Source organism: Hippopotamus amphibius, chromosome X (genome assembly GCF_030028045.1).
Source record: "Hippopotamus amphibius kiboko isolate mHipAmp2 chromosome X, mHipAmp2.hap2, whole genome shotgun sequence".
In the NCBI taxonomy this organism is placed as follows: domain Eukaryota; kingdom Metazoa; phylum Chordata; class Mammalia; order Artiodactyla; family Hippopotamidae; genus Hippopotamus; species Hippopotamus amphibius.
The window spans coordinates 94581650-94725828 of record NC_080203.1 but is presented as its reverse complement, the minus strand read 5'-3'; the positions used below and the strand labels follow the sequence as shown (position 1 = coordinate 94725828).

Sequence of the window (144179 nt, the reverse complement as noted above, 5' to 3'; positions counted from 1 at the left end):
TTCAGTGATCTTTTGGTTATTTAGTAGCGTATTGTTTAGCCTCCATGTGTTTGTGTTTTTTACAGTTTTTTTCCTGTAATTGATTTCTAATCTCATAGCGTTGTGGTCAGAAAAGATGCTTGATACGATTTCAATTTTCTTGAATTTACCAAAGCTTGATTTATGACCCAAAATGTGATCTATCCTGGAGAATGTTCCATGTGCACTTGAGAAGAATGTGTAATCTTCTGTATTTGGATGCAATGTCCTATAGATATCTATTAAATCAAGCTGATTTATTGTGTCATTTAAAGCTTGTGTTTCCTTATTAATTTTCTGCCTGGATGATCTGTCCATTGGTGTAAGTGGGGTGTTAAAGTCCCCCACTATTATTGTGTTACTGTCAGTTTCCTCTTTCATAGTTGTTAGCATGTGCCTTACGTATTGCGGTGCTCCTATATTGGGTGCGTAGATATTTATAATTATCTCTTGTTCTTGGATTGATCCCTCGATCTTTATGTAATGTCCTCTCGTCTTTTGTAACATTTTTTATTTTAAAGTCTATTTTATCTGATATAAGTATCACTACTCCAGCTTTCTTTTGATTTCCATTTGCATGGAATATCTTTTTCCATCCCCTCACTTTCAGTCTGTATTTGTCCCTAGGTCTGAAGTGAGACTCTTGTAGACAGCATATATATGGGTCTTGTTTTTGTATCCATTCAGCCAGTCTGTGTCTTTTGGTTGGTGCATTTAGTCCATTTACATTCAAGGTAAATATTGATATGTATGTTCCTATTACCATTTTCTTAATTGTTTTGTTTATGTTTTTGTAGGTCCTTTTCTTCTCTTATGTTTCCCACTTAGAGAAGTTCCTTTAGCATTTGTTGTAGGGCTGGTTTTGTGGTGCTGAATTCTCTTAGCTGTAGCTGGTCTGTAAAGCTTTTAATTTCTCCATTAAATCTGAATGAGATCCTTGCTGGGTAGAGTATTCTTGGTTGTAGGTTCTTCCCTTTCATCACTTTAAATATATCCTGCCACTCCCATCTGGCTTGCAGAGTTTCTGCTGAGAAATCAGCTGTTAACCTGATGGGAGTTCCCTTGTATGTTATTTGTCGTTTTTCCCTTGTTGCTTTTAGTAACTTTTCTCTGTCTTTAATTTTTGTCAACTTGACTACTATATGTCTTGGTGTGTTTCTCCTTGGGTTTATCCTGCCTGGGACTCTCTGCACTTCCTGGGCTTGGGTAGCTATTTCCTTTCCCATGTTAAGGAAGTTTTCAACTATAATCTCTTCCAGTATTTTCTTGGGTCCTTTCTCTCTCTCTTCTCCTTCTGGGACCCCTATAATGCGAATGTTGGTGCATTTATCATTGTCCCAGAGGTCTCTTAGGCTGTCTTCAGTTCTTTTCATTCTTTTTTCTTTATTCTTTTCTGCATCAGTGATTATCACCATTCTGTCTTCCAGCTCACTTATTCGCCTTTCTGCCTCAGTTAATCTGTTTCTAGTGTATTCTTCATTTCAGTTATTGTGTTGCATATCTCTGTTTACTTGTTCTTTAATTCTTCCAAATCTTTGGTAAACTTTTCTTGCAACTTTTCAATTTTTGCATCCAGTCTTTTTTCAAAGTCCTGGATCATCTTCACCATCATTATTCTGAATTCTTGTTCTGGAAGGGTGCCTATCTCCACTTCATTTAGTTGTTTTTCTGGTGTTTTAGCTTGTCCCTTCATCTGGTACAAAGTCTTCTGCCTTTTCATTTTCTCTGTCTTTCTGTGGCTGTGGTTTTCAGTTCCACGAGATGAAATACTGCTGATACTGCTTGATTCTGCTGTCTGCCCTCTTGTGGAGGAAGCTATCTAGAAGGCTCCTGGGTGTTTCCTGATGGGAGGGCCTGGTGGTGGGTTGGGCTGGGTGGGCGGAGCTCAGTAAAACTTTAATCCAATTTGGTAGGCAGAGCTCAGTGACATTTTAATCTGCTTGTCTGCCAGTGGGTGGGGCTGTGTTTCCACCTTGTTGGATGTTTGGCCTGAGGCTACCCAGCACTGGAGCTTACAGGCTCTTTGGTGGGGCTAATGGCAGATTCTGGGAGGGCTCACACCAATGAGCATTTCCCAGAACCGCTGCCGCCAGTGCCCCTGTCTCCTTGGTGAGCCACAGCTGCCCCCCACCTCTGCAGGCAACCCTCCAACACCAGCAGGTAGGTCTGGTTCAGTCTCCTATGGGGTCACTGCTCCTTCCCCCTGGGTCCTGGTGAGCACACTTTTTTGTGTGCCCTCCAAGAGTGGAGTCTCCGTTTCCCCCAGTCCTGTGGAGGTCCTGCAATCAAATCCCACTGGCTTTCAAAGTATGATTCTCTGGGGATTCCTCCTCCTGTTGCTGGACCCCCAGGTTAGGAAGCCTAACATGGGACTCAGAACCCTCACTTTAGTAGATGGACTTCTGTGGTATAACTGTTCTCCAGCTTGTGAGTCACCCACCCAGCTTTATGGGATTTGCTTTTAACATGATTGCGCCCCTCCTACCGTCTCATTGTGGCTTCTCCTTTGTCTCTGGATGTGTGGGTGTTTTGTTTTTTTTTTTTTTTTTGGTGAGTTCCAGTGTCTTTCTGTCGATGATTGTTCAGCAGTTAGTTGTAATTCCGGTGCTCTTGCAAGAGGGAGTGAACGCACATCCTCCTACTCCACCATCTTGATTCCTCCTCTCACCAAGTCTCTTCTTTCCACGCTTTGTAAGAGACCAGAAAAGTGGATGAAATTCTACATGCTATTGTTCAGAGAACAGCAGGAAAACTAGACAACGTCACTAAGGCCATAGAACTCCTCTCAGGAGAGGTTCATGAAATCAGACAAGCAGTGGTTGAGCATATAACCACTCTAGATATAATATTGGCCTCTCAAGGTGGAAGAGTGTTGTACCTATATTCCAATAGGTTCTCTGGGATCTTTAACATTACTAAAAATACCAGAGGAACAAACAAGCAAATCTATATATTTGCTATTTTTACTAGTGCACCGATATCTGCTTCTGCATACTCTTCAGATTAGGAATGGGATCTGCTCTTTTCCTTTCACTTGGGTAACATTGGCTCTTGACTTAGGAATGTACTACACATTCTTAATATAATCATACCCCTAGTATTTGTGTTATAGTATTCAAATGTGGGATTTCCAGAGTCCTAAATGCTACTGTGCAGCCACTGTCCTTTCTGATGATGCAACACTAAGGTGCTTTTGAAGGAATGTGAAGAATGGACATTGGTCCAGCTACAGATTATGTTCTGCAAATCGTCTTTAGATCAGTGTAACCCGGACAATGGTGAAGATGTGAATTTCACAGAATAATGTTCTATGGTTGACCTCACCTGCCCTTGGCTAAAAGGGGGAGTAAAAGAGTAAAAACTTCTCTGGGACAGAGTGAAAATCAGCTGAGTGAGAAAGAAAAAGGCAGCCCTGCTGTTAATTAGGCTGCGTGACAGGTACAGATAAAGACAATTGCAAGTTAACAGGAAATACTATTTCTCCTAAAGCCATACAGCAGCTGTAAAAATGTCATAAAGACATTTTTTTTCACTTACTACTACTTTCTTATCAATAATGACCCCCAGATCCACTTTGCTATTGCCATCTATTGCCGGAGATTTCCAACTGCTTAGTTGCCCTTGCTATTACATACATAGTCCTACATCCACGTCCCCATCCTTCACATACTCTAGGCATCACTACTGCCTTGAATGCCACCTGTGCCTGCTGCTTCTCCAACCTCATTCGAAATCCACTGAGCCCCGCCCCACTGCAAGCCACGCTCCCCACAGGCTCCATACACAGCCCTCACAATCCCCACTGGTCCGTTTCTTTTCCTCCTATCCCTACTCGCATGTTAGAGTTCTCCGCAGTCCCATGTAATTCTGTAAAGCATGGCCCTTCCATCTCTCCACTGGTCAATCTGGTTCCACTCCAGCTCACTCCATCCCTGGAGGGGCGATAAGGGTGGTGCTCAGGTGTACTGGGGATGGGAGTCTCAGGGGCGAGTTCATTCTCGGGACTAGAAAGGCTAAACTTGGCCCCCTGCTCGGGTCGAACTAACCGGGATGGGGTATATTCGCTCTTCACTCATGAAAAACTTAAGCGTGAGTTACCTCTGAGCATTTTACAGTGGGTGGGCCTTGTGGGGCATTCTATGTGGTGGGCAGGGCAGGAGGGACGTTCTACGTGGAGGCCGGGGCGTTTGTAGAGGTTCCCCACACGCCCTACCTACCACGGCTTCTGGTCCATTATAGGTGAAAATTGCGGGACCGGATCACAGGCTTAACGTGGGCTTTTTTGTGGGCGTGTCTTTCGAGGCGAGGGTGGCTTGCAGTTGCGGGCTTGCTGGCGGCAGCGTTAGTCTTTAGAAGTTCAAGCTTTGGACAGGCCCACGTTTGTTGTCCGTGTAAACTTGAGCACTTCTCTGTGCTTCAACTTCTTTATTTACGACATAGTGATGAAGATAGTAGCAGAGTGTTTCGAGCTAGGCTGTGAGCATACTAAAGGGGTGTGATGGGTCTTCTAGGGTAAGAACAGGGCATCCTGATTAGGGAGAGAGAGACATGTGCTAACAGAAATAACAACCGTTAGCATTCTGCCCTTATGGGCTGGCACTGTGGCACTGCTTTACTTTCTTCAGCTCATTTTCTCATCCTAACAAGGTACCAGGTGAGTACTGTCGTCATCTCCATTTTATCATTCCAGGCTGGGTGGTGCATGAAACACTTCCAGGTGCTGGGCCTTTCTGATGACCTCTGCCCTCTCCTGTGTCCAGAGCCTCTTGCTTGTGAGTTTTCTGCCTTCCAACTACCCCTGGGATGGTGGGGATGTTCCTCCAGCAATGGACCCATCTCGATGCTGTGACAGTTCTGGCTGCGGCTGTGTAGCGGGTGGCCTGGCTGTGGGGACTGCACGAGAAGATCCACATGAATTACAAGGTCAGCCAGACCTGGTAGTACTACCATGATACCTGAGGCCAGAGTAGATAGGTCCCTTTCAGGCTGAACTCAGACCCACCACAGAGCAGCTGTGGACTCCCAACATTTACATAGGTAATTTCATTTTCTGACCTCTCCTTGGCCCAGAAAATGGGGGCATTGAGCACTCCCCCTAACATTATATCAGTTATTCCACTTTCTTATTTCCCATGCCTAAACCTTCATAGCGATAGTAATAGTGATCCCTCCTCATTCAGTTATCTGGAATACACAGAGAAGCCCCAGACTCCCTCCAAATTTATATACTTCATTTTTTTGACTTATTCTTTTAGCTAAACCCTCCAAAACACTATATAATGTGTTCTAGGCCTCTAGACCAGTCATTTGACCCCAGGTTTCTATTGCCACTACCAGACCACCTGAGGCACCCCAGATTCACACTGAGGCCTCATAATCCAGAACTGGGAGCCCTTAATATTTATACCAATTCTCATCTTAATGTGCCCCTCAGGGATTCTGCTGGGCCGAGGGGCTGGGTCTTCACTGGTCTCCTCAGCTGGGCCTGTGCCCACTCCTTCGGCTGCTTTCCAGAAACCTGTTGTGCTCTCATGACATCTCCTCTCTGTCCCCTTTGGTCACATGGTAAGTTTATACATCAAAATGAACATTTGTTTACAGTTGTTATTTTTGTCTCTTAGAAAAAACCTGACTTAAATGTGGTCAGTCCACCACATTTAATTGGAAGATTGTTATTGTGTTCTCATACTTTAAAAATCTCCTCTGGACTTGTTAGTTATGTTCCCTTTCTCACTCCTGATTCTGTTTGTTTTAATTTTATCTTAAAGTTGAATGGTTCTTTTCTATTTTAGTGGTGTTTTGGTTTCATGTGTCAAGTATAATATATACTTTTAGAAAATATCTTTTACTTTCATTCACCTTTTTCCTATTATTAGAAATCATTTTGTTGTTCTGTTTATAGCTTCTTGAGGAGGACGCTTAGCTAATAAATTTTTAGTGTTCCCAATACATTCAAGATTATAAATTTTCCTCTATATGTTCCTTTAAGCTGCAGCCCATAAGTTTTTTCTATAAACTTTTAAATCAAAATATAACTTATGCAGAAAAGCATACACATCTTAAGGGTACAGCTCAATGAATTTTAGAAAGTGAGCACAGCCTCATAATCACCCCTGAGATCAATGACCCAGGATGCCTTTTTCGGCTCCCCGTGGTGTGTACCTGTAGTGCTTTGGAAATGTGAAGAGGCATTTTCAGTTGTCACAAGACTAGGCAGGACCGAAGTCATTTGTCAGGTGGAGGTGGGGAGATGAAACATCCTGCAGGGTGTGGGATACATCTGCCCAACACAGAACTATCCCACCTAAAACGCCGACAGCTCTCCCGCTGACAAACATGGGGGCACACTCATCCTTGCTCCCTGTTCTGCCTTGGCCCCAGTCTGACCTGTTAGCTTACTCACACCCTCCATTCCAGTCGCCTCTCATTCCTAGGTGTTTGCAGTCACCTGCCACGTTTATCCCGCACCTGTGCCCTCTTTCTCCTGATGTGTCCACCTGGAAATGCTTTTTCCAGATCAGCCTGAGGGACACAATACACCTTTCAAAACTTACAGCCCTTCCACAGCTTTGCAGCATTTAGGTGTCCACACTACCTGGTTATAAGCCCTTTGAGGAAGGAGATGTGTAGTCTGCATTTCTGTGTCCCCGAACACCCCAGAAAACCCCAGCTACATAAAAGGAGTTCAGAAAAGGTTATAATAATACTCAAGGTACGGTATTCATTGTATGATTTTTTTTAATTGGGAAGCTTTTATTTAATACAGTGGGGAACGTGCCTTGAGCATCTGTTGTACTGTTGTTCCTGCAAAATTATATATATCTCACAAGTCACAAGTGCATAGCGTGATGAATTTCACAAAGTAAAAACATCCATGTAACTACCATTCATTTCAAGGAACAGAACATGATCCATGCCAAAGCCCTCCCGACAAAGACCGCCAGGGACACACCTGTGGTTGAATAAGTTGGATTTTTTAACTCATTACAGTGAAGGGGAATGTACATGATGTAGTGTGTCAGTATCGGGGGAGGTGTTAGAAAAGACTTAGGAATTGGGTCTCTGTTAGGTGATTTGGGGGAGTATTAAAGAAGCAGGACTGTGCTCTGGAATGGATGCTGTCAGGAAGCAGGGGTATCTGAAATCTTACCTATATGCTGGGTGGAAGAAAAGAGACTAAAACTGTAATTCGCAAAGAAGCAGCAGTCACTCATGTTAGCTAGGAAAGGGGAGTGTTTGTTGGTTTTGTGGTTTGGACACATGTTCCTGTTTTCATTTGTAGTCAAACATGATTAAGGATTTTGTCTTGATCCATGAAAGTCACAGAGTGACTTTGGTGTTTTTCTTCTGTGAAAATCATTCCCGTTCAACAGGGGAATACCGAGGCCCAGCTGTGAGTGTCTGGCCAGCTCCCATGTGTCAGGAGTTGCCTCTTTCTCACCAACTCCTCTTCGTAACTACCCTGCCTCACAAAAGCTAATCACCATCCTGATTTCTCTCAACCTAGATTAGTTTTGTCTTTGTTTGAACTTGGTCTAAATAGGATCACATGGTATGTGCTCTTTTGGATCTACCCTCCAGCCATCATTATCTTTATGAGATTCACCCACATTGTTGGAGCTACTTGTATTTCACTCTTTTTCATTACTTTCTAGTATTCCATTCTGTAGTGTACCATAGATCTTTTATCCATTCTGTAGCTGATCAACGTTTTTTTAAAAAGAAACAAACAGTTTTTGGTTGTTATCAGTAAAGCTCCTCTAGGACATGCTATTTAGTGCACATAAGTACACATTTCTATTTGGCATATACATATACCAAGCTCTTGAAGCAACTGTTTTCCAAAGTGGCTATACCATTTTACATCCCCTGCTCTGCCCCCAGCAGAGCAGGAGAGTTCTGGCTATTCCACACCCTCACCAACACTTGGCAGTGAACTCTCCCTTTCTGTGACTCCATCTTTTAGACTTTTTCACCATGTGCCTTGAGTCTATTTCTTTTCATTGTTTTCCATTCTTTTAGCTCTCTGTGATTCAGTCATGATATTTTCTGTTGTCTTTTCTTCCAGCTAACTAATCTATGCTTCATCTGTTTCCAGTTTGCTGCTAAAACCCTCTAATGATTTCTTATTTTCACTTACTGTAATTTTTCGCTACAGACTTTCTGTATGCTTTTTTTTTTCATAGAGTCCCATTGTTTGGCAACATTCTTCATTTTATCATATCTTAACCTGAATATATTAACTTCTTGGTATTTTTTTTTTTTTGCCAGAGCCTGTGCAGTTTTCAATATGCTATGCTATCTCCAAATGAAAGAAGTTAACAATACCACCATAAAGGGTACTATGTTAAAATACCAATTAAATGTTTATAGAGGATAAATAGAACAAGCTATATCAGGGAAAAGACATTTTCCAAGATATTAGTTACAAGAGCTTAAAAAAACTTCTAGAACTACATTCCCTTATTCCTAAATCATTAATCATATTACTCCATTACTTACATTTATATTATTGGAAATTTAATGTTTTTTATTGAAGTATAGTTGATTTACAATGTTGCACTGGTTTTAAATGTACAGCAAAGTGACCCAGTTTTATATATATATACTTTTTCAGATTCTTTTCCCTTATAGATTATTACAAAATATTGAGTATAGTTCTCTGTGCTTTACTGTAGGTCCTTATTGGTTATCTATTTTATACAGAGAAGTGTGTATATGTTAATCCCAAACTCCTAATTTATCCCTCCCCCCTTTCCCCTTTGGTAACCATAAGTTTGTTTCCTATCTCTGTGGATCTATTTCTGTTTTGTATATAAGTTCATTTCTATCTTTTTTTTTTAAGATTCCACATATAAGCAATGTCATATGATATTTGTCTTCCTCTGTCTGGCTTACTTCACTTAGTATGATAATCTTAAGGTCCATCCGTGTTGCTGCAAATGGCATTATTTCATTCTTTCTTATGGCTAATATTCCATTGTATATATATATATATATATATATATACCACATCTTCTTTATCCATTCCTCTGTTGATGGACATTTAGGTTGCTTCCATGTCTTGACTATTGTAAATACTGCTGCAGTGAACATTGGGGTGCATGTATCTTTTTGAATTATAATTTTCTCCAGATATATGCCCAGGAGTGGGTTTGCTGGATCAAATGGTAGCTCTATTTTTAGTTTTTTAAGGAACCTCCATACTGTTCTCCTTAGTGGCTGTAGCAAGTTACATTCCCACCAACAGTGTAGGAGGGTCCCTTTTTCTCCACACTCTCTCCAGCATTTATTATTTGTAGACTTTTTGATGATGGCCATTCTGACCTCATTGTAGTTTTAATTTGCATTTCTCTAATAATTAGTGATGTTGAGCATATCTTCATTTGCCTGTTGGTCATCTGTATATCTTCTTTGGAAAAATGTCTATTTAGAGTTTCTGCCCATTTTTTGATTGGGTCATTTTTTGATAATGAGCTGTATGAGTTGTTTGTGTATTTTGGAAAGTAAGCCCTTGTCAGTCGCATCATTTGCAAATATTTTCTCCTATAGGTTGTTTTTTTGTTTTGTTTATGGTTTCCTTTGCTGTGCAAAAGCTTTTAAGTTTAACTAGGTCCTATTTGTTTATTTTTGTTTTTATTTCCATTACTCTAGGAGATGGATCCAAAAAGATATTGCTGCAATCTGTGTCAGAGAGTGTTCTGCCTCTGTTTCCTTCTAGGAGTTTTTTTGGTTTTGGCTGGGGGGGTTGTTTTTTGTTTGTTTGTTTTTTGTTTTTGTTTTTGGCTGCGTTGGGTCTTGGTTGCTGTGCACGGACCTTCTTCAGTTGTGATGAGTGGGGGCCACTCTTCATTGTGGTGTGCAGGCTTCTTGGTGTGGTGGCTTCTCTTGTTGTGGAGCATGGGCTCTAGGCACAAGGGCTTTGGTAGTTGCAGCACATGGGCTCCATAGTTGTGGCACATGGGCCCCAGAGCACTCAGGCTTCAGTAGTTGCAGCACATGGGCTCAGTTGTGGCTCACAGGCTCTAGAGCACAGGCTCAGCAGCTGTGGCACATGGGCTTAGTTGCACCATGGCATGTGGGATCCTCCCAGACCAGGGGTCAAACCCATGTCCTCTGCATTGGCAGGTGAATTCTTAACCACTGCACCACCAGAGAAGTCCTTTCTAGGAGTTTTATCGTATCTGGTCTTATATTTGGGTCTTTAATCCATTTAGAGGTGTTGGGTTTTTTGTTTTTTTGTTTTTTTTTTTTTTTGGTTATGGTGTTAGAGAATGTTCCAATTTCATTCTTTTACATGTAGCTGTCCAGTTTTCCCAGCACCACTTATTGAAGAGATTGTCTTTTCTCCACTGTATATTCTTGCCTCCTTTGTTGTAGATTAATTGACCATAGATGCATGGGTTTATTTCTGGGCTTTCTATCCTGTTCCATTGATCTATATGTCTGGTTTTGTGCCAGGACCATACTGTTTTGATTAGTGTAGCTTTGTAGTATATTCTGAAGCCAGGGAGCCTGATTCCTCCAGCTCTGTTTTTCTTTCTCAAGATTGTTTTGGCTATTCAGTGTATTTTGTGTTTCCACACAAATTAAATTTTTTTTTTGTTCCAGTTCTGTGAAAAATGTCATTGGTAATTCAATAGGGATTGCATTTAATCTGTAGATTGCATTGTGTAGTATAGTCATTTTAATAATATTCATTCTTCCAATCCAAGAATACAATATATCTTTCCATCTGTTTGTGTCATCTTCAGTTTCTTTCATCAGCATCTTATAGTTTTTAGAGTACAGGTCTTTGCCTCCTTAGGTAGGTTTATTCCTAGATATTTTATTCTTTTTGATGTGATGTAAATGGGATTGTTTCCTTAATTTCTCTTTCAGACCTTTCACTGGTAGTGTATAGAAATGCAACAGATTTCTGTGTATTAATTTTGTATCCTGTAACTTTACTGAATTCACTGATAAGCTCTAGTAGTTTTCTGGTAGCATCTTTAGGATTCTCTATGTATAGTATCATGTCATCTGCAAACAGTGACAGTTTTACTTCTTTTCCAATTTGGATTCCTTTTATTTCTCTTTCTTCTCTAATTTCTGTGGCTAGGACTTCAAATACCATGTTGAATAAAAGCGGTGAGAGTGGGCATCCTTGCCTTGTTCCTGATCTTTGAGGAAATGCTTTCAGCTTTTCACCATTGAGTATGATGTTAGCTGTAGGTTTGTCATATATGGCCTTTATTATGTTGAGGTAGTCTCCCTCTATGCCCACTTTCTGGAGAGTTTTTATCATAAATGGATGTTGAGTTTTATGAAAAGCTTTTTCTGCATCTATTGAGATGATCATGTGGTTTTTATTCTTCAATTTGTTAATGTGGTGTATCACACTGATTGATTTGTAGATATTGAAAACTGCTTGCATCCCTGGGATAAATCCCACTTGATCATGGTGTACAGTCCTTTTAATGTAGTGCTGGATTTGTTTTGCTAGTATTTTGTTCAGGATTTTTGTGTCTGTGTTCATCAATGATATTGGCCTCTAATTTTCTGTTTTTGTGGTATCTTTGTCTGGTTTTGGTATCAGGGTGATGGTGGCCTCATAGAATGAGTTTGGAAGTGTTCCTCTGCAATTTTTTGAAATATTTTCGGAAGGTTACGTGTTTTCTCTTCTTCAAATGTTTGGTAGAATTCTCCTGTGAAGCCATCTGGTCCTGGACTTTTGTTTGTTGGGAGTTTTTAAATCACAGATTCAATTTCAGTGCTTATAATTGGTGTATTCATATTTTCTATTTCTTCCTGGTTCAGTGTTGGGAGATTGTAAAATTCCTTTCTAAGAATTTGTTTATTTCATCTAGGTTGTCCATTTTATTGGCATATAGTTGCTTGTAGTAGTCTGTTCTGGTCCTTTGTATTTCTGTGGTGTCAGTTGAATTTCTTGGTATTTTAAAGTCAGTGTCTAGTAAGTCCAAAATCATGGTCCACTGAGAAGTCAGTATCTATTGTTCTCTTTCTCTTGGCCAAGCTTCTTGATATGCATTGTAATTTTTCAGTGAATGCTGGAAATTATATCTGAGAAATTTTAGAGGCTTTGGAAATTGATATCTTCCTCCATAAAGGATTCACTCTGTCCTCTGGCAGGCAACCAAAATAGGGGCAGATGATCTTAACCAGTCAGGAGCTGAGCTGTTCAAGGCTGGGTTGCAATGTTTGTGAGACTCAGTCAGCCTCTGGATTGGCTCTAGTCCCAGTATGAAGTCCTCCAGGGATCCCAACTGTAAATATGGGGTGTTTAATCTGGTAGATGTGTTTTCCTTGGTGCATTCCTCTTTAGGTGACCATATTTAGCTGAGTGCCCCAATGTCACAGTGAAGATATACAATGTATAGCCAATACTCAAAAGCAGCAGGGTGGGATTTTCTGGTCAATGGAATATTCTAGTTAATAGAATTGTTGAGTATTGTTATGGCATAGAGAGTCATAAAATGTACCTCATGCTGGAACTGTCTGGCATATGGAGTCATGCCTTGGAATTAAGGAATTATAGATTACTGTAGAGATCAAGTTCCTAGTTTTTCAAAACAAAGTGCACTTTAGAATCTGTCACCATCTGATGGTCTTCATTTTGAACAGTGCTTATTGTGATCATGTAGATTTGCAGAAATGTTAGTTGACAGCCTTGCATTACAAGAACTTTTACTGTAACAATTTTCTCTATGTTCCCCTTTTCCATCTACAGACACAAACGTGCTGAAATGTATGTCAAAAGGAAACAGAACTCATAGACAGCTAGTTCATTTCCTGGAACATAATGGGTGCTCAGCAGACATTGGCTCCCTCCCTTTCTGACTATTATTGCAAGTGAGTGTTAATCCAGACCAATGTCACGAGGGTCAATGAAGCACTATGCATGCAGTGCTCTGAGGGACTTTGAGGGAGGTGAGGATGAATAGGACTGTCTTTTGGTGACTAGGCTCAGTTTGGGTTGCATTGTGTGTGGCAGACCGTGTGGAGCCATTAAAGGTTTCTGAGCAGCTGAGGGATGGGACCAAAACTTTGCCTTAGAAACCCAGAATTGTTTGTGGGAGGTGGGAGGGCCAGGAGTCTGGAGCAGCATTATGTGGAGGGTAGTCAGGCTGATGGAGACAGAAGCCATGGGTGTGAGGGTGGAGTGGAGGGCAGGGGCACAGGCAGAGCGAATGGGCTGGGTCACTGATTGACTGGTGGGGTGGGAAGAGGGGAGGAGTGGTTGGAGGCTGAGCATGGGGGCCTAAGAAAATGATGGCATCCAAGATAATGAGCTCAAGCTTCAGTTATGCTGCATTTCACGTTCCCTTGAGTCCTTCGAGCTGGAGAGGTTGGATTCAAAGTCATCTTTGAATGATTTGAACACAGACAACAGAGGCAGACCCAACACCAAGGTGCCCGGAGAAAAGAGCAGCAGTCTTGTCAATTCTCTGCTTTGTGAGCTGAAGGGTTTTAGTAGGGTTCTTGGCAGGCCTGGGGGTGGCCACTCTTTGAGTTCTGTTTGCTTATGAGATGTGCTTTCCTATAAGATAGGCCAGGAATGGGGGCAATTTCAAAGTTGGAGTCTCCCATCCTTTCTTCTAAGAATTGTTTTCAACATCATGGTTGTGGCATAGAGAACCCCAAGGAGGGAAGGTACATTTCAGGAGATAGTCAGGACCACTTGTTCAACTGCCCCTCCAGACCAGGGAATTCTCCTTCTTAAGTTTAGTAAACCTGAAGGCTCTGGGGTATGATTTATTAAAGGAGGCAAATTCCTTCACAGGCTACAAAAAGAAATCAGTTTCTCTTTACAAATGGATATTTCAAATTTTATTCTGTTTTCTCTAGAGGGAAATGTTTACTTGGGTCCAATGTATGGAAAAGTTATTTATTTTACTGAAAAATTTTATACCCCAAATAATTTTTCTAGTCAACATAGGCTTAACAGAGACCAAAAAGTAAGGGCATGCCTTCGATACCAGATACACAGAAAGAGATGGCCTTGGTTTGTGAGAGGAAACTTGGTGTAGTCAAAAATTATTTCTTGAGTACTTGTTTTATGCCAGAGACTATTCTAGGTGCTGGGGATACAGCCATAAACAAAGCAGACAAAAATCCCTGCTCTCACAGCATTGATTTTCTACTGAGGGCAGGAGGGAATGGAAAGAGACATACAATAAACAACATACACAAATATGTAGTATATTAGAAGGTGGTTATCACTATGGAGAAATCTATAGCAGGGTCAGGGGAGAGAGCAGGTGTGTGAGAAGGTGTCATTTTAGATGGTGGGGGTCTCATTAGAAAGAGACATTTGAGCAAACACTTGAAGGAGATGGGGGAATGAACCATGCAGATACCAGGAGGAAAATCATTTCAAGCAGGGGGAATGGCAAGTGCAAAGGCACCGAGGCGAGAATTTATCTGATGATTCCAGGGCAGCGTGGCTGGAGCAGAGGGAACAGGTGGTAAAGAAGTAGAGAGATGAAGTTGGGCTTTCTAGAAACCTATAAACATGGGCACTATTTTATTCACACACATGCATACATATACCTATACACACACACAAATACACACACATACACAGGGACCCTTGAAGAGGTGAAAGGCACCATAATTGCTTGCTTACTGCTTTAGGCTGGTTCACCAGAAGCAGGGCCTGAGATGGAAATTCTCGTTCAGGTGATTAAATGAGGGAGAGCTCTTAGGGAAATGTGTAGATGGGTGAGGGAAGCAGAATAGGGCCAGGGAAGAAGCCTAGCAGGTTTGTGGTTTCAGTAGAGGTGTGACCTCAGCCTGATCCCACAGGGAGCTTTGGAGCATGGAGGATGCTGTAGAATTGATTTGATTTAAGGCCTTGGGTACCCACTATTAGTTACTGCCTGTGGTTTCCCCCACCCCTGGGGATGGGGGTGTATGAGGGGAGGGCATCTGAGGCCAGGTGACTCCTGTTGACCAAGGCAATTCTCTGGAGGAAGGACAGCATGAACCCTTAGCAGCTAACACTAGCCATGGGGGAGGGGCAGTGCACAGGCCCATAAAGGAGCCCAACAATGGCTACCCCAATCATACAAAGAAATATGAAAAAGGGCAAGATTTTTTAACTACACATTAGAACTGTTCAAAGTACACAACTAGTAACCCTCAGGTGTTGGATCTTGTTCTCACACTACGTCCCGATCAGTGAGCTCCATGCTCCCTGTCACTGGGTCGGAGTCTTACATTGCCTGCTCTCCCTGACATGCCCCTGGCATCCTGACATGGGCCAAGGCCATTGCAACAGCATCCCTGCCCAGTTCTGCTCTTATTCACCCGGGTCATTCTGGTGCTCAGCTGGAAAAATGGAAATTCCTGTAGGAGGCTGTTCTACCAAATAAGAGTCACTGAAGCTTCCACTTAAAAGAGGCCACCATTCTCAGTGCTGGTGTGGTTAACATGGCCAGAGGGGCCCAGAAGAGCCTCTGCCCACAGTTAAGTCCTTTCTGCACTCTGGGCAGAGTCACTGCAGTAGAGGTTATTGGTCCAGTGGGGGTAGGATTGTGCTTGAAGTCAAGGAGGTAGGTCACCTGGGGGCAGATCCTGCTATATGCTCTTTCCCAGACCTCTGGCCCTCCCTGATTTCACCTGCCAACCTCACAGGGGAGCCAGGAGGATTAAATGACAGGAAGTATGTAACTTCCATGGCTCTGTGTCGGCACCTAGTGATTGAGTAATAGACATTGGCTGCTCTTGTTCCAAGTTGTTTAAGAATAACAGGCAACCCATTGACCAGTGCTCTGAGAAAGATGGATCCATCATGGTTTCAATCCTTAGGTCTCACAGGGGAGACGCAGTAAAAAATACCAATGATTTCAAGCAGAGTATGACCAGTGCATGACAGATGGAGATGAGCCTAGTGTCATGGAGCTCAGGCCATCTTATTTAATTTTTTTAAATTTTATTGAAGTGTAATTGATTTACAATGTTGTATTTCTGCTGTACAGCAAAGTGACTGTTATACATATATATATTCTTTTTCATATTCTTTTCCATTATGGTTTATCACAGGATATTGAATATAGTTCCTTGCGCTGTACAGTAGGACCTTGTTGTTTATTCATCCTACATATACTAGTTTGCATCTGCTAATCCCAAATTCCCAATCCTTTGCCCCGTCCTTGGCGACCACAAGTCTGTTCTCTATGTCTGTGAGTCTGTTTCTGATTCGTAGATATGTTCATTTGTGTCATATTTTAGATTCCACATATAAGTGATATCACATAGTATTTGTCTTTTCCTGACTTACTTCACTTAGTATGATAATCTTTAGTTGCGTCCATGTTGCTGCAAATGGCATGATTTTGTTCTTTTTTATGGCTAATATTCCATTGTATGTATATATACCACATCTTCTTTTTTGTGTGTGTATGTGTGCCATGTAGTAACATTTTATTTTATTTTTTATTTCTAATTAATTTTTATTGGAGTATAGTTGCTTTACAGTGTTGTGTTAGTTTCTACTATACAGCAAAATGAATCAGCTATACGTATACATATATCCCCCCGTTTTTGGATTTCCTTCCCATTTAGGTCACCACAGAGCACTGAATAGAGTTCCCTGTGCTATACAGTAGGTTCTAATTAGTTACCTATTTTATACATAGTATCAATAGTGTATATATGTCAATCCCAATCTCCTAATTCGTCCCACCACCACCCCTTCCCCCTTTGGTATCCATACGTTTGTCCTCTATATCTCCATATCTTCTTTATTCACTCATCTGTTGATGGGCATTTAGGTTGCTTCCATGTCTTGGCTGTTGTCAATAGTGCTACTATGAACATAGAGTTCTTTTCAAGATGGTTTTCTCCAGGTATATACCCAGGAGTGGGATTGTTGTATCATATGGTAGCTCTATTTTTAGTTTATTAAGGAACCTCCATACTATTCTCCATAGTGGCCGCACCAATTTACATTCCCACCAACAGTGTAGGAGGGTTCCCTTTTCTCCACACCCCCTCTAGCGTTTATTGTTTGTAGGCTTTTTTCTTAAGCTCTTTATTGGAATATAATTGCTTTACACTGTTGTGCCAGTTTTTGCTGTAGAACAAAGTGAATCAGCTGTATTTACACATATATCTCCATATCCCCTCCTTCCTGCGACTCCTTCCCACCATCCCTATCCCACCCCTCTAAGTCATCACCCATCACTGAGTGATTTCCCTGTGTATGCAGCAGCTTCCCACTAGCTATCTGTTTTACATTTGGTAGTGTATGTATTTCAATGCTACTCTCTCACTTTGTCCCGAATTCCCCTTTGCCACAACCCCCCCACCCTGTGTCCTCAAGTCCGTTCTCTACATCTGCATCTTTATTCTTGCCCTGTCACTGGGTTCATCAGTACCATTTTTTTAGATTCCATATATGTGAGTTAGCATACGGTATTTGTTTTTCTGCCTTACTTCACTCTCTATGACAGTCTGTAGGTCCATCCACCTCACTACAAATAACTCAATTTCATTCCTTCTTATAGCTGAGTAATATTCCATTGTATATATGTGCCACATCTTCTTTATCCATTCTTCTGTTGATGGGTATTTAGGTTGCTTCCATGTCCTGGCTATTGTAAATAGTGCTGCAATGAACATTGTGGTACATGTTTCTTTTTGGATTATGGTTTTCTCAGGGTATATGCCCAGGAGTGGGATTGCTGGGTCATGTGGTAGTTCTAGTTTTAGTTTTTTTGTTTGTTTGTTTGTTTTTTTATTATTTTTTGGGGGGTACACCAAGTTCAATCATCTGTTTTTATACACATATCCCCGTATTCCCTCCCTCCCTTGACTCCCCCCCCACCCTCCCTCGAGTCCCCCCCACCCTCCCCGTCCCAGTCCTCTAAGGCATCTTCCATCCTCGAGTTGAACTCCCTTTGTTATACAACAACTTCCCACTGGCTATCTACTTTACAGTTGGTAGCATGTATATGTCTGTGCTACTCTCTCGCTTCGTCTCAGCTTCCCCTTCACCCCCCGCCCCCTCCCAAACCTCGAGTTCTCCAGTCCATTCTCTGCACCTGCGTCCTCGTTCTTGTCACTGAGTTCATCAGTATAGTTTTAGTTTTTTAAGGAACCTCCATACTGTTTTCCATAGTAGCTGTACCAATTGACATTCCCACCAACAGTGCAGGAGGGTTCCCTTTTCTCCACACCCTCTCCAGCATTTATTGTTTCTAGATTTTTTGATGATGGCCATTGTTTGTAGACTTTTAAATGATGGTTGGGCCATGTTATTTTGAGCTCATTCTTAAAGAATAGGAAGGATTCAGTAGACTAACTTCGGACACTAGGAAATTCCAGGAAGGAGGCTTGACGTGGACAAGGGTGAGGAGTAGTGAAAGTGTGGACTTTGCTTGTACATGGGAGGCCCATCTAAGATGATCCATGAGACTGAAGACAGGAAACCCTGGGCGAGGCCCCTCACAAGGATGGGACTCTTACTTGGAATATACCGGAGAGTCATTGAAGAGAGAATGTACATGTAGCTGTCCTAACTTGTTAGGAATCGCAGAAATCATAAGATAAGGTATGGCAAACGGCCACAGAAATAAGGCGGAGTGACTGAAAATCTTTGATATCAAGGTGGGGAATTTCCTTCTTCCACACATTCAGAAACGCAAATCCTTTGGCCACCTGGGGTGTGCCAGGATTATGCTAAGTGCTGGGAGACAGCCTAGTATAATATAAAATGGAATCTATTCTGGAGGAGCTTAAAAACCTAATGTGGAAGACACCCTTGTCAGCAGGTGAGTTTAGTTCAACAAGGCACCAAGAAGATAAAAGTCTGCTCTGGTCAAGAGGGCCATGTGGCCTGAGGCTGCTAGCCTGGGAACAGGAGAGGGGTTAGGGTGGAGGTGGAACTCCTGCAGTGAAGAGACCCCAGAATGCTTTGGTCCAAACAAGATAGAGGTCCCTTTTCCCTCTCATAAGTCTAGTGGTGGGCCCTCTGTGGGTGGAGGGTACCAGGGCAGCACTGTCACCCCCTCAGGCACTGCCCTCATCTGTGGCATGGTGAGACTGGGCCATGACCCATCTGGGTCCCGGGGGAAGGGCAGAGGTCCCATTGGCAGGGCAGCGGCTGGTACTGGGCTCCTGGTACATGAGGGGACTGTGTCACACGAGGCACTCTTGCAGTGCAGCCTCTCAGTTCCCCAGGGGCAGTGGGTGACCCCCCCTCATACCCAGCACAGGATCCAGTGCTCGGCTGACTGAAAAAAGACTCCAAGAACCGATGCACAGAGACTTCTCAAACGTACTGTGCACACCTGGGCACCGCTCAGGGTGGAGTTCTGAGGAAGTAGGGGGCTTGGTACAGCTGAGGAGGGGTTGCAGGAAGGGCCCAGGCAGTGGGAAACAGGCAGAATCTGGAGAAGTGAATTCTACTGCAGAGGGACAGGAATGGCGGTGGGGCACATAGGGAGGGTTGATGTGGGGCTGGCTGGGGGACATTCTCCAACAGGGTTTGGGCAGAGGAGGTTTCCTGGACCATGGTGGGAGAGCAGCAGAGCTGGCCGACCCCTCAGAGAATGGGCTTTAAGAGGCCCTCCAAGTTCAAGGAGTGAAAGAGAGTGTTGCTTCTCCACTCTCAGCAGCAGAGAGGTTTGACAGTGACATGCAGGCCGGGGGTGAGCCTGCTGCTGGGGACTGACCAAATTCTCCCAGGGGAGCCCTGAGCATGTCCCAACACCTCAGGCAGCCTGGAGGCCAGGGCGTTGTAGACACTGGACTCCGCCTCCCCATGGAATGGAGACCAAGTGTGATGGACGAGGTCTGGGGTCAGGGCTCTGGCCTTTTTGTTTGGACAGGTTGGAGGGAGGAGGTGAGAAGAGGAAGTATCCTGAGTCATTGTCATGTTCTGGTTGAGCGTGGCTAGGGACTTGTGCTCCATCTCACACAAAGAAAAGGGAGATGTCTCAATGCTTCATGCCTTTGGGAAGCAGGGAAGTGCTTTCTGGTACCCTGGATGAATTTTGGTGCAGTGGCCCTCCAAGCAGGCCAGGGTAGTGGGTGAAGGTGACCCAGTTGATCCACTCTCAACTGCAACAGCCTCATCTTTAGAATGATGACAAGCTGCTTGTCCTATAGACACAGGACTACACAGAGAGTGAAGTAAGATAGGGAACCTCAAAGTGTGGGAACAAGGGGCCAGTATTGTGCCCAGGTAAGGATAGCCTTTGATAAAGTGAGCCTAATCAGATTGGAAAGATTCCATAAGTAGTATTGGTCTAAAATACTGTTTGAATTCCTAATGATCCCATACCCTCAAAGAACCAGTTAATTTTTTTTAACTTTGTATTTAGAAATAATTTCAAACTGAGAGATAATTTATATGACTAATACAGAATTCCTATATGGCCTTCAACCAGATTCAATAATTGTTAGTATTTTGCCACATTTGCTTTATGATTCCCTCTCTCCCTCCCTCCTCTCTCTATATATACATTTATATGCATATAGATATTATTTCTTTCTTCTGAACCACTTTAGAGTAGGTTGCAGACATGATGCCTCCTTGCCCCTAAATACTTCAGTGTGCATTTCCTAAGGACAAGTACATCTTCCTACATAACCACTGTCTTAGCTCAGGCTACCGTAACAGAATACCAGAGACTGAGTGACTTAAGTAACAGAAATGTATTCTCTCACAGTTCTGGAGACTAGAAAGAAGTCTAAGATCAAGGTTCTGGCTGATTCCATTTCTGACAAGGGCTCTCTTCCTGGCTGTTTTCTCACTGTGTCCTCGCATGGCCTTTCCTGGCTGGATGCATATAGATAGTGAGAGCACAGGAGTGCTCTCTGATATACGTCTCTTCTTATTAATCCTGTCAGATCAAGGCCCCACCCTTATGACCTCATTTAACCTTAATTACTTCCTCAGAGGCCCCATCTCCAAATACAGCCACACTGAGGGCTTAGAGCTTCAACATTTGACTTTATTGAGGGACATGAACATTCAGTCCATAACAACCACCAATACAGCGCAGCAGTTATTTAAAATCAGGAAATTTAACATCAGTATCATAGATTCATCTCATGTGCTTTCACCAATTCTGGTCTGGATCCAATCTAGGATCATATGTTGGATTAATAGTCATGTCTCTTTTCAACGCCTTTAATCTGGAACAGTTCTTCAAATCTTTCCTTGATGTTATGGGCAGAATTGCATCCCTTCAAAATTCATATCTTGAAGTCCTAACCCCTAGTACCCCAGAAGTGACCTTATTTGGAGATGGTATCTTTAAAGAGGTAATTAAGATTAAATGAGGACATATGGACGGGCTCTAATTCAATACAACTTGTATCCTTATGAGAAGACGAAATTTGGACACAGACATGCACACACAGAGGGAAGACCACGTAAAGACACAAGGAGAAGGTGGCCATCTACAAGCCAGAGAGAGGAGCTTCAGAATGAAACCAACCCTGTCCACATCTTGATCTCAGACTTCTGGACCTCTGGAACTATGAGGAAATAAATTTCTGTTGTTTAAGCCACTCAGTCTGCGGTACTTTGTTATGGTAGCTCAAGCAGACTAATACACTTGATTTTCATGACCTTGATGCTTTTGAAGGTTACAGGCCTTTTTAGAAGGTCCCTCAATTTAGGTCTGTCTGTTGTTTTCTCATGATTGGATTCAGATTATGCACCTCCGGCAAGAATGCCACAGAAGTGATGCTTGTGTCCTTCTATGTACTTCGTATCAGGAGGCATCACGCCCTCTCTGATTTTTGTTTCTCCCCAAGGTGTAAAACAGACTCATTTGAGAGTATAAATCCTACATAACTCACCACATAGCAGTGTGACTAGGAAAGGAATGAGAAGATTCCACCTGTGTCTTCCACATTGCGCAGTGGTGGTCACTCCAGAGTAGACAGGAATGTATGGCTATGGGCTGTGACTTCTGAGGGTTGGGCTGTGGCTGTCACCCCAGCTGGTGGAAGCTGGACCCTGCACAGGTGCCTGAGGCTGGAAAATCACAGTTGTCTGATCTCCACGGGTGAGAACGGCCTCCCTGTGCACTTGATTATTTCAGGTTGGTGTGTCCCACTCAGACCTTTTGCTTCCAAGATTCTGAAAGCTGGGAGGTGTCTCCAGCGACTAAAACATTTGACCTGTAAAATGGAGATATTTACCTCACAGGGCATTGGGGGGGATTAAACAAGCTTATTGATGGAAAGCGCCTAGCAGCACAGTGTTTGGAACATAGTAAAGGCTATATGAGTGTTAGCTATTGTTAGTATTATTTATTATTTTTGGAACCACATGCATAACCTCATCTCCCCCAATCAGAATGCCCCATTCTCTCCCTAGAAAGTCTCCCATCCCCTGAGGATATTCACAGCCTCATTCTGGACTCCCTGCTTATGACCATGTTATAGGAAAAATAGTCCTTGGCATTTATAATTCTCACAACCTCCTACATCGTGGGTATGATTGCTCTTCTCACAAATCGGGAAATTGAGTCACAGAGAGGCCTAGGGATAAGGTGTCCAAGTTTCCACACATTACAAGCACCTGAGGTGGGATTCGTGTGGGTGACTCTAGCCCTAAAGCCAGACCTAACAGGCCACTGTGTAGCACCCTCTTTCCCAATGACCCAACCCCCACCCATCCAACTTTCAGCTCCAGTGTTCTAGATGGAGGGCGATGACAGATCCCTGAATACCCTACCCCAGCTCCACCCCAAGCACACAAGGTCCCCCAGGACAAAATTTGGGAGTGGGTCAGTCAGTATGGTGTGAGGTGCAGCTTCTGCCCCTGCCAGCCTTGGGAATGGGCTTGCCACTGAGACCCTCCCGGCCTAGGCCTGGTGAATGATGGAGAAGCAGGAGAGCTAGCCAACCAGGTCACTAGGGGAGGGGTGGGTGGGCCTGAGCAGGCCAGCCTGACCAGTGAAGAGATGGGAGGGTGGTGCTGTATGGAATTAGATGAGATCACAGAGGACTGCAGGGCATGGCAGCAAGGACAAGAGTTAAGGATGCTGATGGGGAACTGCGAGGGCTGAGTGCAAGGCCTACTGGGAACATGCCTTGCAAGGAGGCAGGCTGTAGTAGCCTGTGGGATAGGGGTGTGGAGACTGGACACAGAGGTGGAGTCAAGGGCAAGAGGAAAATATTTAGTTGATTCAGGGTGAGGCAGTGGTACCCGGCCCTAAACATGTCATTGTGTCTGTGTCCTTTGGACCAGAGTTTCCAACCCCAGCATTATTGACATCTGGGGCTGGATCATTCTTTGTTGTGGGGGCTGACCTGTGCAGTATAGGATGTTAGCCATCATATCTCTGTCTGTCTATCTATCTCTGTATCTATATATAATCTCCATATCCCCTACTGGATGCAGTAGCATCCCTCCAAGTTGTGACAACCAAAATGTCTCCAGGCATTGCCAAATGGCCTCTGGTGGACAAAATTGTCCCCAGCTGAGAACTACTGATCTAAAGAAACTGTATGTTTCATGTGATCTAGTGTGGGAGTCAGCAAGCTTTTTCTGTGAAGGGCTTGCTAGTAAATATTTTAGGCTTTATGGGCCACATATGGTCTCTGTCACAACGACTCAACTCTGCTCTGGTAGTGGGAAAGCAGCCGTAGACAATTTGTAAACAAATGGGCCTGGCTGTGTTCTAATAAAACTTTATTTATAGGCACTAAAATTTGAATTTCACATAATTTTCACACGTCAGAAAATCTTCTTTTGATATCTTTTCCAATCACTTAAAAATGGGAAAGCATTCTTAGCTCACAGGCCATACAAAAACAGGTGATGGGCTGGATTTGGTTCAAAGACCATACATAGTCTGTCGACCCTGGTCTAGCAAAATGGGGTTTCTGTTTTTCACCTTCGCTACCCAGGTTCCATTCTCCACATGGGAACATGCAGGAGCTTTTGTAGGATGTCCTGTCAAAGCAGCTTCTAAAATCTCCCTTTGCGTGCTCTCTCTCTTTTCAGGTCCCAGTCAATAACACAGGGTGAAGCAGAGATTGAGTACAGAATGATATCCTGAATTTCCTGATTTCTTAGAGAAATTTCAGGTTACAAAGAGCTTCCACACAAATACATGATTTTCAATGAATTTCTTTAACTTTCTAAAAAATATTATTTTAAATCTACAGAAAAATTGCAAGAATATTACAGAAAAATCCAATATAACCTTTATCCACATTCACCAATTTTTGATTTTTTACCCCATTTGCTTTACTTTTGTCTCTTAGTTGCCAGATTGATTTTTTTGAACTATTTGAGAGTAAATTGCAGACATTGTGACCCTTTACCCTTAGAAACTTCAATGTGAATCTCTAGGATGAGAACATCCACTTGCATGACCAGAGTGCAGTTTTGAAAAATCAAAGAAAAAAATTTTTAAGCTTTGTTGAAGTTATAATTTACATACTATACAATTCGCCTGTTGTAAGTCTACAGTTCAATGATGATTGGTAAATTTGTGCAACTATCACCACGAACCAGTTTAGAACATTTCCATCACACCAAGGAGTTCCCTTGCGCCAGTTATAGTCTTCATGATGTCCCTAGACCCAGGCCCCCACTGATCTATTTGCTTTCTGTCTCTATAGATGTACCTTTTCCAGGAATTTTGTGTAAATGGAATCATATGAGATATATATGCATACAATTAACCCTTGAACAACACACAGTTGAACTGAACAGGTCCACTTACATATGGACTTTTTTCAATAGTAAACACTACAGCACTACACGATCCCATGGTTGGTTGAATCCGTATATGCAGCACCAAGGAGGATGAGGAACCGTGGACATGGAGAACTAACTATAAGTTATACTCAGATTTTCAACCATATGAAAGGTGGGTGCCCCTAACCTCCCACGTTGTTCAAGGGTCAACTGTATGTATACTTTTTTGACGCTGACTTCTTTCACGTAGCAAAATATGTTTGAGGTTCATTCATGTTGTTGCATAAGTAGTTCTTTCCTTTTTATTGCTGAGTAATATTTCATTGTATGAATATACCATATTACTCATTCACCAGTTTATGGACATTTGGAATGTTTCCAATTTTGGCTATTATGAATAGTGCTGTTATGAACTTTCACATACAGGTCTTTGTGTGGTCATGTGTTTTTATTTCTCTCGGGCAGGTATCTAGGTGTAGAGCTGCTTGGTAGTATAGTAAGTGTATGTTTAATTTCTTGAGAAACTGGCAAATTGCTTTCCAAAGTGGTTGCACCATTTTACGTTCCCACCATCAGTTATGAGAGTTCTGGTTGCTCTGTAGCCTTCACATTTGCTGTGGTCACTCGTTTTAATTGTAACGTATAAAGTGGTATCTCAGTTGTGATTTTAATTTGCATTTCCCTAATGACTAATGATCATCCTTTCATGTGCTTGTTAGTAATTCATATGTCTTCTTTGGTGAAATGTCTATTCAGATCACTTGCCCATTTTTCAAATTGGGTTGTTTGTCATTGTCTTATTGCACTGTAAGGTTCTTTGCATGTTCAGGATATGATTCCTTTCTGCAGTATATGATTTACAAATATTTCCTTACATTCTGTGGCTTGCCCTTTCATTTTCTTAATGATGTCTTTTGAAGAAACAACCTTTTAATTTCAGGGGAGTCCAGCTCATCATTTTGTATGGTTTGCACTCTTGGTATCATATCTAAGAAATCTTTATGTAAGCCAAGATCACAAAGATTTTCTCCTATATTTTCTTTTGCAAGTTTTTTTTCATGTTAGCCCTTACATTTAGGTCTGCCTGTAATCATTTTGAGTTACGTATAGTGTGACATAAGAGTCTTAAGTTCATTTTGTTTTGTTGCATGTGGATGTCCAGTTGTTCCAGGACCATTTGTTAAAAAGACTATCCTTTCACCATTGAATTGCCTCGGCATCTTTGTCAAAAATCAGATGACCAAAAATGTGAGGGTTTATTTTTGGATTCTATTCTGTTCCACTAAGCTATATATCCACCCTTATGCTAAAAGCATAAGTCTTGGTTCTTGTAGCTTTGTATTAAGTTTTGGGATCAAGTAATGTAAGTCCTCCAACTCTGTTCTTTTTAAAAACTATTTTGGCTGTTCTATGCTCTTTGCATTTCCATATACATTTCAGTTTGTCAATTTATAAAAAAAATGAGGGCATTTTTATAGGGATTGCGTTGAATCTATAGATCAGTTTAGGGAGATCTGACATCTTAAAAATATTGTCTTCCAATCCATAAGCATAGTATTTCTAATTTTTGTAAAGATCTTCTTTAATTTCTATCAGTAATGTGTTGTACTTTTCAGTGTACAGGTTTTGCATTTCTTTTGTCAAATTTATTGCTAAATATTTTTTTCTTTTTCATGCTATTATGAAGGAATTACTTTTAAAATGTCCTTCTTAGATTGTTGCTAATATATAGAATGCAGTTGATTTTGTATATTGATCTGGCATCCTGTGACCCTGCTAGACTCACTTATTAGTTCTAGTAGATATTTTTATTGTAGGTTACTCAGGATTTTCTACATACAAGATCACGTTGTCTGTGAGTAAAAATAATTTTACTTCTTCCTTTCCAATAGGTATGCCTTTAATATCTTTTCCTTGCCTTGTTGCACTGGATGGAATCTCCAATGCAATATTGAATGGAAGTAAGGAGACCAGATATTCTTGACTTTTTCCTAATCTTAGGCTGAAAACATTCGTCTTTCACCAGTATGATATCAGCTGTATGTTTTTTGAAGTCACCATTTATAAGATTGAGAAAACTTCCCTCTACTCCTAGTTTAAGGTTTTTATCATGAAAGTGTGTTGAAATTTGGTAAATGCTTTGTCTGTGGGGATGATGGTTATGTGGTTTTGTCTTTTATTCTATTAATATGATGCTTCTCATTAATTGATTTATTGGATGTTTATGGTGAGTTCAAGAGATTTCAGGACTGATCAAGGAAAAAGATGTAGCCACAAAGTGGCAGTAGCACACAACCAGCTTTAAAATAGTGCTTTGAAAGGATACAGCCAAGAGGATGTCCTCACAGCTGGCGACCTTTCAGGAACCACACCACTCAGAGGGGGAGAAAGACAAGGGAACTCCCAGATGAGGGGTATCTAAGAGGGGACCCGTGTCAAGATGGAGAGTCTCTGTGTCAGAGCTCTAAAGGGCAGCAGTGGTTTGGGGTCTTTTATAGACCTAGGATTTATCTTATCTATGGCTAGCAAATGTTGTCTGCAGTTTTGTGGGGGTATACAAAGCAGGCAGACTCTAAATGGCTAAAAGTCTGCTTATTGGAGCTATATTTAAAATAAATGCATGGGGACTTCCCTGGTGGCACAGTGGTTAAGACTGCATGCTCCCAATGCAGGGGGCCCGGGTCTGATCCCTGGTCAGGGAACCAGATCCCACATGTATGCCACAACGAAGAGTTCACATGTCACAACTAAGGAGCCTGAGTGCTGTAACTAAGACCCAGTGCAACCAAATAAATAAACAAATAAATAAAACAAATGCATGTATAAAATTTTGAGTTTGGCACCAGCAAATTTTTTTAATTAATGAATGTATTTATTGGCTGCTTTGGGTCTTCGTTGCTGCACACTGGCTTTCTCTAGCTGTGTGGGGGCTACTCTTCATTGCAGTGCACGGGCTTCTCATTGCAGTGGCTTCTCTTGTTGTGGAGCACGGGCTCTAGGCGCATGGGCTTCAGGAGTTGTGGCACGTGGGTTCAGTAGTTGCAGCACATGGGCTTAGTTACTCCACAGCATGTGGGATCTTCCTGGACCAGGGATCAAACCCGTGTGCCCTGCATTGGCGGGCAGATTCTTAACCACTGTGCCACCAGGGAAGTCCCTGGCACCAGCAACTTTTGAGCTAATGGTACGGGCCTGCTGTGAAAAAGTAAACAGTATAGTGCCTATATACAGGAGCCATCTTTGGCTCATTTGTGTAACAATCCATCCCCCAGCCCCATGTTGTTTTATAACCTAAGTTGTATGTTATTTCACAAGAGTTTGGGGCCAGCATAAAACATCCTTAAGATCCAGAATTCTATAAAGGCACAAACTAAGATTTCAAAGCCCCTTCACAGACAGTCTGCCAATTTAGTAGGGAAACCTAGGAGACTCAAGCAGAAAAGGGGAAGATTCTGATTTGTTCGATCTGTTTAGTCAGTAGAGTGATATTATGGCCTCTATGGTGTATATCCCTGACTTTCAGTAAAACTTGGTGTTACCTACCCACATGCAGAAAGATGTATTGGCGAGTATGCAGGACTCCACCCCCACCCCCAACCAAGCAACCAATAAGTAATTTAGGGCTATGTGGTTATCTAACATCATGGCTCCTAAACTATAGTAAGATTCAGCCAAGAGTTCCAGTCCTTGGACTGTTGTTTTAATTTGTGTGGACATAGCTCTTTGTGTTCTTTTCTTTGCTGTGTGATGTCCCAAATATATACTGTTTCTACTGCCCCCAAAATTAGTGATCCTGGAGTGGTTAGTACAAGAGGGACTCTGTGGAAAGCTCATTTGCAGTGATGGAGAATGGTGGCTAGCACGATTTGTGGGGGCAAGTCCTTGGGGTGTTATGCTGCTGAGTAAAAATCTACTGGAATTTTTAGCCAAACCCAAGTACATGAAATATTATCCCATGTTGGATGAGGGGAAGCTTATGATAGGGGAAAACCAGCTACCCCTTACAGGCTTGCCAGTCTCCCTCTGCTGCCTATATCCTCTGTGTTCTTCTGAAGCTGAGTTTATGTGGCTTAGTGAAATTCCAGGGGGTGTTAACAAGAGGATATAATGTTTCAAACAGGCTTGTATGTTGTCCACCTTGCATTTAGCACCTGGGTCAACTCCACTGGTTGTGAACTCAGTCCACAGTTGGCCACATATTTTCACAAGATTAGCCTCTCAATGTTGTTGTTGGAGATCGGTGGTTACCGGGATAGGCTTATCTTGGTAAGTGAGGTTGATGGTGGAGCTTGGCCAGGTAGAGGTGTTAGGCTATGTGTACTAAAATCGGGTTGGCAGAAGCAAGCCCAGCATGTGGTTAAACTTGCCATCTTGTATATGGCTGCGGGTAAGGCCATATGCAGGCTTGGTTTGGTGGGCAGTTACATGTTCCTCCTTTTTCTGATGGGTGGACATTGGCTCTTGAGTTTCCTGCTCATTGCCAAAACTAGCATCGGTGTGGTTCCATGGGTATGGGATAAGCGTTGCAGGTGCTCTCAGCCGTTTAAAAAAAATGCTGTTAATTTAGCCACACACCAAATTAGATCTTGAACTATGGGGCATTCAGATATGGGATCCTCACGGGGAACCAAATTATATCCAAAATAGACATTCATTGTATTATAATTTGGCATCTCTCTTCCTCTTTAACACAACTTTGCTGTGTTTCAGTGGGAAACCACCTGTTCCATCATTTCTGTTATAGGGGAAACTTTTCTAGGGCAGCCTCAGAGGTGGCCCCTTGGGAGAAGGTGATGTGACTCCCCCAAACAATTTCCTCCCAGGGTAGCTTTGCCTCCGATCTTCTGATTATTTCTATCTCCTCTAATGTGGGGTCCTGTACTTTTTTTAAGGACCCTCCAGAAGATGAACATTGGGTGGCGGTTTCCTTCAAATATTTCCAAAGCCTTATTAATGGTGGTCTTGGTAGGCCCAGCAAATGTTACAAAACTATAAGCAAGTAATTGCCCATTTGGGTGGAGAGACTCCCATGAAGAGAGGGGTTAGATTTCGCCATGGGGTTGTATATGGGTTTTGTGAGAATTATCTTTGCTGTAACAGCCAGGAGCTCTGCTTGTTCACTGTGGCAGCCAGCGTTGCAGTTGCTGCTGAGCCTGCTTTCACTGAGTGTGATGTCAACTTGCCATCAGTATTGTGAGGGTAGGTTAGGGAGGAGTTCCCAAGCCGATCAGAGACCCCGATATTTTAGACATGCCTTGGCCCAGCTAAGATGTAGTATATGTCGCTTTCCTTTTATATATTGGTTAGTGGCCAGGGAGGAGATCCATGGTACAGTGCCCTTAGCCACTTGGTTAATGTAATTTCTTTCTGCCTCAATAAATGGAATTTGTACTAGATGAGGAGAGAGATCATTATAATTAGTAGGAAAAGAGCCCAGTTGTTTTAAAGGCATACATTGTTCCACACCCTCTCCAACATTTGTTGTTTCCAGATTTTGTGATCATGGCCATTCTGATCGATGTGAGGTGATACCTCATTGTGGCTTTGACTTGCATTTCTCTGATAATTAGTGATGTTGAGCATCTTTTCATGTGTTTGTTGGCCATCTGTATGTGTTCTCTGGAGAAATGTCTCTTTAGGTCTTCCACCCATTTGTGGATTGGGTTCTTTGCTTTTTTGGTATTAAGCTGCATGAGCTGCTTGTATATTTTGGAGGTTAATCCTTTGTTTTTTCGTTGGCAACTATTTTCTTCCATTCTGAGGGTTGCCTTCTTGTCTTGTTTATGGTTTCTTTTGCTGTGCAAAAGCTTTTAAGTTTCATGAGGTCCCATTTGTTTATTCTTGATTTGATTTCCATGATTCTAGGAGGTGGGTCACAAAGGATCTTGCTTTGATGTATGTCATAGAGTGTTCTGCCTATGTTTTCCTCTAGGAGTTTTATAGTGTCTGGCCTTACATGTAGGTCTTTAATCCATTTGGAGTTTCTTTTTGTGTATGGTGTTAGGAAGTGTTCTAGTTTCATTCTTTTACATGTTGCTGTCCAATTTTCCCAGCACCACTTATTGAAGAGGCTGTCTTTTTTCCATTGTATATTCATTGTTGGCAGGGTTTACTTTTTTTTTTTTTGGTTGTTTAATTGTTTTCTCTCTTTTTAAAAAATGTTTTAAAAATTTAGTACAGTTTTTAAAGGTTACTTTCCATTTACAGTTATTACAAAACATTGGCTATCTTCCCCATGTTGTACAATACATCCTTGAGCCTCTCTTACACCCAGTAGTTTGTACCTCCCACTCCCCGACCCCTATATTGCCCCTCCCCTCCACTGGTAACCACTAGTTTGTTCTCTATATCTGTGAATCTACTTATTTTTTGTTATATTCACTAAGTTTGTTGGATTTTTTAGACTCCACATATAAATGATATCACATTATTATTTGTCTTTCTCTGTCTCACTTATTTCACTTAGTATAAGCCCTCCAAGTCCATCTATGTTGCTGCAAATGGCAAAATTTCATTCTTTTTAATGGCTGAGTAGTATTCCATTGTGTCTGTATACCACATCTTCTTTATCCACTCATGGCAGGGTTACATTTATCATCATCCTAGAGAATAACCAGAGCTGTGGTTTTATCTCTGTAATCCCACAGGGTTTGTTGGCATTTGCTCTAGATTACAGTATTTTTACATGAATGATTGTACCATTCACGAACATCCTGGTTGTGATATTTGGTGCATACTATCTCTGGGCATGCCTTAAATAAGACTCATAGGTAGTGAACCATTGCTCTATGTATTTGTTTGGCACTAGCTGCTAATAGTCAGCTTCATCTGATTTGAAGTAAAAGTTGACCCATAGTGTTAGAAGGTACCTGTGAGTCACAAGCCATATCTTAGGGTCTGGCTTAGCCAGAATGGCTACTGTTCATGGTAGTAGAGATGGGAGGAGGAGTGCTAGCCTCAGTGTTGGTGTCTGTGGTCATGTTAAGTAGGAAGGGTTTATTTCAAATACTGGTGTTGGGCTTTTCTGGTGGCGCAGTGGTTAAGAATCTGCCTGCCAATGCAGGGGACACGGGTTCGATCCCTGGGCCATGAAGATCCCACATGCCATGGAGCAACTAAGCCCATGCGCCACAACTACTGAGCCTGCGCTTTAGAGCCCACAAGCCACAACTACTGAGCCCACGTGCCACAACTACTGAATCCCACGCACCTAGAGCCCATGCTCCACAACAAGAGAAGCCACCACAATGAGAAGCCTGTGCACCTCAATGAAGAATAGCCCCTGCTCACTGCAACTAGAGAAAGCCCACGCACAACAATGAAGACCCAATGCAGCCAGTAAAAAAAAAAAAAAATACTGGTGTTACTTCTTAGCCAGGCTAGTAAGCATAGGGGGAGACCACAAAAAATATAGTGCAACTGCAAAGAGTAATGGCATGCCAAACTGACATAGAGGCATCCCAGATTTGAGTCCCAAACACTTGAGGCAATCCAGGATCAATTTGCCAATTGAATGTCCTACTGACCAGGTAAACATGCCAATTCCTTGATCATCACCAAAGTCCCATCTTTATCATCCCACGTAGTGAGTTTGAGGATTTGGGGGCTGACCAAAGAAAAGGCATTATCATGCAATATCAGTATTGCTCAATGAGTTTTTTGTTTGTTTGTTTGTTTGTTTTTTTCTTGGCAGTGCTGGAACAGGTTCCACGAGATCAAACTCCCTCACAGTCGAAGACCTCCAGAGACAGTGGCATGGGGCCAGAAAGGGAAGTGGGCAATGGAACTCCCAGTGGAGAAGGGAATCAGAGGAGGGGTGTCTAGGTGATATCATTCAGTAGCAAGATGGGGAGTCTGCATCAGAAAGCTCTGAGAGGCAGCAGCTCCTTTGTGTCCTTTATGGCCCTAGGGTTTGATTTATCCATGGCTAGCAGATGTTAGGTACAGTTTCACAGGGTGTGCAAATCAGACAGGCTCTAAAGAGCTAAAAATACTATTTTGGCTACATTTAAAGCAACTAGACATGTAAAAATTTGAGTTTTGTACTGGCAGGCTTTGACGTAATGGTCCTAGCCAACTGTGAAGAAGTAAACAATGGAGGGCCAATATACAGGGGCTGTCTTTGGCTCATTTATATAACAAGCTTTAATTTTTTAATTAATTTTTATTTGAGTATAGTTGCTTTACAATGTTGTGTTAGCTTCTACTGCACAGCAAAATGAATCAGCCATACATATACATATATCCCTTCCCTTTTGGATTTCCCTCCCATTTAGAACACCCCAGTGCATTAGGTAGAGTTTCCTGTGCTATACAGTATGTTCCCATCAGTTGTCTAGTTTATACATAGTAGCAATATACAGTTTTTAAATTACTTTCAGCAGGAACATTGGTCTGCTAAAAGTTTCTGCCATCACCAAAAGCAGAAATTTCTCTAATTAGATTTTTTAATTGAAATATAGTTGATTTACAATATTGTGTTAGTTTCAGGTGTACAGTAAAGTGATAAAGTGATTCAGATATAGGTAGGTAAGTAAGTGGGTAGGTAGGTAGATAGATAGATATCATAAATTCCTTGCTTATTAAAACTGCCACCTACCAATGTGGAGTGGTCTTTTTCTTCAGTCTCTCTTTGCCCTCTCCTTCAGCCTCTCCTTGTATGGGGGCCAGTTTGCAAACCAACAATTGGTGACCCAGCCCGGAGACCAAAAAAGTGGGCCTTGGGAAAGAGGCATCCATAGGGGAAGTCCCATGTTGGCCATTGACCTCTACATGTGAAGGGGTAGCCTGTAAGATGCTTGTGGACTGCCATGTGTGTACAGGAATGCCCTGAAAATGCTGGCTGATTTGATGCATTTGTTCGAGGAACTGGGCATAGAGCACTGTGGCAAAGAAGAGAAATGAAGGGCTGCCATAGGGGGCTGGCCTCTACTCTGAGCAGTTTGGCTGGACATTGATGTCCAACTAGAGGCTGAAGCTCTAGTTAGAAAGTTGGAAGAAGAGCTGAGGTTAGAGTAGGATGTACAGTATCCACTACTCTGTTCGTTTCGGGGCTAGAAGACAAGGTGGGAGAGCAGGGTAATAAGTTGAAGACCTTACCATGCTGTTTTGCAAAGCTAGGAGGGTGCAAGCTGCCACAGATGAAAGTCCAAGTGCTTGTGACACTAAGAAGCGGAATTCCTGGGAAAATGAGGAGAGTGAATGGGAGGGTGTTGTGGTGATTGACAGTGAAACAGACAGAGCGCCCCATGCTGTCTGATCTCGATACAAAGGAAAAGTTTTAGTGGTAATTACTCTAGACTTATGATAATAAAGAAATATACCCCTAAACTCCTCAGAGAAAACTTACATTCTTTCTCTGTCCCTTTTAAAGTTTTAAATCTTTAACCCTAAAACTGACCTGTCTCCAGATTTCTTGTTGTAAGAAAATAAATCACTCGTTATTTAAGAAATAAAAAATAAAGTTGTAAATCTTGTCTTTGAAATGTAAACACTGCCCACAGATACTAGAGGGGGAAAGAGGAGAAAAGATGTTTTTAAAATATATACTGCTATAGAACCTCCCTTGCCCAAAATCTAGTTCACAGCCTCCATAAGATTACTCATCAAGGGCAAATACAAATCTTAAAAGTCTTCTCCATGAATATTAGTGTGACGCTTCAGCCATGTGAGTGGGTAACCTTAACTTATTTCATCTGCCAGAGACAATTTGGACTCAACAGTTATCTATAAACTCGTTTTGTATTATTGTACCTGATTGATGGCTAAAGTTTTGGAATGAAAGCTAGAGAATCTCTTTTTGTGCCTGTATGTTTCTGTCTATGGACATATGTCATGTATATGTAATGTTTTTCTGTCTCTAGAGGGTATTGCCAAAATTAATTTGTAAATGGGCTCTATTTAATTAGCTTGAAGAAAAATAAGCTTTAATATCAATGGTATACTTATATAAATCTAAAACAATTTTCTTTCATCTGCTAGAAGGACAAAGTTTTCTTGGACTACGATTGGTCTGTTCTTGATAAGATTATGAAAGGTTTTTCTTGACCTGTTAAATAATCTGCCTAGAAAACGAAGACTGTGTTCTATCAAAATAATTTCCTGTACTTCACGTTGTATTTATCGTCTTTGATTACTTAAGAAAACTGAGTCTTCTCTATTTTTTTCTTTAGATCTCTATTGGAGTATAAAAGCTTTACACTGTTGTGCCAGTTTCCACTGTACAACAAAGTGAATCAGCTGTATTTATACATATATCTCCATATCCACTCCCTCTTGAGCCTCCCTCCCACATTCCCTATCCCACCCCTCTAGGTCATCACCAATTATCGAGTTGATCTCCCTGTGTTATGCAGTTGCTTCCCACTAGCTACCTATTTTACATTTGGTAGTGTATAAATGTCAATGCTACTCTTTCACTTTGTCCCAGCTTCAGGGGGGAAGGAGTCTTCTCTATTAAAAGAGCTAAGTGTTTTTCTTTTTTTTCTAAAAAATAATTATGTAACTCTTTGTATTTTCCTTTGAAGTCTTTAATTGTTGCTTTGCTTAAATGAATAACCAAGTATTACTTCACGGTGATCTATGATTCTGTTTAAATTTTTCAAAACGTTTTGAGGGGAGAAAAAAGATGGCAGCGAAGTAGAGAGACATGGAATGCATCCCTCTCCAGAGATGCATTGGGAATGCACCAAAGGATGCAATAATTCCCACAGAGAACCAGCTGAACACCAGCAGATGGCCTCGGACATCAGAAAGAACAACAAGGAGCCCAACATAACTGGTAGGGAGGCATCTACGACGGCTCAAAGAGGGTGAAGCGGCGGAGCTGTGGCAGACGGGAGGGAATGAGAAACACACGGAGGGTCCGCACAGCAGCTTGGTGTTCCCGGACCCAGATGTCGATTCACAGCTGAACAGAGGGTCCAGGAGTGGGAGCGTGGGAACCGGAGAGCTGTTCCAGGGTGAGAAACATTGTTGCCAGTAAAGTGACGGACCGAGAGGACGGAGGGAAGAGGTCCGCGGCGAGGAGTGCCTGCCCCTGAGAGCTGCCCGGCCATGATGGTGACTGGAGGCTGCAGGCTCACAGGCGGGGGAGGGGGGGGGAGCCATGGGCATAGCCTCTCTCTCTCTTTCAGGGCCTGCAGCAGGCAGTGGAGAGACGCCCTGCGGGCCACCTAAAACGCTCAGCAATAACAAGTACCCTCAGGCACTCGGGCAGAACTAGATTAAAACCCCTTGGAACTCCAGCAGCAGGGAGGCTGCAGAGAAAAAAAAAAAAAACCGGAAAAAGGCCCAACTCTGAGACTTTCTGTTTACACCTGAGCCACCGGCGTCCCTCTGCAACAGGCACCTCCAAGCCCGACTGAAACAACAGTGTGCCACTGCTCACTCACTCCCAGGGAAAGGAGCCACTATTGTACCCTCTCCCTCCCCACACACCGATGCTTGCAGACAAACAGTAAAGGAAGCTCTGCTGGCCACAGAATAATGCAAAAAAACCCAAGGCGAGTAGAAGCAAACTTACAGCTGAGACTCGAAGGAAACAGAAATATTAACATTACTCTGAGGTTTGGACAGTCTTCTATAAACACCTCTATCGCCAGGACAAGCAACCCCAAAAGTCTGGACAATGATGAGGAAACAACGGAACACCATGCAGGCAAAGGAGCAGGAAAAAAACCCACAAGACCAAATAAATGAGGAGGAAATAGGAAAAATGCCTGAAAAAGAATTCAGAGTAATGATAGTAAAAATGATCCAAAATCTCGATAACAAAATAAAGTACAAGAAACAGTTCATAAGAACACAGAAAAACAAACAGCAATGGATAACAAAATAACTGAAATTAAAAATACTCTAGATGCTATAACCAGCAGAATGACTGAGGCAGAAGAACGAATAAGTGAGTTGGAAGATAGAATGGGGGAAATAAACGCCACAGAGCAGGAAAAAGAAAAAAGAATAAAAAGAATAGAAGACAGTCTCAGAGACCTCAGTGATAACATTAAGCGTACCAACATTCGAATTATAGGCATCCCAGGAGAAGAAGAAAAAAAGAAAGGGTCTGAGAAAATATTTGAAGAGGTTATAGTGGAAAACTTCCCCAACATGGGAAAGGAAATAATTAACCAAATCCAAGAAGCACAGAGAGTCCCATACAGAATAAACTCAAGGAGAAATACACCAAGGCACATATTAATCAAACTAACAACAATTAAACACAGAGAAAAAATATTAAAAGCAGCAAGAGAAAAGCAACAAATAACATATAAGGGAAAACCCATAAGAATAACAGCTGACCTCTCTACAGAAACTCTGAAGGCCAGAAGGGAATGGCAGGATATACTGAAAGCCCTGAAAGAGAGAAACCTACAGCCAAGAATACTCTACCCAGCAAGAATCTCATTCAGATTTGATGGCGAAATCAAAAGCTTTCCAGACAAGCAAAAGTTAAGAGAATTCAGCACCACCAAACCAGCCTTACAACAAGTACTAAAGGAAATTCTCTAAGTAGGAAACACAAGAAAAGGAAAACACCTACAAATACAAACCCAAAACAATTAAGAAAATGGTAATTGGAACACACATGTCAATAATCACCTTAAATGTAAACGGATTAAACGCTCCAACCAAAAGACACAGACTGGCTGAATGGATACAAAAACAAGACCCTTCTATATGCTGCCTACAAGAAACCCACTTCAGACCAAGGGATACATATAGACTGAAAGTAAAGGGATGGAAAAAGATATTCCATGCAAATGGAAGCCAAAGCAAAGCTGGAGTAGCAATACTCATATCAGACAAATTAGACTTGAAAGTAAAGACTATTAAAAGAGACAAGGAAGGACACTACATAATGATCAAGGGATCCATTCAAGAACATATCACAATGGTAAATATCTATGCCCCCAACATAGGAGCCCCTCAATACATAAGGCAAATGCTAACAGCTATAAAAGGGGACATCAACAGTAACACAATAATAGTGGGAGACTTGAACACCCCACTTACATCAATGGACAGATCATCCAAACAGAAAATAAAGACACACAAGCTTTAAATGACACATTAGACCATCTCGACTTAATTGATATTTATAGGACATTCCATCCAAAAATGACAGACTACACTTTCTTCTCAAGTGCACACGGAACATTTTCCAGGATAGATCACATCTTGGGTCACAAATCAAACCTTGGCAAACTCAAGAAAATTGAAATCATATCAAGCATCTTCTCAGACCACAATGCCATGAGACTAGATATCAATTACAGGAAAAAAACTGCAAAAAATACAAACACATGGAGGCTAAACAATTCACTATTACACAACCAAGAAATCACTAAAGAAATCAAAGAGGAAATAAAAAAAAATCTAGAAACAAATGACAATGAAAACACAACAACCCAAAACCTATGGGACGCAGCAAGAGCAGTTCTAAGAGGGAAGTTTATAGCAATACAGTCCTACCGTAAGAAACAAGAAAATTATCGAATAAACAAGCTAACCTTACACCTAAAACAATTAGAAAAAGAAGAACAACAAAACCCCAAAGTGAGCAGAAGGAAAGAAATCATAAAGATCAGAGCAGAAATGAATGAAAAAGAAAGGAAAGAAACCATAGCAAAAATAAATAAAACTAAAAGCTGGTTCTTTGAGAAGATTAACAAAATTGATAAACCATTAGCCAGACTCATCAAGAAAAAAAGGGAGAAGATGCAAATCAACAGAATTAGAAACAAAAAAGGAGAGGTAACAACGGACACCTCAGAAATACAAAACATCATGAGAGACTACTACAAGCAACTATATGCCAATCAATTGGATAACCTGGAAGAAATGGATACATTCTTAGAAAAATACAATCTTCCAAGACTGAACCAGGAAGAAATAGAAACTATGAACAGACCAATCACAAGTACGGAAATTGAGGCAGTGATTAAAAATCTCCCAACACACAAAAGCCCAGGACCAGATGGATTCACGGGCGAATTCTATCAAACATTTAGAGAAGAGATAACACCTATCCTTCTCAAAATCTTCCAAAATATTGCAGAAGGCAGAACACTCCCAAAGTCATTCTACGAGGCCACCATCACCCTGATACCAAAACCAGGCAAAGATGTCACAAAAAAAGAAAATTACAGGCCAATATCACTCATGAAAATAGATGCAAAAATCCTCAACAAAATACTAGCTAACAGACTCCAACAGCACATTAAAAAAATCATACACCATGATCAAGTGGGGTTTATCCCTGGGATGCGAGGATTCTTCAATATACGCAAATCAATCAACGTGATACATCATATCAACAAATTGAAGGATAAAAACCATATGATCATCTCAATAGATGCAGAAAAAGCTTTTGACAAAGTTCAACATCCATGTATGATAAAAGCTCTCCAGAAAATGGGCATAGAAGGAAATTACCTCAACATAATAAAAGCCATATATGAGAAACCAAAAGCCAACATCGTTCTAAATGGGGAAAAACTGAAAGAATTCCCTCTAAGAACAGGAACAGGACAAGGGTGTCCACTCTCACCATTATTATTCAACATAGTTTTGGAAGTTTTAGCCACAGCAATCAGAGAAGAAAAAGAAATAAAAGGAATCCAAATTGGAAAAGAAGAAGTAAAATTGTCACTCTTTGCAGATGACATGATATTATATATAGAAAACCCTAAAGACTCTACCAGAAAACTGCTAGCACTAATTGATGAGTTTAGTAAAGTAGCAGGATACAAAATTAATGCACAGAAATCTCTTGTATTCCTATACACTAACAACGGAAGAGCAGAAAGAGAAATTAAGGAAACTCTCCCATTCACCATTGCAACCAAAAGAATAAAATACCTAGGAATAAACCTGCCTAAGGAGGCAAAAGATCTGTATGCAGAAAACTTTAAGACACTGATGAAAGAAATCAAAGATGACACAAACAGATGGAGGGACATACCATGTTCCTGGAATGGAAGAATCAACATCGTGAAAATGAGTGTACTACCCAAAGCAATGCGCAGATTCAATGGAATCCCGATCAAATTACCAATGCCATTTTTTACAGAACTAGAGCAAGAAATCTTACGATTTGTATGGAAACGCAAAAGACCCCGAATAGCCAAAGCCATCTTGAGAAGGAAAAATGGAGTTGGTGGAATCAGGCTTCCTGACTTCAAACTATACTACAAGGCCATAGTGATCAAGACAGTATGGTACTGGCACAAAAATAGAAAGGAAGATCAATGGAATAGAATAGAGAACTCAGAAGTAAGCCCAAACACATATGGGCACCTTATCTTTGACAAAGGAGGCAAGAATATACAATGGACAAAAGACAGCCTCTTCCATAAGTGGTGCTGGGAAAATTGGACAGCAACATGTAAAAGAATGAAATTAGAACCCTTCCTAACACCATACACAAAAAGAAACTCCAAATGGATTAAAGACCTACATGTAAGGCCAGACACTATAAAACTCCTAGAGGAAAACATAGGCAGAACACTCTATGACATACATCAAAGCAAGATCCTTTGTGACCCACCTCCTAGAATCATGGAAATCAAATCAAGAATAAACAAATGGGACCTCATGAAACGTAAAAGCTTTTGCACAGCAAAAGAAACCATAAACAAGACAAGAAGGCAACCCTCAGAATGGAAGAAAATAGTTGCCAACGAAAAAACAAAGGATTAACCTCCAAAATATACAAGCAGCTCATGCAGCTTAATACCAAAAAAGCAAATAACCCAATCCACAAATGGGCAGAAGACCTAAATAGACATTTCTCCAAAGACATACAGATGGCCAACAAACACATGAAAAGATGCTCAACATCACTAATTATCAGAGAAATGCAAGTCAAAGCCACAATGAGGTGTCACCTCACACCAATCAGAATGGCCATGATCACAAAATCTGGAAACAACAAATGTTGGAGAGGGTGTGGAGAAAAGGGAACTCTCCTGCACTGTTGGTAGGAATGTAAGTTGGTACAGCCACTATGGAAAACATTTTGGAGGTTCCTTAAAAAACTAAAAATAGAACTACCATATGATCCAGTAATCCCACTACTGGGCATATACCCAAAGAAAACCATAATCCCAAAAGAAACATGTACCATAATGTTTATTGCAGCACTATTTACAATAGCCAGGACATGGAAGCAACCTAAATGCCCATCAACAAATGAATGGATGAAGAAGATGTGGCATATATATACAATGGAATATTACTCAGCTATAAAAAGGGATGAGATGGAGCTATATATAATGAGGTGGATAGACCTAGAGTCTGTTATACAGAGTGAAGTAAGCCAGAAAGAGAAAGACAAATATTGTATGCTAACTCACATATACAGAATCTAAAAATGGTACTGATGAACTCAGTGACAAGAACAAGGACACAGATGCAGAGAATGGACTGGAGAACTCGAGGTTTGGGAGGGGGCGGGGGGTGAAGGGGAAGCTGAGACAAAGCGAGAGAGTAGCACAGACATATATATACTACCAACTGTAAAACAGATAGCCAGTGGGAAGTTGTTGTATAACAAAGGGAGTTCAACTCGAGGATGGAAGATGCCTTAGAGGACTGGGACGGGGAGGGTGGGGGGGACTCGAGGGAGGGTCGGGTGGGAGTCAAGGGAGGGAGGGAATACGGGGATATGAGTATAAAAACAGATGATTGAACTTGGTGTACCCCCAAAAAAGTAATTTAAAAAAATTAAAAAAATAGAAAAAAAGCCAATGATTGAACTTGGTGTACCCCACCAAAAAAATAATAAATTAATTAATTAATTTTAAAAAAACTTTTTGATAGTTTTAATATACTTCCCAAGAATCAAATTCTAAATGAAGCCTTTTCTAAATAGGAAATTGGATATATATTTTTTAAGTTTTGTATTTATTTGGCTGTGTCGTGTCTTCGTTGCAGCCTGCAGGATCTTTGTTGCGGTGTGCAGGCTCTTCGTTCTGGCGCACAGGCTTCTCTAGTTGTGGTGTGCATACTTCTCTCTAGCTGTGGCACAGGCTCCAGAGCATGTGGGCTCAGTAGCTGTGGCACGCAGGCTCTCTGGTTTGGTGCGCGGGCTCTAGAGCACGCGGGCTCTAGTTGCAGCATGCAGGCTTGGTGCCCCACAGCATGTGGGATCTTAGTTCCCCAACCAGGGATCAAACCCACATCCCCTGCATTGGAAGGCAGATTCTTAACCACTGGGCCACCAGGGAAGTCCCTAAATGAAGTCTTTATAACCTCAAAGTAACTTTGGGATTTTCCAGAGGGCCTCTGGAACATCTCAGAAATTGTGTTCCTTGTAAAAAGGAGATATTTAACTAATTAGGCTTATTTGATATGTTAAATTATATGGGGAGCATTGTCAAATAAGAAGTGATACTAAACTTTCCCAAGTTATATTTGTATACATATGTTTATACACACACACACACACACACACACACACACACACACACACACACACACACACACGAGGGCGAGTCAAAAATTATCCACACTCTGGTTATATTAAAACTGTTGGATGCACTGTCTTATCAGCACTTTCCGTTCAAGGCTACTCTCTCCCCAGTCACTGTTGTGCAGGTGTGAACATGTTACATCAGTTCATTTGTAACTGCTGTGCAAGCAAAAATGGATGCCCCACTTGTGATCTGCCCAAAAGAAGAGCAGCGTGCAGTGATTCATTTTTTGTGGTCTGAGGATGTGCATGTCTGCACTGCATCTGTCAGCCCACTCTCTTTAGAAATGCAGGTGCTACTATGCCCTGTAGAGTATGTAGATCCTCCGGATGCCCTCATCCCTATTCCTGTGGTGGCCCCTGCAGCTTATAGAGTGGGAGTGGGCAAATTCCCGCTGATGCCTGGTATACAGATGCCTGGAAACAGGGAAACAGGAATTTTTTTCCAGAGAAAATAATTCTTGATTTTTTTTTTAATGATTGGTGCCATTAGGTGGATATTAACATGCAGGATATTGGTTTAATTTGCTGGTGACATTGGACTTCCTAGGTGGCGCAGTGGCAAAGAATCTGCCTGCCAATGCAGGGGACATGGGTTCGAGCCCTGCCCTGGGAAGATTCCACATGCCACGGAGCAACTAAGCCCATGCGCCATAACTGTTGAGCCCATGTGCTGCAACTATTGAAGCCCACATGCCTAGGGCCTATGCTCCACAGCAAGAGAAGCTACTACAATGAGGAGCCTGAGCACCACAATGAAGAGTAGCCCCCACTCGCAGCAACTAGAGAAAGCCTGTGTGCAGCAATGAAGAGCCAATGCAGCCAATAAATAAACTAAATAAATTTATAAAAAAAAAATTTGCTGGTGACATGAGGGCAGTGCAGTTGAGTGTAGTAGAAATACAGATTCCTTGGCCTTGCCCCATACTTACTGCATCATATGCTCCGTGGGAAGAGTTCAGTGGGCTGAACTCAGAGGAGTTTGGCTCATCATCACTCGTGATCCCTGGCTGTTAGCCCTTTGCATTCATAATTGGGCTGTTCTAAAGGGATTAACCCTATGACTTGGACAATGGAAAGCTGAGGGTTGGATGATCATGAATAAGTCCTCGTGGAGTCAGGATATGTGAAAAGACATTTGGGTTCACTTGCAAGAGCCTGAGTCCATCCTCTCTTCCACGTCCCAGCTCACAAGGCACTGACACTCCTTGGCAATCAGGAAGCTGATGCCCTAGCTCAGGTACGTGACCTAGTAACTGACCCTTCAGTAGATACAACAGATTGGGTACATAGGAAGAACCACTACCATAGCACCCAGGTGGGATGGTGTATTGTCAAAGAGGCTGGATTGCCCTTGAAATGCAGTAACTTGGTTAATGAAGTAACAGCATGTCCTGTGTGTTCTACACAATGCCCCAGGCAGCTGTCAAAGGGGTCTGGGGCCATCCACTGGAGTTTCCAACTGGTAAGGGATTGGCAAGTTGATAATATTGGCCCCCTCCCTCTGAGCAAGGGTTCTAAAAATGCCTTGGTTTGTGTGGATACTGCATTTAGCCTAACTCAAGCTTTCCCCTGTTGCCACACAAACCAGGCTGCCACCATTAGGGGATTAGAGAAGCTGAGTACCATGTATAGGTACCTTGTCTACTAGACAGTGATCAGGGATCCCATTTCAAAGGTTACAATGTGCAAGACTGGGCAAAATATCATGCACTGAATGGAGATTCCATCTCCTCTACAGCTACAAGAAGCAGGGTCGGTAGAAAAGAAGAATGGAATATTAAAGCAGCAGATTAAATTGCTAACAGGTAAAATCACTTTGGCTGGGTGGACTGAAGCACTGTCCCAGGCTTTGATAGATTTGAATGATCAACCAGTAGGGCCTGTTGCACCATATGACAGTCTGGGGACCTCTGCCAAGATACCCAACACCATAAAGGTATGGAAGTCAAAGAAAACAGCCATTGCCCCCAACTCTAACTGTGGATTAATGTGCTGTTGCTGCTGAGAACATTATCACCAAGCCCTGTCACTCCTGGGAAAGGCATTACCTATTGGAATTTGCAATGGGACATCCCACTGGGATGGATGAGTTACTTCGCATCCCTGGGTGAGGGGGTAACTACTCAGTCTCCAGTGGGATCCCACTGTCCTGCTGCAAACTGGACCTGTTGAAATGCACTGTACTTGGAATGGAACAGGTACCATTGAGAAAGAGGAGAAAAAAGGAGTCCTGGTCTGGCATATCCCATCCCAGTCCATCTCCTAATGTCTGACAGTGCTGCCTCCCCCGACCACCATGTATGGTATGCACAACCAGGTCAAGTTCCTAAAGCTACCAACCTCCTTCTCCTCAAAGCCAGATGGGCACATTCTGTTTTCCACTGGTATCATCATTTGGCTGCCATCTTTGTTCCCTCCATTGACCTGGAGGACGTTATAGCACACATAGAAGTCCTTACTAAATTCACCCAACAAGCCTTAAATGATAGCCATGGGGCCTGCCTTTACTGAACACTGAAATGTCTCTAATGAGGAAAGCTGTCCTCCAAAATACCATGGCTTTGGACATTATTACCATTATCCAAACAGAATGTTGTGTGTTCATACCTGATGAGTCTGCTAATGTATCATCTTTATTAAGTCACAGGAGGCCACAAATGATTGCCCTGAGTGATCTGATCCCCAGCCTAGGGAAATTAACAAATCAGTGGTTTGGAAGATGGGGTTCTTGGTGGAAAAATTGTTACTTATTTTGGAAATCATTATCTTAATGAATGTGCCTATACAGTTGCTGTGGAACCTGTCTCCAATGCAGCCAGACAGCCGCCAAACAAGCCACCTCTCACTAGTGAAACCTCTTGCTGTGACCACTCAGGGTACATTGTGGAAGAGGGGGGCACATAAGATTGGAAGAGCCAGTCATGAGGGGTGGAATGTTGGAGGAGGTCATCAAGAGGATGTGACTGCCAGTTGACCCATGAGCTGAACCTGGGCAGTCAGAGGCTTCTCAACCTCTCCCCTGTGCTTGGAATGTACATTCTGCCCACCGTTCCCAAAGCTAGAGCTGTTTTCAAGGATGCAGCCTTGAGACAGTAATGTGGTATCGAGACCATCTGGTCAGTGTACGTGACTGAACCCCGTTAAGACCTCTATGTAAACGTTTTTTTTATACATTTATTTATTTTTATTTATTGGCTGCATTGGGTCTTTGTTGCTGTGTGCGGGCTTCCTCTAGTTGCCACTAGTGGGAGCTACTCTTCGTTGCAGTTGCATGGCCTTCGCATTGCGGTGGCTTCTCTTGTTGGGAGAACAGGGTGTAGGCACTCGGGCTTCAGTAGTTGCGGAGCATGGGCTCGTTAGTTGTGGCTCACGGGCTCTAGAGCGCAGGCTCAGTAGTCGTGGTGCATGGGCTTAGTTGCTCCACGACATGTGGGATCTTCCAGGACCAGGGATCGAACCTGTGTCCCCTGCATTGGCAGGCGGATTCTTAACCACTGTGCTACCAGGGAAGCCCAGGCCTCTATGTAAACTTTTAAGAGTCTGGCGAGCAGGTATGGAGATCTACTGTCTTGCAGCCGCCTGCGACAAACTTCTTAAGTTCCTTTGCTTATTAAATCTGCCACCTACCAATCTGGAGTCATCTGCCTCTTTCTTCTGTCTCTCCTTGTCCTCTGTGTACAGGGACCGGTTTGCGAACCAACATCACCCCTGGGTGATGAGGAAAAGATGTATAGGAACTTCTTACCTTTGAAATGCTAAAATTGTTCCAGGATAAAAGATTCTCATCCCTCTTAGACCCTGGAGGGGGTGTTTGTTCTCTCACCTCCCAAGGGAAATGGCCAGGCTCCTCCAGGATAAAACTGAGCAGCTTTGCTGTGTAGTCACTGAAGCTGCCCCTTCCTCAGTGTTCAGAGGCCCCCCAGCCCAAGCAGGTGCCTTAAATCCTGAACTATGTCCTCTTGCCAGGCTAGCAAGTTACCAAACCAGACCTAATCTTCACGCTTGAGAAAGAAGAGCATTGGATGGCAGAGAGAAAAATCTGAGGTTGCATAGGTGAGTGAGAAGTAGAAAGATTGGGGATGGTGGATGGAAGTTTCCAGCTGGTAAGGAAGATGTTCCTCTGACATGTCATCGACATGCCACCGGTCTTCTTAAAGGAGAGGAGGTAGGTCTCTGGTGGTTACAGGACATGGATGTGAGCTCCTCAGATTAAATGACCTCTCCACATGTCTCCCCCCATTCTTTGCTTAGCTTTAAGAAAGAACCCTGCCTGCCTGCCATTTCCTCAGGATCTGATCCCTGCCTCCTTCTGTTGGAATGAGCCTTTCTAGGCCATTCTCCCCTTCCCTGGCCTTTTCACTTTCTCTCCTCCCAGTTATCATCAATTCCTTTCCTGATGCATTCAGACACATGGATCTGACCTTACCTTTGTGACTTTCCTCTATTTCCTACTTTCATCCTTGTGAGAAGCCTCAAGGTGTTTTCTCCTTGTGTTTTACAGTTGGATTCCACCCCACTCAAATTTAAACTCCTCTTTTCAAGGACCTCCATCATGTGGCCCCATCAGTTGTTTCTTTTCCCCAAAATTGAAGCTGTGGTGTCTGTTTCCTAGCTTTTTGTTGCCTACGAAGATAAACAATTTCTGTAATTTGAGCTTATATTCAGCAAGTTTGCTAAATTCACTTATTCTAATAATTTATCTATAGGTCCTTTGGGAGTTTCTGTATGTACGTGTCACCTGCAGACACTGAGAGTTTTATTTATTCCTTTCCAGTCATTATTCCCTTTCTTTTTCTTGCTTTATTTCACTGACCAAGGCCTCCAGTATATTGTTGAATAGGAGTGGGCATAGCAGGCATCCTGTCTCATTCCTAATCTCAGGAGAAAAGTTTTTACTATGTCACCATTAAGTCTTTGGTGTTTTTTTTTTTTAACGCACCCTTTATCAGACTTAAGGAAGTTCTAATCCTAGTTTGCTAAGAATTTATATTATAAAAGGGTGTTGAGTTTTATAAGATCCTTCTTCTGCATCTATAGAGGTCATTATATTTTTCTCCTTTATTATTATATATATTATTATTTTTGGCTGCATTGGGTCTTCGTTGCTGCTCGCGGGCTTTCTCTAGTTGTGGTGTGCCAACTTTTCAGTGCAGTGGCTGCTCTTGTAGTGGAGCACGGGCTCTAGGTGTGCGGCTTCAGTAGTTGCAGCATGCAGGCTCAGTAGTTGTGGTGCACGGGCTTAGTTGCTCCGTGACACGTGGAATCTTCCCAGACCAGGGATCAAACCTGTGTCCTCTGCATTGGCAGGCAGATTCTTAACCACTGCACCACCAGGGAAGTCCCTTTTCTCCTTTATTAATTACACTGACTAAATTATCAACTTTACTTGCATCGTTTTTTCATAATTCCGTGTTTATAAAATCTGTAGTGATGTCCACTGTATCATTCCTGATTTGAACATTTGTTTTCCATTTCTTCCCTTGATCAGTCTATGGTTTCTCACTTCTATTAATCTTTTCAAAGAACTTGATTTTCTCTGTTGCTTCATCACTTCAAAAGGACAAGAAAACAAATGAGATGGAGGACACTCCTAAGAAGTGTTATGCATAGATAGTAAGTAAGCTACACAGGAGCTTGAGATATGTGCACATCTCATAAGATGTATTGGATGATGAGTAAGCAAGCAGCTTTTGAGACAGAGACAAAATTCAAGATGTGTTAAATATAGTTAGCGAATAAGTTAGTAGCTTGTAGGATACACTAAAGAGAATAAATGGAATATAGGATGGAACAAACAAGAGTTACTGAAAGGTAGGAATGTGAATACCAAAGTATACTGCCACCTGAGCTGACAGCTACATTTTACTTAAATCAGCCACCAATTGGTGACACAGTATTGTTCCATTGAACATAAAACCCATGACTGCAGGAGGCCAATTAGTGAGCTACAGTTGAGGCAAGTGAAGTATGTCTTTGGTTCTGGGCACCTTCAGTCTGACTGGGTCCCTTTTTCAAACCTCAACTCTAGTCCTCCTAACCAGTGAGACTCATACAACAGAGAGACACATGGTGTGTGAACATTACATAACAAAAGACTCAGGAAATGTGGTCCTTCTGCCTGTTCACACCCTATCCTAAGTGTATTAACTTACCCCATATCTCTTTCCCTTTGCTTCTTGGTGTCTTTTTAAAATATATATTTTGTGCTTTTAAATTGATTTAGTAAGCCACATGACGTGAGCATTTTATTTTGGTCTATGAGCCTTTATATTCTGAGACCTCTGGGATAGTTTGCCTGGTATTGGAGTGTCCATCATTGTATCAAGGGAATTTTTCATATTAATAAGTCCCAAAGGATGAGGTAAGAAGAGATGATAATTCACAGTTTGGATATTTTTCCTAAAGAAATAAGACAATGGTATGAAATAATTAGTTAAAATATTAGGGGCCCAGCACTGATCTGGGTGGTTATGGGGCCAATCAAGGGTCACAGGGCTGATCTTAGGGACCCCAGGGTGGTCTTGAGGATCCTAAGGGACAGGTTGAAGAGGAATCATAATATCATTTTAGAGGTTTTAGTAAAGCAATAAGACAAATTTAATAACTGGCATAAATAATGGGGCAGGGGCAGAACTCAGGGATGGTCTAAGGGCACAACGGTTGATTTGGGGGAGGTGTCAGGGATACTTGTTGGAGGGCCTCGCCCCCTCTGCGTGTTAACACGGAGGGGATGTTCATTGAGCAATGTGTCCTGATCACAGGCTGTTCCCATCCCACATACCTGTGATCACCAATGAGGATCTGGGGCAGCCCTCTTTGAGACCATCTCTGACCTCCTCCACTCACTCAGTCCTCACCAACAGGAGATTCTGCATCATTGAGCCTCCAAGACCCCCCAGTCCAACTCCACAGATCCCCCTCACTCACCACACAGAGCGCCCAGCATTCACCTGGTCTGGTGATCTGCCTCACGCTGCCCACCCACGCTCTTCCTCTTTGCACTAACACTTTGCCACATTTTGCAATGCGCCTGACTGCTCTTCACTCTGCCCCATTCACCACGTCATTCCCACTATACCTATCGCTCCCAGTTTACTCCACTCTGTCATTTTCAACCTGCACCCTCTGTCCACTGAAACTACTCACTCCTACTCTCCCCAACATTGCTTACGCTCAACTGTTTCTTCTCCAGTAACTCACTTTATTGGATACTTCCATTTCTCTCTGCTCTTCCCTGTTCACCCCCATTCTGCCCCTCATCATCCCATCTGCATTCCCACACTCAGCCCTTCATCACCCTAGTCTCTCTCTCCCCCAATTCCAGTCTGTTTATCCACATCCTGCTGTTCCTCCCCACCCCTTCCGCTCTGGGTCCCTGACTCACCTCCGCTTACCCACATGGCCCATCACATCAGATTGCCATCTGGGCCCCAGGAAGCAGGAGTCCAAGATCAACCTGAAATGGGAAGATCTGACCACCCATCCCCATCCCACTTAAAGGTGACCTTTGATGGGCCGGAGACCCCATCTCCTGATGAAATGTTTTTGTTTCTTAATTTCATTGAAGTATAGTTGATTTACAGTGCTGTGTTAATTTCTGCAGTACAGCAAAGTAATTCACTTATATATACATTCTTTTTCATATTCTTTTCCATTATGGTATATCACAGGATATTGGATATAGTTCCCTGTGCTATATAGTAGGACCTTGTTGTTTATCCATTCTAAATGTAATAGTTTGCATCTACTAAGCTTGATTTGCTCAGTTCCCCCAGAGATGGCCTCAGTGAAAAACCACAATAGGGTGAGGGCCACAAATATGGTCATTCACACAAATGGGACCTCTCCTTCTGGAGCAATGGGACCCCTACATGGTCTTTGGCTATGTCCATTAAGACCATGGCTTTCAATCGGTCTCTCACCCTGGAAAATGTTGTCAGCAGCAGAAGTGTGATTTGGGCGGCAAGCTATTCAACCTCTCTGTGGATTTATGCTTTATATCTCTTGTAAAAGAATACATACACACGCCTGAATAATTAAAATAGTTTGAAGATGTAGAAAGGCACTGGCATCGTACAGGATATTTTCACAGATGTCACAGTGCATACTAAATGGGAAATGTGTTCCAGTCTCAGTGATTGTAGATTTACATAATGTGGTCCCAGCTGACCTGAGAATCGCTTTATTTGGCAACCTCAAGAAAGCAGTGCTGGTGTGCCTTTGGAACTGGTTGGATATCTGTTGTTTTGTCTGATTGATGATGCAGTTTATTCACTCTAAAAAATTAAACTCCACATTGAGCATATCTATATTAGATGTTATGAAATCCTGTATCTAGAATCTGACTTCATTAGAACAGCAATAGAACAAAATATGCTTTTTAAGAAGTTTTATTTTTTGAAAAGGTAGTACATCCACATAGTACAATTTTCAAAAGTTCTGAAAGGATATACAATTGTCTCCCTCCCAATTCCTTCCCTCCAGCCACCCACTTCCCTTCCCCCTTCCCAGAGGTAATCAGGGTTCCAAGCTTCTCGTGTATCTTTCTAGAGATAGTTTATGAGTATACGCTCAATTATGTACTTACCATTTGTTCCCCTTTTTATATACAAATGGTAGCATATTGTCCTCACTATCCTGCACCTTGTTTTTATCACCTAATAATGTATATTGGAGATCATCCCACATCACTACACAAATGGTGTCCAAGTTCTCTTTATCTATCCATTTTTTTTCTCTACCTAAAAGGTTGCTGTATGAACATTCCAGGATTTCAGGAGCCATGTGGAAAGCTTCCAGTATCTTGGTTTCACAAACAGTGCATCATTGAATACCTTTGTGTGTTCATCATTTTGTACATGCATGAGTACATACATTCCTAGAAGTGGAATTGCTGGCTCAAAAGCCATGTGCATTTGTGGTTTTGACTGCTTTGGAATCATTCCTCATTGAATAAGAGTTTTTCCTGGACTTGCTGTTTGCTGGAAGTTCATGTAAAGGAAGAAATGGGGCCACATTCTAGGCAGATCAGAGTTTTTCTAACTGGAATTTTTTTTCCATTTGGTTAGTTCTTTCAGACTTGACTTCTCTGGAGTCAGTAATTAAAGGCAGCTGTTGGGTTCTTCACAAGAACACTCCCTTCTCTTTCCCCAGCCCCTGCCAACTTCTCCTCTCATGAATATAGGCTATTTTCTGCAAATATGGCTTGTCTGAGCACTTCCTTGTTGAGGCCCTTGCCTGTCTCTCCTGAGACTCCAGATGGGTCTAGGAAACGTCCCACCTGACCATGCTGTTACCAGTATCTATATAGTCTTGCTCTCAGCCTGAAACTTGGCTGAGTCCTTACCAGTGCTATCTCACACCTGCAGCCTTGACCACTCCTCTCTAGCCTTTGAAATCTCCTTGCACTGGTGCTTGATTTCCTCTGCCTCTGGCAGCCCTCTCATCAGGGTTTCAGCTCTCTCCTAATTTTGTCAGATACAGAGATTACACGTCCACTTCTTTTTCTTCTAGTAGCTTTTGGGTGAAGACTGAGATGAAAAGAAAAAAAAGGCTGACTTTACTCCCCGTATTTAAACCAGAAGTCAGAACATACTTTTAAAATGTTAAACTGACAAAATTTTCCTTTGGTGAACACAACTGCACTGTTGACTCTCTAATGTGCAATGAGCTTGGACTTCCGGGTATGGCCTTTCCCATGGGCTTTCTTTCCTGTATGTGTTCTCTGATGTACAATAAGATTTGATTTTTGAGTAAAGGCTTTCCCACATTCTGCACACTTATAGGGTTTCTCTCCAGTATGAGTTCTCTGATGTACAGTGAATGTTGATTTTTCTCTGAAGGCTTTGCCACACTCAGTACATGCATAGGGTTTCTCTCCTGTGTGTGTTCGCTGATGTATTATGAGCTGTGACTTCTGGCTGAAAGCTTTCCAACATACAGGACATTCATAGGGTTTCTCTCCTGTATGAATTCTCTGATGTATAATGAGCTTCGACTTTTCTCTAAAGGCTTTGCCACATTCATTACATTTATAGGGTTTTTCTTCTGTATGTGTTCTTTGATGTATAATGAGATATGATTTCTGGGAAAATGCTTTTTCACATTCATTGCATTCATAGGGCTTCTCTCCTGTATGACCTCTCTGGTGTAGCATGAGATAGGATTTCTGAGAGAATGCTTTCTCACATTCATTACATTCAAAGGGTTTCTCTCCTGAATGAGTTCTTTGATGTACACCAAGGTTTGACTTTTGGGTGAAGGTTTTCCCACACACATCACATTCATAGGGTTTCTCTCCTGTATGAGTTCGCTGATGCACAATGAGGGTTGACTTCTCATTGAAAGACTTCCCACATTCTGTACACTTATGCGGTTTCTCTCCTGTATGAGTTCTTTGATGTATAATGAGAGTTGACTTATCGCTGAAAGTTTTCTTACATTCATTACATTCATGGGGTTTCTTTCCTGTATGAGTACTATGATGTATAATTAGATCAAGCTTCTGTATGAAAGATTCTCCACATTTGGTGCATTCATAAGTTTTTTCTCCTGTGTGGGTTTTCTGATGGACAATGAGGTTTGACTTCTGAGTAAAGGCTTTTCCACATTCGTTACATTCATAAGGTTTCTCTCCAGTATGAGTCCTGTAATGTATAATGACAGTTGACTTTTCTCTGAAGGCTTTTCCACATTCTGGACACTCAAAAGGTCGCTCTCCTGTATGAGTTCTCAGGTGTATAATGAGCTGAGATTTTTGGCTAAATGCTTTTCCACATTCGGTACATCCAAAGGGTTTCTCTCCTGTATGAGTTCTCCAATGTACTATGAGGTGTGACTTCTTGCTGAAGGTTTTCCTACATGCAGTACATTCAAAGGGTTTCTCTCCATTTTTAATTCTCTGATGTAGACTAAGACCTTTCTTTTGCCTGAGGGTCTTCCCACACTCTTTATATCCATAGGGTTTCACTCCAGGAGTTGTCTTCTCATACTCAGTATGGAAGAATAACTTTGCACATCCATTATCATGTTTCTTTCCTGCAGAGCTTCTACTAAATAAATCTAAATTATCTACCATAGTATATCCAAATGACTCATATTTATGGGGCCTTTGTATTGAAGCAACAAAGTCTGTACTCAGATGAAGTATGTTTCCAAATTCATTATAGTCAAGGCCACTCCTGGTGGTAACTATTTTCTTGTCAGGGAATCCAACTTGGATCAGATATTTATCTTGGTCCTCCTGATGCTGTCTCTCAAACTGTTCATCAACCTGGCAGACTTCTTCTAGAAAGAAGTACAATAAACCATCTTTATACTTTGACACTATGGAATGTACCTTCTTTAGAAATCCCCTGCCATATGAAAGCTGATACTGATATCTCATTTTATGAGTTCCTAGAGAGAGACTCATGACCATCAAATCCTGTTCTTTTACTAAACTCCCACCTGCTAGCCTTTTTGTTACCAAAAACAATCTTACCCTAACACCTCAGTCTTTCTTACCTTTACTTTTCCATCACTCTAGGGACCTTATCACCATTTATCTTCATTTATCATATGAACTCTTAACTGTTCCTGACTTATACTATTTCCACCTAGAAAGAAATGCAACACTGTGACTTGTGGACTCAAATCTTAATCAATCCTGAAATCCACATTCATCTAGAATATTAGCCTTACAAAAACAAAGAAACCTGAAGATCTTTGCCCAACTTGGATTCACCTTTGTATTCATCCAAGTTGTATTCACAGTTCTTCAACACCACCTTCTGCTTCTGTCCACACTATTTCCACTAAAAACTACACCTCTTAACTCCAAACCCTTCCTTGTGTTCCGTCACTCACATAGCCCAGTCCTCCATATTTTGCTATATTCAGAATCTAAATAACTTTCAAGAAGCAGTTCAGTCTTTTCAAAAAAAGCTTATTCTGATCTTCCTCTATAACATTCACTTTCATTAACTTCCAAAGTAGTCAGTTTATCTGTACTACTCATTTAGACAGTTAAAAAGGCAAAATAAACCATATTTCATCAATTACAAGAAGCATACTATTCCACATTTTAACACCTCTGAATCCAGATTCACCTTATAATCAATGACATGTCATAAATTAATTGTTGGCAAATTTTATTTCTCAGTGGTGTGTCTTAAAATCAGTGGTATATTGGTCAGTAAATACTTTTTGCACATATACTGAATTTTTAGTTTTTGTAGTTTTTATCTCACCTTTTCCTAAAATTTTACATGAAAAATTTCAAACATACAGAAAAGTTGAAAGAGTACAATAACTACTCATATTACTGCTTAGATTTAATAACAACATTTAAGAGTAATACTGAATTTTAAAAGGGATCACACAGCTGTGGCTTCTCTTCCTGTGACTTCCTTTCTTTGCATAGTAAAGCATTAGTTCCTAACTGAGAGTGAACATCATAATCATAAGAAAAGCTTTTAGAAAATACATTTGATGGGACCCAAGCTCCACCAAATATCTACTGAATCTGGACCTCCTTATGTGGCTAGGGTCATAAGTTCTCTAGGCCAGGATCAAATCTTGGATCAGACTTTTACATGTTCTGTGACCTTAGGCATATTAGCTAATCTATTTGCATCTTACTTTCACACCTGGAAAACAGGAATTGTAACAATACCCATGAAAATGTATGTTTATAGGATTAAATTAATTATAACAGGGCATGTACAGCACTTCAAATGTTTACTAAAACAACAACTACTATGACTACAATATAGCTACTACTATTATGATTAAGAGCCAGTACATTACTATAAAAAGAAATAAAGACTATCTCTGTATATTTAATGTGTTCTTGAATTAACTGAAAAAAGGTGAATAAAAATAAGCACAGTAGGCTACCATTTTTCTAAGAAGGAAACAAATATATAAGTATATATTTAAAATAATATAGACTCAGGACTTCCCTGGTGGTCCAGTGGTTAAGGATCTGCCTTCCAATGCAGAGAACTTGGGTTCGATCCCTGGTCGGGGAACTAAAATCCCACATACTACAGGGCAACTAAGCCCACTCACTCTGCAGCCCACATGCTGCAACTACTGAGCCCACGCACCACAACTAGAGAGAAGCCCACATGCTGCAACAAAAGATCCCACGTGCCACAACTAAGACCTGACACAGTCAAATTAATAATTTTTTTTTAAATATAGGCTCATACTGTAAAAAACAATGGAAGGATAAACCTTTAAATTTTAATAAATGGTTACCTATGGGGGAAGGAAGGGAGAGAAAGGATGGAGAGGGAAAGAGGCTGGACTTCCTTGAATATACCTTGTTTTCTAGATTTTATTTTCTAGATTTGATTTTATTTTCTAGATTTGATTTTGGAACCAACTAAATATTCTGCAAATATTTTATATAATCATAAAGCAAAACTGAAAATAAAAGGTTTCCCTAATAGCAATAAATATCCCCTCATCTGTACTTCCTAACAACCATGCTAAAAAGTCCTGATTCTCAATGGCACTAACATGATTACCTCAATTGATTCAACCCACGATACACATCCAGCAGTCTCAGAATAATACTAACAATACTACCATCAGATGTAAGATTAATAAATTGAAAACCTTAAAGGTCCAGAATTTGATTTGGAAATATACACTTGAATACATGATGTATTTTTCTCTTAAAAATCTTTTTTTACATAGTTCCTAGCTATGTCAATGAAAAGGCCTAGAAACAAGTCTCTAACATCCAAACTGTGGTCACAAAACGTTATTTACCACTAGAAAGGACCAGGGCTCCTTGGAGAAATGGCTGATTCTGGGGAGTGTGGGGGGAGAGGCAGGAACCATATATGAGCCTGGAACATCTTTAACAACAGAAAGCAAGGAAGCTACCAAAGACTGGGGACCCAACTTAAAGGGGTTTCCACTTGCCAGAGATGAAACAGTTTGATTTATAATAAGGATAAGGCAATGGATCAAAACATGAAAGTGTTTAAATCCATAAGTCCATAAATAACACTCCAAAAAGACATATTAGGCACCTTTGAATGATGCTACCAAAACCAACTCATTCTGAAAACTGATAAATAAATGGAAAAATATATGCAACTCATATATAACCAAATACAGTTGACCCTTGAACAACACAGGGGTTAGGGGCACTGACCCTCCGCACAGTTGAAATCCAATTGTAACTTATAGTTGGCCCTCCATATAGGCAGTTCCTCTTCCTAGTCTGCCATCCCACACCTGTGGATTCAACCAACCGCGGATCATCTAGCACTGTACTATTACCATTGAAAATCGCATATAAGTGGACCTGCACAGTTCAAACCCGTGTTGTTCAAGGGTCAACTGTAATAGATGGAGGGCAATCCCTCTTTATAGAAGTATTCCAGCTAATCAACAAAGGAAAGTTCTTTACAGAAAAGTGCCAACTCCCAAATGTAGAAGGAATGATAGAAAATGCACCATTCTTCCAACCATCTTAATAAAAACTGATTCAGGCAAGAATCATCAGTGAACGTTATAACCGCTGGGTAAAAATTTTTGAGGAACAGGATAGTCACACAGTTTGGCAGTTCCACAAAATGTTAAACGATTATAACATGGTCTAACAATTCCACTCCTATGTATATACTCAAAAGAAATGAAAATGTATATTTCAAACCTTCTACATGAATGTTCATAGCAGCGTTATCTATAATACCCCAAAAGTGGAAATAACCTAAGTGTCCATCAACAGATGAATGGATAAACAAAATGTGGAATATCTATACAATGAAATATCATTCCACTATAAAAAGGGATGAGGGATGAGATGGAGCTATATGTAATGAGGTGGATAGAACTACAATCTGTCATACATAGTGAAGTAAGTCAGAAAGAGAAGGACAAACATTGTATGCTAACTCACATATACGGAATCTAAAAATGGTACTGATGAACTCAGTGACAAGAACAAGGAAGCAGATACAGAGAATGGACTGGAGAACTCGAGGTATGGGAGGGGGCGGGGGGTGAAGGGGAAACTGAGAAGAAGCGAGAGAGTAGCACAGACATATATATACTACCAACTGTAAAATAGTCAGTGGGAAGTTGTTGTATAACAAAGGGAGTCCAACTCGAGGATGGAAGATGCCTTAGAGGACTGGGGCAGGGAGGGTGGGGGGGACTCGAGGGGGGGGGGCGTCAAGGAAGGGAGGGAATACGGGGTTATGTGTATAAAAACAGTTGATTGAACCTGGTGTACCCCCCAAAAAAAATAAAAAAAATAAAAAATAAATAAAAAAATAAAAAAAAAGAAGAAAAAAAAAAAAAGGGATGACACATGCTACAATATGGACAAACCTTGAAAACATGCCAAGTGAAAAAAAAACAGACATAAAATTCCACATTTTGTATAGTTCCATTTATATGAAATGCCCAGAATAGGCAAAACTATAGAAATAGAAAGTAGATTAGTGCTTGCCAGGGGGTGAGGGTTGGGGAAGGGAGAGTGACTGATACGAGGTAGGGGTTTCTTTGGTGGGGTGATGATAATGTTCTAGCATTAGATAGTGATGATGGTTAGATAGTATATTCTGTGAATATACTAAACATCAGTGAGTTTTTGAGTTTCATTTCAAAAGAGTGAATTTTATTGTATGTGAATTATGTCTTAATAAAGCTATTTTTTAAGAGAGAATCAAGATGCTTTAGGAGAGCAAATCTGATAGGAATGTCTAAACTGGATGGAATCAGGTAATCCAATCTGGAATTAGAGCATTAGTGCCGAGGCCTGTGACTCATGTGGGCCTGGCTTCAGATGAGCAGTGGGAAATGAGAATGATAGAAGTGACAGGGCGTGGGGCTGGGGGATTGACATTTACAAGACACCTTTATACGGGGAAATGGAGCTGTGCAGAAGCTTATGGGTGAGCACCAACTTACGGAGAGTGGGCTGGTGGGTGTAGGATGGGGGAGGGGCTGTCAGTCTTAGGTGTTCATGTCCCTGTCCTCCAACAACCATTCCTGAGATGTTCTTCAAAGTCGTTTCACAGGTCCTCACCCCTGATGGACAAGCTGGGACCTCCTGTCCCCATAGCCTGAGTCAATCCCACTTACCTGGAAAGCTCCAAATTGGGATTTTTCCTTCTGGCAGGCATAGCTCTTCTACCTCCAATTTGACGATGAGATCTGGTTTGGTCACCTGCTGTCCTGCTAATGAGAAATGACAGTGATACCTCCTTGGTCTTCAGAGCCTTTGAGAAAAAGGAAGATGGAGTGTGGGGCAGTACAAGGGATATATCACTTGACACAATGGTAGCAAACCAATTCACCTAAGTTTGAGTTCATAAACACCTCATCAGGAAAGCAAAGAGGAAGGAACTCTGATCCCTGGAATTTAACATCAAACTCTTCAATCAGTTCAGAGGCCTTGCAATTTTCCAAACTTGAGAAAGGAAAGGTGTTCTATTGGACGGAATAATCATAAACAGCAAAATTACCTGAGGAAGCCATTCTTACCCACAGAGACCAGGTTGCTGTAGGTCTCCAGCATCACGTCTCTGTACAGGGTCCTCTGTGGAGGGTTCAGGTACTGCCACTCCTCCTGGGTGAAACCCACAGCCACATCCTCAAATGTCATGAGTCCCTGTAATTGCACATTCTTTTATTCTAAAATGCTGACCAGTGGGTGATAAGGATGGAATGAATGTAGGGGAACTTCTGATTGGGTTCCCAGTTCATGATGATAACTTAATACAGGATGCCTATCAAGTTAGTGACCTACTTTGTGGGAAAAAAAATCACAAGTCATGGTAGAGAAACTATTACATTAAATAATAGAATATTTAAGACAATGTGGGGGACTTCCCTTGTGGCACAGTGATTAAGAATCCACCTGCCAACACAGAGGACATGGGTTTGAGCCCTGGTCCGGGAAGATCCCACATGCTACGGAGCAACTAAGCCCATGCGCCACAACTACTGAGCCTGTGCTCTAGAGCCCATGAGCCACAACTAATGAGCCCACGTGCCACAACTGCTGAAGCCCACATGCCTAGAGCCCAGCTCCGCAACAAGAGAAGCCACTGCAATGAGAAGCCCACGTTCCGCAAGGAAGAGTAACCCCTGCTCACTGCAACTAGAGAAAGCCTGCATGCAGCAACAAAGACCCAAAGCAGCCAAAGATAAATTAAAAAAAAAAACTTCATTAAAAAAAAAAAGACAATGTGGTATTAGCACAAGGACAGACGGATAGACAGATAATCCAGTAGAACTAAAAAGATAATCCAAATATATATGGACACCTGAGTTATGATAAAGTTGAAACTGCAAAACAGTGTGGAGAGGATGATATTTTCAAGTAAATGTGGATGGGTTACTGGATATCTATCTGGGGAAGAAAAGACATTTAACCCCCTAATTCTCACCATACACAAAAATCTGCTACAGGAAAATTGTAAATGTAAAAGGTAAAGGTAAAATGTGAAAGGTAACCCAATGAAGTGTCTGGAAAATGTTTTCTTAAGCTTGGGGTAGGGAAAAAATTCAAAAACAAGACATGAAAAGCACTACTGATAAAGGAAAATACATACATGTTACAAGATTAAAAATACAGCAGTAAAGGTAAGCTATAGATGGGGAGATTATCTGCAGCTTTCATAAGCGATAAAGGGTTCTTATCTGGAACATATAAAATAATCCCTACAAATCAAAAGAAACATAGGAACACAGAAAAACAGTTAAGAGATGTGAATAGATACTTAACTAAAAAAGGAAAAAATAAACATATGGATGTGTTCTATGAACATAAGAAAATGTACTCAAGCCCATCAGCACTCACGTAAATGAAAATTTAAGCCACACTGAGACACCACTTGGCACCCACTAGAAACATTATATGACTAAAATGCCGTAAGATTGTGTTGAAATGGGAACTCTCACACACTGTTAGTAGCAATGTAAAAACTGGTATAACTGCTTGGGAAAACAGTTTGGCATTATTTACTAAAGTTAATGATTTGCAAACACTATGACCCAGCAATTCTACTCCTAGGTACACACCTTAGAGAAAATCACGCACATGTGCTCTAGAAAACAAGTACAAGGATGATCACAGAAGCACTAGCTCTAAGTTGAGGGATAAATGCCAATGTCCCTCAACAATACAATACGTAAACTCTGGCACAATCTTTCAAAGGAATACTATGTGGTAATGAAATGGAATGAACTACAACTGCATAGTACACAGATGTACTAATGAGCAAAAGAATCAGACACAAAAGAGCACATGCTGCGTGATTCTATACATATACAGTAAGAGAACAGGCAAGCCTAATCCATGATGTTAGAATTTAGCAGAATGATTACCATCGGGGCTGGTATTGATTGGAAGACGGCATGAAGGGGGATTTAGAGGTCCTGATTTATGTTCTAATCTTCACCTTGACCTGGAGTGGCTCCACAGTGTGTTCACTTTGTGATAATTCATCCAGCTGTACACTTATTAACTGTACAAGGGCCTTCCCTGGTGGTGCAGTGGTTAAGAATCCGCCTGCCAATGCAGGGGACACGGGTTCGAGCCCTGGGCCGGGAAGATCTCACATGCCGCAGAGCAACTAAGCCCGTGCGCCACAACTACTGAGCCTGCACTCCAGAGCCCGCGTGCCACAACTACTGAAGCCCAGCTGCCTAGAGCCCATGCTCCACAACAAGAGAAGCCACTGCAATGAGGGGCCCACGCAATGCAACAAACAGTAGCCCCCCACTCACAGCAACTAGAGAAACCCTGCATGCAGCAGTGAAGACCTAACACAGCCAATAAATAAATAATTTTAAAAACTTATAAACTGTACTTCATCTATGTTATAATTAAATGTACTTTAAATCTTTATACTTCAAATTATTTTTGACAAGTGCCAAGGCACTTTGATGTTAAATGGGAGTTCCCATTTCAACAAATGGTGTTGGAACAATTGGATATCCATATGCCAAAAAAAAAAAAAAAAAAACAAAACTTCAATCCATACCTCCAACATATATAAAAATTAACTTAAAATGGATCCCAAACCTAAATGTAAAATCGAAACCTATAAAATTTTTAGCAGAATATATAAGAGAAAGTCTTTTTAACCTTAGGTTGGCCGAGTATTTCTTTGATGTAACACCAGAATTCAACAGACACTGTTAAAAGAATAAAAAGCCACAGAATGGGAGAAAATATTTACAAATCATGTATCCAACAAAGAAGTTGTATTGAGAATACATAAGAATTAGAACTCTCAATACTAGAAAAAAAAAGGCAAAAGAAACATACTTTACCAAAGATACATAAATGGGAAATAAGTACATACAAGGATGCTCAACATCATTAGCCATGAGAAAACTGCAAATCAAAACCACAATGAGCTACCGCTACATACGTATTAAAATGGGAACAAACCTGACAATGCCAAGTGCCGGTGATGCTGTGGAACAACTGGAAGTCTCATTTATCACAGATAGGAATGCAAACTGGCACAGCCACTTTGGCACAGTTTTCTAGCTTCTCATGAAGTTAAGCATACTCCCATAGGACCCATGGAAACTCACAGGTATATCTACCCAAGTAGAAAGATAACTTATGTAAACCCCAGAACCTGAACGTGAACATTTATATAGCAGGTATATTTGTAATCACCAAAAGATGGAAACAACCCAAATGTTTTTCAGCCAGTGAATGAATAAACAAACTGTAATGTACACAATGTAATACTACTCCAAGATAAAACTGAAAGAACTAATGATACATGCAACAACATGGGTGAACCTCAAATGTATTATGCTGAGTGAAAGAAGCCAGACTCAAAAAGCTACATACTGTATTATTCCACTTGTGTAACATTATCAGAAAGGCAAAACTATAGAGACCAAAAATATATCAATGATTACCAAGGGCCAGGGTGCGGCAAGGGCTTGATTACAAAGGGGGAATACAGTTGACCCTTGAATAACACAGATTTGAACTACATGGGTCCATTTATACGCAGATTTCTTTCAATAAATATATTGGAAAAATTTTTGGAGATTTGCAACAATTTGAAAAAACTCACAGACGAACTGTGGAACCTAGAAATATTGAAAATATTAAGAAAAATGTAGGAATGTCATGAAAGCATAAAATATATGTAGATACTATTCTATCCATACATAGGCATATGGTGATATTTTTATAAAATTAATGTGTTAGTTTTCTTACTGTTTTATAACTTTGCTTTCAAAGAATTATATTACTGTACAGTCTGCCCTTCTCCCTCACAATTGGAGAAACTGCTTATCAGCCTGTCATCACAGGTAAGTGGAGATTTTTTAACGTAACAATGTTTCCAATACTGTATTATGACTATGACTGTAGTACTGTATGCCATAAAATTTTATAACGATTCATTCATTCGTGTAGAGGCTAAGCTACCGTGAAGCAATCATACCGACTACACTAGGCTACCATAAAGCAATCATATTACTGCTTCTTCGTTATCAATGCATGAATCAGTAAAACTGTAAATAAATATGAAATTCTTTTTCACATTATCTTTTCATTTTTGATGTCTAGTGTTAATAATCTGTATAACATCTACAGTGTTCTGTATCATATTAGACAATATGAATGTAGGTACTAACAGATGATTCCTCTTGTAAACAGAAGACATAAGTATCGACAAATACAGTGCTGTACTGAAAATGTGTTTTCCTTATGATTATCTTAATAATAACATTTTCTTTTCTCTAGCCTACTTTATCGTAAGAACACAGTATATAATACATATAACATACAAAATATATGTTAATTGATTGTTTATGTTATTGGTGAAGCTTCCGGTCAACACTAGGCTATTATTAGTAGTTAAATTCTGGTGGAGTCCAAAGTTATATGCAAATTTTCTATTGTGCAGGGAGTTGGAGCCACTAACTCCCGCGTTGTCCAAGGGTCAACCGTACTGGGAGGCGATAGAATTGTTCTATATCTTCATTGTGGCAGTGTCAAAACTTACAGAATTTGTCAAGGGTTGCAGAACTGTACACTGAAGAAGCTCTGTTTTACTATATACAGATTATACCTTAATTTTTATTAAAAAATTTTTATTAAAAAATTTAAGGATCATCCAGGTAATTTAGAAATAACTTCACCTGTGTAAATCCAAATCTTTCTACATATCTTTTTAAAAATTGTACAGATCAATATGAAGAACAAATAAAACTACACATATCCTATACCTTCGGTATAGCTTATAATAGAAAACAGAGACTACTACACATTTCTAATTACCTATCATTGAAAAACAAGTACCAAATTCCAGCTCAGCTGGCTTTCAAATTACTGCCACAAACCTTTCTGGAGTGTGAGAAGGGTATGAAGCAAACAGTCAAGAGAACAGAGAGGGGAGCAGAGAACCTAAGGATGAGCTGAAATCTACCATAAGTATAAAAGCACTGAAAAATGGGCTGGCTCCATCAGAGCACCAGCTATAAGAAAGGTGTATGGGACCAGAGGTGGCAGTCACAAAAAAGCATCACCTCCAAGGGAGCAGAGGATAAAAAGGAATGAGGAAGAACCATGTGGAGATTGGATTGTAAAGGGAAAAAGCTAGAGGGAGAAATTGAAGGTCATGTGAGACAAAGAATGACCTAAACAAACTAAAACAAGTCAGAGCACACACACTGGCCCCTCCGCAGTGCCAAAAGAAAGTCTCCATTAAGGGAACTGCAGTTTGCCTCACTGACAAAAGAGGGGGCTCTCGAGTCAAGAATCAAGCAAGTCACCACAACCTCCAATGCTGTCCTTAAATAGATGAAAGCAGCGTGCATCCATTCAAAGCTTCTTTAAGAACAATAGAAAATGAGAAAATATCCCAGGTGATAAGAAATTCACCCTACAATGGCGTTAGCAAAATGACAGAGTAAGCAGCTCCCAGCCCTCAGCTTCTCTCCCACTACCCCCCCAAAATTAAAATTTAAAAAACAAGCAGAAAACTGTCAGAACCAACTTTGTCAGAACTCTGGAAAACAAAGGTTTGCAGTAACCATGTGGAATCAAGAAAAAGGCAACTTAAAGACATCGGGAAAACGTCATGGCATCTTTACTTGCCCCTCTCCTAAGGGACAGCTGTCTTGAAGCAGCAGCCAATGTTCCCCACGTGGGACCCCCAACCCCTAGCTCTGAGGGAAGCAGAGCAGACCTTATTTACAAGTTAGTGTGTCTGTTCTAACCTGCCTGGGGGCTACCAGAAAGACTGATGCAAGGTGCTCCTCTCTGTTTCACCTAATTCTGAACTCAGGCCAGAAAGCAGTAGGCGTTTGCTCTAAAAGGCTGCAAGGCAAAACTAACAACCCACAGATGCCTGGGGCAAAAGATTACAGTCCAGACAGACAACAGACTGCCTAAGGCCTGAGGGCAAATACTGGGGGAGATTCTTTGGGAAATTAGGACATTCGAAAGCACTCATGCACAGGGGAATGTAGAAAGCCCCACATATGCCCAGGGTTAGACGCACGCTCACAAGAGACCTCAGAAGACTCTAACTGCTCTAATTCCTCCTGAGCACAGGAAAATGAAAAGCTTCCAAATTCGTACATGAATTGAGTATAAATCTGACACATAAACTCATTTAAGGATGTACAAAACAGGAAAATGCAGACTACTTACGAACAACAGTGCAAAAAAATCCTAAATAAAATACAGTTAACATCTGAACAACATGGGGCTTAATCCGCATATAACTTATGGTCAGTAGTTCCTCCACATCTTGGATTCAACCAAACATAGACTGTGTAGTATTTACTACTGGAAAACATCCACGTATAAGTGGACCCAAACAGTTCAAACCCACGTTGTCCAAGGGTCAACTGTATAAGCAAACAGAAAAGATCCACATTAAGACAACAATACATCATGACCAATTAAGATTTATTCCACACATACAATGATAGTTCAATATTAGAAGATTCATTAACATAAATCACCATTAAACAGACCTAGAGAGAAAACTTATATGATTAATATAAGAAATGCTGATACAAAAATATTGGAACAGAATCAATACCCAATCCTGATTTTTAAAAAAGCACTAAAGATTAGAAATGCTAATTTCCTTAAAATAACCAAAGATAGATAGATAGGTAGGTAGGTAGATAGATAAAGGAAGGAGGGAGGGAGGGAGGAAGGATGGATTAGAGTGGAAGGGGAGGAAGAAGAAAGAAAGGAAGAAAGGAAAGGCAAACTGGAATGGAAGAATGGAAGGAAAGAAGAAAGGATGGACAGCAGGATGAACTGGAAAGGAAGGACGGAAGGAAGGACAGATGGAAGGAAGGACGGACGGACAGAAGGATGTTTTGCATAGGGGCCTTGGGTGACCATGGATTGCATAATGATGTAATTTTGGGTGGGGGCTGGCCACACCAGAAAGATCAACTACATGATTTAGGGTGGAGGCTTTGGGTCCCTCCCAGAGGTGCTGGAGATAGACAGCAGCCCCTTGGACAATCATGCCTATAAAATGAAGCCCTAATTAAAAACTCTGAACACCAAGGTTCACAAGAACTTCTCTGGTTGACAGAACTCCACATGTGCTTTCATACCTCAATGCCAATCACACAAAGTCATGCATTCTGACTCCATGGGGAGAAAAAAACAGAAGCTCCATGTTTGGTACTTTCTGGGGCTCTGCCCTATGTACTTCTTCCCTTGGCAGGTTCCAATCTGTATCCTCTCCCTGTGACAAGCCATAACCATGAGTATAACAGCTTTCAGTGAGTTCTGTGAGTCCCTCCAGTGAATTGTCAAGTCTAAGGGTGACCTTGGGGACCCCCAAACTTGCAATTGGTGTCAGAAGTGAGGGTGGTCTCTTACCGGGACAGTTCCCTCTAACTTCAGAGTTGTCATAGATAGAATGACACAAAGTCACAAAGATGTAGTTATCCCTAAGTTAATTTATAAATTTAATGTGATTCCAATTTAAAAAACAAGCTTTTAATGGTATTAAACAAGGTAGTACTAAAGATCATATCAAAAAATAAATGTGCAAGAATAGCTAGAAAAAGTCTGGAAACGAAAAACTGTGAGGAAGGGAGCAGCCAGATACCAGAACATACCTTGATACAGGCATTCTCTTAAAGCACAGGGTGAAAGACTCACTTTTTAATAAACTGGAGAGCCATTTGGGAAAGGCTAAATTGGATCCATATCTCATTACATACACAAATGGATTGGGGGCTAAATGTAAAAACCCGAAACCAGAGTACTAGAAGAAAGCATGGGTGAAATGTCCATGTAACCCGAATGGAGGGAAAGACTTTCTAACTATGAATAAAACTCCAGATGTAATAAAAGATTAGTAAATACAACCACAAAAATATAAAAATACTTCGGCAAGTCCAAAGACACGAGTACAAAGACAAATGACAAACCAGAGGGGAAATTTGTTGCAACATGTATCACAAATAAAGATTGCTGCAACATATATATTAATATCCATAATACATATTTAAAAAACTCTTAAAAAATGGGAAAAAAAAAACCTGACAGAAAATTAGGCAAAAAACATAAGACAATTAACAAGATATAAAAATGGCTCTTGTAGATATTTTATTTATTTATTTATTTATTTATTTATTTTTGCTGCACCTCGAGCTTGTGGGATCTCAGTTTCCCAACCAGGGACTGAACCCGGGGCCACAACAGTGACAATGCCGAGTCCTAACCACTGGACTGCCAGGGAACTCCCGTACATGGCTCTTAAATATATGAAATTACATTCAACTTTACTCATAATAATAGAAATGCTATTTAAAACTTTACAGAGCTACCATTTCTTACCTAGCAGATTGGAAAAAATTTAAACGTCACAACATACTCTGCTGGTACAGCCATAGAGAAACAGGTACCATGATACATTGTTGGTGGGAATGTAAAAACAGTATAGCCCTTATAGAAGGGAATTTAGCAATATCTAATACATTGTATTTACCCTTTGACCTAGCAATGCCACTTGTAGGAATTTATATTGAGGATATATTTGCACAAAAAGGAAACAACTTATGCACAATATATTTCATTTTGGCATTATTCTTAATTGGAAAATAGTGGAAACAACCAAAATTTGCATGTATATAGAATGGGTGAACAAACTGGTACATCTACTAATAGAATACTATGCAGTTATAAAAATAAATGAGTCACAGAAATAGAACAATCCTAAGGTTCCTATGAAATCACAAAAGACCCTGAATAGACAAAGCAATCTTGAGACAGGACAACAAAGCTGGAGGTATCACACTCCCTAATTTCAAACTGTATTACAAAATGATAGTAATTAAAATATTACGGTACTTGCATAAAAATAGACACATGGGTCAATGGAACAGAAGGCCCAGAAATAATCCCACACATATATGGTCAATTAATTTATGACAAATGAGCCAAGAATATACAATGGCAGAAAGACAGCCTCTTCAATAAATTCTAAAATAAACTGTGCTGGGAAAACTGGACAGCATATGCAAAAGAATGAAACTGGAGTAGTATCTTATACTACATGCAAAAATTAACTCAAAATGGATTAGAGACTTGAACATGAGACCCGAAACCATAAAATTCCTAAATAAAACATAGGTGGTAAGCTCCTTGACATTGGTCTCAGTAATGACATTTTTGGATTTCATAGCAAAAGCAAAGCAACAAAAGAAAAACTCAACAAATAGGACTACATAAAAAATAAAGAGCTTCTGTACAGCAAAGGAATCCATCAACAACATGAAAAGGTAACCTACCAAACAGAAGAAAACATCTGCAAATCATGTAACTGATAAGGGGTTCATATCCAAAAGACATAAAGAATTCACACAACTCAGTATCAAAAAACCAAACCCAATTAAAAAATAAGCAGAGGAATTGAATAGACATTTTCCCAAAGAATACATACAGATGGCCAACAGGCACATTAAAACAGGCACTAATCATCAAAGAAATGCAAATCAAAACCACAAAGAGCTATCATCTCACACCTGTCAGAATGGCCATTATCAAAAAGACAAGCAATAGCAGTGTTGGCAAAGATGTGGAGAAAAGGGAAGCCTTGTGCACTGTTAGTGAGCACGTAAACTGGTGCAGTCATTATGGAAAACAGTATGGAGGGTCCTCAAAAAATTAAAATAGAATTACCATATGACCCAGCAATTCCATTTATGGATATTTATTAAAACAAAAACAATGACTGGAAAAAATACATGTGCCCCAATATTCATAGCAGCATTATTTACAGTAGTCAAGACATGGACTCAACCTAAGTGTTCATTGATGGATGAATGGATAAAGAAAATGTGATACAGGGAATTCCCTGGTGGTGCAGTGGTTAAGAATCCACCTGCCAATGCAGGGGACACGGGTTCCATCCCTGGGCCAGGAAGGTCCCACATGCCGCGGAGCCACTAAGCCCATGCGCCACAACTACTGAGCCTGTGCTCTAGAGCCCATGAGCCACAACTATTGAGCCCACGTGCCACAACTACTCAAGCCCACACGCCTAGATCCTGTGCTCTGCAACAAGAGAAGCCACTGCAGTGAGAAGCCCATGCACAGCAACAAAGACCCAACACAGCCAATAAATAAATAAATAAATAAATAAATAAATAAATATATTAAAAAGAGAGAGAATGTGATACACACACACACACACAGAATATTATTTAGCCATAAAAAAGAAGGAAATCTTGATATTTGTGACAACATGGATGGACCTTTAGGGCATTATGCTAAGTGAAATAAGTCAGAGATAGATAAACACCATATGATCTCATTTATATGTGGAATCTAAAAAAAAAAAGAAAACTAAAGAACCCTCATAGATACAAAGAACAGATTGGTGGTTGCCAGAGCTAGGGGGTGGGGGTGGAGGGATAAACAAAATAGGTAAAGGTGGTCAAAAGGTACAAACTTACAGTTATAAAATAAGTAAGTCCTGGGGATCTAATGCACAGCATGGTGACTACAGTTAATAATACTGTGTTGTATATTTAAAAGTTGCTAACAGAATAAATCTTAAAAGTTCTCATCATAAGAAAAAAATATGTTAACTGTGTGGTGATGGATGTTAACTAGACTTATTGTGGTGATCGTTTTGAAATATACACAAACATCAAATCATTATGTTGTACACCTGAAGCTAATATAATGTCATATGTCAATTATATCTCAATTAAAATGAATGAGGACAATATCTGTAAACATACATGGAGCAATTTCTAGGATATACTGTTAAAGGAAAAAAGCAAAGTGCGAAAGAGTCTATAAATAAAATATACTACCTTTTTGAGTAATAAGGAAGGGGAAATTAAAAAATATACCTTTATCTGCTTCTTTTAAAAAGAAACATTATAAGCATAAATCAGAAGCTAACAAGATTGGTTACCTCCAAGGTAAAGTGAGAATGGAGTAGAAAGTACAGGGGAGAGGTGACAACTATGTGTATATATTTCTGTATAGTTCTGTCTCTTCAAATCATATTAATATTTTACACACAAAGAATAAAATTAAATCAACAAAAATGGAAAGAAATAAAATCTAAAATGGAATACAAACAGAAAAATAATGGACCTAACTGTATACCAAATAAAGAACATATGCACACTAGATAAGAAAAAAAAAAAGAAAATCAAAAGGAAAAACTAATTCAAGTAACTTCTAAACAGAGTACTTTGATTACATATCCTCAGTATAAAAGGCGTGCAAGCAAATCGTGTACTGTCCTCAATAGGTTGCTTTTTCACAGATGTGGGTACAGGAATTCTGATTCTACTTTCTGTATTTTGTAAAACTGAGCAAATGAGTCAATATATTGATGCTAGGATCCAGTGCTCTCACTGTTGGTGAAGGGAGATGCAAATATGAAATGAGAGCGATCTAAGAAGATTCCTGGAATACTGTATAAATTCAAGGTATGTATACCTTGAAGGTATGTATAGACACACACATACACAGACATATATAGACACACACACACACAGACATATATAGACACACACACACACACACAGTTCACTGAAAGGGCCTAGAAGTAATGACACCCCAGCAGCAATGAGCACACCCAGCACCAAGATTTTGATTTCTATACATAATTATTTACTAACAGGAACCAGTGCTCCTTGGAGAAATGGCTGATTCTAGGCCTGGGGTAGGGAAAGTAAAAGATGGGGGCTGGAATGTCTTATTATGTCAAAACTCTTATTGGGATGTGACAAAAGGACACAAAAGCCAGCTTAAAGGGTCTCCCACTGCATAACTCACGGACAAGTGGCAGCAAAATAAACAATGACAATAATGGATTATAATCCACTGAAAAAAATTAAAATCCATAAAAATAAAAATTCTGTATTACTGACATAAATAAATAAATTAATTAAATAAATAAATAAAAGGAAGCCCCACCTGTTAGCACCATCACTTACCTTGGACATTAGGATTCCAACATGTGCATTTGGGGGCACACAAACACCCAGACCACAGTAAAGGTCAACAGCCAAAATCAATCATATTTCTATATACTGGCACTGAATACTTGCAACTGAAATTTTAAAAACAAAACCATTTACAATGGCTTAAAAAATGAAACTTGCCATGTTATGGAGTGAACTGTGTCCCCCCTAAAATTCTTAAGTTGATGCCCAAACCTCCAACGTGACTGTATTTGGAGATGGGGCCTTTAAGAAGGCAATTAAGGTTAAATGAGGTCATAAGAGTGGGGCCTAATCCAATAGGACTGGTGTCCTAAAAATAGGAAGAAACACCAGAGCTCCCTCTCACTCTGTAGATGCACAAAGGAAAGACTACGTGAGGGCTGTGAGAAGGCAGCCATCTGCAAGGAAGAAAGTTTCCACCAGAAACCAACCCTGATCTAGGACTTCTGGCATCCAGAATTGTGAGAAAATAAGTTTCTGTTGTTTAAGCTACACAGTCTACGGCATTTTATGGCAGCCTGAGCAGACTAATACACAGGTATAGGCTCTGTATGTTGAAAATTACGAAATGTTGATGAAATCAATAAAAGAAGATCTAAATAAATGGAGAGACATACTGTGTTCGTGGCCTGGAAGACCGTGTAATAAAGATGTCAATTCTCCCCAAACTGATCTATAGATTTCACTCAATTCCTATCAAAACCCTAGCAAGATCATTTTTAGATACATAAACAAGATTATTCTAAAATTTATATATAAAGACAAAGGCAAAGGTACAAGAATAGCCAAAAATTTTTGAAAAAGTAGAATAAAGTTGGAGAAATCACACTACCTGATTTCAAGACTTACCATAAAGCTGCAGTAATGAAGATAGTGTGGTACTGGCAGAAGGTCAGATACATAGGCCAACAGAACAGAAAAGAGTCCAGAAATAGACCCCACAAATAAGGCCAACTGATCAAACAAAACCATAAAATCAATTCAATGGAGAAAAGATGGTCCTTTCAACAAATGGCGTTAGAACAAATAGAAATCCATTTGCAAAATTATGAACTGTGACCTGATCCTTACAACTTACATAAAGATTAACACAAAATGGATCTTAGGTCTAAATGTAAACATAAAACTAAAACTTATAGAATAGGAGAAAATCTTCATGATCTAGTGTGATGTTGTGACTTATAATAAGAAATATATTTTTGGTCTTAGCTCCCAATTTCTGGCAGAAAGAACTCCTGAAACCCTTCAAGTTTCTTAACTGAGGAAAGCAATAAAGGTGTCTTTTGTTATATTAATAAGATGACTTTAGGACCGCACCTAAGAAGGGGGAGCTGGTTGCCAGGAGAACCAACCACATGATTAGAAAGTTGGTTGGAACTTTTAGTCCCGCCCCCCAACCCCCGGGAAGGGGAGAGGGGCTGGACGTTGAATCAAAAGCCAACTGCCAAATAAGTAAATAAATAACAACAACGCCAATGGCCAATGAGTTAATCAATCATGCCTATGTAAAGAAGTCTCCATAAAAATCCAAAAGGACTGGGTTCAGAGAGCTCCTGAATTGGTAAACACATGGAGGTGCTAGGAGAGTGACACACCTCGACCTAGAGAGGGTATGGAAGCTCCACACCTCTTCCCATATACTTTGCCCTTACACATCTCTTCCATCTGCATTTCATCTGTATCCTTTATCATATCCTTTAATAAACTGGGAAACGTGTTTCCCTAAGTTCTGTGAGCCACTCTAGCAAATTAATCGAACTCAAAGAGGGGGTCGTCGGAAGTGCTGATCAACAGCTGATCAAAAGCACAGTGATAAGCACTGGGCTTTTGACTGGCATCTTAAATCGGGAGGTGGGGGCAGTCTTGTGGAACTGAGCCCTTAACCTGTGGGATCTGACACAATCTCCAGGTAGATAGTGTCAGAATTAAGTTGTAGGGACTTCCTAGGTGGCGCAGTGGGTAAGAATCCGCCTGCCAATGAAGGGGACACGGGTTCGATCCCTGCCCCAGGAAGATATCACATGCTGCGGAACAACTAAGCACATGCGCCACAACTATTGAGCCTGCGCTCTAGAGCCCGTGAGCCACAACTATTGAGCCCGTGAGCCACAACTATTGAGCCCGTGTGCCACAACTACTGAAGCCCATGTGCCTAGAGCCCGTGCTCTGCAACAAGAGAGGCCACTGCAATGAGAGGCCTGTGCACCACAATGAAGAGTGGCCCCACTCGCCGCAACAAGAGAAAGCCTGTGTGCAGCAACGAAGACCCAACACAGCCAATAAATAAATAAATAAAATTATAAAAAAAAAATTAAGTTGTAGAACATCCAGCTGGTGTCACAGAGAATTGCTTGTTCTGGTGGGAAACCTCCACACATTTGGTGACCAGAGTATCAGAAGTGAAGCGTTCTGTGTGAGAGTAGAGGAAGATTCACAGGAATAACACAGTAAGAAAGAACCGGGTTTTTTCTATGTAGGAGGTAGAAGACTAGAGGTTTTCCATTTCACCTAGGGTTAGGCAAAGAGTTCTTAGACCTGACACCAAAAGCACAACCCATAAAGGAAATGGTTTATAAACTGGACATTTTCAAAGTTAAAACTTCTTGCTCTGTGAACAACACTATTAAATGAAAAGACAAGCCACACACTTGGAGAAAATATTTACAAACCACGTATCTGACAGAGGACTTGTCCACAGAATATATAAAGAACTCTCAAAACTCAATAGTGAGAAAACAATCCAATTTAAAAATGGGCAGAAGAACTGATTGGACACTTCACCGAAGACGATATGGAAAAGATAAATAAGCATATATAAAGATATTCAACATCATTGGCCATTAAGGAAATGCAGATTAAAGCTATCATGAGATACCACTACACACTAGAATGACTAAAATTAAAAATGCAGTTGACTCAAACAATATGGGTTTGAGTTGCGTGGGTCCACTTATGCGTGGATATTTTTCAATAAATGCATGCTACAGTACTACACGATCTGTAAGTTAGTTGGAAACGCACAGAGGGCCAATTTTAGGTGGATTTTTAACTACTAGGGGGCTCAGTGCCCCTAACCCCAGTGTTGTTCAAGGGTCAACTGTACTGACAATACCAAGTGCTGGCAAAAATGTGAAGCAATTGGAATTCTTATACATTACTGGTGGAAATGAAAAATAATTCAACTATCCTTGAAAAGAATTTGGGGGGCAGGGGGTAAAGGGGAAACTGAGACGAAGCAAGAGAGTAGCACAGACATATATATACTACCAACTGTAAAATAGTCGGTGGGAAGTTGTTGTATAACAAAGGGAGTCCAACTCGAGGATGGAAGATGCCTTAGAGGACTGGGGCGGGGAGGGTGGGGGGGACTCGAGGTGGGGGGAGTCAAGGAAGGGAGGGAATACGGGGATATGTGTATAAAAACAGATGATTGAACTTGGTGTACCCCCAAAAAATAATTAAAAAAAAAGAATTTGGCAGATTCTTAAAAGTTAAGCCATACACTTACCATGTGACCCAGTAATCCAATATTTACTCTAGAGAAATGAAAACATACGTTCACACAAAAACCTGTGTATGAATGTTTAAAGTAGCTCTACTCACAGTTGCCAAAAATTGAAAATAATTCAAATGTCTTTCAACAGGAGAATGGATAAATAAGCTGTGGTACATGGACATCATGGAATGCCACTCAGCAATAAAAAGGAAAGAACTATGGACACACACAACTTGGCTGAATCTCCAGGGAATCATACTGAGTGGGAAAAAAAATCCAATCTCAAAAGGTTACACACTATTTGATTTGATTTATACCACATTCTTGAAATGACAAAATTCTAGAAATGGAGACTAGATCAGTAATTGCTAGGAGTCTAGAATAGGGTGGAGAGGGGGGTGGAGAGGGGGAATGAATGGATGTGGCTATAAAAGGGTAACATAAGGGATCCTTGGGGTGATGGAACTGTGTCTTAACAGTACCAATGTGAACATCCTGGTTGTAACATTGTACTATACTTTTGCAACATTACCAATGAAGGAAACTGGGTAAAGGATACATAAGATCTCTCTGTATTATTTTTACAACTGCATGTCAATCAATTATTGCAAAAAGAAAGTTTAAAGAAACGGAAGTTACATACTGTATGATTCCATTTATATGATATTCTTGAAAAGATAAAACACTAGTGACACAGAACAGATCCGTGGTTGCCTGAGGTCACAGGTAGGAGAGGATGTGACTATAAGGGGGTATGTGAGGCAGTTTTGTGGCGTGATGAAACTATTCTCAATCCCATAGATTACTTATAACAATCTACACAGGTGTTAACATTTATCGACCGGGACAACAAAATCTATTTTATTTACTGTGCACTAATTTTAAAAAATAAAAAAAATTTAAGTGAAAGAAAAAAGAAGGTGGGCTGTGGGTACCTACAGGACTTTGTCTCTTGGCCAAATGCAAATCCAAAGTCCAACTAAGCAAAATTACTTCAGGAAACTCATTTGAAAGACAAGTTCTCTAAGATACTTCATTCCCAAACTACATCTAGATATTGTCTCTGTCTCCAGCCAACTGAAGAATGCTATAAGAAACATCTTCAGAAAAATATAGAGACTGCCTTGATCATTAGGCTGTAATTGAAGACAATTCCACCATCCACATGAAGATTCAGCAAAGAAATGCCTTGAATGGCAATTGCAAGAAAGCTTTACTTCCCTGAGGACTTGTGTTCTCTCCTTGATGAGTAAACTGAGCCAGATTACCTCTGGCTCGCAGAAGCTCAAGGAGAAATTTGCAACTCAACTAATAGCGTAATGCGTAACCCTAAGTCTTTTGCCTACATTCTAATTTGGCCTTGCTCCTGTCTCTCATTTTCCCTGATTCTAATACTTATTTATAAATATTTTCCTCATCGCTCATCACATTCATGGTAAAATAAAAGAAGGAAGAGACAATATACTTACCTGGGGTTCGGCCATTTCCTGCTCTTCTTGGGAAAAGACAGATGTGTGAAGGGTGAGCTAGAAGAGTGGAGAAGTGTAGAACATATGAGACCCCATCAGGCTTCCAGTGCCCAGAATTATTTGCCTAGAAATCCCCTCACACCAGCTGGGCATGAAGCCGTTTTGTGGAAGTTTGGGCAACCATGTGGCTTGAACAACCACTTGTGTACTCTTGAGTCTTTGCCTCATGTGAACACCTAATGCAAAAGGTTTTCTTCTATATATACTTGTGTATTGACTCAGAAATTGTATTTCTAGGTATCCTCCTTAATGAAATAATGTATCATAATTTCTCTGTAAGTGCCTTTATCTCAGCATTGACTTTAACGATGCCAAACTTAAACGATCCTCTATGACTCATGATATGGAATCAGTAAGGAAATGCAAGGAATTAAGTTCTGTGTAGCTACTGAAAATAATGTTGTATGGTACTGTACATTTATATAAATTACAAGTTTTTAAAATGTTATAGAATAAATTTTTAGGCTGAATCACAGTAACTTCTAAATGAAAAAAAAAGGCAGGTTATAAAACTTAAGGAACCCATTTTAAAACCATATGTTAAATGTTTAAAAACGCATATCCCTTACACACACTAAAAAAAATGTCTAAGAATGAACATTAAAACATAGGGGGATAAAATTAGTTCCTTTTATTTTCTTCTCTATTTTTAATCAATCTATAATGCAAATGTGTAACTTGCTTGTTAAATGCCAAAAAAAAAAATTGAACTTTAAAACTATTATTCCCGTGCGTTTTAAGCCTGAACCCCCCAGACCCCACAACACCAGACCCTGCCCACACCTCCCAAGCCCCAAGTTCTGCGCGAGGCCCCTAATCAGGTGAGTTCTCTCAGGTGCCTTTTCTTGCTTCTCCTCACCTCACTGGGGCCGTCTTGCCCAGGAGCCAGAAGGAAGCCTTCGGGTGCAGATTCACTTCAGCTGGAGCATTCACACAAGGCCCCTACTTCGGGGCTCGGGCAAGGGGAGAGGGACAGAGGGAGAGGCGGGGGCGCCTAAGGAGGAACTTGACGGGTGCGTATGAACCCTCAGCGCAGGTCACTGTGCTGGAAAATGTGTAAAAGTCAATGTTTAATAAGCCCCATTCAACCCTGACTAGCCCCATAACTTTGTCTACCACTGAGTCCACAAAGCCTCATTCTCTGACCTCTCGGTCCACCATCACTCACCCCACAACCTCCCACGTCAATGACCCCCCAAAACCCGCTTCATTCGTCCCCGAGAACTCCCCATCACTCAGCCCATCACCCCTACCACTCGCCCCCTCAACCTCTCTCTCGACACAGATTTCCTGCCAGCTGCAGAGGGGACCGTTAGGAGAACTGGCCCCCAGAAGCACTTCCGCTTTGGGACCAACTCCGGCTCCGCAGCCTGCAGGGCTGCAGCGGCCGAGTGTGCGCACGCTCAGTGGGGTCTTTGAGCCCGCGTCCGCCAATAGTCAACATGGCGCCCCCTCCCGCCGGCCGGACGCGAACACGATGGGGCCGCGGCGCAGGCGCAGAGGGAAGATGGCCGCTCCGGTGACGTCACTGCTCTGGAGCGATGGCCGCGCCCACCGCGTCTCTTCCGCTCGAGGGAGGCAGTGTAGAACAGGTGCTTACTTTGATCTCCGGAGGCTGTCATTCCTAAGACTCCAAAGACTGGTTTCTTTATGGCGGGAGGGGAAGGGCACAATTAAGGAAAATGCTAGTAGGCAGGAATTTGATGTCTTGAACCTTGGAGGGCAGCATCGGGTTTGCAGGTGTAATTGAATAGGAAGTCGGGATGCGTGGTAGGATTGCTCTGCGTGCACAAAGGCTAGGAGGTAGGGAGAGGTCACTGGCTCCATCCAGTGGCTAAGGCTGGGAGTTTACAGTCTAGCATTTGAAGGACTGTGCAGACAAACATGAAGCTGAAGGATAAATAAACGACCACCTAGTACACACACAGACACTCGCTCTCTCACACACACACACCGGGATGAAGGGGATGTGTTAAGTAGTGGTTGTTGTTTCAGGATGGGCAGGCACGATCTCTTTTTGTCGGGGGTGACAGTTACGCTGATCAAAAGGAGCCGGCCACACAAATATTTGAAGCAAAGAGCTTTGTGGTGGAGGGCGCGGCTGTTGCAAAGGCCCTGAAGAAGAACTTAGTTTGGCACGTTGGAGGAACAGAAACAGTGTCTGTGTGTTGGGGATATAGGAGGTGTGGGCAAGGGAGAAGTGAGTGGGTGCCAGATGCTGTAGGACCTTCTCTGCCAGGGACAGAACTCATGTCTCATTCTGCACATAATGGGATGCCATTAAGGGGGATCAGATTTTTTAAAACACCAGTCTGAAGCAATCTAGCATTATATATTAACTTTAAAAATACATGTATATTTGACTCTTGTTTATTGCCTGTCTTGCACCACTAGAACATGAGTTGTGCAGGAATTTGCTTAAGCACTTCCTGTATGCCAGGTAGTGTTCTAGACATTGGGAATATAGCAGGAAAGAAAACAGAAACAAACAAACATGATGGTGACAGACTGGTTTCAAACTCCCACCTACCAGCTGTGAAATCTAGAGCAGGACTCTTAACTCCCCTGTGCTAAATTTCCTGATCTATAAAATGGAGATTATGACAGCCCCTACCTCATTAGGGCTGTGGTGACAAATGAGCTGATAATTGTAAATGGTTTAGAACAATGCCTGGCACACAGCAAGTGCTATGTAAGTGACGATGATGATTAACATAAAATTAGACGTGTATGTATGAAACTTTTTTTAATAAGAAAACAAAAATAAACAGAAGACCTGCAGGCTGCCTTGTGGATGACAGATTGCAGAGGACAAGGGCAAAAACAGGAAGAACAATGAGGAGGCTCCTGCCAACAGGCCCAGCAAGTGATAATGGAGGCTCAGACCTAGCTCAGTGCCTCCTGTGTGCCAGGCACTGTGTGAAGCTCATGACATGACCTGCCTCAGATAGTCCCCACTTTCTGTGAACAATCCTGTGGTCCCCCCTCTTGTCAGGTGAGGAAACTGAGTCCCAGAAAGACTAAGTAACTTGCCCAAGGTCACACAGGTTCCCAAGATCAGATCCTTAACTTCTACCCAATAATACTCTTCTTTTGTTTACTCGGTATCCCACAGAACTTCCAGAAATTTCTCATTAAGCCATTAAAACTAGGCAAGGAATGGGGGGGGGGCAGGAATATAGATGGAGCTTCCTAGCAGACAAAGCAAAGCGAGAAAGCAGGGAAGTAACTCAGATCTCTTGCTCTCTTAAGGATCTGCACCTCCTGGGTACAAAACTTGTCAACCTTCTTAATGCATTAGGAGGTAGAAAATAGGAGGGGCTGGACCTTTAGGCCCCCTGTCAGTATGGCCTCTTCCAGCCTGCAAACATAACTTCACCACCATCTTGTACACACACATACATACACACACCCCTATGTGGAGGGGGGAATCCTATAGGGTTGCTGGGTGTTGGGGTGCAGTGATGCCAGCTCCAAAAATGTTCCTGAGCCAGTTATACAGCCCTGCAGAAACTGTCCCAGCATTCACAGTGCATATCCACAATCTATGTGAGACCAGCTTTTCTGCGGTGGAACTATGATGCCCTCTCTCTGTCCTGGGCATCCTCTATCATCAGTCCCTACAGGTACAAACTCATTCAGTGGCCTAAGTAGCAGGTAGCTAGGTGAAGGGGTGTGGAAAGCTGACAGGTAGCTGGTCCCACCATAGAATCTGCACGATGTGACACTCCTACCAAAAGGCCCCCCACTTTGCTAGTGAGTCATTACAACTGCTCTTAAGATACATGTTCTCAAAACTGTGGAAGTGTTGCCAATTGTGAGCAATCATTTTGGATCATAAAGTAGTAGGTGAGTTTGGCAGAGCTACAGCACAGGAGCTTGGAGCTGCCACTCTAACCCTAAACTACCTGCCTCCAAGAGAGGAATCCCCTTGCATCCTCTTGAAGCCATTGGTATGTGGTGTTGGTATGTGCAGCCAAACTGAATCCCGAACAATACATCAGACTTTTCTGTCTTGGCCGATGTGTCACTAAACGGAGACACATGGAATCAGTGGGGGCGGGGGGTGAATAATGGTGAACGAAGGACAAATTGGGAATGAATGGGGGCAAGGAGAGACAGAGAGGGATGGCAGGGAGGTGAATGAGCAGTAGAGTGGAATGAATGTGGGTAGTGTGGGGCAGAGTGAGGGAATGACTACACATTCAGTTTTGAATCAATTTAAGATTATGGATGAGACTGAGTAAATGAAGGGAAAATGAGGCACCGCTAAGTGACAAAAAGTGAAAGTGGGAATGGACTGTGAGTGAATGGGGTGATTAAAAGTGGTGAATGTGAATGGGGTTGATAAAGCATGAGAGTGCAAGTTGATGTGAGTACTAAGGATTGAAGTGTAAATGAATGATGGTTTATGGGGCACAGTATGAGTAAAGAGAAGTGAATTTAGGGGGAAAGTAGCAGTGAATGGAAGTCATGTGAGACACAAGGGACAGAATAGAAGGAAATGGAAAGGAATACGTGGTTGAATGTGAATAAGTGAATCAAGTCAAGTTTGTTCGAGTGGGGATACTACAAGGGAGGAGAGTGACAGAGGTGGGCGAGGGGCAGACTGGGGGTAATACAGGCCAGCATTCCAGTGATGTGCAGGGATACCAGTGTGAATCAGCCCAGGTGAATGAGCTGAAGCACGTGCATGGATGGAGGTGATGTTGGGCAGAGTGAGAGAGGGTGGAAGTAAAGAGCAGAAGAAGCTGAGTAATTGGGTGTTGTGAGGCAAAGGGGGAAGGGATGAAGGTCACATGGCCTAAGGTGAGTAAAGTGGGGGAAATGGGCCCAATGTGAGCGCAAAGTGGTAAACCCGAGGCAGAGTGTGACTGTATGTGGGTACCACAAGGCGGAGTGGGAGCAACTCAACATGAAGCAGGAGCAGAACAAGAGTGATGAGTGGAAACAGGGGTTGCATCAGGAGTGACTTTAAATGAACGAGATGAGAGGCAGAGTGCAAGTAAATGGAGGCAGTGAAGATTGAGAAAGAATGGACGCAACCAAGCGTAGAGTGAGTATGTGTGGATAACTTGGGCTAGTGTTTGGGAATAATACAGTTTCAGGAAATGCAGGTAATATGGGAGCAGCGCTTGAGAGAATAGAAGTGGAGAAGGAGCAGACATAGAGTGAATGAGGCCCAGAGTCAATGAAAAAGCTGAAGGATGAGCAGATGGGAGTCATTTGATGTGGTGTCAGGCAGTGAAGGTGAAAGTAGGAAATGAGAGTCTGAGTGGGAGTGAATGGAGGTGAAGAAGGAACAGGATGTGAGAGAGTTTTAGTAGGAGTAAGTAGAGGGTTAGGGAATTGCAGTAACACAAGGCCCAGTGTGAATGAATAAAGGTGGATAAGAGGCAGTGTAAGTGGACGAGGGAATAAAAGGTAGAATGAGAACGGGGATGAAAAAACAGTAGAGTGAACACGTACATGTAATACGTAATGTGTAATACGTAATGTGTAATATGTAATGTGGGGCAGAGTCTGATTAAATGGGTGTAACGTGGGGCAGATTCCAGTAAATGAGGGTGGAACAGAGCACACTAAGTGAAACGAGGTGAAGTAGGTGCTGACAATGAGTAAATGGAGGTAATGTGGAGCAGAGGGTAAGGGTACAGTGGTCATATTCTACGGAGCATGAGGAATCCGAGGTGGTGGTAGGCGTGGTGTGTGACCAGAGCTGACTGCTCAGCAGAGTGGGGGAAATGGAGGTGATGAGGGGCAGAATGAGTGGAAATGGAGGCAACCAAATGGTAGAGCATGATTAACTGGAGTAGAGTGGGACAGTGTTAAGGAATGTAGGGGAATGTGGGCTGAGTGTGAGGTCTAGTACCTGGGTCCTGTCTGTCCTTTGTGTGTCCCCAGACCCTCTCTCCCTGCATCCCTTTCTGATATCTCTGGGTTTCTCCCTGTTCTTGCCTCCCTCCACCTCTGTGTATACATAAGTATCTTTCTTTTTCTTTGTGTGTGTCTTTAACAGAGCTGGCACAGGGGAGGATGATGAGATGCCCAACCCCCGGCTTCTGTGTTCCAGAATCTATCACTTGGATCTTTGCTCATAGAGCCCAGAGTTCCAGCATACCCCTAGTTCTGAACACTGCAGGGTGAGTCTGAAGCAGGGAGTCAGCTAGGGGGGCTTGTGGGTATCATAATGCAGGCCTGGGGCACTACAGTGGTGACCCTGGCCATGCTGATGGCTGCCCCTGTGGATGCCAAGATCTACGAACGCTGCGACCTGGCAATGAAGCTGGAGGAGGCGGGCCTCAATGGCTTCAAGGGCTACACCATTGGAGACTGTGAGTCTCCATTTGCCCCACATCCCACCCATGCCACAAGCCACCCACCACACTCAGACCCAGGCACCCCCCCCTTGCCATTTGTTACTTCGCCAGGCTAGGGAATGATCCTCTCAATCACCCTCTGTGATGAGTAGTTTAACTCTTTTCATCATCATTGCCTTCACAACCACTTACCCTCACCCCTCTAACACCACCATCACTACCATCAATGTCATCACTGCTGTCAACGCCATGAATACCACCACCACCACTATTACTGGTATCTCACCAGAATCACCAACATCAACACCAAACCAAGATAATCACCCCCACAAGTGAGATGAAAACTATCCCTGCCCCACTCCTTCATCCTACCCTCTCCCCTATTCCCAAGACCCATGCCTAACTGCTACCTCCCCTCTCCCTGCCCCAGGGCTGTGCGTGGCACACTATGAGAGTGGCTTTGACACCTCCTTCGTGGACCACAATCTTGATGGCAGCAGTGAATATGGCATTTTCCAGCTGAACTCCGCCTGGTGGTGTGACAATGGTGTTACACCCACCCAGAACCTCTGTCACATGGAGTGTCATGGTGAGGCAGCACGGAGGACACCTTGAAGCCCTGCCTGGCCCCACTCCCCAACATGCAGAGGGCAAGGCAGTCTAAGCCACAGTCTTGAGTAACAAGCAGAAAAATTGTAGGGAAAGGAGCAGAGTTGCCTAGGCTATTACAGACACCAGCCTGTATCCTTACCCAGACTGCACTGAGATGTTGTCTAGGTCAGGAGGACTCAGAGCTCCCAAACCTCACCTAGAATGGAGGCCGCCATTTTCTAGGACTCAGGAAACAGGACACTTAGCTCCATGTGGAATGGAGGAGGAAACTGTCCTGATTTGGGGTTGGGGTTGTCCAGGCTCTGAAGGAAGAAGCAGATATCTGTCTGTAGGAACAGAAACAAGGTACCTCTGTTCAGAAAGGAGAGAATTTTCCAGACAAGAGTGTGGTATTGTTGAGGACAAAATTGAATAGCAGTAGAAGTTGTTCAGGATTGGCCAAAATGGTGTTTGAGGTTGTCCAAGATAGGTCAAAATGGAGAGTGAGGTTATTTGGGACCAGCCCAAGTGGAGGTTGAAGTTGTGCAAGTCCTGCCGCAGTGACAGAAGAGGTCACCCAGGACTTGCCAGCTTGAAGGTTGAGGTTGTCCAGGACTAGTGAACATGGTGGCTGAGATCACTAACTAGTCAGAATGGCAGTTAAGGTCATCCTTGTCACCATAGCAGTTGAGATCATCTAGGACCAGGCAGCATGGTAGCTGACATTGAACAGGACTAGCCAACATGGAGACTGAGGTCACTTGTAACTAGTAAAAATGGGTGTTGAGGTTATACAGGACCTGACAACATAGTGTTTGACGTCCCGGGACTGACCAACCTTGCAGTTGAGTGGCTTCCCAACCAGCCAACAGCCATTGCAGTTGAGATCATTCATAACCACACAAAATGACAGTTGAAGTCATCCAGAACTGACCAACATAGAGTCTGAGGTTGTCCAGGACCAGCCAAAATGGTGGTTGAGGTTATTCATAACCATCCAATGTGACAGTCAATATCACCTGGGATCAGTCAATGAGTTAAGGTTGTACAGAACCCATCAACATGGCAGTTGATGTAATTCATAACCAGCTAATAAGTAAATCAAAGTCATCTAGAATCAGGCAGTATAGTGGTTGAAGTTATTCAGGCCCCAAGAAACCCAGAACCCCTTGTACATTCATATACTGTCACCCTGTCCCCAATACACCAGATCACTATGTCCCTCTCTCCCCCCTAGAGCTGCTCAACCGCCATATTCTGGATGACATCATGTGTGCCAAGAGAGTAGTGTCCTCACAGAGCGGTATGAGTGCCTGGTAAGTTCATGGAGATGGCTTGGACCCTGGGCAGCCAGGATAGTGGCACTGCCATCCATCAGCCTGTCCACTTCATCCTCCCTCTCTCCCTTTATTTCCCAGGGATTCTTGGAGCCGGCACTGTTCTGGCCATGATTTAGCTGAATGGCTTAAGGGTTGCCATATGTATGCAAAACCTTATACAACAAAAATTTATTCATGACTCAGCTTTGTGGAGATAGAGATTTTATTTTCCTTTCTATCCTTTCTTTTGTGGATTTAATAAAGGATGATATCTATAAACAATGCAAAAGACCCCTGAGATCTGACTATCTTCATTTTTCCAATGCCTGAAGGTACCCCTATTCAATCATTACCTCCATATATTCAAAGTTCTAATCAGGGGACACGAGATCACTCGGGGTGGGGGTGGAGGATAATGTAGTGATTAAGAGCATAGGTTCTCCTGGGTTTAGATACCATCTCTACCACTTACTGTCCCCAAGTTGCCTTGGGTGAGGCACTTAATTTCTTTGTGCCTCAGTTTCCTCATCTGCAAAATGATGATAGTGGTAGTAACTATCTCATGGGGGTGTTGAGAGAATTAAATGAATTAATGTTTGTAAAACACAGAAAGCCTTTGGTACACAAAACAATTCTACCTCTGGAGATAGAAGGGTGGGGTGGGGAGGTGTGAAAATTGGCTTCCCTTAAAAAGTATCACTTTCCATTGAAGTACCTACAGAGTCTTTAAGGCAGATACAGTCTCTTGGCTGGGTGGGGACAATGGAATTAGTTTCATCTTACATGGGAAGCTCAGTGGGAAATAGGATTTTAAAGTATTCACATTCTCCCACATCCTCCCACATCCTCCCACATATTACCATTCTAACTTTCAGCCCCCAATTCCTTCTTTCAGGATCAGTAACCAGTTTCAAATGACAAACTGGAAATTTAAGCCAGGAATTCAACAGCTGCACAAGGTAAAAATTATTTTTACAGGATCCCCGGGGTTCCAGTCTATGGCTCGAGCAGAGAATTTAGGAATTTGAACTTGCCATTCTTCCCCTTTGTGCTGGCCAGCCCCATGGGAAGCAGCCACCCCCATGAGGAAGCAGTCCCTCACATCCTTTGTACTCTTTGGTTGGGGTGGATATTCAATTACCCAAAGCCTTGTTTTCAATGTTGATTTCATCCAAGATAAGCACAGATGATCATTAAAGCAGCTATCTGCCACTGCATGCCAAGGAATGCCAGAGCCCCCTTCCTTGACGCCACCTGGATTTCCCCTGCCTTTAGCCCCAACCAGCCTAGATAACCAAATCCCACATTTCCCTGAGGGACCATAAACAGTACCATCACTCTGAATACCAATTTCTGAATGAGATAGTTATTTATCAAAAGCAGCATAAATAAACTCTGGTGAATTTAAGTTAAAAGCAGATCTCCTAAAAGCCTATCAGGTAGCTCATAGTAGTATTTCTGGGAAGAGTGCATGATCTAGCTCAGAAAGGGGGAAGGTCCACACAAAGAAGCAGCCAAAATCTTGACCGTAGAATAGGTTGGGACAGAAATACTGGCATTATCGACTGTTGCTACTTCTGAAAACTGCATTTGATGCCCATTTCCTTTACATTGTTCTGATTATTCATCCTTTCTAATAATTTACAACATTTATAGTATATTTAGCATAATTGTTCCTGTAGTGGTTATCTTTAAATCTCTAATTTTATATCATTTGATAAACTCTTTTTTTCAGTAGATGGCACTTGCTCCCCATTATGAGAGATGTCAAAACAGCTATTCTTCATAATAGATTGTATTAGTTTTTTTTCTATGACAGTTTGGTATTAAATCTGGAATATTTCCCTTAATATTATTGCCATGGGACTATGTTTATTGAAATCAATTAAGTTGGGCTTCTCTTGATACCTGTGCCCAGATTTACCATGAGGTTTGGCTCTCATATATTCAAGGCTTCAAAGGACTGCAATCTTGAACAACTTCTCTGATGTAAAATAGTCATTCACTATACATCCATGATAACAAGTACAGAGGCCAAGTATTTTGCAACAGGATCTTGGCTCTTGCTATTCCTTCTGCCTGGAATGTTCTTACCTCCAGTATAGCTGGCTCTTTATTTTTAGAAAGACCTTCCCTGACCACCTTAGCTAAGGCATGATCCTTTCACCTCAGCTTTTTCTTTTCCTTTCACTTTTTTATGAAGGATTTTCCATTTTCAGTTCTTTTGCAAAGTTTCTTTTTCCTCTGAGTTCTTTAATCCATGATGAACTTTAACTTCTGGAAGAAGGTTTTTCTTATATTCAGGAAAGCCATACAGTTTCTCTCCTATGTGGATTCTCCGATGTAGAGTGAGTTTTGACTTCTCTCTGAAGGCTCTACTACACTTATCACATTTATAGGGTTTCTCTCATGTGTGAGTTCTTTGATGTATAATAAGATATTATTTCAGGGAGAAAACTTTCTCGCATACATTACACTCATAGGGTTTCTCCCCGTGTGAACTCTCTGATGAATAATGAGATATGACTTCTGGAAGAAAACTTTATCACATTCATTGCATTCATAGGATTCTCAAATTTTTCTCCTGTACGAGCTCTCTGATGTAACATGAGATAGGACTTCAGGGAGAAGACTTTCCCTTATACAGTACATCCATCAGTTTTTTTTCTACTGTACCAATTCTTTGATGAGCACTGAGACTCAGCTTAAGGGTGAAGGCTCTTCACAGTCTGAACACACATAAGGTTTCTCTCCCATATGAGCTCTTTGACGTCTACTCAGTGTTGATTTCTCTCGGAAGGAATTGACACATTCATTACATTCATAGGGTTTCTCTTCTGTGTGTGTTCTCTGATGTGTACCTTTTGATTGAAGGTTCTCACATTCATTACATTCATAGGATTTCTCTCCTGTGTGAGTTCTCTGAAGTATGATGCGCTTTGTCTTTTCTTGGGAGATTTTGCCACATTTGTTGCATGTATGCAAGTTTTTACCGGTATGAGTTCTCAGATGTTTATGCAGTGTTGATTTCTCTCCGGATTTGTCACATTCATTACATTCAAAGGGTTTGTCGCCTGTGTGCGTTTTCTGATGTACATGGAAGTGTGCCTTCCTGTTGAAGGCTTTTCTGCATTCTGTACATCCATAGCGTGTTTCTCCTACATGAGTGATCTGATGAGCAATAAGGAATGAATTCTTGCTGAAAGTTCTTCTACACTCAGGAAATTACAGATTTTCTCTCCAGTTTGAGTTATACTATGCTGAACAAAGAATGGGTCATGCTTATGACCTTTCCCACCCACATTATGGTCATGGGATTTCATTCCATTATTTTTCTCAAGCCTGCCATGAATTAATAATTTTCCATATCCATTACATTCATAACATTCTGATCTGCAAAGCCTCTGTTATGACTGAGTAAACCCAAATTATCTTGAAAACTTTTCTCATGAGTCATATATACAGGGAGTGTGTAGTGAAGAAACCACCCCTGTGCTCTGAAGAAGTGGGTTTACAAATCCATTATATTCATGACCTCTCTCGTTAGTCAAATTTTTCTCATTAATGTAGCTTGCCTCGGGTGTCTGTTTTGGTTTTTCTGGTACCTCTCCAGCTGCTCAAGCTGCCAGACTTCTAGAAAGAAGAATAAACCATACCTTGTGAATACACCTTTTATCAGAAGCAGACCTCTGCAGGGTTGACTTTTATTTTCTTCTGACTAGATACCAGTCAGAAAGAAATTCAAAGCACACATCTCCCCTATATACTGAGCTTAAGGGGAAAAAATCTCAAATTGGTCTAATAGATATTGGAACAGGAGAGTAACGATAAATATAAGTGACTTTGATTGTTTAAGAAAAATACCTTAAAATTGAGGAGAGAAAGTGAAAATAGGTTCAGGGAGCCATCGAGTAGGAAAAAAAGATTTTTTTGAAATTGTATCAGATCTAGGATTTGGAGGGAGGGGACTCAAAATAGAATGGAAAGAGCTTTGCAGGAAGGCTGGAAACAACTGAGGTGACCAAGAGAAGAAGCAAAAGGACAAGGCCAGATTATACTCTACTTCCTTGCCATCTCATTCCAGGATTACCATAAGACAGTAACTCACAAAACTAACAATTTGGAGTTAGGGAAAAAAGTTCACATGCTTTACAAAGATATGTCTGAGCTTTAAGAGATGTCTAGCACTCACTGACACACTGGATCTTATTTTCATCATCTCCCACCTATTCATTTCTTATTTACCTGTACAACTTCAACTTGGGATTCTTCTCTCTACGATCCAAAGTCCTCTCTTCTCCAAAGAGGTAACCATATCTAGTTTAGTAAAAAGATACCCTGTAATGGGAAATGATACAAGACTTGGGCATAAGTGGACTTCACGGCCTCAAAGTAATTAAGAAGGTACATTTTAATAAGCATAATTTTCACAGGAAAGGTGAAAATACAAACACCTTGTTCAGTCTAAGAGTGATTAAGAATCTTTAGTTCCTCAGAAATAGACTCACAGACATAGAAAACAAACTTATGGTTACCAAAGTGGAAAGGGGGGGTGAGGAGAGATAAATTAGGAATATGGGATTAACAGATACAAGCTATCATATATAAAATAGATAAGCAGCAAGGATTTACTGTATAACACAGGGAACTATATTCAATATCTTGTAATAACCTATAATGGAAAACAATCTGAAAAAAATATGTATATATATGACTAAATCATTTTGCTGTATACCAGAAACTAACACAACATTGTAAATCAACTATACATCAATTAAAAAATAAAAATAAGAATCTTTAGTTCCTGGAACTTGAGGTCAAAGTATTACTACACTTCAGAGATGGAAAGTTATTCTATTGGGTACAATATGAATTATTCAAGGAAGCTGTCCTCACATACAGAGACCAAATGGCTATAGTTCTCCAGCATCACATCTTTGTACAGGGTTCTCTGAGTAGGGTCCAGATGATTCCACTCCTCCTGGGTGAAGTCCACAGACACATCTTTGAATGACACCAATCTCCGTAATTACACACTTCTATTCAATCAGTTTGATAGAAATTAAAATAATATATTTTTTAAATATTTATTTATTTATTTAGGCTGCGCTGGGTCTTAGTTGCGGCATATGTGATCTTTGTTGTGGCATGCAGACTTCTTAGTTGCCGCATGCGGTCTCTTAGTTTCAGCATGTGGGATCTAGTTCCCCAACCAGGGATCAAACCCGGGCCCCCTACATTGGGAGCATAGAGTCTTACCCACTGGACCACCAGGAAAGTCCCAAAATTAAAATTTTTTTTTAAGAAGGGAATATTCTTAAGAGAAAAGCTACTGTTTAATCATTTCAAAGATGCCTTCTCTGAGATATTTGCAATACCTGTATCTAACACAGGACTTTTATACTACAGAAACTATAAAGGACTCCTACAAATCAGTAAGATAAATATAAACAATCCAATAGAAAAAGATTTGAACAGACACTTCACAAAAGATGATATATAAATGGCCAATTAACATATGAAAAGGGGCTCAAAATCATTAGCTATCGGGGAAATACAAATTTAAACCACAATGAGATACCACTATATGCCAACAGAATGGCTAAAATTAAGACCAAAAACCCAAATGTTTGTGAGGATGTGGAACAACTGGAACTCTCATATATGGTGGGAATAAAACGGTACAGCCTCTTGGGAAAACATTGTAACTTGACTCATACTATTGCTGAGCATATCCCTAACCTAGGACCCAGCAAACACACTCCTAGGTATATTTCCCACAGAAATGCACACATATGTTCACCAAGAAATAAACAAGAATATTCAGAGAAGTATTATTTGTAATAGCCAAAATGGAAACATCCAGCAGCAGTAGAATGGATAGACAATTGTGATATATTTATACAATATAACAGTAATGGAAAGAAAACAAACTACCGATATATAAAATAACAAGAATGAGTCTCAAAGACATCATGATAAATGAAGAAAGCCAGACCCAGAGAATAATAATATATGATTCCATTTACATAACATTCAAGAACAAGAAAAATGATCTATGATAGTCAAAATCAGATAGTGGTTACCCATGAGTCAGGGGATAGCAAGTGAAAGGGGCATGAAGGAGGCTTCTGGGTGGCTTGACATTTCCTGTTTCTTGATTCAGGCACTGGTTACACAAGTGTTTCCAATTAGTAGAAATTCGTAAAACGATATACATTATATACTTTTCTCTGTACACTATACTTCGATAAAATGTCTACCCCAAAAGACTTTCACCTAAGTTATAGTTCCATAAAACATTTTTAAAATAGTAAGACAAAGATTTAAAAACCCACAGGAGAAAGGAACAATTCACAAAATAAATATAAAAAGGAAAAAATATGAAAAGATACTCAACCTTAACTGATAGTTAAATAAACACAAACAAAAGAAAGGAGGTAGTTTTAACTATCAAATGGCAAGGATTAAAAACATGATAAAAGAATTAGAAAGGTTATTTTTATTCATTATTAGTGGAAGTATAAACTTGCACTAACTTTTCAAAAGGCAATTTGACAATGTATATGAAAGCTCAAAATGGCCCCAGGTTTTGAACCAGAAATTTTAGAAATGCTTACCACAGTATACAAAGATAGATGACAAGAAAGATCACTGTCATGCTGTGACAGAAATTACACAGAAGTCCTTGAAAATGGGGCTCATTAATAAATCATGGCATACACATATAAGAGGAAACTCTGCAGCTGTTAAAAATGTCTCTTTTTAGCTCCCTTCACATTTCTGAATCTTCCAAATTTTTGTTTAAACACAAATAGATAAGACTAATAGATAAGACTAATTTTTTAAATTACAACAGTGATACCTGGCACACAGAGTGTTACAAGGATTAAATAAAATGTCTTAAATATAAGAATTTGTCAGAATCTAGCATGAGATATCAATAAGCATTGTTTTCCTTCCCTGCCAGGTAAAGATGCAGGATAAATAGTTTCGTATTTAAGAACTCAGCCTCTGCCCTCAGGGAGAACTGAATTCAGATATTGGCATTCCCATGTATTAGATGTGATGGGTTAACCTTCAATAACTCCACCTGTAAATAAAAATAATAGTAATATCTAACAAATTGGATTATTTGGGGAATTAAATGAGATTAATCATAAAAGTTAGTTGTCTTACTGCCTGGCACATAAAAAACTTTCAGTAAATATTAACTGCTAATATTTGTATGTCAAAGTTAAAGGGTAGCTACAGGCATGGTTAGACTTTTGGATCCATGTGATGAATTCAAACACAAGTAAACAAAATAGATGTCCCTTAGAGAACAGACTTGTGTTTGCTAAGGGGGAATGGGGGATGGGGAAGGGATGGATTGGGAGTTTAGGGTTAGCAGATGCAAACTATTATATATAGGATGGATAAACAACAAGGTCCTACTGTATAGCACAGAGAACTATATTCAATACCCTGTGATAAACCATAATGGAAAAGAATTTATATTAGAGAAATGCAAGTCAAAACTACAGTGAGATACCACCTCACACCAGTTAGAATGGCCATCATTAAAAGGTCTACAAATAACAAATGCTGGAGGGGGTGTGGAGAAAAGGGAACACTTCTGCAACATTGGTGGGAATGTAAATTGGTGCAGCCACTATGGAAAACAGTATGGAGATTCCTCAAAAAACTAAAAATAGAGCTGCCATATGATCCAGCAATCCCACTCCTCGGCATATATCTGGACAAAACTATAATTCAAAAAGATACATAGGGACTTCCCTGGTGGCAAAGTGATTAAGAACCTGCCTGCCATTGCAGGGGACGTGGTTTCAATCCCTGGTCCAGGAAGATCCCATATGCCTCAGAGCAACTAAGCCCATGAGCCACAACTACTGCGCCTACGTGCCAAAACTACTGAAGCCCACACGCCTAGAGCCTGTGCTCTGCAACAAGAGAAGCCACCACATTGAGAAGCCCGTGCACCACAACAAAGAGTAGCCCCTGCTTGCCACAACTAGAAAAAGCCTGCGCACAGCAACAAAGACCCAATGCATCCAAAAATTTAAAAAATAATAAAATAAAATAAAAATAAATAAGAATTCAAAAAAAAGATATTTTAGACTTAGAAAAAAAAAGATACATAGACCCCTATGTTCATAGCAGCATTATTCACAATAGCCAAGGCATGGAAACAACCTAAATGTCCATTGACAGATGAATGGATAAAGAAGATACGGAACAGGACTTCCCAGGTGGCGCAGTGGGTAAGAATCCACCTGCCAATGCAGGGGACATGGGTTCGATCCCTGCCCCAGGAAGATACCACATGCCGTGGAGCAACTAAGCCCATGCACCACAACTATTGAGCCTGTGCTCTAGAGCCCGTGAGCCACAACTATTGAGCCCATGTGCTGCAGCTACTGAAGCCCTCGCACCTAGAGCCCATGCTCTGCAACAAGAGAGTCAACCACAATGAGAAAGCTGTGCACCACAATGAAGATTAGCCCCCGCTCACTGCAACTAGAGAAAGCCCATGTGCAGCAACAAAGACCCAACACAGCCAATAAAATAAATAAATAAATTTATTTTAAAAAAAAGAAGAAGATATGGTACATATATATAATGGAATACTACTCAGCCATCAAAAAGAATGAAATAATGCAATTTGCAACAACAAGGATGCAACTAGAGATTATCATACTAGGTGAAGTAAGTTAGAGAAAAGACAAATATGATACGTATCACTTATATGTAGAATCTCAGATATGACACAAATGAACTTATCTACAAAACAGAAACAGAATCACAGATGTAGAGAACAGACTTGTGGGTTGCCAAGGGGAAGAGGGGTTTGGGAGGGAAGGATTGGGAGTTAGGGGTTAACAGATGCAAACTATTACATATAGAATGGAAAAACAACAAGGTCCTACTGTATAGCACAGGGAACTACAATATATTCAATATCCTGTGATAAACCAGAATGGAAAATATATGAAAAAGAATGTGTATATATATATACACACATATATATGTGTGTATATATATATATATATACACACATATATATATATATATAACTGAATCACTGTGCTGTACAGCAGAAATTAACACAACATTGTAGGTCAACTATACTTCAATAAAAATATAATCTCTATGTCCTTGCAAGTGAAATATCTTCTATCAACAAGTATTCATTGAGCAGGGACTATCCCAGCTATGCCAGTGACTAGCTGTGCAACCCTACTGCCACTTGCTTATCCACTCTGGGACTCAGTTTCCTCATTTGTAGGATGTGAGTAATAATAGTATTCGCTTCTTAGGGTGTTTGTGAGGATTAGGGTGGTCATGCATATAAAGTGCTTAGTACAGTGCCTGGTGCAGCTTAAACTCTACATGTTAGCTCCTGTTACTGCCACTAATATTATCATTCTCACCATCATCTATATTATCATTATCATTACTACTGCTACCATTATCGATGTTATCATGTAAGGGAAAAACAGGGAGTTGCAAGACAGTTTGTATACTATGAGCAAAATTTAGCAAAATGAAGATGTATGTTAACTATATGTTTATATATGTATGTAAACATAAAGACCAAGGGATAGAGGGAGAGAGAGATAGGTGGAAATTAATCAAATTTGCCATAGAATTGGTTATCTGGGATAAGTAGTGATAGGAGATCATGAGGTATTTTCTCTTTTTAGGTTGTAGATTCCTAAAAGAATTTGAAGTGTTGGTGCCACTTCTATATCACTTTTTTAGTGAAAGGGGGGGAAATGACAAAACAATAAAGATTTTTTTTTAAGGGCAGAAGGGAAAGAACTGAATATAGTCAGGGACATCATGAATTCTGAGCTTGGAAAGGAGAAGGGCAGACCTACAGGTTTCTCAGGCTGTGCTGAAATCCCAGATGAGAAAAAAAATGTATTGGAAAATAATTAGAAAGGCATAGGGTTTACTGATTCTTCCTGACCATCACGGTTTTCTCCCTGAATTGAGCCAGAACATAAGAGGCCCTTGCGCTGGCATGGCTTTGGTTTCCTGAAGAGTTGCATCCCTTTAATTTTGCCTCAGCAGGATACCTTTGGCTGATATGAAGACATATTTTAAGTCACACATAGAGCAATCCTATCCCTGCATTTATCACAAGATTGCAGATGAGGACATGGCTGACCCATCAGAGAAATGTCTTGAAATCTCAATGTCAGGAAATCTTTGCTTCTGATAAGTGACTCACTTTCTCTATATGAGTGAGATAAATAAAGCAAGTGAGTGTGTTTCCTTCCCTTTGTGTCATGGCTTCCAGGAAGCTCAGAAAAATAACCAGAGCTGGACATAATTATGAAGGATCCTATGATCTACATATATACATTTCAATTTTGCTTTAGTTTTGCTCTACTTCCCTAATCCTAACATTTTATGTATTTATACAGATACATTGTATAGTATAAATAATAATATACTAAAAACATAAGGCTTATTATGTGTGCCAGGCATTGTTCTAAACACTTAATATTAACTCAATTGATCTTCACAACAACCATAAAGGTGTAGGTATTACTATTACCATCATCATCATCATCCCCATTTTACAGATAGGGAAACTAAGGCACAGAGAGGTTAGAGACTTGCCTAAGCTCACAAAGCTATTAAGGACACTTTAGCTCCAGAGTCTGTGCTCTTAACCACTACTTCTTCCTTGATTCTAAGTGTCCTAACATAATTGTTAACAATGCCCACATCACTGACCTTCTGATCCAGGTCTCTGTTAACTTTTCCAAAATTATTGGCCTGTGATTCTTAAGCCAAATCTGTGACTTTGTGAATTCTTGTACCATCAATACTCCTCTGGTCTGGATCTTGTTCCCGAACATATGGAACAAATTTCAGCATAAAGTTCTATTTGGTTTGATCGCAAATCAAGGCTTGTATTATATTTTCAACCATCAGTGTTACCGAACCAAACTTGGGTCTGCTTGCCTACTGTACAGCACTACTGACATCAGGTTATGGTAAAGGAAAGTACGGCATTAACTGCAGATGCCAAGCAAGGAGAAGTGGCAGCTCATGCTCAAAAGACCAGAACTCCCCATGGCTTTCAGAGAGGGTTTTTAAAGCAACATTAGGGTTGGGGGTTGCAGGGCGCATGATCAGTTCATGGACTTTCTTCTGATTGGTTGGTGGTGATAAGGTAATAGGGTGATGTTTCAGTAATCTTAAGCATCAACCTTCTGGTACCAACCAGTCTGGGGTCTAGTGCTTGTGCTCAGCATGTAGTCACCATCACTTATCCAAGTAGGGGGTTTTAGTTCCCACCAAACAACTCAAAGATATGTGTCAGATTGTTATGTTTATATCCCTTGAGGAGGAACTAGGACTGTTTTGTTACTGAACTATTGTTTCTTGACTGCTTTTCTTTTGTTTCTGCATTCTCTCACTTCCCTAATTAGTAACTGCTTGAGTCTGCTCTTTGGAATTCAGGGAAGGTCTAGGAGACTAAAGTCTTTTTCTACAAACAAGAAACAGGGGACAGGGCTTCCCTGATGGTGCAGTGGTTAAGAATCCACCTGCCAATGAAGGAGACACGGGTTCGATCCCTGCCCCAGGAAGATACCACATGCCACGGAGCAACTAAGCCCGTGCGCCACAACTACTGAGCCTGAGCTCTAGAGTCCGTGAGCCACAACAATTGAGCCCATGTGCCACAACTACTGAAGCCCGCGCGCCTAGAGCCCGTGCTCTGCAACAAGAGAAGCCACCACAATGAGAAGCCCATGCACCACAACGAAGAGTAGCCCCCACTCACCACAACTAGAGAAAAGCCCACGCACAGCAACGAAGACCCAACACAGCCAAAAATAAATATGTAAATAAATATTTTTTAAAAAAAGAAAGAAAAAAGGAATGAAAAAAAGACTGAAAACAAAACAAAAAAAGAAATGGGGGACAGAGGGGCTCTTGTAGCCAGGAAGGTCACACAGGGTCCTGCTCATTTTCAATCCCCCCTCCTTTTTTTTTTAATATTCCTCTATCCTAAGGGGAACAGGGGCAGGACTGCCGAGACCAGCTCGGTGACTCGAGGTAAGTGACGGGTGCCGCAAGCTTGAAGAAGACACAGACACAGACTGAAGAGAAAAGTGGGACCGGGGGGCTCAAGACCTCTCGGATCAAGAGCCCCGCTGACTCATCCCAGGCTGCTTTTATTGAGTTCGTGGGCTTACATTCTCAGGTTACACTCATAAACAATCAAAGGCCTCACATGACTGAGGCAATTATCTTTGTTTACTTCCTGGGTCCGAGTTGAGCAGGTGTGGATCTGAGCTGGGGGTGGAGAGCAAAACAGCCCTGGGGGCAGGAGACCTCTCTCAGATATTGGGGATCTGTGCCCCACCCGGGTTGGCCCCTCTGCGACTGTGCCTGTCTTAGGTTGTTCCTCCCTTGAGGAATCTTACCCGTCTCTGGCTAACCAGTCATCCTCCAGGGCCAAACACGGTGATATAAGGAAGGCTCTATGCACCACCCCTGTTGGCCCCTCTGCGGCTGTGCCTGTCTTAGGTTGTTCCTCCTCTGAGGAATCTTACCCGTCTTTGGCTAACCAGCCATCCTTCAGGACCAAACAGGGTGATATTAGTCTCCACGCCCTGCACCCTCAGCTCCTCCACTGCTCAAGAATCCCATCGCTCGGCCCACATCAAAAAGGTTCCCGAATGTCTTCCCACATCTCCCCCTTTTTGTTTTCGTAGGAGAAGATAAGCCTGTAGGAGAAGATAAGCCTATTCGAGTTATTTCTTTTTCCGTCAATCCTTGGAGCGTTCTTCCTGTGCACCTGAGAACTTAAACATAGGATAATTAAAAGACAACAAAAAATATCAAAATGCTTAGGAGACTGCTATTCATGCCTTTTATCCAATCCAATGGATGCAATGCTTTTAATCCATCAGCTATACTTCGTAAAGTAGCAAATTTGGTGTAGAGACTGCAAAAATCATATTGCATGCCAGTTATTTTAGTTTGTAATTGTTGTATGTCCAGTGTGAGACCATCCGCTCCATATCCCAGCAGATGTGTCACTGGCATCATGGCCATTCCAGATTTGTAATATTCTTAAACTTAAGGGAAGTTTCCATATTTCTGTTTGAGCTCTGCCATTCTCTAATTGAGGCCAAGGAAGTATTAATCCAATCCTAAGCCATAAGATGGGATAGGGCGAGTGCATGGCAATATTGGTATATGCCATCACAACCTTTTATAGGGATTGCAGGAGGAGTTTTTTTGGTGTAAACCATCAGAGACCACATACCCCTTAGGGGACCAGTTTCATACTGTTCCATAGGAACCATTAATTAGTATCACACCCTCCGTCCCACGGCAAACATCCCAAAGAATCTGATCTTGTCTGTCAGCCCATATCCGTTTTATTTTACACAAAGGTCTATCAGGGATGGCATAATTAGTAAACTTAGTCTCCAAAGCTCAAACCTGAAAACAAATGTACAAAGTTCATCTCCGGAGATTCTACATCCCATTCAAGATGGCGTTTCTTTGGAACGCTCATGATATGGCTTAATTCTCCGAGATGGAATCCACACAGGTTCCAGGCCTTGTCCTGGTGACACACAAGCAAACCCTCTTCCCCATGTGATTAACCTTCCTGATGACCAGATATTAGTCAATGGGTCCTGCCACCATATCAACGGCTGTGCATCATTAAAATGAGTCACATTCTTAGACGAGGCTTGAAAATGCCTCTCAGCTGCTGTGTCCGTAGCCTGTGCAGATACGTTCAAAAAATTAATAGTGAAAAGTGAGGGACAGGGATTTGTCATGTTTTAAATCCCGTATATCCCATTCGGCCCTTACTAGAGCCATCAGTAAAAATTATAGAAGCATCTGGTATAGGAATCCATTGAGTTCTCTTAAGAAACTGCAAAATGGGATTTTTCGGATAGTGATTATCAATTTTTCCAATATAATCAGCAAAGGCAATTTGCCAACTTACACAATTTTGGAAACAAGCCTGAATTTCTTTAGTAGTTAAATTAATAATTATATGTGAAGGGTCAGTTCCAATTAAATGCTTACTTCGAGTTCTTCCCTTCAGAACCAACTGAGTTAATAATTCTAAATAAGGTGACAAGGATTTTACCATAGTATTTGCTAAAAACAACCATTCCACAATTCCTTCATTTTGCATTAATATCCCTGTAGGTGAATGAGGAGAAGGTAATAATTAATTGCAGTGGCTGATTAACAGTTACTCTCTAATTGAGAAGAATGAATTTTACTTTCTACAAGTTTTAGTTCCTCTAAAGTAGCTGATGTTAAAGTTCTTGGACTATTTAATTTTGAATCTCCTTTTAACAAAGCAAATAGGTTAGACAATGCATAGGTGGGGATCCCTATGCATGGGCGAAGCCAATTAATATCTCCTAGGAGTTTTTGCAAATCATTAAGAGTTTGGATTTGATCTGTCCTCAGTTCCACCTTTTGTGGTCTAATAGTTGTTCTATCAACTATTGTGCCCAAATATTGATATGGGCTATGCATCTGTACCTTTTCTGGAGCTATTTTAAGTCCTGCTCTATCAAGGCAAAGCTGCATGCTAATATATGCAGAAGTAAGTAAATCTTGATTAGGAGCAGCACACAAGATATCATCCATGTAATGGATAAGATAACAATTAGGAAATTCTAGTCGTACTGGTTCAAGGGCTTTAGCAACAAAATTCTGGCAAATCGTAGGGCTATTCAACATGCCTTGAGGTAACACCTTCCACTGAAACCTTTTTCGAGGTTCTTTATTATTTAGTGCAGGCACAGAAAAAGCAAATTTTTCTTTATCTTTGGGATGTAATGGAATGGTGAAAAAGCAGTCTTTCAGATCAATAACTATTAGAGGCCAATTAGCAGGGATCATATTAGGTGATGGGAGGCCTGGTTGTAAGGCCCCCATTGGTTGTATAACTGCATTGACTGCTCTGAGATCTGTTAATAAACGCCATTTACCAGTTTTTTTCTTTATTGGAAATACTGGAGAGTTCCATGGGCTAAAAGATTCTTCAATATGCCCTTTTTCTAACTGTTCAGTCACTAATTCTGTTAGAGCTTCTAACTTTTCTATGGTTAAAGGCCACTGCTCAACCCATACAGGTGTATCAGTTTTCCAGGTCAATGGGATTGGTGCTGGGGGAAGCAGTAAGCTTTTACGAACAGTGGCCACTAGTGAAAAGATTGATATCCAAGACCTTCTCTATTTGCATTACCTTCAGCTGGAATGGGAAATAGTTTCCCTTCATGATATTTACCAAGACCTAACCCTGGCTGATATCCTTGATTTACTAGCATTTCTTGACTTTGCATACTATAAGTATCTATCGTTGGGATGTGGATTTCAGCCTTCCATTGTTGCAATAAATCCCTTCCCCATAAATTAATGGGAAGGTCTGCTATATAGGGTTGTAAGTGGGCTGGCTGCCCATCTGGGCCAATACAAGGCAATATTTTAGCACTTTGCTGCAAGCCATGAGCTCTACCTAAACCTACCACTGTAATGTCTGCAGGACAAGTAGGCCAGCGAGAAGGCCAATGATTACTGCTTATAATTGAAACATCAGCACCTGTGTCTATTAATCCTCTAAAAGCTTTTCCACTTATAGTTACTGAGCACGTAGGGCGTGTTTCTAAAATTTTTTCAGAGAGGAAAACTCCAGCCTCTCCTGTGCTTCCAAAGCCTTTCGTTCTCCTTACTTTTGTACTATTGCCAATCTTATAATATGGCAGAATAAGCAACTGTGCTATTCTATCACCTGGATGGGCTTTCCATGGAACCGAAGTTGATATCATCACTTTAATTTCTCCAGCATAATCATTATCAATTACTCCAGTATGAATTCTAATTCCTTTTGATGTTAAACCAGACCTTCCTAGTATTAAGCCAACGGTTTCTTTTGGCAAAGGTCCAGTAATTCCTGTCCTGACCAATGCTGGAGTTTCTCCAGGCAGTAAAATAATAGATTCTGCACAAGGAAGGTCTAAGGCTGCGCTGCCTGCTGTGGCTGGTGATAATTCCATGGCACTGCGGAGTATTGGGCCACTTCTGTCTGTTTCTAGATCTGATAGGCTCCCTTTGGTTGCGGGGCTAGGAGTGAGCCCCGTTGATAGATTCCCGACAAGGGGGTTCCATCCTTATGGAAGTTAGATTTACACTGGCTTGACCAGTGAAATCCTTTTCCACATCTTGGACAAAGTCCAGGCTGTTTTTGCCCTTTGATTACATTATCTTGAAAATTAACAGCCCTTCTATCCACTCTCTTCCTACATTGTTTCTTTGTATGTCCTTGTTTACCACAGTTAAAGCATTTCCCTGGAAATTTGTTATTTATTTTCAGTCCAGCCATAGCTTGTGCCATCATTGTTGCTTTAAAGCTCTCAGTTCCCACTCCCTGACACACTCTAATATAATCATTTAATGTTCCCTTTCCTTTCATAGGTCCAATGGCCTTCTTACAATCTGTATTTGCATTTTCAAAGGCCAATAATTGCAAAATAGTATCAGCAGCCTCAACATTAGTGATCTGCCGCTTGATAGCCTCCTGTAATCTGGCAATAAATTCAGTATAGGGCTCTTTTGCCCCCTGCATGATCTTTTGAAAAGAGACAGGAGCTTGCCCTTTAGCTTCTATTTTCTCCCAGGCTCTTAAGCAACAACGTCTCACCTGTTCTATGGCCTGATCTTCCATCAGAATCTGATCTTGAACTCTGCCCCAATTTCCACTACCTATCAATTGATCCAAGGAGATAGGAATCTGCCTTGCTCGATTCTGGTTTGCCATAGTTTCAGCATGATCATACCACCAGGTTTTGAATTGTAAAAATTCTCCCGGGGCTAGTACTGCACGAGCCAACGTTGCCCAATCAGCTGGAATCAAACGAGAGCCTTCGGCTACTCCCTGTATGATACCTATGGTGAATGGAGAATTTACTCCATAATTTTGTACTGCTTGCTTTAATTCTTTCAATATTTTGAAGGGTATTGGCTCATGTACTGCCTCATAAATTCCATTGGGATTATTAGGATCCACTCCAGGTGCCACCCTTTCATGAACAGTCACTGGAAATGCCATTTGCATAGCTTCCAGATCTCCCTCTTGTCTAGCCTGCAAAATGCCCTTCTGTAAGGGTGATAAAACTGAGTGTCCTATAGACACAGGAAAGGCATAAGCTCCCCCAGGCGGCATTAAAGAGGGTGGAGGAGGGGGCAGTATTGGAAGTTCGCCCTCCTCCACAAGTGGGGGAGCCAAGGGTCTTAATCCCTCAGCCATTTGTATTCCCTTTTGTTTTTCAGTTTTGTTTGGCACCGCATATGCCCATCGGTCCTCTGACAGACCAGCTTCTTCATCAGAGCTATCATTTGAGCCTTCAGGAGCCCATAGAGGCGCTAATAGAGGCTCTAATACTGACTTAATCAGAGACCACATTTGACCAAACAGAACCTGGTACGGGAGTCCCTTTAGAATGCAATTTTTTAAGTTTGCTCCCAACCTTATCCCCAAGTACATAAACCCAGTGTTAGCCTAAAGAAGGAAACTATATACAATATTCTCTCAATTATTTACAGAATTTCTAACAATCGACCTTCACTTGCTTTTTACAAGACCTTCACTTGCTTTTTATTCCACCTGCCCTTAGGAGCTGCCGTAACAGGCATGCATCTGGTCGATATTAATCTAAACTTTTATTTCCCATATTTTACCCCGAACATAGACTACCCAAGAGATTTACTTACTGGCAGGATTTTTCCAGAGGCCTCTTACTCTCCTCTTGGGGGCTTCACGGCACTTCCAAATTCTTTACTTTTATCAATTTCACTTTCCGTGAACCTTCGTCACTCAAGCCTCTCGAGCCCCACGTTGGGCGCCACTTGCCGAGACCAGCTCGGCGACTCGAGGTGAGTGACGGGTGCCACAAGCTTGAAGAAGACACAGACACAGACTGAAGAGAAAAGTGGGACCGGGGGGCTCAAGACCTCTCGGATCAAGAGCCCCGCTGACTCATCCCAGGCTGCTTTTATTGAGTTCGTGGGCTTACATTCTCAGGTTACACTCATAAACAATCAAAGGCCTCACATGACTGAGGCAATTATCTTTGTTTACTTCCTGGGTCCGAGTTGAGCAGGTGTGGATCTGAGCTGGGGGTGGAGAGCAAAACAGCCCTGGGGGCAGGAGACCTCTCTCAGATATTGGGGATCTGTGCCCCACCCGGGTTGGCCCCTCTGCGACTGTGCCTGTCTTAGGTTGTTCCTCCCTTGAGGAATCTTACCCGTCTCTGGCTAACCAGTCATCCTCCAGGGCCAAACACGGTGATATAAGGAAGGCTCTATGCACCACCCCTGTTGGCCCCTCTGCGGCTGTGCCTGTCTTAGGTTGTTCCTCCTCTGAGGAATCTTACCCGTCTTTGGCTAACCAGCCATCCTTCAGGACCAAACAGGGTGATATTAGTCTCCACGCCCTGCACCCTCAGCTCCTCCACTGCTCAAGAATCCCATCGCTCAGCCCACATCAAAAAGGTTCCCGAATGTCTTCCCACACAGGACAAGAAGGGAATTAAATTTTAGATAGAGAGGTTAATCATAAACTCGGTAGGGGAACTCAGTTTTAGGGGGACTCAGTTCAAATGCTCCTCTAGTCTCATCTTGAACCTGGGTTCCTTTCAACATTTCCACAATCAAAGACCCTCTGGGGGACTTCCCTGGTGGCACAGTGGTTAAGAATCTGCCTGCCAATGCTGGGGACACGGGTTCAATCCCTGGGCCAGGAAGATCCTACATGGCGCAGAGCAACTAAGCCTGTGCGCTACAACAACTGAGCCTGGGCTCTAGAGCCCACAAGCCACAACTACTGAGCCCATGTGCTGCAACTACTGAAGCCCACGTGCCTAGAGCCCGTGCTCCGCAACAAGAGAAGCCACCACAAAGAGAAGCCCACACACTACCACGAAGAGTAGTCCCCACTTGCCACAACTAGAGAAAGCCCGCGCACAGCAATGAAGACCCAATGCAGCCAATAAATTAATTAATCTTTTAAAAAGATCCTCTGTTTTAACCTTAAATCCAAAACCCTGTTAATTATTCCAGCAAGAGTTATTTGTAGACATCAAACCCAAACCTCTGTTAACTCATCTACCATTGATGTCCCTGTGACCTGATGTTGACCTTAGGCCTCTGTTAACTTTTTCATTATCAGTGCTTCTACAAGTAAAACCCATGATCTAAACCAGGACTCTGTTAACTCACGTGAAATAAAATTCACACTTTATGGCAAGACAAGAAAAATTTAAATATAAAAATTATTCTCTGCCTTTGGCCTCGTCTTTTCCCCCACCGTGCATTGTGTATCTGCATTATGCATTGACCAAACCTTCCCCATTGGCAGGAATACCTGCTCAACCATAAACAGCAACATTCTCCTAGCATCAACAAGACAACTCCTTAAAAGATAACATTCCTTCTTGATCTTGTAAGGGGTCACATGATCTACCAGGTTGACACTTAGATCTGGATTATGTAAACTGTCAATAATATGTCATTTGATGTACAGCCTTCTGTCTCGAAAAAACTTTATATAACTGTGCCTTGACTTCTAACTGGCGGGAACAGTTCTCAGAGCTTTCTGAGATGCTCTTCCCGGGTTATAATTCTCAAATTTAGCTCATATAAAATTTTCCAATCCTTTCTTAGATCAACTGATTAATTTTTCACCAAAGCTCTTCAACAGTCTATGATTCTCTTGTATAGATAACAAATCCTGGGCTACTGTTAACTTTTCCACCATCTGTGTTTCTCTGTATTAGATCTTAAAATTGGACCATTGTTAACCTGCCCACCATCAATGGCCCCCTACTCTAGGATTCAATTTTTCCTGTCTATTAACTCCTCCACCATCAGTGTTTTTTGCCTATGATCTTAAACCTGGGCCTCTTTTAACTATTTCACCATCAATGCCCCTCTCTCTCTGATCTAGAACCTAAGCTTCCAATAAGTCATTCACCACCAATGCCCCTCTGGTCTTACCTTGAATATGGATCTTTGTTAAATTTTATGACATCCATGTCTTTCAGGTCTGAACTAGAATCCAAGCCCTTGGGACTTGTCTGGTGGTACAGTGGTTAAGAATCCACCTGCCAATGCAGGGGACATGGATTTGAGCCCTGGGCCAGGAAGATCCCACATGCCACGGAGCAACTAAGCCCGTGTGCCACAACTACTGAGCCTACACTCTAGAGTCCATGAGCCACAACTACTAAGCCTATATGCCACAACTACTGAAGCCTGCACGCCTAGAACCTGTGCAGTGCAACAAGAGAAGCCATTGCAATGAGAAGCCTGCACACCACAAAGGAAGAGTAGCCCCCGCTCGCCGCAACTAGAGAAAGCCTGCATGCAGCAACGAAGACCCAATGCAGCAAATAAATAAATAAATAAATAAATAAAATTTTTAAAAAAGAACCCAAGCCCCCCTTGTTTACTATTGCAACTGGACAGTCCTTCTGGTCTTACCTTGAACTTGGTCCTATTAAAACTATTTCACTATCAATTCCTCCTCTAATCTAGACCTCAGTCTTGGACCCACATGTTTCATTTGCTTGCTATGTCTCAGGAGTATCTTTTTTTTTTTTTTTAATTATTTTTTTGGGGGTACACCAGGTTCAATCATCTGCTTTTATACACATATCCCCGTATTCCCTCCCTTCCTTGACTCCCCCCCCCTCGAGTCCCCCCCACCCTCCCCGCCCCAGTCCTCTAAGGCATCTTCCATCCTCGAGTTGGACTCCCTTTGTTATACAACAACTTCCCACTGACTATTTTACAGTTGGTAGTATATATATGTCTGTGCTACTCTCTCGCTTCGTCTCAGTTTCCCCTTCACCCCCCGCCCCCTCCCATACCTCGAGTTCTCCAGTCCATTCTCTGTATCTGCATCCTTGTTCTTGTCATTGAGTTCATCAGTACCATTTTTAGATTCCGTATATGTGAGTTAGCATACAATATTTGTCCTTCTCTTTCTGACTTACTTCACTCTGTATGACAGATTGTAGTTCTATCCACCTCATTATATATAGCTCCATCTCATCCCTTTTTATAGCTGAGTAATATTCCATTGTATATATATGCCACATCTTCTGTATCCATTCATTTGTTGATGGGCATTTAGGTCGCTTCCATGTCCTGGCTATTGTAAATAGTGCTGCAATAAACATTATGGTACAAGTTTCTTTTGGGAAGGAGTATCTTAATCACCTTTAGTATTGCTTTTAATGATCCTCTAGCATTCCACACTTTGGAGGTATCATTTCTTTCTCCAATACCCATGGTTGGAGTTTGGGTTATTCCCAATTTCTTGGTATTAGTAACAAGTCTGTGATGACGATTCCTAAAGTTAAATCTCTGTGAACATACATGATTATTCCTGTAGGATGAATTTCCAAAAATATAAATAGAACTGCTGGATCACAGGAGGGCAATAAGTAGTTCATATGAAAAGACAACATTTTTACCCCTTCCAATATGAAGATGCTTGCCACCCAGGTCTCTCAACACTCTGTTCTTCCCCTTGGGTCCTTTCTAAACAGGAGTAGAAAATGATATAATCCCTAGAGATATGTTTGTTTATCCTGTGCAGCAAAGGCTTAATATAGCAGGCCTGGGCTTCCCAAACCCTGCATATTCCAAACGTCTTCAGGGCTGGCCCTTAACCAGCTTCTAGGCAATAATCTCTGAGTCCTTGGAATATCTTGCCTGATAAGAGCATCTTTGTGTACCTAAGATGTGAGCCGCACCAGATAGTTTATGCTAAAACCTGATTTATGTGGAAGTACATTTTCGTATGTCTGGGGCTTTGGGCCACACTGTATTGGTTTGACCTCTGGAGGGCTGGAGACTAAGTAGTTAAGGTGAGTCACATAGGTACTCCATGCCTATGTGACTGACCCCCAATAAAAATCCTGGATACCAAGGCTCCAGTAAACTTCCCTTCTTGGCAATACTTTATGCATACTGTTATACATCATTGCTGGAAAAATTAAGTGCTGACCATGCAACACCACTGGGAGAGGATAATTGGGAAGCTAGGGCCTGGTTTCTTCTGATTCTGCCCTATGCACTTTTTTTCCTGTGTTGATTTTAATCTGTGTTCTTTTGCTGTAATAAACCATAATTGTGAGTACAACTACTTTTCTGAGTTCTGTGGGTCTTTCTAGTGAATCATCAAACTGAGAGTAATCCTGGAGACCCCAGATTTGACATCAGAAGTGACATTCACTAGAATGGCCCTGAGTTGCTGAAATATGGCAAAAGTATTGTTTGGGAAAAGGAAGGATGAGTGGATAGGAACTGATGAACCTTTGATGCCTTGATAGCCTCCAAGTCACGCATGGTATAAAATAGCAGCTGTGCAGTTACTACAGGTAAAAGTTACCAGTGCAATTTAGAAATGACAGACCTAACTCATGAGGAGTTGCCTCACTGGATATATTAGTGTTCTCCAGAGAAACAGGACCAAAATGAACCAAATATATAAACATGCACACACACATGCTTTATTATAAGGAATTGGCTCATTCAATTATAGATGCTGAGAAGTCCCACAATATGCTGTCTGTAAGCTAGAGTTCCAGGAAAGCTGGTAGTATAAATTTCAGTCCAAGTTTGAAGGACTGAGAACCAGGAGCACCAATGGTATAAGCCCCAGTCCAAAGGCAGGAGTAGATCAATGTCTCAGCTCAGTCAAGCAGAGAGAGCAAATTCTCCCATCCTCCATGTTTTTGCTCTATTCAGGCCCTCAACTGATTGGATGGGCCCACCCACACCGGGGAGAGCACCCTGCTTTACTCAGTCTGCTGATCCAAATACTAATCTCATCTAGAAATACCCTCACAGATACACCCAAAAATAATGTTTAGCCAAATATCTGGGCACCGGGACTTCTCTGGTGGCACAGTGGTTAAGAATCTGCCTGCTAATGAAGGGACACAGGTTGGATCCCTGGACCAGGAAGGTCCCACATGCTGTGGAGCAACTAAGCCCATGTGCCACAACTACTGAGCCTGCACTCTAGAGCCTGTGCTCCATAACTACTGAAGCCTGTGTGCCTAGAGCCCGTGCTTCACAAGAGAAGCCCCTGCTCACCGCAACTAGAGAAGTCCCATGGGTAGCAATGAAGACCCAATGATGCAGCTAAAAATAAATAAATAAATAAATTTACAAATATATACATATATATATATATATATATACACACATACACACACACATATATACACACACATCTTGGCACCCAATGATTTAGTCAAGTTGTCACATAAAATTAATCATCATGGGACTTCCCTGATGGCACAGTGGTTAAGAATCCTGCCAATGCAGGGGACATGGGTTCAATCCCTGGGCCAGGAAGATCCCACATGCCGCAGAGCAACTAAGCCTGTGCGCCACAACTACTGAGCCTGTGCTCTAGAGCACACGAGCCACAACTATTGAGCCCACGTGCCACAACTAACGAAGCCTGCATGCCTAGAGCCTGTGCTCCGCAACAAGAGAAGCCACAGCAATGAGAAGCCTGTGCACTGCAAGGAAGAGTAGCCCCCGCTCCCCACAACTAGAGAAAGCCTGCGCAGCACTGAAGACCAAATGCAGCCAATAAATTTTTTAAAAAACACATAAATTAATTTTAAAAAATTAACCATCACACTTGAAATATAAGGATATGCAAAATAACAAGAAAGAAGCTAAATATACAATCTCTTGGTTATTACTATCTGTAACCACTAAAATGAAAGTAGAGAGTTGAGGTAGCTTCTGACACTGTGCCAACCTCAGATTTCAACTGGTCTGAGCTATAGCTGCTAGCCTCAGAGCCACAACCAAAGGAGAAAAGAATATGACAGAATACCAGATAGTATCTCTACAACCTCTGGTCACCAAGAACGCAGTGCAGGTGGCAGGGGAGCAAAAGCAAGAAACTACTGACACGAGGGGGTACAGAGTGAAGTAGTGCTGAGAGTTTCGCTAAGCTGCTCCATGGTTTTGCTGCCTCAGCATCCATTTTGTTTGGCCAAGCAGCCTGCAAGGGCCTTAAACTGCCACTAGCCTGCTCATGCAAGCACATGCACTAGATAATAGCCCACAGAATCACAAGTAAATGTAGGTTCCTGATATGACTTCCTCAAGAGCCCTTGTGATAAACAGTCTCCCTGCCTCCTAGGACCTTCTCTTTGTGTAACCCTTAGATAAGACCCCTGTGGAACTTACCAAAACCCCACTCTTTTTGGTTTGAGTTGACAAATCCAGCCTTAGCCTGGAAACCCTAAAGCACTCTACCCACCGACCCTAATAAAGGCACGTGCCCAGGTCTTGTCTCTCTCTCCACCTGCACCCTGCCTTGACCTCCCCATGTGGCCCATATAGGTGTACATCCTCCAGGATATGTGAAGAATAAATCTCTTTATTTCAATTTACTTGTTGAATCTAGACTCTCCATTCAGCTCCCCAGGGCTATTCAATAAATCTTAATTTAACAAAGTCATAAGAAGGTTTTAGTTTGTGAATCGGTATCATCAGCCTCCCTTTACGCATTTTACAGATGCTAAGAAAATTAGGGTGATTTACAAAAGAATGGGGAACTACAATAGGGAGAGTAAAAGGACTTTTCCAAGCAGGCTGAACAAATATCTTTATATACATCTTTATATGTAAATCTTTAAACAGTTATTAAGAGGGGGCTCTGCTGCCTGGCTGTGTACACCGCCCTGTAGCAACCGAGGTGCTGGGGCTGGGGCAGGGTGATCTTAGACCTACCCCAACGTTGTGACCCTGCCACGTGCCTGCCCTCATTCCTCAGACTTTATCCAGCCCTGGGGGCCATCGCTGAGAGTAAGTAATGGGATGGTCGCCAGCGTGTTTTGAGCACTTACACATGCCAAGCCCTGAACTTGGTTCCGTGATTTAACTCTGTACTAGCGCTGTGACGGCGCTTCACACCCATTTTACAGATGCTGAAACTGAGACTCACAGAATGTTTTGTAATTCTGAGACGTGGAGTAACAGTGGGGCAAAACGGAGCATAGAGGAAGGTGGGTAAGACTCGAACTTCACTAGAAATAGGCTTTTTGGGGAGAGAGAGGGATTGCCTGGGAGTTTGGGATTGGTAGATGCAAACTATTACATTTAGAATGCATAAACAACAAGGTCCTGTTGTATAGTGCAGGGAACGATATCCAATCTCCTGGGATAAACCATAACGGAAAAGAATATTAAAAAAGAATGAAAAAAAAGAATGTATATATGTGCATAACTGAGCCACTTTGCTGTACAGCAGAGATTGGCACATTGTAAATCAACTATACTTCAATTTTTTAAAATCACAAAAAAGCAGTTATTAAGAAATGGGGTTAATAAATTGGACATTGATGGCGCCAAAATCAAGGCATTAATGCAGCTCCATTGGACACTGGGTGGACCAATGGGGCCCTCTGCTGTTCCCCCAACATTGAAATGCCCTAAACGAACCCACTCTATTCTCCCTAATTAGAGGGATTTAAAAAGCCAGAAGGCAAAAGTAACAAAGGGAAGACTGACCTTGAGTTGCTGGGGGTGATGGTTTGATGAGGGTTGATGAAGGAGCCACAAGATCCCTTGAATTGACCCTAGGCCTGGGGATCCAAGGCCATGTGCACATGTGTAAGTGAAACAGACTAAAATGGCCAGGGTAGAAAAGAAACTCTCTGGGACTCCTTGACATGGGAGACCAATGCACAGTTATTCCAAAATCTGTTGGTAAAGTCCTAACAGGCGCTACAGTTAGATTGGGAGGATATAGGGAGGCAAGAGTTGATAAGATTAAGATGAAAGTTTGGATGAAAATTAAAATGTGTGAATGGACTTTATGTGAAGTGGTTGCATCTCCCTTACCTGAATGTATTATTGGGATGATATCTGACTGGGGAACACTTCTCCTATGTAGTATTGTAAAACAGAAGGCATGTAAGTTCACCCTCTGGCCAGTAGTAATTGAACATGCTAAATGGGAACTTACAGAATTGCCAGAGCTCACACAGGTTGTTAATTTGAAACAGTATAGAATACCTGGTGGACAAAAAAAGATAGACTGGAGCTTATGGGAAAGGTCCATGAGTGCTACCCAGTGGTGACCACTAGAATTTTGGACCAGAAAATTTCCAGGCATGGCAAGTACAGTAAACAGCAGCTGAGAGACAATTACTAGCTTGCTATAAGGCATTAATTGAAACTGTCCTTATGACTGAAGGATTTAAAATAATGTTGAAATATGAAATGCCTATAATGTCTTGGTTAATTTCAGAAAAATACTCCAAGAAGAGAGGCAGTGCCCAAAAGAGCTCCATGACAGAATGGAAATGATTTCCATAGGAACATGCTACCAGAGGAATGCAAGACATCATATTCACAAGTAGGCAGACTCTTTTTCTTAGGGCTGACTTTGAAATCACCTGAGGAGTTGCCAAATCCTATTGCCACAAGGGTGGTGTCCGATGAACAGCTCTCTATTTAGTATCAGAAAGCTACTTAGTTTACAGATGGCAGTTCCAAAGTGGACAGATAATATCCTGTTTGGAAGGCCACCACACTACAGCTGACTCATATAAAGACTCCAACTGAAGAAAGCAGGGACAAATCAATTCAGAGGTTTGAATTGCCTGCTATTTTTCTTGCAATAACGGAAGAATTGAACAAAGAGCCACTACGTTTTGAGTTTTTACAGACTAATGGGTTGTCACCAATGGCCCGTCTGTATGGTCAGGCAGATGAGCAATAGAAAATTGGACTATTAAAGGGATTCTCCATTGGGGCACAGCCCTATGGAAAGCACTAGGGGAATTTTTTTAATTTTTTCATCTTTATTGTAATATAAGTGCTTTACAGTATTGTGTCAGTTTCTGCTGTACAACAAAGTGAATCAGCTATATGTATACATATATCCCTATATCCCCATATCCCCTCCCTATCCCACCCCTTTAGGTCTTCACAAAGCATCAAGCTGATCTCACACTAGGGGAATTTAAACGGTGCTGTAAAGTAGAACATGCTGATACCCATCAAAAGAACCCCTTTACAGGAGCCAAAGGATTTGGCAAGTGGATGTCCTGATATGCTTGCTTGAGGTAGCCACCTGAGTCCGTGAAATGAATGGACATAGGAAAAATACAGCAATGCAGGGATGAGCTGATCACGGACATATTCCTCTAGCATCCACTGAGACACAAAAAGTCAACCAGAACTGTCCCGTCTGGCAAAAGAGGCAGAGACTTCAGATTCCCCATATGTGTGAAGGCCCCACACATAGCTGGCAAGTAGACTGTGTCCGAATTCTGCTGGTAGTTCCAGGAGGCTATAAATGGATCTTTTCTTAACTGAGCTATAATTGACATATAACATTTATGTAAGTTTAAGGTGGACAGCATGTTGATTTGATACATGTATATGTTGCAATATGATTACCACTGTAGCATTACCTACCACCTCTATCGCATCACATACATGAGTCTTTTATAAATGAGTCTGGACAGGAAGAGACACTGTACTGGGCTTTGCATACTCGGTGGTGGTAGATGCAAATGCTCAGAATACTATAAAAGGAGGGACTTCCCTGGTGGCACAGCAGTTGGGAATCCACCTGCCAATGCAGGGGACACAGGTTTGAGCCCTGGTCCAGGAAGATCCCACATGCCGCGGAGCAACTAAACCCGTGTGCCACAACTACTGAGCCTGTGCTCTAGAGCCCCCGTGCCGCAACTACTGAAGCTTGCCTTCTCTAGGGCCCACGCACCGCAACGAAGAATAGCCCCCACTTGCCACAAATAGAGAAAGCCTGCACACAGCAACAAAGACCCAATGTAGCCCCCCCACCCAAAAAAAAAGAATACTATAAAAGGACTGGAATAGGAGCCACTGTTGCAATTGGGACCACTGAATTACATTTTTTCAAACCAAAGAACACACTTTACAGTTCATAGTGTCCAAAAATGAGCAAAGAGATATCACATTAAATAAACGTATCATGTTGCATATATAGCTCAGAGTACCAGTTTGATAGAGACCTGGAACAGGCAGATGTCTAAAGTGGGGGATATAAAGGCATGAAGAGCTGGCTTACACCCCTTCATGAATGTATGCTCACACTTAACATGATACAGGCCAAGGGAGAGTCCCTGCTTGATAGATTCCTCCACTTTTCTGTGAGGTCTGAGGCAGAGAGGGCAGGGAAGATGCTGTTACCACTACACAATTCTTTCCCCGCAACACCTCAACTTTCTTCTTTCCGACCTGATGCAGTGGTCCTGGGACCAAGGCTACAATTGCAGGTGCCAGAAGCAGGGATGATCACTAAATGAGAAACTGTAATGCTAACTTTAAACTTTTATGCTAGAATTCTGGGAATTCCCTGGTTGTCCAGTGGTTAGGGCTCTGCACTTCCCCTGCAGGAGGCACAGATTCAGTCCCTGGCTGGGGAACTAAGATCCCTCCAGAATTCCTAAGGACCTAATTGGGTGAGTTGTGCCTTCACCTGTTACACAGATAGGTCAAAGATGGCCTTTGTGTGTTGGCCCCTGGGTTGTTTATTTCTTCACTGCAGACACAGACCCAGTAGCTCAAAAGCCTGCTGATGCCCACTTAAATTTGTACATGTCCAATTATTTTATGAAAAGCCCAAACAAGCAGATTTTTCACTATTTAGAGCCTACCTGCTTTGCATACTCCGTGAAAGCTCATCCTACACCTGCTGGCAATAGACAAGGTAAGCCCCAGGCTGTAAAAGACCCATGTTGCTGCTGCCTCTCAGAGTTCTCTGACCCAGAGACTCCCCACTTTGCTGCTAAGTGACATCACCTAGACACATAAGCTCCCTCTCTTAACCCCCTAGCCCCCAGCAGTTCCTTTGCCCTCCTCCTCTTAGTAGCAACCCTCCTGCTGCACAGAGGCACTTCCCCAGCCTGCAAACCCAATAACGTTCGTGTGTACTACTGCCACCTTGTGGTCATATTTTTTTCTTGCTAACCCCTAAATACCTCAAACCCCTACAAGCGGCAATGAGAAGGGGAGAATTTCTGGAGATGCTTAGGAAATAGACATGGAGGTTACCCAGTCAGCAGGAAAATCAATTAGCAAAAATCCTGGATGGCTTCAAATGGGTGGGATTCAAAATTTGGAATGCAACTGCACCAGTTCGGCTTGGCACTGCTCTGTGAGGTATTACACTCTATATTTTGGGGTGTATCCTCCTGTGCTTCAATAGCCTGGCCAAGCGATAGCATCAGTATTTGAGTGGACACATGCCACCAGAACTAATTTGAGGGGGTGGGGCCAGAAGGGCCCAGCTGCATGGGGTAGGAAGTCAGCCTGCCCACCATTAGGCAGGTGGTGGACACTGTAAGACCTGTGGGCCTGAAAGAAAAGGGGGAGAGGTGCACACCCCTGGACTGAGGGGTGGATATCCTTGACTCCATAATGGGCTATAATGGAAGGAGCTCCCTGACAATGGACAGCGATTCAGGGGTACTCTGTGACGAGAGGACATCCTTGTCGCTGGGGACCACTATGGCAGCTAAACAAGCCTATAAGGCAGACGTATTAGGCCAAGGTTAGTCCCATAAGTGCAGCTGGGGGAGGCACCTTTGCAAACAGCTAGCCCGACTCTGATGCTGTTGCACTTAGATCTGCTGTTAGAGGTGGCATCATTCTAGCCCCTCCCTGGAGGGGTATCTGGACCCCAACCCTTGGGCTGAGGTGGCTAAAGCATTTACTTAAAGTGACAAAGACGAGGAAGTTATCTTCCTGCCTCTCCCAGGACTCCTAAACAGGGAGCCATCCTGCTGAATGAGAGAGGCAAGCCAGAACTTCCTCTTGGTGGCTTCTCACCAGGACACAGCCTGGAGAGGAGGTAGGAGCTTACACTCACTGGAAGACCAGATGGAGGGAAGGACCCTGAAGAAGATGACTGGTGCCCTCTAGAGGCCCAGGCAGCACGATGCCCGCACAGTTATGGTGAGGAGAATCTACCCTCCGCCCAGGACCACCCGCAAAAGAATACAGACAAAAGAGACAGGAGGGGAAGGTCAAAAAGAAGGGACAGGTTCTCACTTGAGGAAAGAAACACATCCCCTCCCTCCCTGAGGCCCAGTCCTTCCTTAAGGACAGAGCCCAGAAACCAAATGAAAAAGGGGCTGCCTGGCTGTATAGAATGTATCAGGCAGAGAGTGAGAATTCCACCTAACAGGGTCTGGAATTAAACAATTGGCTGCCACAGAATCAATGGAAAAATGGGTCCCTGTTAAGGGATCTTGCACAATTAGTGAGGAAGGGGAGAAGGACCCCCAGAGGTGGCTTTGGACCATGGTTAACATATACCTCGTTGATATGGATTTTTTTTTTATGGCTTGGAGGGCCACCCACCTCACATGAGGCCTCATAATTACCTGGGCAGGCTGTCAATGGAAAATACCGGCTGAAACCAAAGATCTCCTCCATCAGCTAGGGATGCTGGAGTGGGCTTATCAGGTAACAGATGGTGTGCAGCAGGATGACTGGGCAAGTGGGGGGAGGGTGCATAGATTTCTGAGTCCACAGAGTTGTTTCTCGGAGGGGCTCCTGACAAAGGGAAGTCCTCTTTACTGGCAATGATGGTTAATGCGAAAACAGTTCAAAAGTCACAGCTGCCCTTGGATTTAATAGAAACTCAGGAAAGACAAACTCAGGTCCAAGTGTTTAGGCCACCTGGCCTAAATCAAAATTACTATCGAGAGTAAAGCTGCCCCCCCTCCTAAGTCAAACAAACCTACAGCTTGGCCTCTGCTTAAGCGTGAACTCTGAGAAAACAAGACAGGTTATATATTAGTCAGAATTCTCCAGTGAAGCAAAACCAATAGGATGTATATATAAAAAGAGGTGTTTTTTTTTTTCATAAGGAATTGGCTCACAGGGTTATCCTGGCAAGTCCCAAGATCTACAGTCCTCAAGCTGGAGCCCTAGGAGAGACCATGGTGTAGTTCTAATCCAAAGATTTGCTGGCTTGAGGCCTACGAGGAATCAATTTGAACCCCAAAGCAGGAAAAAAACAAAGTGCTAGCCCAAAGGAGTCAGGCAGGAGGAAATTCCCTCTGCCTTATGGGGAGGGTCACCTTTTTGTTCTATTCAGGCCTTCAGCTGATTGGATGAGACCCACCCACACCGGGAAGGGTGATCTGCTTTTCTCAGCCCACCGATCCAAATGTTAATCTCATCCAGAACCTTGCAGACAAGCCCAGAATAATGTTTGACCATATGTCTTGGCACTCATGACCCAGTCAAACTGCCACATAAACTTAACCGTCACAGGTTATATTGAACCCTAAGGGATTGTAGCGTCTCAAATTGGAGGTTCTCCGATAAATCAGTGCAGCAATAGTACTTACTAGGGTTAGATTACGGGCTGCGGCAGCCTTCCCTTTCACAGGCAGCCTCATCTTCAGTACTTGCCTCTGGTCTCTACCAGTGGCCAGGACAGCCCCAGCACAGGGATCCAGCAGTCACAGAAGTGGGGCCCTGCCTGGAAGACAATCACCCTTGTATCACATCAACTGTAGTTTGGGCTCCAGAACACAAACACACTGGCTGGCTCTGTTGGACACAGGTGCTCAAACCTTCCTAATCCCAGGGAGCATACATGCTTTAAAGGGACCCCCCCCCAAAGGAGGTGACTGGCTTGAGAGGACAATTAATTAAAAGGAAAATTACCCACTTAACTATTAAAATTGGCCCAGATTTGCTAAAGGATGTCTTTCCTGGTTGTTCCCTTCGAGACGATCGCTGTTCCCACTACCGGACCGGCTCAGTCAGCAGCCAACTTCATGGAACAAACCCAAGGCTTTTACTCTATTGGTGGGCGCCACCCAGCGGGAACCGGTTACCATTCCATTATTGGTTTGGGTGGTAAATACGCCATAGTACAGGATATGACAAGGCACTGAGGACCAGGCAGTCACAACCCTGAGTGAACACCTCACTGAGAGGGGATGGGCAACTGTCTCCCTCCATAAAGTACAAGGCCCCTACCAATCTGTTAATTGTGGTGAGGGCTACATTCAGAACTGAGAAGGGCAAACTATTCCCAATCCAATAAAATAAAAGCTCCTACTGCACCAACCTCCCACATCAGCAAGGAGGCCCAACATTTCGTAGAAAAATTTGGATTCTGATACCAACACATTCTCACATCTACTATTTGCTAGACCCTATCTACATATTGAGCCACCTGTAAGTCTTCCATTTTGACTGAGGACTTGGGCTACAACAGGCACTGGATAAACTAAAGGAGGCTATCACTTCGGCTCTCCCACTCATGCCCCGAGGATAGGACTTACATTTAGAAGTTTCTGCCCCCACCCCAAAATTTGCTTCCAGGCGACTCTGGACCAAATGGACAGGCAAACCTCTACCCATGGGCTTTTGCTGTAAGGGGCTCTTAGTTTCAGCCCAAACGTATTTGCCACTGGAGAGACAATTTCTAGCAGCATACAGGGCACTTATGGAAACGGAGGCCCTTCCTGGGGCAGAGCCAGTTACCCCACAGACCGAGATTCCTCGTATGCCCTAGGTAATGGAAAAAAAACTCCCCATAAAATCAGATCTGCATCAGAGGCCCCCTTATTAAAGTGGAAATGCTATCTACAGGGTCGAGCTAAACCCAGCCCTATTGGAGTGTCACAAACTCCATGAGGAAATAACCACATACCTGCCACTGAGCCTAACTCACCTTAACTCCAGAAATGCCTCTACCCCTTGCTCAATGGGGACGGGAGGGAGGATGGTCAGCACCCTCAAAACAAGAAAAGCAACAGTCTTCCTTTACCAATGGAGTGAGCACAGAGTGTAAGGGACCAGACAATAGACAGCCTCAGCCTGTCACCCCCAAATCCATATGGGGCACAGACCACAGTGCCCAGTGGGCTGAGCCACTATAATAGCCCTAGCAATAGAGTATGCCTTTAACAAACATTTTCCCACCGTTCATACTTTACTGACTCCTGGTTGGTGTTCACCAGCTAACTACTTGGTCAGGACTTTGGCAAAATCAGGGCTGGAAAATACAAGCCAAGACACTTGGGGTAAAGAGCTGTGGGACAAATTGCCACACTGGCTCCCGCTCTGCCCATCTGGGCACATCACACCTCGGCTCATACCAAACAAGACACAGAGTAGGTGCTCTACAACGCCAAGCCTGGTGAACTAACTGAACCACCAAAGCAGCTGGGGCTCTGGAAGGAGGGGGAGTCTCAGACCTGTGGGAGGAGGCACATGAGAGGTCAGGGCTTTGGGGCATCATGGGGTTATGAAAATGGGTTGTTAGTAGAGGAGTCAGCTCAGCAGGGAGACAAATCATTAGGGACTGTACCAGAAGCCAGAAATCTACACATTGGGCCTACATCACTGGAGGGGACACTTACAGAGGAGGAGGGCCACATCAGAGATGGCAAACTGATTTCATTGGGCCTCCCCCGGCAGCGGCAGGAACATATATGTTAACACATGGTTAACAGTGGTGGATGCCCACACAGGCCTTCCATTGCTGCCTCTTGTGGGGCCCCAACCTTTGTTAATGTTACTGAAGCGTTAATACAGCATCCTGACAGCCCCTGGGAGTGCTGCCCTTACACAAACAGATCAAGGCTCCCAGTGCAAAGCGATGCAACAGTGGGCATTACAAAATCACATTGCGTGAGTTTTCACCCACCCCATTGTCCTACAGCAGCAGATGTCATAGAAAGACATCTACGGTATTTTAAAACAAGGGCTCCTGAGAGAACCTGGAGGAAAATGGTCCCCCAAGTTCAAAAGTGCAGACCTACGACGTAACTGCACTATACTAAAATTCACAACAAATGTAGTGACCACCCATAGAGATGCTGTGACCTCTTCTGGTGGACACATCCACACTGGGCACAACCCACTTACCAATTTTCACGGACATGGAAGCCTTGCGTACTGCCCACAGCAAAGGAACATCCACCTGGTGCCGCCACCTTTTTCCCTTCTCCCTCATAAAAAATCCAGAGCCTAGCAGCCACTCCCCCCCGATCCCGACGGGGACCTGCCGTGGACCACCAACTCTGGGACCATACTCAGCGTGCTTCTGCTCCTCATCCAATGTAAGCTGAGCAAACCACTCACCACCATCTGGAGAGAGAGGCGTCCTCACCTTCTGCCCACATACTCCACTAAATCACCATAGAACAATCTTGGACCAGCTCCCAACACCCAGGAGGTGGAACTAATAACACCATTTGGACACTACCCAAGGGACAAGCAAAGCTCATACTGCTGCCACAGATGACCTCTGACTTTTACCCCTGTTCTGTTGCCATGCCTCTTCCATACCTGAGAAGTTCCTCCCTTCACCAGTATCGACTACACACCCATTGATGGATCACCCTCCCCTGGCAAACTACACCCTACTGTTGACAAGGTCTGGAAACAACATGCCACATGCACAACACAGAGAGACACACAACATGGATCAGGATGGGGACCACGGGAAGCAGGCTGTTGGCCATTCAGCCTGGTCAGTCCTACTAACCTGACCATAGACACCACCACTGAAGCGTGCACTCTTCCTCCTTCCATCTCTACTACTACCAGCAACACCCATTCTGGCTAAGCCAGACTCTAAGATATGGTTTGTGACTCACAAGTGCCTTCTAATTCTGTGGGTCAACTCTTACTTCAAATATGTGGCCAATCATGGGCTGAGCGCATAACCAATTGGGCTGACTCAGGTGCTGAGAATGAGGTGGATAACATGCCCGTTTACTTGGCTATAACATTATAAGCTCCTATTAACACCACCTGGAATTGCACTAAGCAGCACAACTTGCCTTCACAGGAACACAGAATATAGGCAATAGTGGGAACCTTGGTGGGCCTGGGCTTCTGCTATTACAAGCCTCCCCTTGTCCAACACTGGGCACTGGGTTTGACTCAAAATTGCAGTAGATTTTTACTCAGCAGCAGAACCTCACAAGGATTCACCCTCACCAACCCCACTAGCCACAACTCTCCAATGCCACAATCGTTCCAAATATTCCCTTGATACTAACCACTTTAGGATCACTAATTGGTGAGGGGAGGGGCAGTAGGAACAACATATGTGCAGGACGCCACACAGTGATGAAAAGAAACACAGCCAGTCATGTCCTAGGAGTTATCCACACAAATTAAATAAATTGCCCAAAGACTGGAACTCTTGGCTAAATCTCACCATGCGTTAGCAGTCATGGTGTTAGATAATAGCATAGCTCTAGATTACCTATTTCTGGGCCCTTATTAACACATCTTGTTGCATGTTGGTTGTCAAAGGAAAACAAATCAGGACTTAAAAAGGAGAAACTTTTTTTCAGAAGGATTATTGGAAGGGAGGGAAAGGGACTGTTGCAATGGGGGAGGGGTGGTTGCAATAGGGAGAATGCTATGATCATAAGGTCTATAAGGGCCTCAAAATCAAGCAGAAAAAGGCTTTTCTTTCACAGGGTAAGGAGGAGGCAAGCAGATATAAGCGGAATCTTTCAAGGGGAAGTTGGACAAGCAAGGGGAAATGGCCAGTGGGGTCTGACAGGAAAGCATCCTGCTGTTGTCAGTCGATTCCCAGAAGAAGCTGAGAAGAGAGGCAAATTTCACTTTTTTTGTGTTTGCTCAGGCTTGGGGGCAAGCAGAGTTCAGGAACCTGTAGGAGGGGGAAGCCTGACTAAAGTGTGGTCAAGACAAAGCAGAGGGGAACTTCCCTGGAGGTCCAGTGGTAAAGAATTCATCCTGCAATGCAGGGGACATGGGTTCCACCCCTGGTTGGGGAACTAAGATCCCACATGCCTCGGAGCAACTAAGCCCATGCGCCGCAACTACAGAGCCCACACACCTCAACTAGAGAGCCCGAGTGCCACAAACTACAGAGCCCACTCGCTCTGGAACCCAGGCACCACAGCTAGAGAGAAAACCTGCACACCACAACCAGGGAAGCCCGTGTGCCACAACGAAAGATCCCACATGCCACAACAAAGATTTCATGTGCCGCAACTAAGACCAGACACGGCCAAAATTAAATAAATAAATAAAATATTTTTTTAAAAAAGAGAAAGCAGAGAGTAAGCAATAGGTAATGGTGAACACTTAGCCCCACCTTGTTTAAGTCAGACAAAATCTGTCCTTAAGCACTATTAGGGATGGAATGAGAGTCAATGGGAAGTTAAGTCCAAATACTTTTCAGGGGGGTGCTGGCCTTCACATTCCTGTTGTTCCTGAAGGACTGACCACTGTATCATCTGTTGATTGTGCTGTTAGGCTCACAGCTGTTGGAGGGCCTTTGAGATTAGGCATTTAACAAGACATACACTCAGGAATAAAATAAAATAAAACAGTAGTTATTAAAGTTTGGATAAGGGAGTAAAACCAAGATTTGACGTTCAGAGAGAGCCAGTCAAGAAGATTCCTAGACATTGGGCCCGAAGGGTATTCAGATAGTGGGGTGAAGATGAAAGTGGAAATCTAAAGAATTTTCTGGAATGTCTGGATGTTTTTGGTGATGGCATAGCCATCAGAGAGGTTTCAGGGAACACATGCACAGCAATGGCTTCCAGTCATTACACAAGTAATGAGAAGCCGGGATGGTGTCCAATGCCAGATAATTATGAAGATCCACTTATTGGAGTTCCTATAGTTCTCTGGCAATGACATTGGTAGTTTTGGTAAGATTAACCACAGTCATGGTTATTTCCTGTAGCAGAGCATAGAAGATGCAGGTGGTCAGGTGAACTTCTAAGTGGCCCACACAGCAGCAGCACTAGGCATGCAGGTTGCTCGTACTTGACTTGTTGCAGCAAGTTTTTCAGATTTACTCCAGTCTCTTAGCCTCTTGTTCTAAGGCTTCTTAAGAACCTGATGAGAGAAGAAGAGCACAGCCTCCTTCTGGGGCTTGGATTCTGTCTAAGCTTGTAGTTGTAACATGTTTAGTAGACCTTTTGGCTCATCTAGTGTCTGGAAAACTTAAATCAGAGGCAATAGAGTAGTTGAGGTGAGAAAAGAAGGCAGTCTGGTTAAGCATAGATGGCCCTTTATGAAAAGTATTGAGGTTGAAAGAGATTCCTTTTGAAGTCTAGGGGAAAAACCTAAAGGGACCCTGAGTGATAGCACAATGGATGCCCTTAAATATGAGATGGCATAGGAATTTAAGGGAAGCCAGAGGCTTCCGAAGAAGGGGGAGAACATAGTGAGCATTCTAAAGTAACGTTGCGAGACTGTGCTATGAGTTGAGTGAAAGAACGCTATAGATTCTGGGATCCTTGCAGGGATGGTGGAATTGTTAAAGCGGAAAACAGCTTGGGTGAAGAGGAAGAGGAGATAATACAAATGAAGACTCATTATGGAAAGCTGCAGTTGTAACGGGGGGAGTTATGTGGATAGCAAAGATGATGCTGGAGCGGATAGAGAAAAAGGATGATACTGCAAGAAGAACAGTAAAAATGGTGAGATTAGGGAGTATGCAAGAGAATCCTACAGGGTCTTGTTTGGCATCTTGGGTGGAAGCATGATGTCATCTACTTGGTCTGAAGTTCTTAGGAAAGCAGTCTACCTTGTAGCAACATCTGCTTCTGGGGGTTCTCGAGAGACCCTTAGTTTATTTTTTTTTTGAAGTTTAAAACATGTATTTAAAATACAATTTATAAAATGCTTAATCTACCAACTCAGGAGCCCACAATGCAGGGCAGGGTAGTGTGGGCAGCTGCCCGCTAGACCCGCAGAACAGGACTGCAGGGGTGCAGCTTTCCCTCCCATGCCCTTCTGTTCAGATACCCAAGGGGCCCATGTGCACCCCTGGGATCACATGGCCAAAAACAGGACCCCAGACATTTCCAGAATCTTTGCCTACCAGGGAGGCTGGGGCAGCCCTGCCGGCCCATCCCTGAGCAGAGCATCCCCAAATGGGTCAGAGCAGCAAATGGCTGGGCTAGACAGGGCGGGGCAGGGCAGTGGGCTCTGGAAGGGGCTGATGTAGCAGAGAGGGTGTTGCCTCCTGCCTTCAGGTGGGGAGCACCCTGATTGAGTGGGTGGAAAACGGTTGGTCACCAGACCCAGACCCCCAGCTCCTTTGGTTATAGGCTGACATCAGAGTAGTAGCTCATGGGAAGTGGTTAGCTGGAAGGTCTAAGGCCTGGTTCACAGGGTCAAGGAGGAGCTGGGAGAAGAGGACAGTACCAAGAAGGCAGATAGAGGGGCAGCAGCCTTAGGCTTTGGCCCCCCATCCACTCCCCTGGGGTTTTCCAAGCCAAAGCCTGTAGCTTACTTTAAAAAAATTTTTTTTTAATTAAAGAAAAGAAAAAGCACTTAAGGAAAGTTACAGACAACTACACTCACAAACACACACACAAAATCCAAACCATTCTCCCATCTCCCCTCCCACCTCCCCCCAGCACAATAGTTTCCTGTTTTCATTTCTTTCTTTTTAACATTTTGCTTGTCACCTCTCCATCTAGGAAGCCAGAATATGACTGCTGGTGGGTGGTGACAAGCACACAGTGGGCAGAGCCCCATCTTTGGCCAGAGGGAGGTGGGAGCATCAGTCCCTACTACGTCCTTGATCCACGGATACCCATCAGCCAGCCTTCTCTTGGCTCCCACTAGAGAAGGGGAGCAAGAACAGGTGGTCCCAGCAGCCGAGCAATCAGCACTTCTGGCCTTCCCACCTAGCCTACCTCTGTGCCTTCTCCAACCGAAAAGGATAGTCTCATCTCCAGCCAGAAACCACTATTACATGAGGGATAGACACTATCCATTTAGAATGCAGAAGCTTGGTCAGGGCAGTGGAACTGGAAAGACAGCAGTGACCTGCTCCCATGCCCACTCCTGGAGGTCATTTCCTCTCAGAACAGCCTGTGGGCACCATTCAACATCCTGTGGGTTCTTACTGACTGAAGCTTTGTTCTAGCTCTGCTCACAGACAATTTCCTGCCTTCACACAGTTGTCCACAACTGTGAACACACATAGTCCACAACTATGGACTAGTTGCTGATTCAACTGACAGTTGAACTTTCCTCCTAAGATGTAGTGGGCCAAGGCTTGCACAAATGTCACACCAACCACTCCAAAACTCATCTGCTGACCCAGGAGGCCATCTGGCTGGCTGAGGAATATAAGGCACAGTGCAACGGAAGAGATCAGAAAGCCTGAGAGGGGCCAGATTGTACACACACGGCTGCTCTGGGCAGGGCCCCCTAAGTCTCTTCCACCTCAAAGAACCAAAGCAAATCTCCAGGTTCCAAGGACAGAGGGAAAACTGCCTTCATTCTAGGCCCTTGCTCTGGAAGAAGGGATGGAGGATAGCCTAGGCCTATGGGGAACCAGTCTGTCATTACCAATCTTTACAAGGCACAGATTGTCTTTTCCCAAATGTATTCAGGATGGTCTGCTCCCAAGGTACTGATTTCACAAGGGAAATGTTCTGGGTAGAGTTACCGAGCTAATGCCATCAACAGAGATGGCGCTCCACAGACTCTTGAGGGTTCTAAGCCTTGCTGGAGTGGGAAGATCTACCTACCTTCTAACCACACTCAGCAGGAGGCTCAGAGTCCTGGAGTCAGACTCTCTCTCGGTGTTCCTTGTGCTGACAGCAAAATACTGAGCAAGTCTCGCAGCCCTTACTCCTTTTTTGTTGTTGTTGCTCTACTTTTTGGCCACACCGCAAGGCTTATGGGATCTTAGTTCCCAGACCAGGGGTGGAACCCATGCCACCTGCAGTGGAAGCACGGAGTCTTAACTGATGGACTGCTAGGAAAATCCCTTGAAGCATTTATTCCTAAAGCTCAGGAGTGCAGCCCCACTCCCTGCCCTCTTCTAGAACTAGGAAGCCTGGCTGGTAGGGAACCACCCCTGAAGGGTTTTGGAAGGGGAAGTCTGTTCACTTTCCCTATCTCCCAAAGTATACGAGAGGTAAGGGGTTGGTACCCTCCCCAGGCTCTCTGAGTCTATAAAGCTAGCCCAGTTTCCAGGTAGAGCCCAGATGCTCTGGGACTTAACTGGGGGGAGGGAGGTATAGGCATGTGGTGCTCATCTGTCCTGGGGGCTGCCCCCTTACTGGGCTGCTACTGCAGCCACCACAGAAGCTACGCTCACCAAAATCCTATTGGTTAATGTTTCTAGTGAATTGCCCAGAAACACTTTTAAGTAGACTACCAAACTACTCTTTCTCAATTAAAAATTCATTAAACTGCTAAAACCCCTCCCATGCACTTTTTTTATTATCATTATTACTGGCTGCATGGGGTCTTCGTTGCTGTGCACGCACTTTCTCTAGTTGCCTCAAGCAGTGGCTACTCTTTGTTGCCGTGCCAGGGCTTCTCAGTGCAGTGGCTTCTCTTGTTGCAGAGCACAGGCTCTAGGCACATGGGCTTCAGTAGTTGCCCCACGCAGGCTCAGTAGTTATGGCACACAAGCTTAGTTGCTCCTCAACATGTGGGATCTTCCCGGACCAGGGATCAAATCCGTGTCCCCTGCATTGGCAGGCGGATTCTTAACCGCTGCGCCACCAGGGAAGTCCCTCCCATATACTTTTATTTTTGCAAATCAAATATTTGTATAAACAAACAAAAACAGGAAGGGGAAAAAAGGATATTTTCAAATGGAATTTGCTTTTTTTTTTTTTTTAAACTTTTCTTTTTTCTTTTTTTTTTTTTTAATTAATTTATTTATTTATCTTTTTGGCACACGGGCTTAGTTGCTCCTCGGCATGTGGGATCTTCCTGGAGCTGGGATCGAACCCGTGACCTCTGCATTGGCAGGCAGATTACTTAACCACTGCGCCACCTAGGAAGCCCCTGGAATTTGCTTTTAAGTGATGAAGACATGCACTTGAGTGTGGGTGGATGGGAGTTCTCATTTGTGTTTTGAAATCCCAAATTAATGAGAACGATAAACTGTTACTGCTGGCACAGGCTTTACCCCAAGTGGCCAGGTGGCACTGTCTGACTCTCTGAATCCTTGGTGGGTCCCCCCAGTCCTCTTCTAACCCCCACCCTTTCCCTTTCTATTGACTTGGGACAGCCCTTGTTGACAGGCCAATCACAGTGGGGGGGGGGGAGGTCATAGTGCATGGAGTTCAAGGTCACAGTGGGCGAAGCAAAGGGGATCACAGTGCACATAATTCAGGTCTTCGCCTCTGCTCAAGTCCAGCTGTCTGCCACAGCAGCGCAGCCCTCAGCGGATGACCCAGTGAGTGGTGACGGCGGCAGCATCCTTTCCTGCCCGCATTTATCTGAGCTGTTTGAAGCCTTGTGACTATTCAGGACCCAAAGGCTGTCTGATCACATTGTTGGGCTGCCTGCTGTCTTTGGGTTGGGAGACCCTGGTTGGCCTGTCAAGGATGGGTTTCTCTTGCTCCTCCTCCGGGCTGGCGCTGCCCAGGATCCACTACCCGGCCTCAACGTACTCTGCCTCCTACTGCGCTAGGGACTTGACAGGACGGGCTGGCCTGCTGGTGGAGTTGGGGCTGCTGACCACACCAGTGCTGGTGGGCCCCTTGAGGATGCGGATCTGTGGAGGGGCCCCATGGGAAGGCTATCGTCCTGAATCACAATGGGCACTTTGAGAGGAGATTTGGATTTCCCCGCTGTGCGCCGCCTCCTCCCAGCTCTCAGCGACTTCCTCATCTTCCATTTTACTCGCCGCTTTCCGAGACCCTCAATTTAGAGTCTGCACTCGGGATGGACTTCCATTTAGAGTAGATTTTAATATCTTTTCAGTTGAGAAACACCAATCCAGGGTTTGATCCCCCTGGGGTTTGGCAGCAGTGTTAGTGATGTAAAGAGGACGATGCAAGGACCCTTTTAATAGGGCTCAAGATGAGTTTTCTGGTTGCCTTGAGAGAACTAAGTCTCCAGTTTCTGGGTTATACAGTGGTTTACATGGAGAAATGGAGGAAAAGCAGCTTCAACCCATTGAAGAGAAGTTTGGAAATAATGAATAAAATTCTTGCCGTATTTTAGAATGTCTGAATGGACCGGTCTTCAAGAGCCCAGACAGAATAGAAAACTCCATGGGCTAGCCAGTAATTTTATAGGGGGACAGCTGGTATGACCCATCAGGAAAGGACCAGAGGGCAATCAAGGATAACGGTAAAACCCTTAGGCCATGGGAGACTGATTTCTTCCATCAGTTTAGCAAGCTTTCATTTTTTTTTAAATTTTATTCCTTTTTTGGCTGTGTTGGGTCTTCATTGCTGCGCACGGGCTTTCTCTAGTTGCGGTGAGCAGGGGCTACTCTTCATTGTAGTGCACGGGCTTCTCATTGCGGTGGCTTCTCTTGTTGTGGAGCACCGGCTCTAGGGCACATGGGCTTCAGTAGTTGTGGCACGTGGGCTCAGTAGTTGTGGCACACAAGCTTAGTTGCCCCGCAGCATGTGAGATCTTCCCAGACCAGGGATCGAACCCATGTCCCCTGCATTGGCAGCTGGATTCTTAACCACTGCACCACCAGGGAAGTCCCAGTTTCCCAGCAAGCTTTCATTTTAATAGTTCATTAGCTCTATCATTCCAGATGAGTGGGGATGATAGACAGTATAATTTTTGTGATATAGGAAGAACTCATTGGATTTCTTGGATGACTTTACTGGTGAAATGGGCCCCTCAGTTACTTGAAAGAGCCATGAGGATTCTCCATGTGTGGAACACTTGTCCTGATAAAAGTTTAGCGACCATAGTGGCAGCAGCCCTTTTACAAGGGAAAGTTTTAAGCCAGAGAGAAAACATACATATGATAGTAAGAACATGTTTATTTTATAACCATGAGATTTGGGAGCTGAAGAAAAGTTCCTAAATATCCATCTAGTAATAAAACTCTAAAGGTGAGTGATGTAAATTTCTAATTGGAATTTACAATCCCCAATTAGCCTAGAATATACTGGATTTTGAAAAGTAAAATTGTGACCAAGTTAATATTTTTTAAATAATAGAAATTATGATTCATAAAATTGTATTGTTGCTACCTAACATAAGGTAAAGCAGCATGAGGACACAAATAGAAATATATCATGGACAGTGAGCACAATGACAAATCTCTAGGAACTTCATATAATTTTTGAAATATTTACATTAATAACATTTTACCCAAACAACTTTAATCTAGGGAAGGCTAAGTATTTTTTGACACTTCCCACGCAATTTATATCATCATTTATGTAATACTAAATAAACCTAATTACTTTTAGCATCTCTTTTTACAAGATGAAAGAACAAATCCTTGGTGATTTTCCAGTGGTCCTCTGGGAAACCCCAGAGTCAATTTTGGGTATAAAATATATCAATTGGGATTCGATATGGGGAAGGCAAAATGTCAAAAGTTATCAGGATATTTGAACAATTTGGTAACAATTTGGTCAGAAAATATCACATATACATAACACATACATACATAAACATACAGACAGATACGATAAAGATCTTAAAGCTTTCATTCTAAAATTTTAGTAGAGTCATGCATAAACACAGAAGTACAAAACTCCCTGTTTTATATAACAGAGTTATGGCTCTTGTCTTTGCCCTGCTTTATACTTTTATCAGGATTATTCTGACAGATAGAACAAGTTGATGTTATCTGTTCAATATGAGGGCTTCACACCATCTTCTTTGACCTGACGTGTAATCTTATGGAAGCTGTGGAATAAATATGGGGAGCAGGACCAAAGAGATACCCAGAAGCCATCTGGGTGTCTCCAAAGACATCTGGGTAGATAAAATAACCAGTCTGTTTCCATTTAGCTTTTTCAGCCTCAGGTAGTTGCCTTTGAGAGTCCCCCAATGGAGTCAGGAGGCCTAAAGTTCTAGTGACTATAGGAAGCTGAGGGGCTTGAGTGGGAAGAGAAGGGTCGGGCAGGGATGTTGAAGGGGGACAGATCAAAGAACTCAAGGGAGCTGCAGGGAAGAGCAAAGGTAGTAAAAGGAGGAAGAAGGAATGGAAGTGATGGAAAGGGACATGTCCTGGATGAGCCAGTTTGGAAAGGCCTCAAGTTTCCCAAAGAGGTCACTAATGTTCCAAATTGCCTTTGGTAAATTTTTGCTGTTTATGAAGATATTAAACTAAGTAAATGCAGTAATGGCAAAGCATGTAGTCAGCAGGGAAGATGAGGAGGGAAGATGCCTGGCAGAATGAGTTACCCATGAGACTAACAAATAGTTAAACCAAGATTAGAGAGCTGAGGGAACACTTAATGCAATCTCCAGGGCAGAGAGCCAAGGGAACCCCTATGTACAATTTATGGGGTGAAGAACCACGTGAACCCCCACATATTATCTTTAGAGACTGGGGAGCTAACAAAAGATCCAAACCAAATCTGTGGGTTTGGGGAGCTGAGGAAACGCCCATGCACAATCCCCAGTTTCGGGGAGCCAAGGCAAAATAGAAGAGGCTTTACAGAGGGGCAAAGAAACATCTCTTTGCCAGGAAGAAAAGTAACTCCTTACTACCATGCTACAACAAACAAATGTCCAGAGCACTGGACTAAATTAGGAGGTGTGACTTACCATTGCAGATTCCTATTTTTCCAGCAGAAAAGGACACAAAGGGTCCAAGAAACCATTATGAATACCTGGGTGAAGGTAGCAGGATCTGACAGTTAATACAGCTCTATTACCTATTGGTCAAAGTAGCCCACTAGTTCTGTACCCATATAACACTACCTGTATGAATGGGAATGGACTGAGGGAGGATGTATTACTAGACTGGTGCTGCTGTCGGCAATCTGGACCAGCACAGCAGCTGACCTTAATATTCCTTCCAGAGGTGGAAATGCTTGGGTTAAAATCAATGATGAATGGAGAAAAGGAGAAACGGTAGCTGAATGAATAAATGGTTTATGCAATGAGGGAAATCCAATATTACATGGGTGCCTTGAGAGAAGCTCAGACTTAGCACAATTATACCAGATACTTGAAAAGGTGAAGCTATATGTTTGCTGAGGCTACCGTTGCTTTTGGAACCTGACAGGTTTGGATGGAAGCCTGCAACCTGAGTGGCATCACTGTGGGTTACATTTTTGTCATACCATATAATGATGAATTGGGCCAACTGTTGATGACTGAATGGAACTCTACTTGCCAATATCTTTTGTTTCTTGTTTTTCAGGATACGACTACTATAAAGCATATCATTTGTGAAGGAATTTCCGGAAACTACTCACTACCAGGCCATCAGACTGTGTGGTCTACAGCTCTCAGTGGACTGATTTATATGCCATTATAAACCTTGATGATAGAATGCTTAGGAAAGTTCCTGGTTATAATGAACAAAATAAAACAGCAGAATGCCTGACATGGCACAGTGTGTTATACACAGGTATATATTGCCTTTGTTTTGTGGATAGAAAGCTATTAAACAGAATAGAAAAATAAAACAATGGGTACAACAAAAAAAATTTATTGTCCTACAGTTCTGAAATCAAGGTGTTCACAGGGTTATGGTCAATATTTGAAATAACCTATAATAACATATATATACGTATATAACTGAATCACTTTCCTATACACCTGAAACTAACACAACATTGTAAATCAACTATACTTCAATAATGAAAATCTGCTTAGTCACTTTGGATTCTCTTGCTCTTTATTTATATGTTCCACTCCTCTGTTATGGGTTGAATGGTTTCCCCTCAAAATTCATATGTTGAAGTCCTAACTCCAGTATCTCAGAATGTGATGTTATTTGGAGATAGGGACTTTACAGAAGTAATCAAGTTAAGATAAGGTCAATAGGTCACTAGGTTGAGCTCTAATCCAATATGACTAGTGTCCTTACAAAAAGGGGAAATTTAGACACAGAAACATGCAAAGAGAAAAGATCACGTGAAGGACACAGGGAGAAGACAGCCATCTACAAGCCAAGGAAAGAGGCCTGGACAGATCCTTCCCTAACATTCTCTCAGAAAGAACTAACCTTGTCAACACCTTGATTTTGGACTTCTCCAGAAATGTGAGACAATAAATTTCTTTTGTTTAAGTCACCTGGTACTTTCTTATAGTAGCCCTAGCAAACACCTTCTTTCGTTACTTTAAATATATACTTATTTTATAGTCTATGTCTAATAATTTTTTTTTGGCTGCACTAGGTGGCATGTAGGATCTTAATTCCCCAACCAGGGATCGAACCCATGCCCCCTGCATTGGAAGCATGGAGTCTTAACCACTGGACCGCCAGGGAAGTCCCATAATATCTGAAGTTTTATGGGTTTGATTCTGTTTGTTAATTCTTATGGGTCTTGCTAATAGTGTCTTGTCTGCTTATGTGTTTTATTACTTTTTTCCACTGTTGGCTCTTATATCTTGGAATTTTATCTGTCGGTTGAAAGGTGGCTGGCTTACACCAGAGTGGATTTATATTTACTTCTTTCAGGCACCTGGGGTCACAACAATATGGGACCATTTAAGGTAAATCCTTGAAGTATTTTTGAAATACATTGGAAGAGACTTCCCTGGTGACGCAGTGGTTAAGAATCTGCCTGCCAATGCAGGGGACATGGGTTCGATCCCTGATCCAGGAAGATCCCACATGCTGCAGAGCAACTAAGCCTGCGAACCACAACTACTTAGCCCATGTGCCGCAACTACTGAAGCCCGTGTGCCTAGAGCCCATGCTCTGCAACAAGAGAAGTCACTGCACTGAGAAGCCCACACACCACAAGGAAGAGTAGCCCCCACTCACCGCAACTAGAGAAAGTCCGTGCACAGCAACAGAGACCCAACGCAGCCAATAAGTAAATAAATAAATAAACTTATTTTAAAAAAAGATATACATTGGAGATGTGATTTCAGATATACCTCTGCCTCAGGGTCTTTACACTTCCTATTCCTTCTGCCTGACATGTTTGTTCTCCTTTAAACATGCCCTCATTTTCTTCTTATCCCTGCTCAAATGGCACCCTGTCATTGAGGCCTTCCCTGCCCACCCCATACCCTATAGGCCACACCTTGTTTCCTTATCTTGTTTTACTTTTTTTTATTTGTATTGAAATATAGTTGATTTACAATGTAAATATATTAGAATATATTCTTTTTTTTAATTCCCTTCCATTATAGGTTATTACAAGATATTGAGTAGTTCCCTGTGCTATACAGTAGGTCCTTGTTGGCTATCTATTTTATACATAGTAGTGTGTGTATATGTCTTGCTTTTCTTTTATCCACATCACTTAAGCATTTATCAACAGAGAAGATATCTATATGACTATAGTTATATATGTATTATATGTTATATGTATAGGATTATATTTAACATTTTATATATTTATATTTATACATATATCATATTCTATCTATCTATCATCTATCTCCTATCTGCCGCCAAGTGCTTAAATGCTGTGGATGAAAGTAAAGCAACAAAGCAGACAAAAAAAGTCCCTGCCTTCATGGAGAGATGGATAATAAAAAAATTACATATATTGCATTAAATTTTCAATTTTAATTTTATTAAAATTAAAATATTTATTTACATACTGTATAATAGTATTATATTTTATATATAATATACGCTTTTTTATTAACCATCTCTCCATGAAGGCAGAGATATTTTTGTCTGCTTTGTTCACTGCAGAATCTTCAAAATAGTGCCTGCCATGCAGCATATGCTCAATAAAGTTTTGTTGAACATGAAGAAATGTCTGTCCACACTCTGGGACATTTTTAGGAAATTCCCCACTCTTGCTGTGGCTTGCTGCAAGTCAGTGACTCCACAGGAGGCCAGACTCCAGAAGCTCAGCCACAGCAACCTCAGCAACCACGGGCACTCCACTGTTGCCTACTCTTCACTTCAAGTGCATCTGCCAAACCCAGGTTAGTCACACTGAGGTTTTAAGCTCATGTTCTGCTCAAGGTGAGTAAAGACTGCTGACATTATGTGATAACAAAAAAGTCTTCACTCTCACGGAAAGAATGAGATAGAAATAAAACCACCTCTGCCCAAAAGACTGTAAAGGAAATTATCTAAAATCTTAGCATTAAGTGGAAAAGTTATAAAAAAAAAAAAAAAGTCCTCTGAACATTTATAGCCACAGGCCTACCATCACGTTTCTTTTCAACCTCAAATCCCATCTCCCAAGTATTATGGATTATCAAGATTATGGATATCAGGATTATGCTAGCTTCCTGAAAATGCTTTGGAAGCATCCTTCCCTTTGCTGTGCTCTGGGACACAAGTAACACATCCAAAGTAGTAGAAACGGAGTCAGGGCCCCATAATGAAAGATTGAAAGAAATAAAAGCAATGAAAACAGGATACACAACAGGAAATATGCTGGGACACCTAAGAATAAATAGATCTGTCATACCTACAAACAAAGTTGGGCTAAACAGTAGGAGTTACCTACCAAAAAAATAGAATATTCTCAGATTGGATGACAAATGGCTAAAATTGTTCTCAGATTAATACATAGCCCAAAATACACCTATAAATAGAAATGATGAGATTAATTGATTTACACAGTCAACTAAAGAAGTTAGAAAAAATAGAAAAGCAGACGGAAGGACTTTAATGAAATAAATTCATAAATGAATGAATCAGAAAACAGGAAAACGATATAAAGGCAAGAACTAGTCTTGGGTGAGGGGCATAAAATAAATAAAACATTAGCATTAGTTTACCTAATTGACGAAAAAGAAATCACAAATCTACCCTATGAGAAATGATACTGGAGAAATAACCACATATAGAGAGAAAATTAAGTGAATCATAAGAAACTATTCAAAATTTCACAAATACATTAAGAACTTTGAGGAAATGGATGACTTTTATGAAAATGACAAGGACTGTATATATCTATATATATATTAACAGATAAATCAATATAAATACATATATAATCTAAACAGAGAAAAGATGATGGAACAAATAGAGAAAGATGGCAAAGTGATATCCTTCAAATAATGCATCATGCTGAAATATATCCATAGGAGAATTCTACAAAACCTTTAAGGATCAAATAACACCAAAGCAATGTTAATTGTTTGAGACATGTTTATTCTGTTAAGGGGGCTGAGATATTTGAGGGTGAGCAAATCCATTCCTATTTACAGTATTGAAAACATTCTGAGGGCCTGGCCAGTTCATTCTGTGGAGGGATAATCAGATATATTTATAAATGTTTGAGTCTATTCTGCAGTTAAGGAGGTGCCACATTTTTTCATGCCCAACATACCCATAGGATTTCTGTTCAATGTGAGTTTTCCCATGCACAATGAGGTCTGACTTCTGGGGAAAAAAACATTCCTACAATCAGTACGTATATAAGGTTTCTCTCTTACATGGATTCTGATGTCCAGTAAGGTATATATGCTGACAGAAGACCTTCCCACAGTCGCTGCATTTGGAGTGTTTCTCCCCCGTGTGTGTTCTCTGGTATGTGATCATCTGTGATTTCTGGGAAAAGGTTATCCCATACTCAGTGGATTCAGAAGGTTTCTCCCTAGTATGGATTCTCTGATGTACAACTAGTAGAGTCTTCTCACAGAAGGCCTTTCCACACTCACTACATTCATATGGTTTCTCTCCAGCATGAATTCTCTGATGTATAATGAGATGTGACTTTAGAGAAAAGGCCCTTCCACATTCAGTACACTCATAGGGTTTCTCTCCTGTATGAATTCTTTGATGAATTATGAGAGGTGATTTCTGGGAAAAAGTTTTGCCACATTCACCACACTCATACGGTTTCTCCCCTGTATGAATTCTCTGGTGTATAATAAGAGGTGATTTCTGAGAAAAGGCTTTTCCACATTCTGTACATATATAAGGTTTCTCTCCAGTATGAAGCCTTTGGTGTCCAGTGAGGTGTGACTTCTGGGAAAAAGCCTTCCCACAGTCAGTACATATATAAGGTTTCTCTCCTGTATGAATTCTTTGATGTCCTATGAGGTGGGACTGCTGGCTAAAGGTTTTCCCACATTCACTACACTTATAGGGTTTCTCTCCAGTATGCATTCTCTGATGGATGACAAGCTGTGTTTTCCGAGGGAAGGTCTTCCCACATTCAGTACATTCATAGGGTTTCTCCCCAGTATGAGTTATCTGGTGTATAAAAAGGTGAGACTTCTCACAGAAAGCTTTCCCACATTCACTGCATTCAAAAGGCTTCTCCCTGGTATGAACTCGCTGATGTATAATGAGATGTGACTTCTGGGAGAAGGCTTTTTGACATTCCAAACATACATAAGGTTTCTCTCCAGTGTGGACTCTCTGATGAACAATGAAGGGTGACTTCTGGGAGAAGGCCCTCCCACATTCAGTACATTCATAGGGTTTCTCCCCAGTGTGAATTCTCTGATGCACAATGAGGTGTGATTTCTCATTGAAGGCTTTTCCACAATCTCCACATACATACGGTTTCTCTCCAGTATGAATTCTTTGATGTATAATGAGCTGTGACTTCTTAATAAAGCCCTTCCCACACACACTACAAACATTGTGTTTCTCCCCAGCTTGAGCTTTCTTACGCTGAATATGGGCTTGCTTCTGATTGAGAATTTTTTCACATTGACTATGTCCATGAGACTTCATTCCAAGGTGAATTTTCTCAGGCACAGAACAGGAAGAACTATAGCTAGATGGTCTCCCACATCCAAATCTCTCAATGGGGTTCTTTCTTACATAGCTCCTATTACAAGTCAGTGAGTCTAAATTAGATTTCAAGCTCTTTTCACATGAATCAAAGTGACGGAGTGTTTTACTTGAGGGATCAAGGTCTATGCATCCACTGAATATTTTCCCAAATGTGTTGCATTTAGGGCCTCTCTTCTTGGTCATTGTTCCATGGCTGAGGACTGTGATCAGCCTCAAAATTTTGCCTTGGTTTCCTTGATATCTATCTATCTGACCATCAATATGCCAGACTTTAAAGACAGAGTACAATGAATTATCCTTGGGGGCTCTTTCCAATATCTCCCTTTGAAATGAAAGTTCTCCAGAAATGATCTGCTGGGAAGAGTCAGGGCTTTTCTCTTTGTCTGAAGGAAGAAGAAAAGGGTAAAATCAAATAGACACTGAAAAGAAAATAGCAATGAACAGAAGCTGTAAGAAGGTGGCTGATATAAGATGGATATTTAAAAGAAGGACTGATGAATTTTAAGGAAGAAAGGTGGCCACTTATATCAGGAAAGAAGAAAATGCCCTGTGAGCCATCTCCCCAGTTCTCACTTACCTGAGTAGACCCACCTTGACAACACTCTCTCTATGATCCACAGGTCCTCTCCATGTTCCAATTTGGAGATTATGTCTGGTTTTATACCTGAACACCCTGTTAAGGGAAAATTACAATGGCCTTGGCTTTGGCAGCTCAGAAACTCATGAGGAGAAAAAGCAGTTTCTGCAAAGATGGATCTTTAATTCAAAAAAATTAATTCTAGATATAACAAAAATATAAACATAAAAAACTGAAACTATAAAAGAAAACATCCTATTAATGGAAAATCATGAAGGTCAGGGTCTTAACAGCTCTGAAAGATGAAGAGGATTTGATTCTTTGTTACACAGAGAATTTTCCCTTACCCACGGAGACCAGGTGGCTATAGATTTCCAGCATCACATCCCTGTGTAGGGTCTTCTGAGCAGGGTCCAGCTGCTGCCACTCTTCTTGAGTAAAGTCCAGAGCCACATCCTCAAATGCCACTGGTTCCTATAACAGCATATTCCTGTACAATCTGCTCACTCTGGACATTTTTACCACAGTAATACCTGTAGGATGCCTACTTTGCACTTTGTGTAGTGTACTTAATGAGAAAAAGAATGTAAAAATCCTGCCATTAGCAAGAATAGTTAGTGAAACAGAGTAGAGAGTCTAAAAATAGGTGCAAATAAAAGTGGGAGATTTAATATATAATCAAGGTGGCACTTCAAATAAGTGCAGAAAAGATAGATTACTCAAAACTGGGTAGTTATCAGAAAGAAATGTAAAGTTGGATTCCCTATTTCATACCATACACAAAAATAAAATTTAGATCTAACAAAATGCTTAAAAAAGAAAAAGAGAAGCCATAAAATAAAGACAGGAGAGAGATTTTAAAAAACTTAGAATGGAGAAGACTCCTCTAACAAAGCATGCTACAAAACCGAGATGCCACAAAGGGAAACTGATGAATTTGACTACTTTAGGTATTGTATCGCAAAATATATCATAAACAAACTCAAAGGACAAGCAATGCACTGGAAAGAAGATATATGCACAACACATAGGATGGACAAAAGAGTTAATGTCCTCAATAGAGAGAGAGAGCGCCTACAAAGCAAGAAGAAAAAGACCAACAACTTAACTCTTTAAAAAATAATCAAAGGACATGACCATCAATTCAAGGCAAAGGAAATGCAAATGGGTTCTGATGTAAAATAATGCTCAACTTCATTCACATGAAGAGAAATGCAAATTAAAACAAGACACCACATTTCCTTCATATATTATTGAAGATTCAAGTTTGAGGAGTCGCTGACCGAGTTGGTGAAGATGTCAAGCACACTCAAATTGTGGGTATATGCTGGTATAATATATTTCAAGGGTAATTGATTTGGCAACATCCATCAAAATTTTATGTGTACATGTCCTCTGACTAGCAATTCCATTTCTAGAAATTGTTCTACATAAATACTCATATATGTGAGCAAAACAGCACATATGAAGATACTGCACTATAGTACTGTTTATAGTAGCAAAAGTATGTAAACAGCCTCATGGGGGACTGGATGAATCAATTATGCTTCAATCCCCACAAGGAAATACCATATGGCACCATAAAAAGCAACAAGGAAGCTCCACGTAGACTGATATGCAACAAGCTCTAAGATATATCGCTAAGTGAAAAAAGCATTCATCCACTCAGGAAGCAGTTATTGAGCACCTGCTGAATACCAGGCACTGTTCTAAGGACTGGGGATATAGCAGGAAAGAAACCTGGCCAAAATACCTTCCCTCAAGGATCTTACATTCTAGTGAGGACAGGCAACAAGGTTGAATGATAAATCACCACCTGGCCCCCCCAAATTTTTTAATGTGTACTTCAAAATTCATATTACTCATCCACAAAAAGCTACTAGAAAGTGATAAGCAAAAGACAAAGAAGGGGCAATTTACAGAGAAACACAAAATGGCAAATATACATGTGTAAAGATGCTGATGCTTGTTTAATCATTAAAGAAAAGCAAATGAAAATAAGATATAATTGCTCAACCATAAAAATAGCAAGAATGAAAAACACTGATCCTATCTGGTAGTGGGGAAAATATTGGGAAATTGTCCTCCTTGTAAATGATTTGTAGCCATAGGTAGATAGATTATACAATATCAAAATAGAATTTGTGAAATACTCTTTAAACATACTTGCTCTCTGACCTAGCACACTCATGTCTAAGAATGTGGCCTATATAAATATTTGACAAATATACAAGGATATATTTATAAGGTTCTTCCCTTATTTATGACTTCACTGCTTTAGAGTTCTGGCTAGACCATGCACTAGCTGTGCCTCAGTTTCTCCATCTGAAAAATGGGGGTAATAATAGTACTTAGCACAAAGCATTCCTGAGTAAATTAGATGAGTTAATTCCATTAGAATTTATTATAATGGTGCCTGACACACAGTAAGCATTCAATAAACGGTAGCTGTGAATATTCTTCTTATTATTATTACTATTATATATCAAAGAAAAAACTAGAAATGATAAAAAGGCCCATTAACAAGGGGCTGGTATCCTACAAACAATAAAAGGATAATAAAAGGATACTATGAGCAATTTTACAACAAGAAATTTGACAATGCAGATTCAGTAAAGTATGGCCCACAGGCCAAATCTTGCCCACAAGCTAAGGATGGTTTTTACACTTTTAATGGTTGAAAAAAAAAAGTCACAAAAAGAAAATTTTATGGTATGTGAAAATTATATGAAATTCAACTTTCAAGTGTCCATAAGTAAAACATTATTGGATCATAGCCATGTTCATTGATTTATATATTATCTACAGCTGCTTTCAACCTACAATAGAAGATTTGAGTAATTGCAACAGAGACCATATGGCCCACAAAGCCAAAAATATTTCTATCTGGTCATCTACAGAAAAAGTTTACTGTCCCCTAACTTAGACAAAATGGACAAATTACTTGTCAATCACAACTTACCAAATCCGACATAAAAAGAAATAGGTAACCTGAATGGTACTATATATTTTAAATAAATCAAATTCATAATTTTTAATGTTATTTATTTGGTTTTGCCAGGTCTTAGTTGTGGTAGGTAGGCTCCTTAGTTGTGGCACGTGGGCTCCTTAGTTGTGGCTCTCGGGCTCCTTAGTTGTGGTATGCAAACTCTTAGTTACAGCATGCATATGGGATCTAGTTCCCCAACCAGGGATTGAACCTGGGCCCCCTGCATTGGGAGCAAGGAGTCTAAACCACTGTGCCACAAGGGAAATCCCCCAAATTCATAATTTTAAACCTCCCTGCAAATAAAACTCCACACCCTAATAACTTCACTGGGGAATTCTTCCAAACATATAAGAAGGAAATAATACCGATTTTCCCAAACTCTTCCAGATAATACTTCCCAAATTGTTATATGAGGCCAGCATAACTGTGATGCCAGAACATGACAAGAATAATACAAGAAGGAAAATTACAGGCCAATATGTCTCATAAGCATAGTAGTAAAAATCCTAAACAAAATATTAATAAGGGACTGGCTAGGTGATGATGATGGTGATGATGGTGATGATGATGATGATGATGATAGGGGTGTGTGGAGATAAATGATAGATAAAGCAAGATTGGCCACCAGTTGATAATATTTACAGCTGACTGATAAGTACGGAGGGCTTCACTAAAATCTATTTTTGTAGACGTTCAAAATTGAAATTTCTATAGTAAAAGGTATTAAAACTACAATTATTGGATATATTTTATCAATAGGTTAAAAAAGAAAGTTGCAGAACAGAAGATACAGTGTGTATATTTTTTGCGTATGGTAAATGAAAATATATGAAAATAATAAATCACTCATACATATTTATAAAGCACACCTACACACCTGGATGAGGTTAAATGTATAAAGAAAAGAGTCTGGAAGGATCATCCCCAAAGTACATACTACTAGTTATGCCAGGGAAGAAGGCAGAAGTTAGATTACAGAGATATTTCCACTTTCTAATTTTTTTTCTTTGCTATGTTGTTTACATTCTTTGCCCCACATACGCATTGCCCTTGCAAGGAGAAAAAATAATAATAAAGACTAAAAATGGGAGAGCAAAGGAGATGGCCTTGAGTTAGAGCATGACCCCACAAACTCTAAGATGACAGCAAATGAGCCATGGAGAACCAGGAAACCAGTCACACTCCAAGGCTCTGCCAGAAAATTTTAACTAAAAACAGCCTCTTTGGAACAACTATTGATGATACCACACTGAGCTGAAAACCACTGGCCTTTAGGAAAACTCAACAATAAAATTTCTTAGGCTAAAGGCCCAGAAATTTTGACTTGCTGAGGAGCTGGACTGATGAACTAATTTCTCTTGATGGAGAGTATAAATCATCTAAGTGATCATCATATTTGCCCTTTTCACTGTGGCTGCCATGAAGCTCACAGATAAAATGTTCAGCTCAGTTTATCTGAAGTAAGGCCAGGTGATCTGTGTATCTTCACAGCAACTTTATCTGCTTTTTGATCTTCCATTCCCTCTAAATTTCTCTAATTCTTATTTTCAACTAATTGCCCTTTCCCGTTTTGCTGTGGGAAAACCAAGCGGGAAACAACCTATCTGGGACTCAAGCCTTTTCTTTTCCTCTTTGGAAAGCTATTGGGGTTGGGGTGGGTACAGAATAGTCTTCAGAGACCAAGTTGGGTTATCCACTCTGCAATGGCTGGATGTGAAATGTGTTGTTTATTCATTAATAGATAACTTTTGTTTCTCATCTGGCCAGTAATTCCATTTCTATAACTTTGTCCTAAGGTAAGAATCATGTATGTGTATAGAGATTTAACTGCAGGAACCTTCATCACAGCTTTGTTTCTAACACCATAATATTGAAAATAACCTAAATGCCTAATCACTGAGAGCAGAGAGAATGAGTTATGGAACCTCCAAAGGATGGAAAGGCAAGTGACCATTAAAAGTAACACTATATGCAAGAATAAGGATGCAGATGCAGAGAATGGACTGGAGGACACTGGGTTGGGGGGAGGGGTGGGGGGCGAAGTGGAATCTGGGACGAAGTGAGAGAGCAGCATAGACATATATACACTACCAACTGTAAAATAGATAGCTAGTGGGAAGTTGCTGTATAACAAAGGGAGATCAACTCGATGATGGGTGATGCCTTAGAGGGCCAGGACAGGGAGAGTGGGAGGGAGTCCCGGGAGGGAGGGGCTATGGGGATATATGTATAAATACAGCTGATTCACTTTGGTGTACCTCAAAAGCTGGTACAAGAATGTAAAGCAATTATATTCCAATAAAGAGCTTAAAAAAAAAGTAACACTATAGACAATTAAGAGGCTAAAGAGACACAGCAACCAAGTGTAAAGTATGAATCTTGTCCGGAATCTTAATTTGAACAAACAAAAAAATCTTTTAGATAATCATTAAAGTTTGAGCTCTGACTAGATATTTGATATTAAGGAATTTAACCACTGATGATCTGAAGATATTACTGTTAGTTCTCTTACCTTGAATAATGGTATGGACCTTTACATCCTTATCATTTACAGATACATAATGGAGTAATTATGGATAAAACAATGTGTCTGGGATTTGTTGAAAAATAATAAGGAATAGACATGTAAAAATTTATTGATCTGTACACTTAATATTTATGCATTTTATGTTGTACCTCAATTAAAAACAAAGAAAAAAACAATCTGGGAGGAAGAAATGAATGGGTAGTCTAGGTTATGGGTTGACAAACTTTTTCTGTAAAGAGCCAGAGAGCAAATATTTTAGAATTGTGAAGCCTATGGTTTCTGCAGCAACTACTCAGCTTTGCTGTTGCAGGCTGAAGGCAGCCATACACAATACACAAAGCTATTATACTCCTTGACTGTGTTCCAATAAGATTTCATTTATGGACACTATAATTTGAGTTTTGTATCATTTTCACATAGCACAAAATATTATTCTTCTTTTGAGTTTTTTCCAACCTTTAAAAATGTGAAAACCATTCTCAGCTTATAGCTGTATAAAAGCAGCAGCAAGCCAGATTTGGCCCACTACCTGCAGTTTTCCATCTCCTGGTCTAGATAAAACAAGACTGGCCAAGAGTTGACGATTGATAAGACTGGGTAATGTGCATAATGGGAGTTCATTATACAGTTTTCAATGTTTGAAAATTGCCACAGAAATAAACTAAGTATGAAATAAACTACTATGAAAATAAAGTTAATGGCATGGAAAGACAGCTATGAAATGAAGAAGAAGCAGGCCACAAGATCATGCTCCCAATTGTTTAATAAGAAACAAACATCTGTACCCCAAGATATTACAACAGTTTGCAGCCCTCCAAGGCTCACCTCTACTTGACACAATTTTATTACTTGGTATTTAATTTCTTTAATAGGATTTTCTTGGGTATCACAGGAGCAGCTCTGACATAGGGTTCATGGAAGATCCATTACATATATACACGATCGGTGCTACAAAACCATGGTGAACAGATAATAATCAGGTATTAACTCACTTAATCATCATCCCAAGCCTCACAGGATAGGGCTTGCTATCATCCTCATTTCCTAGAGAGGATACTGAGGCCTAGACAGGAAAAGTGACTTGTCTGAGATCACATAGCCACTGATTACAGAGTGAGGTGGTGAGAAAATGAAAAGCAGAGAACTCCTCCCTAGCTGTTGTGGCACCACGGTTTTCAGAGATGCAACCCTCAGTCTGCTTCTGGATGCCCTAAAAAATTAATTCTCCATCTAAATTACAGATGACATTGTCCAGTTTTTAACTCAGGAATAACAAAATGTTAAATTTACATTGTGTTTTACAGTTTAACTTAAAATCTTAATATTCAAAGCCACAATAAGGAAAAGAGAAACCAAAAACTAAGGAGATAGTTGCAAAACACATATCACCAATAAAAGTGTCATCCAAATATATGAAAACAATTCCTACATATCAATAAGGAAAAGGCAGACAATGCAACATAAAAATGAGCAAAAGATCTGAATAGGCACCTCACAAAACAGGATCTCCAAGTAATCAATACATGTATGAAAAGGTAGTCATCAGGGAATATAAATCAAAACCTCAATGTCTGACTCCTCCATTGGAATGCTGAAACCACAAGAGCTGGGATTTTTATTTATTCATGGATGCATTATTGATCTCAATAAGCCACCCATCATGGACCCCAAAGAATCCCAACATGACCCTACACATTCCCATTCCTGTCCCCATGGTCCCTTGTCACTCATCCTACAGACCTCCTATTGCTCACCTCATAGATCCCTCATCACTCACCCAACAGACCCTCCATCATTCACCCCAGACCCCTTTCACTCACCCTATAGACCCCCTTTACTCACCCCCTTGAAATCCCGTCATTCACCCTACAGACAGCATTGCTCACCTCACAGATCCCCCAACAACTCACCCCCATCAACTCCCCCATCGCATATCCCACACACCGTTATCCCGGATCCTCCACACTCCCCTAACACTGTGGTTCACATCATTCAGTCCAAAGGACCCCTCATTAGAGCTTCCCCATGTCCCCATCACTGACCACACAGGCTCCCATCACTCAGCCGGGCCCCTCACCCTGGCTCTGCTCTCAGGACCCAAAAGCTCCTTCTCAAGCCAGGCTTGGCTCCCCGCTTGCACAAATGGACTCAACATCCCTCGAAATTCCCTTCTCCTTCCAGCCCTCCTCGGTGGGTGTGGATGGCACATTAGCTCTTCTTTCGCCCGTACAGAACCAGCCGCCAAGCCCACCTCTGCCAGCAACAAAAATGGCGTCACTCTCTCTGCGCCAGCAACCCGGTTGCAGGCCGGGAAATGGCTAGTGCCTCCCATGGTTTCTAGAAGCTGCCATTTCAGCCAGAGGATATATGCGTTTTGGAGCCTGGGGATTCCCGTTATATTTCCGAGGCAGGGTACTCAGAATTGGTGCTTCGAAAGCAGTGTGAGGATTCGAAAGCAGTGTGAGGATCCGAAGCGCCGCAACTGTCCCGGGCGGGAGAATGGGCGTTCCAGGCCCTGAGCGGAGGCACCGCCTGGGCAAAGGCGTGGCTTTGCGGCCGGTTGGGGTGTTCAATGGGAACCTGGGGGCTAGGCGGGGAGTGGAAGCACCGCCTGAGAGACTCCTCTGTGGAAGCCTTATTTCTAAAGCGCCCGGAGAATGTGAAGAGTACGCTGACATAATGTTTGTATTCACTTGGGTACTCAGAGCACACTCCCTGCGCGCCATTCGGAGCCTAGCGTCACCGCCCTCCTGCCCTCCTATTGCTCTTTTCTCAGGTCAGAGCCCGCCCCCTTCTGTCAATCACAGCCGTGGCCTCTCTACGCTCCTGGTCTGTCATTGGCTCCTTCGAGCACAGAAGGGCCCGCCCCCTCCTGTCACTCACAGCCTGGACTTTTCTACCCGCGTCGTTTAAAGTGGGCAGAAGCGGCATTTTGCAGCCCATAACAAAGCTGAAAGAGTTAACAGAGTCAGCGGTTCAAGGCAAAACCTGAGGGGCACTGATTTTAGAAAACTTAACAAAGGGCTAGATTGAAGCCAACCCAGAACGGGATTAGATAGTTAACAAAAGCATAGGTTCTATATCTACAAAATAGAGGATCTCTGATGGTGCAGCATTTAAGAAAATCCTAGGATTCAAGATCTCTACCACGAGAGATGAAGAAAACTTAACAAAAACCTTGCTTTCAAGGTCAAATTAGGAGGGCCCTGATAGTGGAATGGTAGCCCAGTTCCAAAGTCATTCCAGAGAGGCTTTGAAAATGGAAATGTTAACTTAAACCAAAATCTGAGGAAGACCAGAGAAGCATTAATAGTGATATAATTAACAATGGCCCACAATTCACAAACTATACCAAGGGGGAAATGATGGTGGAAGAGTTAACCAAGACCTGACTTCAAGGTCACACATAATAGGCACTCATGATAGAAGCAGTAACTGAGGGCTGGGGTTGATGCACATAGGAGAAGAGGCACTAACAATGGAAGAG

The 144179-nt window shown here is 41.9% G+C and overlaps 3 protein-coding genes and 1 pseudogene across 15 annotated transcripts; 1 reads left to right on the top strand and 3 right to left on the bottom strand.

The window, feature by feature from the left end:
* Positions 1–50559: 50559 nt before the first annotated feature.
* On the bottom strand, positions 50560–115478 carry LOC130841635 (zinc finger protein 182). 13 transcript variants are annotated; one of them, XM_057717797.1, is made up of 6 exons: positions 115374–115478; positions 76525–76710; positions 75606–75662; positions 58490–58622; positions 58275–58367; positions 50560–53465 (listed from the first exon to the last, which is right to left on the bottom strand). In XM_057717797.1, exons 3-6 carry the CDS (start codon positions 75618–75620, stop codon positions 51835–51837), a joined length of 1872 nt encoding a protein of 623 aa, XP_057573780.1. In that variant the 5' UTR covers positions 75621–75662; positions 76525–76710; positions 115374–115478; the 3' UTR covers positions 50560–51834. The 13 variants fall into 13 exon arrangements, with proteins under 13 accessions (XP_057573780.1, XP_057573778.1, XP_057573777.1 ...); XM_057717795.1 differs by lacking the exon at positions 115374–115478 and adding an exon at positions 76919–77090; XM_057717794.1 differs by lacking the exon at positions 115374–115478 and adding an exon at positions 76935–77090.
* Positions 81856–84094, top strand: LOC130841637 (sperm acrosome-associated protein 5-like). The gene is made up of 4 exons (XM_057717810.1): positions 81856–82000; positions 82416–82574; positions 83814–83892; positions 83995–84094. Exons 1-4 carry the CDS (start codon positions 81856–81858, stop codon positions 84092–84094), a joined length of 483 nt encoding a protein of 160 aa, XP_057573793.1.
* On the bottom strand, positions 86398–135267 carry LOC130841636 (zinc finger protein 630-like). Its single transcript, XM_057717809.1, has 4 exons — positions 135177–135267; positions 133328–134982; positions 86832–87111; positions 86398–86756 (listed from the first exon to the last, which is right to left on the bottom strand). The coding sequence occupies exons 2-4, from the start codon at positions 134780–134782 to the stop codon at positions 86596–86598; spliced, it is 1896 nt and encodes a 631-aa protein (XP_057573792.1). The 5' UTR covers positions 134783–134982; positions 135177–135267; the 3' UTR covers positions 86398–86595.
* Positions 125249–125653, bottom strand: LOC130841638 (SUZ domain-containing protein 1-like; annotated as a pseudogene).
* Positions 135268–144179: the final 8912 nt, after the last annotated feature.

What these genes read in the sequence shown, in the direction of transcription:
- LOC130841635 (XM_057717797.1), bottom strand. An exon ending in GTTTATGAACTCAAACTTAG is followed by an intron (nt 58,368 to 58,489) that starts GTGAATTGGTTT and finishes TCTCATTAGCAG; the next exon opens with GACAGCAGGTGACCAAACCA. An exon ending in CCCAATTTGGAGCTTTCCAG is followed by an intron (nt 53,466 to 58,274) that starts GTAAGTGGGATT and finishes ACTTCTTTCTAG; the next exon opens with AAGAAGTCTGCCAGGTTGAT.
- LOC130841637 (XM_057717810.1), top strand. Translation starts at nt 81,856, where the DNA reads ATGCAGGCCTGGGGCACTACAGTGGTGACCCTGGCCATGCTGATGGCT. An exon ending in CTGTCACATGGAGTGTCATG is followed by an intron (nt 82,575 to 83,813) that starts GTGAGGCAGCAC and finishes TCTCCCCCCTAG; the next exon opens with AGCTGCTCAACCGCCATATT. An exon ending in CAGAGCGGTATGAGTGCCTG is followed by an intron (nt 83,893 to 83,994) that starts GTAAGTTCATGG and finishes TTTATTTCCCAG; the next exon opens with GGATTCTTGGAGCCGGCACT.
- LOC130841636 (XM_057717809.1), bottom strand. Translation starts at nt 134,782, where the DNA reads ATGACCAAGAAGAGAGGCCCTAAATGCAACACATTTGGGAAAATATTC. An exon ending in AATGCAGCGACTGTGGGAAG is followed by an intron (nt 87,112 to 133,327) that starts GTCTTCTGTCAG and finishes TAATTTCCTGAG; the next exon opens with TGTAGAAGAACTTTCAGCAA. An exon ending in CTCCCAAGAAAAGACAAAGC is followed by an intron (nt 86,757 to 86,831) that starts GCATCATACTTC and finishes TTCAATCAAAAG; the next exon opens with GTACACATCAGAGAACACAC.